We start from the raw sequence: 141839 nt of genomic DNA on the forward strand, positions 1-141839 counted from the left end.
AAGGGGAAATTTACCTGAAGTTTAAGGGGATAATAATATTTTAAGTTTAAGTGGTTCCTGCCCCATTGACAAGTCCAACAATATTGCTCTCTGGAATTGAGATAATTTTGAAATAATAAATTGGACTCAAGCACTATATAATGCAATATTTTGGGAAATAAAAAGCAGTCCAAGAAGAGTTTAAGTAAAATAAACAAAAAGATGTATTGAGATACTGGACCAAACTGTAAATATTGTATTGGACAGTAAAGTTCCTCCAGGGCTCATAATAAAGATAACAGAGGCCTGGCTCAAAAAAGGGCAGAATTGGGTACTAAATATTCCTGGATACATGGTGTTCAGGAAAGATAGGGAAGGAAAGAAAGGGTGGGGGGGGGGGGGGTGGTGGCAGTAGTATTGATTCAGGGGAATATTGCAGTACTGGAGAGAGAGGATGTCCTGGAGGGGCTAAGGACAGAATCTATTTGGTTAGAATTAAGAAACTATAGAGGTGTCGTTATACTGATGGATATATTCTATAGGCCACCAACTAGTGGGAAGGATAAAGAGAAGCAAATTTGCACAGAAATTACAGAGATGTGCAAGAACTATAGAGTAGTGATAATGGGGGACTTCAACTATCCTAATATAGAGTGGTATAGTAATAGTGTAAGAGGCAAAGAGGGGTAGGAATTTTTGAAGTGTGTTCAGGAGAACTTTCTTGACCAGTACATTTCTGGCCCAATGAGGAAGGAGGCATTGCTGGATCTAGTTCTGGGAAATGAGGTGGGCCAAGTGGAGCAAGTGTCAGTGGGGGAACATTTCGGGAACAGCGATCATAGTATCATAAGGTTTAGATTAGCTATGGAAAAGGACAAGGACCATTCTAAAGTAAAAATACTCAATTGGAGAAGGGCTAATTTCAATGGGATGAGAACGGATCTGGCCCGAGTAAATTGGAATTAAAGATTGGCAGGTAAAACTGTAAATGAACAATGAATGGTCTTTAAAGAGGAGATGGTTTGGGCACAGTCTAGATACATTCCCACGAGGGAGAAAGGTAGAGCAACTAAAGCCAGAGCTCCCTGGATGACAAAAGAGGTTGAAAGTAAGTTGAAGCAGAAAAAAGGGGCATATGACAGATGTCAGGTTGATTATACAAGTGAGAACCAGGCTGAATATAGAAAGTTCAGGGGAGGCGGAAAATGAAATAAGAGGGGCAAAGAGAGAGCATGAGAATAGACTGGTGGCTAATATAAAAGGGAATCCAAAAGTCTTCTATAGTAAACAGTAAACAGGTAGTAAGAGGAGGGGTGGGACCAATTATGGACCAAAAAGGAGATTTATGCATAAAGGCAGAGGGCATGGCTGAGGTACTAAATGAGTACTTTGCATATGTCTTTATCAAGGAAGAAGATGTTACCAAAATCACAGTAAGTGAAGAAATAGTTGAGATACTGGATGGGCTAAAAATTGATGAAGAAGAGGTACTAGAAAGGCTGGCTGTACTTAAAGTAGATAAGTCACCCTGTCCGGATGGGATGTATCCTAGGTTGCTGAGGGAAGCAAGGGTAGAAATTGCAGAGGTACTGGCCATAATCTTTCAATCATCCTTAGATACAGGTGTGGTACCAGAGGAATGGAGAATTGCAAATGTTACACCCTTGTTCAAAAAAGGGTGTAAGGATAAACCCAGCAGTTTAACCTCAGTAGTGGGGAAACTTTTAGAAACGAGAAGCTGGGGTTGTTCTCCTTACAGCAGAGAAGGTTGAGAAGAGATTTGATAGAGGTATTCAAAATCATGAAGGGTCCGGACAGAGTAGATAAAAAGAAACTATTCCCATTCGAAGAGGGGTCAAGAACCAGAGGACATAGGCTTGAGGTGATTGGCAAAAGAACCAAAGGCGACATGAGAAATAACTTTTTTTTACACAGCGAGTGGTTGTGATCTGGAATCCACTGCCTGAGGGGGTGGTGGAGGCAGATTCAATCGTGGCTTTCAATGGGGAATTGAATAAGTACTTGAAGGGAAAAAATTTGCAGGGCTACGGGGGTAGGGCAGTGGAGTGGGACTAGCTGGATTTCTCTCACAGAGTGCCGGCACGGACTCAACGGGCCGAATGGCCTCCTTCCGTGCTGTAACCATTCTGTGATTCTTGATCTTTCAAGGGTACATTTACCCAATGGTCTGCATAACGAGACAGATGAGTGTTTTTACCAACAGCTGCTGTCCGTAATGACCAAACAGTTTTTAGAAGGGAACTGTGGGCATGGTAACCAAAGAAAACCAAAGGAGGAAAGTCTTAAAGGGGAATGCCCAGAAACATAACAGGGCCAACGAATGGATTAGTCATTTTCCGGACTCGGCAAGGAATTTATAATGATGTCCCTTATGAATTAATAGTGGTATTGATATCCCTATCAGAGATAACCTTTCCACCAGGGCAATGCCATCTGGCCCAGAGTAAATTATACAGTGCAATGCTGCAAGAAATAGTACATGACTTCCACCACACAATGCAGGTCAGGATTGAGACCAAGCATAGCTCCACAACCTTACAAGCCAGACAATAAAATACAGAAAAGGGATATAACCAAATGGATAGGTATCGGGGCTATTGCAGGCACTTCAGCATGGAATAGGTTAGATCTTAATCAATGTGGGAACGTGATGAATCGATGCAGGAACTGAAGGGAATTTTAAAAGGCATGAAGAAGGGGGATAGCGATCTGGTGTATGAAACTCACTGGGAACAGTGTCAATAACTGAACTGACGAAAGGCATGGAGCAAATAATGGCAGGAGTAAATTACATGATCAATGGAAGTAATTGGGAGTATAAGGACCAGAATGCATCCAAAGCCATCATATGCAGTATGTATGGGGGTTTTGTATTAAATCAGATACAGCAAGAGTTAAACGTTATTGAAAATAACAAGATACCAAAATGGGTTGCTGACAAACATTTACAGGAGTGGTATAAGGCAGACAATGGCCTATGTAAGGCTAGAAGATATGGAACAATCTATCTGGTTTGAAAACCATGTAATACCATTACGGCAAAAATGGTTCTCCCACTGTTCATAGCATTGTCTCACATTCGGGACAAGCCTAGGGAGGTATTTGGTGTACAGTCAGTGGGCACCTTTGAAAGAGGTACCTTTAAAGAACTAATCACCTTTCCCAAACATCTGGTAAAGGGACACGAAAGCCAATGGAATGGACCTATCTTGTTGTAGACGGGTGTCACGGACCTGGATTTGTCGATGGGACATACTGCAGCGGTAGAGGTCTACCTGTGGTTCACCTTGGGGGACGAGGACCCTGAATGCCTAGTGAGAATTATCAATAGGTGGTTTGATACCCACATGGCCAATTAAAACCAGAGGTCAGTACTGCATAACCACCAGTGATGAAACATTCAGGCAGGGCACCACGATCTGTCCTTTCACTTATTCCCCTCTCTTCTTCACCTCCACAGAAATTACTCAGGTAATTTTATGCCAATACGACTACATAATGTAACAGAGATTCACATTAATCTCACGCTACAGGATAAGGCAATGCAAGCCATAGTACCCTTTGGTCACCACATTCCTCCATTGTCATTGAGTCTTAAGTCTGTACTGTCATGGTCACACACCTCACTCCACCACCTGGTGAAGATAAAACAAGCTAATGCACTTATGGAACAAAAGTTAGATCATGAATGATGGGAAACAATGTATAATGTGGGAAAACACCCATGGATTAGAATGATTAGTATGGCTTTAATATGTATGCGATGTATTAGTGTTTATTATGATCATTTGCTTGTGTAATGAGGCACCTATTTCAAAAACATGGCAAGGAGATATTCTTTGAGTACGTCGCGACAAACCCATTATAAGCGGGAATGTGAGCCAAGGCTAAAGAACCTAACAACCAAGGACAATGCTCAAGGTAGATGAAGTGAATCAGTCAGAAGATCGGAGTGTCACTTGAGGAGAGACTGAAGGAAAAGGTTAACTTTGCCCCTTTGGACATCACATTTGGACATTATAAATTTAAAACTGCAAAGGCAGCAATGTGCAGAGGCTTCAAACGGGCCTTTGGTTCTCAAAACAACTGACTTGGAAAAACAGTGCTGAAATGGTTAGAAATCCTTGGGAAAGGCAACTAAAACTATTGCACCTGGGTTCACATGAACAAGAAGCTACAGCAGGTTTCACATGGTGAAAAGGCTGCACCTGGGTTCACAGAGTTTTGAGTGGCCCAGCCAACCCTCCAACACTAATGCAACAGTAGGTGAGTGGCCAAAATAGGACTTCTCTTAACTTTTCCTCACACCGCACCTGCAAAAAGTTAAACGAACATGGGACACTGTGGCAGCTTCTTTACCACAGTCAGAGGAACCTTAAGATTTGCCAAAAGGAAGGACATCCAAGAAGAACCTCACGAGCTAAGATCACTCCAACTACCTTGATGCTGAAATCCTTGGTTTTTAAGATTGTATGTATTGCTTTATGCTGGTGTGAATTGTTTAAGTCATTAAATAATCACTTTGATTAACAAACCTAGTGTACGTGTGACTTCTTTTGACTGACCACTGTCCAGGTTCACGAATCACTGGAATATCTGTATCCCTACTCTGCCGATCTTATTAGCATATGCTGGAATGCAAAATTCGCTGTATATCAGCATAAACAATCGGCGCCTGAGGAAATCGTGGCAGTCACACCATATATTCCTTCTTTAAGTACGAAAATGAAAGTTTTAAGCCATCTAACCATCATTCATGAATATTAGGCACAGCATGTTTAAGAACATGCAATCATGGAAGCTTTTCAATTTTTAATATGACTCATACTAAAGCCATAAAAATTATTTCAAGAAAACATAAAAGAGTGTAGGACTCAGGATAAATTTTTAAAAATTGCTTTAAAAGAATCACAAAAAACCACCATAAAAATGACTTTCCTGCTGTGCTTAAAATTCTAGGCTTAATTTTGCACCTGTTTTGAACCAATGTAATTGCAGGAAATTCACATGTACAGCTCTTTAGCATGGGGCAGAGCCATTCTAATGAGTTGAGATGCATTTGGGGGCAAGGATTAAGACGGGCATAAAAGATAGAGGAAATTTGGGCGTAGCGTAATTACGAGTGTAACGATCTTTTACGCTGGGTATTTGCTTTATGCTCCAATTACATGTGGGTTTCTGGGCGCAAATACACAGGAAATTCCACCCCATTGTAGGCAAGTAATATACAAGACTATGAAACTGATAATGTGGCAAATTTGATGCAATCATACAACCAACTGGCAAACTTTTAAAAAATTTTACAAAGCCAGCTTCTTACTTATCAATTTTATTCAACATCTATGCTGCTACAATTCTTCAAATGCAAATCGCCATATGTACATTGCAGATTTGTTACAATTTTGTATATATTAAGATGCCTCAGTTGAAAAATACTTGATACATTCCAATGTTCTGCACTTTTTACAAACAGTTGTAGAGATTGATCTGAACAAAATGGTATACAATATGATTTGAGAACAAAGGTGGCATCAGTGTTCAGAGGTTGGCAGAGAAGGCATGAAAAATGAGGCCAATGATAATTATACTATCTTTTTTACTTCAATTAAGATAATTGCAAGTCACAATTACTACATCAGATTAAATAATTACCCATATTGAAACCTCTAAAGCAAATAGCTTCATTTCATGGAAAAATGGATTTGATCTGTTAAAGTATTACAGCAACTATACCTAATAACTTAAAACAATCAACACAGTAATCTCTAGATTTTCAGTCAACTTTATCTAAGTATTCGTCCTAGGGATAAATTTAAGCCTGAGCTTCCCATCACTTTCTAATAAAATCTATTCTGTTTATATTATGGATCACTATTTTCAGTATAGAAAATTGTAATCTACTGGAAAGCAAAATAATGATCCTAAATATAAATGCTAACCTAATATTTCCTCCAAAACTTGTCAAGTTAGCAATATTCAACTATAAGAGTTTAAACCAGTATAAATTTTACACTGTGTTGACAACTATCAAATTATTTTATTGCTGGACGTAGAATTGAAATCTTTTTTGTTATACCACATTCATGTGGACTCCTCCCAATTATATAGGCCAAACAAGTGTGTTGACTGGAGCCAATCAGTTGTACAAATAAGAGACACTGTACACCTACAGTGTCTCTAAGAAAGGAGAGGGAAACCAGGGAATTATAGACCAGTTAGTCTAACATCTGTTGTGGGGAAAATGCTGGAGTCTATAATTAAGGATAGGGTGACTGAACACCTCAAAAATTTTCAGTTAATCAGAGAGCGCCAGCATGGATTTGTGAAAGGTAGGTCGTGCCTGACAAACCTGATTGAATTTTTTGAAGAGGTGACTAATGTAGTGGATAGGGGAATTTAAATGGATGTTATTTATATGGGCTTCCAGAAGGCATTTGATAAAGTCCCACATAAGAGACTGTAAGCTAAGATCGAAGCCCATGGAATCGAGGGAAAAGTACGGACTTGGTTAGGAAGTTGGCTGAGCGAAAGGCGACAGAGAGTAGGGATAATGGGTAGGTACTCACATTGGCAGGATGTGACTAGTGGAGTCCCGCAGGGATCTGTCTTGAGGCCTCAATTATTCACAACATTTATTAATGACTTAGATGAAGGCAGAGAAAGTCTCATATCTAAGTTTGCCGATGACACAAAGATTGGTGGCATTGTAAGCAGTGTTGATGAAAACATAAAATTACAAAGGGATATTGATAGATTAGGTGAATGGGCAAAACTGCGGCAAATGGAATTCAATGTAGGCAAATGTGAGGTCATTCACTTTGGATCAAAAATGGATAGAACAGGGTACTTTCTAAATGGTAAAAAGTTAAAAACAGTGGCTGTCCAAAGGGACTTAGGGGTACAGGTACATAGATCATTGAAGTGTCATGAACAGGTGCAGAAAATAATCAATAAGGCTAATGGAATGCTGGCCTTTATATCTAGAGGACTGGAGTACAAGGGGGCAGAAGTTATGCTGCAGCTATACAAAACCCTGGTTGGACTGCACCTGGAGTACTGTGAGCAGTTCAGGGCAGCACACCTTCAGAAGGACATATTAGCCTTGGAGGGAGTGCAGCGTAGGTTTACTACAATGATACCCGGACTTCAAGGGTTAAGTTACGAGGAGAGATTACAGAAATTGGGGTTGTATTCTCTAGAGTTTTGAAGGTTAAGAGATGATCTGATCGAAGTTCATAAGATATTAAGGGGACCAGATAGGGTGGATAGAGAGAAACTATTTCCGCTAGTGGGGATTCTAGGAGTGGGGGGCACAGTCTAAAAATTAGAGCCAGACCTTTCAGGAGTGAGATTAGAAAACATTTCTACACACAAAGGGTGGTAGAAGTTTGGAACTCTCTTCTGCAAACGGCAATTGATACTAGCTCAATTTATAAATTTAAATGCGAGATAGATAGCTTTTTGGCAACCAAAGGTATGAAGGGATATGGGCCAAAGGCAGGTATTTGGAGTTAGATCACAGATCAGCCATGATCTTATCAAATGGCGGAGCAGGCTCGAGGGGCTGAATGGCCGACTCCTGTTCCTATATTCCTATGTATAGCATGTGCAGAGCAAAAGCAAATCAAAATAGCCATGGACTCAACAGAAAAAGTATGGTGCTGTACCAACATTCTTCTTTCTCTTCAATGGTTAAAATACATTCTACGTCTTGGAAGTTTGCAGTGGGTACTCATTGGAGAAGCCATCAGTTCAATGATGGCATTACTCCAGAATGTGTAGTGAACCAATGCGATATATAGTGGCTTATCAATTGGGTACAAATGTTACTGTAACAAGTGATGTCTTACAAATGAGTGATTATTTGGGGAATATAGGATGTGGAGAAACTGCACTGGGGTACTGACACTCAAGTCACAGACTTCAGAATTTTGCCTAGCTCTAGTAATTCCTTTGAAATCTGAATTAAAAAGGGAGAGTGTTTCAGGTGACAACACTGTTGGCGGTGGGGGGGGGGGGGGGAACAAATCCACACAGCCACAAGCGGTGTGTGAAGCTTAGATCTGGTATTCTCTGGAATTTTTGGACTGATATTTAATTTTAATGTGTACCTGTATTAACCAGTGTTAAACATTTGAGGTATTGCTTCAGTTAATATCTTTTAGAAAACTAACAAACCTGCCAGATCATTCCAGTGTTGTGGAGGACAGATTCTGACATGGAGCAGGCCATACTCATCCTACTAGTCTGCTTGCCTTTGAACCGTGTTAAGTTCAGGAGCAAACATTTTTTTTCTTCTCCATACTGTGCCAATCAGGGCTTCACTCTTCTGCCATTAGATAGTTATAAGTTAGTTAGAACTGGTTAACAGAGTTAATGCCCATTTTCTAAGTGGTAATGTGAGCTTGCAGTGCATTTTTCATACATAATGTCATCTAAGCTTTCTATCCAAGGATCTAGGTCCCTCGCTGCAACAGTCTACAGTTCTAATCTACAGAAAGATTCAAAAGAGGCATTTATAAATAAAGAATCACTTCGACCCAATGCACCTAGATTGCATCAATAGTTATTTGTGGGTATTTCAAACCACAAAAGATTTCTTCTAGAGTTTAAGACCCACAATCTAGGACATTTTTGAAGCAAAATTACTCATTACTCTTACAAATAACCATCTTGAACAAGGAGATTTGGCCTGAATTTATGTTAAAGATAGCCTTGATTACCAATGTTTCCCAACCCCCACCCCTTGAGCTTTTGAGGTGTCATTGTTGTAGATTCCAAAGAAGAGATGCAAGAATCAGTACCGTGAGGAATAGGACCTGTAGAAGGATTGGTCCTGGTGAACTGGGCTGCTGAGTCCTTCATTGCCTGAGTCATGGTGCTGAACTTTTCATCTTGGTATGTAGGTAACAAGATCCTGGAGCAACATCCCACAAAGGGCAGTGACCCCATCCTGCAGGTAAACAGGATGTTTCCATAGCTGAACCAAATCCAAGGGACTTGGCAAATTATTCCAACCTCAAAGAATGCATCGTTCCCAACATATGCATAACCATATCAACCACTTAAATGTACCTATGTACTGTGTGACAAAACAGTAGTGACTTTACAAAATATGTATGTATTCTCTTAAAGAAAATGGTCAAACTGAAATAGTAGTCATGTTTCATTTAATAGTACAATGCATCACTTACCTCAGATGTTTACAATGAAATAATTCACATAGCAAAAAAATGACTAGAAGGAAAATACCACAATGTATTTTAAACAAGCTGTTTTAGAGCCAGTGGATATCCAATTTGAGGACTGTATAATTGCTGGACAGAAAAAGCAATTTGTAATTCTAAGAATGATTTTTAAATGATTCTCAGAATATATTCTGCAGCTAATGCACACATCATCTTAAGAAACTAAAATGTAATATGGGTGCCTTCACCAATGGCACATTTCAAATACACATCTCACAGGCAAAACTGTCATATTTACATGTTCTCTCTAGATAACTGTACAAGATTGTAAGGTTGCCTTATCTTTATACATACAGTAGGTATTTTACATGCATATTTGATACATGTGATATTATTTTGATTTCTCAAAAGGCATTCCATCCCACAGACCAGCAATGGACTGAAAGCTTGTACCCATTTTCTGCTTTTATAAATGATCTGTTTGAAGTATCTACAAACCAATAACATTCCTAAAAGCCAGGACTGGAGCACAATAGCTTACTATTTAAATCTTAGCCCCCTTCCCTCCACTAATTTTGGATTTTTGAAGATAAAATTAGTTCTGCTTGTCGGGGAGTCCAAAACTAGGGGCCACAAACATAAGATAGTCACCAATAAATCCAGCAAGGAATTCAGGAGAAACTTCTTTACTCAAGAGAGTGGTTGAGGCTATTAGTATAGATGCATTTAAGTACATGAGAGAGAAAGGAATAGAAGGATATGTAGTTAGGGTGAGATGAAGTAAGGTGGGAGGAGGCTAGTGTGGAGCATAAACACTGGCGAATGGCCTGTTTCTGTGCTGTAAAATTCAATGTAATATGTAATGTAATATGTAATGTATGCTTGTATAAAGAGTATTTCTTTATTGGATAATCCCATAAAAATTGTATAAGGAGCTTTGAATTCAATCATAATTGAGTTTAAACATTTCATAGAAATTATTTCTCTAAAATCATTCACTATGGAAAATATAGGTCCATTTATAAATCATGTCATTCCTATAACTGTCCCCTCTGTCATCCTGTAACACACTTGATCTTGTATGGTATGAGGCTGTCCTGTGCTTAGATATAATTAATGAGTAAACGTTTAAATACTCCCCACTGCTGATCATTTTTTTAAAGAAGCAAAATTGTGCTTAATTGTTGCTCATTGATTCCAAGCTCAAACAAGACACTTACGCAAAATTTCTCTGTGGCCAACATTCAAATTTTGTTTCAGGCATTGCATAAAGTTATTTGAATACAGGTCTTTGCACATTCCTATGTATGGTCATTTCTAATAACCACTATCTAGGTTGGTAGCATGCAAAAATTGCCATTTTAAAGTGCAAAATAAAAAAAGGGATAAGTAAACCCTGAATCCAATGGGACACAGGTAAAATGTAATATTGATGTCTACATAAGAAACATGTAACTGTAGCAACTTGATTAAAAAAAATGTACATACATACAAACAATCATGTAGGCACCATAGTACATTTTATATAATTCCATTTCAATGGGGTTCTTCCAAAAGTACCTCTGGGAGTTAGGATAATGAAATTAAAAATAGGGGATAAACTATAGTAATTCTATACTTTATCAATCAAGGAATTTTGAAACTGCAGCAGACCACACTGTGGAAAACAGAGCTTAACACAGAGGTCAAATGTACTGTGTAGCCAGTTTGAAAAATATTGCAGTCAATTTTAATTGTTACTTTTCATTGCACAATTTTCATTAAAGTGCTATCACATCAGTTAATTTAAATAGTTGTTTACATAAATTTACTGAGATTATATATCTCTTTAGCCAAATTAGAAAATAAATTGCCAAATAGTGAGATGGCTAATTGCCAGGGTGAGGTATGAACCAGTCATGTGTGTACTCTCTGCTTTTCACCTGCAAGGCACTAGAAATTAGCTCAAGTTTTATTATTTCAGCATACAAGCACTGGTGCACTGCAAGAGCGTCTGACGTCATCATTAACAAACACCTGCCTATACCTGATTCATTCCTGAGATTAAACCTTTCAAAATACCATAATTATAAAAAAGAACCCTGGATTTAGCTATAAAAACATCCCTAAAAACCACCCTCAATAAAAAATGATTACATCTCAGCGTTTTAAATACCAGTAACTACAAATCTTTGATGTTCATTTTTTCCAAGATTGTTGCATTTATGTTTTCAAATATCCACTGTTGAGTAGAAGATGATGGGTTACAGGTATTCATAAAAATGTTTTTATCTGTTGCACTACAGTCCATACAGCTATTACTGACTGGATGGTACAGAGTCTTGTCCTAGAAGACAGATTTAAAAAAAGTAAATGGTTTTGGTATTAGCATTATATGTACATTTCCTTTTGCCAACATGCTTAACCTGTTTTTCTTGATACAAGTAAAAATTCTACGCTATGGAAGAAGAAAATCACCAGCTGAACAATATCCAGTAATCCCTACTGGAATATCAGCATGTCTGGACGTTAGGCAAGGATATGATTGAGCACAAATATGACAGTCCTGACAGTCAAGCAGCACACTGTACACCATGATTAATCACCTTCTGGAGGGGAGAAAATATCAGAGATCATCAAAACAAAAAACACACCAAACACATGGAAGTCCTGAAACACCATCTTTACACCACTGCAACCAGCCTGAGCCCAGAAGCAACAATGTTAGCCATTGGACTCTAGTCTAAGTGAACAAAGTTTAAATTCCATTCTTGACTACGATTCAGTCAGAATTTCTCCTAAAAGCATTTTAGTCACCTTCAACCAGAGGATGCATGGAGGGTTACTTTCTTCATTGGCCAGGCAGATCATAGTTTCTATGGGGATTTCTTTGAGCTGTATCATATTGCTTGACCAAGTGGATATAATACAAATGCACTGAGCATCATTTAAAAATGGGACCAAAAATTAGATTTCTTAATCCAATCTTAACCCTTACCACAGATGACTTATCTTGAAGTGGATCTAGGGGCTACCAATGCAATAACTCATCTAGAGGCAGCCATTACTGATTGATGCATTTCTACATGTCAAAGATTGACTCTGTTACCACAGAAAAAAGAAGATACAGCACAGAAGGGGGCCGTTCGGCCCATCGTGTCCGCGCCGGCTCGAAGAACGACCAGGCGCCCATTCTAATCCCACCTTCCAGCACCCGGTCCGTAGCCCTGCGGCTTACAGCACTTTTGAAAAAGTACCTGGACCTGCACCTAAAGAGTTGAAGGTCCCTGCCTCTCCCACCAATTCGGGCAGCAAATTCCACACACCGGCCACCCTCTGGGCAAAAGAAGTTTTTCCTCGTGTCCCCTCCAATCCTTCCGCCAATCAGCTTAAATCCAAGTGCGGAACTCTGCCCCCAACAAAGCAGCAGGAGAGGCTAGCTCAATTAATCATTTTTAAAATCTGAGATCGGTAGATTTGTTTGCGAGCCGAGGGTATTAAGGGATTACGGAGCCTAGGCGGGTTGATGGCGTTTGGATACAGAGCGGCTGCGATCTCACTGGATGGCAGGGCAGGCTCGAGGAGAGGGGGGATGGAGAGGGGGGGGTTGCTGAATGGGCCTGTTCCGACCGTCCCTAATCTCCTTGCCTCAGAAGCAGAGACCTCATCCCATGAACATTTGGGGGAAACAGCTCAGTGTTTTACCTTGAATTTTACTGTACACGCACACAGGCCAATCAGTCCATGCCGGCATTTATTCTCTGTAACCAGCCTCCTTAGCAAAGGGACCAGGTACCTGTTTGAAGTGCGTGTGTATACATGTGAGAGTGGGCTTCGTCCTGCAAGAGCTATTTCGACGCTTGCAAATCGAAAAGTCAAGGAAATTCCTGGAGTTAGGTCTCAGCACGATTTGAAGGGAAGGGAATTCATCGTGAGGGGGTGGGGGGGGGGGGGGTGAAGAAAAGGGCTTTGCCTTTGGCTCCTGGGAAACAAGCTCCTGCCGAACTGCCGATCGCAAGTCTTGGGTAGTGTTTCAGATGGGAAGGAAAATAGTCCAAATTCTAATGGGCAGCTGAAGAGAATCTGTTTGATCCCCTCACCAAGGTTGTTATCCCTTCACCACCACCCCCCCCAACCCTGTTGTAAATTGTCGTTTTAGTGTTTCTCTGTGTTGTTTTAGCTGTAAATAAACACCTCGGTGATCCTTAGCCTGTAAGCGCCAACTGCCTGGTGGGAGCCCCCCGCCCCACTGTAAAAACCGCTTTCTTACATTCCCACCTCTTTTTCCTCGTAACATCTCTCTACACCACCACCCCCCCACCCAAGGCCATCCCACATTGAGAGGCAGGTTCGCATTTAATGGCTGTCGAGCCTTACCCGTGCTGCCTAGGGGGAGTAAGAAGGCTCTATCGTCCAAAGCCATCGGATAGAGTGGTTTCACTCAGGCAGAGCACTGTGGGTAGGACACGCCTCCATTAGAGTACAGCTGCCCCCCCCCCCCCCCCCCCCCGCCTCGTACCCTGTTAGTGTAAACACATTTCAGGCCCGTGTCTCGACTCCCACTAACGTCAACATAGCGATGGATCTTCCACAAAATCAGGAGGGGGAGGGTGGGGGGTCGATTAGAAACAAGAGGAGCTCCTTAAACTGAAGGAATAACTTCCACACATTCTTTTTCTGAGCCACCTGAGCCGTGCAGAGGAATGGACCTCAGTTGCTGCCCCGTTTCGTCGCAGTCAATGAGGAACTGGATGCATTCCTGATTCGGCCGGGGAGGGGAGGGGAGTTTCATTTGTGATATGACCATGTCAATCATTACACTTTTTGAATTTGATTGTCTTTAAAATAAATCTTTGCAGTTTGTTTGTTTGGTTGAAAAATCTCACTTAAAGTTGTTACCTCCTTCAAAAAGAACAGAAGGAACCAAGAGGAGGAAGAAAACAAACAAGGAAACTGTTTGAAATTCTTTTTTTTTTAAATTAAAAAAGGTTTAGAATGAATAATGTTAGACAGAAAAATAAAAAGGGAGAAAAGGGGAGATAAAAAGAGAGAATCAAGTAAGGGAAGATAGGGCAAAGCAGAAAAGAGAGCAAGGTAGCAATTAGGGAAATGATAATCAGAAAGTGGCAGGAAGGGACAGAGCTTGCAAACTTAAGAGTGCGCCAGCAGATAAGGCTAGAGGTTGCAAAAATAGTAAAAAAAAAGCAGTAAAGGCTTTGTATCTGAATCGCATAGCGTTCGTAACAAAATGGATGATTGACAGCTCAAATAGAAATAAATATGTACGATCTGATAGCCATTACAGAAACAGCTGCAAAATGACAAAGGCTGGAACCTGAATATTCAAGGGGACCTGACATTTCAGAAGGACAGGAAGCTAGGAAAAGGTGGAGGGGTAGCTCTGTTTATTAAGGATGACGTGAGTATAATAGAGAGAAATGACCTTAGTTCTAAAGACCAAGATGTAGAATCAGTTTGGGAAGAGATAAGAAAGGCAAGAAGTCACTTGTGGGAGTAGTTTATAGGCCCCCTACAGTAACCATACTGTAGGACAGGGTATATAGGAAGAAATAATGGGGGCTTGTGAGAAAGGAACAGCGATAATCATGGGTGATTTTAATCTGCACATAGATTGGGAGAATCTGATTGGCAAAGGAAGATGAGTTCATAGAGTGCTTTTGGGACAGTTTCTTAGAGCAGCATGTTCTAGAGCCAACCAGAGAGCAGGCTATTCTAGATCTGGTAATGTGTAGTGAGACAGAATTAATTAATGACCCCATTGTAAAGGAGCCTCTAGGTAGCAGTGATCACAATATGATTGAATTTCACATTCAGTTTGAGGGAGAGAAGAGTAGGTCTAAGACTAGTGTTTTAAACTTAAAGAAGGGCAATTATGAGGGCATGAAGATAGAGCTGGCTAAAGTGAACAGGGAAATTAGGTTAAGGGATAGGTTAGTAGAGATGCAGTGGCAGACATTTAATGAGATATTTCATAACACTCAGCAAAGATACATTCCAGTGAGAAAGAAAGAAAGATTCTAGGGGAAAGACGTACCATCTGTGGCTAACTAAGGGAGTTAAAGATAGTATCAAATTGAAAGAAAAAGCATATAATTCCAAGAAGATTAGACAAAATATTTTTTAAAAAGCAAAGAATGACTAAAATAATAAGGAGGGAGAAATTAGAGTACGAGAGAAAGCTAGCTAGAAATATAAAAACAGATAGTAAGAGTTTCTACAGGTATTTAAAAAGGAAAAAAAGTAGTGAGCGTTGGTCCTCTAGAGTGTCTGGGGAATTAATAATGGAAAATAAGGAAATGGCGGATGAATTGAACAGATATTTTGCTTCCGTCTTCACTGTACAGGATACAAATAACATGCCAGAAATAATTGTGAATCAAGAGGTGAAAGGGAGGGAGGAACTTGAAACTTTTACAATCACCAAGAAAAGGGTTCTGAAAAAAATATTAGAACTAAAAGCTAACAAGTCCCCAGGTCCTGATGGACTTCATCCTAGGGTCTTAAAAGAAGTGGCTGCAGAGATAGTAGATGCATTGATATTACTTTTCCAAAATTCCCTAGATTCTGGATGTGTCCCATCGGATTGGGAAATAGCGAATGTAACTCCTCTATTCAAGAAAGGAGGGAGACAGAAAGCAGGAAACTACAGGCCAGTTAGCTTAACATCTGTCATAGGGAAAATGCTAGAATCTATTATTAAAGTAGGTTATAGCAGAGCACTTGGAAAATCTCAATGCAATCAGGCAGAGTCAACACAGCTTTGTGAAAGGCAAATTGTGTTTGACTAATTATTTTTTTTTAAAAGTTCTTTGAGGAAGTAACAAGCAACACGATTAAAGGGGATCCTGTGGATGTGATGTACTTGGATTTCCAGAAGGCTTTTGACAAGGTGCCACATCAAAGGCTACTACACAAAATAAGAGCTCATGGTCTAAGGGGTAACATATTAGCATGGATAAAGGATTGTTTAGCTAACAGGAAACAGAGAATAGGCATAAATGGGTCATTTTCAAGTTGGCAAGATGTAACGAGTGGAGTGCCACTGGGATCAGTGCTGGGGCCTCAACTATTTACAATCTATATCAATGACTTGGATGAAGGAACTGAATGTATGGTTGCTAAATTTGCTGATGACAAAGGTAGGTAGGAAAGTAAGTTGTGAACAGGACATAAGGAGTCTGCAAAGGGGTATAGATAGGTTAAGTGAGTGGGCAAAAATTTGGCAGATGGAGTATAATGTAGGAAAATGTGAACTTGTCCACTTTGGCAGGAGGAATAGGAAGGCAGTATATTATTTAAATGAAGAGAGATTGCAGAACTCTGAGGTACAGAGGGATCTGGGTGTCCTAGTACATGAATCACAAAAAGTTAGTATGCAGGCACAGCAAGTGATTAGGAAGGCAAATGGAATGTTGTCATTTATTGCAAGGGGAATGGAATATAAAAGTAGAGATGTTTTGCTATAGTTGTACAGTGCTTTGGCGAGACAATATCAAGAATACTGAGTGCAGTTTTGGTCTCCTTTATTTAAGAAAGGACATAATTGCTTTTTGCAGGTGGTTCAGAGAAGTTTCACTCGACTGATTCCTGGGATGAGGTGGTTATCTTATGAGGAAAGGTGGGAGAAGTTGGGCCTGTATACATTGAGTTTAGAAGAATGAGAGGTGATCTTATTGAAACATAAAAGATCCTGAGGGGTCTAGAAGGGGTAGATGCTGAGAGGATGTTTCCCCTTGTGGGAGAGACGAGAACTAAGGTACACAGTTTAAAAATAAGGAGGCTCCCATTTAAGGTGGAGATGAGGAGGAATTTTTCTCAGAGGGTCGTGAGACTGTGGAACTCCCTCCCCCAGAGCGGTGGAGGCAGGGTCATTGAATATTTTTAAGGCTGAGTTAAATAGATTCCTGATTAACAAGGGAGTCAAAGGTTATAGTAGGTAGACGGAAAAGTAGGGTTGAGGTCACAATCAGATCAGCCATGATCTTATCAAATGGCAGAGCAGGCTCGAGGGGCCGAATGACCTATTCCTGCTCTTAATTCGAATGTTCGTAGAAATGTTTTTTTTAAATTGAAAGCTGTGTGTACTTTTATATTTTTAAGTTTACTGTTAACATTACTGTAATAAAGCTATTCCTGACATCTTAGTTGCTTTATTACTATAGTAACAGTACTTGTTTCTGTTCTACAGTGTGAGAACTTCATTTTATTTTGAAAAACCGGAAGGTGCCTGCGATTTCTCTCGACTTGCTAGTAATGTAAAAGTTAACATAAAGCAAACTAAACTCTCTCTCTCTTTGGTCAATTAATGGTCCATGTGAAATGAATTTTGACCTTCTCAACCCAGAAGCAATCAGGATGACTAATATAGAAAATACAAACATCTCCCTATTGCAGTGGAAAGAGAGAGTGCTTTTCCAAGTCAGCAGTTTAGACATATTAAGCATTATTAGCTGTTCTGTTCATTTCTGCAGTTATTGGATGCAGAAGAAAACAGCATTATCTGTCCAATATCGTTGATGTGAATACAATTCCTTATTTTGGATTTGTTTCTGATTTCCATAAAGGCCTGTCACCTTACTGGCTCAATCAATTAAAGGAACAACCTACTTACTCTTGTACCAGGAACTCAAGCATAAGTCAGGCACATTATAACACCATGGCCCAGAATATCCTCACAGCTGCTCCCACTCCACCACCGTAACTTTGCCAGCAGCGTGGTGGAAATCCTGTTTATGCGCAAAAAAACAGGGCTTCCACCACACATCTGGTGATGGATGTGAAGCACCTCTGAGGAAATTCCCAGCCCATGTTATTTGCACAGGTGAGGTTCCACTATCACTGATGGTAAGGTGATGTAATTTCCTGAAATTTGAAGTGCCACTTTGTGCTTGCAGTCAACACGCACAGCTTTTTTTTTGGTTAATCAGGTATTTCACATGCACAGAAATCCATCACTAAACGTAACTGCTGAGATAGTTGCATGAATGGTGTTTCTGTTTGACTGTTATTAAGCAATTGTAAACAATTTTACAACACCAAGTTATAGTCCAGCAATTTTATTTTAAATTCACAAGCTTTCGGAGGCTTCCTCCTTCCTCAGGTGAACGATGTCGAAATGAAATCCTCGAAATGAAATCGCATTTATAATTCACAGAACAATGCTTGGTGATTACAGACAGTTTTTTCAACTGCCCGTTGCCAAGGCAATCAGTGTGCAGACAGACAGGTGTTACCTGCAAGTTCTCAGAATATACAAATCACCAAAAAAAACCACAAACAAAAAAAAAGAGATAGAGAGGTAGAAACATAGAAAAGACAGCAACTGACCCGTTATATTAAAAACAGATAACATTTGTTCGCTGGTGGGGTAACGTGTAGCGTGACATGAACCCAAGATCCCGGTTGAGGCCGTCCTCATGGGTGCGGAACTTGGCTATCAATTTCTGCTCGACGGTTTTGCGTTGTCGTGTGTCTCGAAGGCCGCCTTGGAGTACGCTTACCCGAAGGTCAGTGGATGAATGTCCATGACTGCTGAAGTGTTCCCCGACTGGGAGGGAACCCTCCTGTTTGGCGATTGTTGCGCGGTGTCCGTTCATCCGTTGTCGCAGCGTCTGCATGGTCTCGCCAATGTACCATGCTCTGGGGCATCCTTTCCTGCAACGTATGAGGTAGACAACGTTGGCCGAGTCACAGGAGTATGAATCATGCACCTGGTGGGTGGTGTCCTCTCGTGTGATGGTGGTATCTGTGTCGATGATCTGGCATGTCTTGCAGAGGTTACCGTGGCAGGGTTGTGTGCAAGACATGCCAGATCATCGACACAGATACCACCATCACACGAGAGGACACCACCCACCAGGTGCATGGTTCATACTCCTGTGACTCGGCCAACGTTTTCTACCTCATACGTTGCAGGAAAGGATGCCCCAGAGCATGGTACATTGGCGAGACCATGCAGACGCTGCGACAACGGATGAACGGACACCGCGCAACAATCGCCAAACAGGAGGGTTCCCTCCCAGTCGGGGAACACTTCAGCAGTCATGGACATTCATCCACTGACCTTCGGGTAAGCGTACTCCAAGGCGGCCTTCGAGACACACGACAACGCAAAACCGTCGAGCAGAAATTGATAGCCAAGTTCCGCACCCATGAGGACGGCCTCAACCGGGATCTTGGGTTCATGTCACGCTACACGTTACCCCACCAGCGAACAAATGTTATCTGTTTTTAATATACCGGGTCAGTTGCTGTCTTTTCTATGTTTCTACCTCTCTATCTCTTTTTTTTTGTTTGTGGTTTTTTTTGGTGATTTGTATATTCTGAGAACTTGCAGGTAACACCTGTCTGTCTGCACACTGATTGCCTTGGCAACGGGCAGTTGAAAAAACTGTCTGTAATCACCAAGCATTGTTCTGTGAATTATAAATGCGATTTCATTTCGAGGATTTCATTTCGACATCGTTCACCTGAGGAAGGAGGAAGCCTCCGAAAGCTTGTGAATTTAAAATAAAATTGCTGGACTATAACTTGGTGTTGTAAAATTGTTTACAATTGTCAACCCCAGTCCATCACCGGCATCTCCACATCATGTTATTAAGCACACAGTCTTTATATGTAGCGATGCACCCCACTTACCTAAGCTCAAAGAATATAGGCATAGATTGGCAAAAGCAAAAGCTGAGGGACCCCAAGTGTGTACTGGGTACTGCTCGAGTTAGCAAGGAGAGATGGGATGAAGTGAGATTAAGACAGTTTTGAAAGAGAGGACAGTACCTGAGGAGAGGGAACCATTTATAATGTCAGCTAACATGGCGACCAGGAAGAGAAGTTGGGTGGTTAGCAGTTTAGCGGGAATGTGGTCAAGGAAGCGGGAGAGTCTCATTGACAAGATGAGCTCGGAGAGGGCATGGGGGAAGGGGTAACAGAAATGGAGGAAAGACGTGGATTCACAGTTAGTGTATCTGTATACATAAAATTGTAGTTAGTCCAAGGTCAGATAAGTAAATTGCACCACTTAGTGGTAAGTTGTAGGTTTGCATGCAAAATTCTTCATATGGCAAGTTCCTAATAGAGCTGCATGACAATAAGAACATAAGAATAGGAGCATGAATGGGCCATACAACCCCGAGCCTGCTCCATCATTCAATCAGATCATGGCTGATCTTTGACCTCAACTCCACTTTCCCACCCGATCCCCATATCTCTTGATTCGCCTAGAGTCCAAAAATCTATCCATCTCAGCCTTGAATATATTCAATGACTCAGCATCTACAGCCTTCTGGGGTAGAGAATTTCAAAGATTCACAACCCTCTGCGTGAAGAAATTCCTCCTTAATTCAGTCTTGAATGGCCGACCCCTTATCCTGCAATTATGCCCCCTAGTTCTAGTCTCTCTCGCCAGGGGAAACAATCTCAACATCTACCCTGTCATGCCCCCTCATAATCATAGAAAATTTACAGCACAGAAGGAAGCCTTTCAGCCCATCGTGTTTGCGCTGGCCAAGAATGAGCCACCCAGCTTAATCCCACTTTCCAGCACTGTAGATCATGGCACATATCCAAGTACTTTTTAAAATGAGTTGAGGGTTTCTGCCTCTACCACCCTTTCAGGCAGTAAGTTCCAGACCCCCACCACCCTCTGGGTAAAACATTTTTTCCTCAACTCCCCTCTAATCCTTCTACCAATCACTTTAAATCTATGCCCCCTGGTTATTGACCTAGGGAAATAGGTCCTCCCTATCCACTCTATTTAGGCCTGTCAATTTTATACACCTCAATTAAATCACCCCTCAGTCTCCTCTGTTCCAAAGAGAACAACCCCAGCCTATCCATATCTTTCCTCATAGCTAAAATTCTCCAGCCTAGGCAACATCCTCGTAAATCTCCTCTGTACTTTCTCTCGTGCAATTACATCCTTCCTATAATTTGGTGACCAGAACTGTACACAGTACTCAAGCTGTGGCCTAACTAGTGTTTTATACAGTTCCAGCATAACTTCCCTGCTTTTATATTCTATGCCTCGGCTAATAAAGGAAAGCATTCCATATGTCTTCTGAACCACCTTATCCACCTGTCCTGCTACCTTCAGGGATCTGTGGACATGCATTCCAAGCTCCCTCACTTCCTCTACACCTCTCAGTATCCTCCCATTTATTGTGGACTCCCTTGCCTTGTTTGCCCTCCCCAAATGCATTACCTCACATTTCTCTGGATTGAATTCTATTTGCCACTTTTCTGCACACCTGACCAGTCCATTGATATTTTCCTGAAGTCTACAGCTTTCCTCCTCACTATCAACCACACGGCCAATTTTTGTATCATCTGCAAACTTCTTAATCACGCCCCCTATATTTAAGTGCAAATCATTAATATATACCACAAAAAGCAAAGGGCCTAGTACTGAGCCCTGTTGAACTCCATTGGAAACAGTCTTCCACTCACAAAAACACCCATCGACCATTACCCTTTGCTTCCTGCCACAGTCAATTTTGGATCTAACCTGCCACTCTCCCTTGGATACCATGGGCTTGTACTTTTTTGACCAGTCTGCCATGTGGGACCTCGTCAAAAGCCTTGCTAAGATCCATGTAGACGACATCAAACGCACTACCCTCATCGACCCTTCTTGTTACCTCCTCAAAAAATTCAATCAAGTTAGTCAGATGCTACCTTCCCTTAACAAATCCATACTGACTGTCCTTGATTACTTCATGCCTTTCTAAGTGACGGTTTATCCTGTCCTTCAGAATTGATTCCAATAATTTGCCCACCACCTGAGGTTAGACTGACTGGCCTGTAATTACTCGATCTATCCCTCGCTTCCTTTTTAAACAATGGTACAACGTTAGCAATCCTCCAATTCTCCAGCACCACTCCTGTTTCCAGATAGGATTGCAAAATGATGGTCAGAGCCTCCGCTATTTCCTCCCTTGCTTCTTTTAACAGCCTGGGATACATTTCATCCAGCCCTGTGATTTATCTACTTTCAAAGATGCTAATCCCCTTAATACTTCCACTCTCATTAAGTTTATCCCATCCAATATTTCATTCCTCCTCCTTAACTACAATGTCTGCATCATCCCTCTCTTTTGTGAAGACAGATGCAAAGTATTCATTAAGATTCATACCAACAGCTTCCGCCTCCACACACAGGTTACCTTTTTAGTCTCTAATAGGCTCTACTCTTTTCTTAGTTATCCTCTTGCTCTTAATGTATTTATAAAACATTTTTGTTTCAATGAGATCACCTCTCATTCTTCTAAACTTGAGAGTATAGGCCCACCATACTGAACCTCTTTTCACAGAGCAATCCTCTCATCCCAGCAATTAATCTAGTGAATCTCTGTTGCACCGTCTCTAAGGCAAGTGTATCCTTCCTTAGATAAGGAGACCAAAACTGTACACCATACTCCAGGTGAGGTCTTACCAAAGCCCTGTACAACTATAGTAAGACTTCCTTACTCTTGCCGCTAACCCCCTGGCAATAAAGACCAACATGCCATTTGCTTTCCTAATTGCCTGCTGCATCTGCATGCTAACTTTTTGATAATTCTCCCTCACCCATGTTGTTTCCTAATCCTGTTACTGACAACTTGCCAAATGAAATGGTGCATGTACTTGGCCAGTATGGCATTATTTCATGATCAATAGCTTCAAATTAACATCCAGGAACAAGACAAATGCCAATCTTTGCTTAATATAGGCACTCAGTGACTGGTTAGCAGCTGAATGGAAATCCAACAATGACCGAATCTGAACTATTAGGTCCATACGGTTGTGTTGCAAACCTGTTAATAATGACTTCCCTGAACAGGTAGAACATTGTATTATTATATAGCTGATGCATAAAAATGTACATTGGATAGGAAGTACTTCCCAAAGAAGATCTTTCCCCTTTAAATGAATCAACAATTAACTATCTCGGGGTGTCCAAACTTTCTCTTTTCGTGGGCCACCTAGCTGCATACCACTGGACCACATAGAAACAGTTACAATGCAACGCACTGGACTTAAGGAATATTTGCACCATTGTGTACTGCTGTAAATAAGGATTCAAGATTGTTTTTTAAAATACTAATTAATGGCAATAAGAAAATTTGCAAAAATACTGCATTTTTAATAAATAATTTTCTTCATGTGAATGGCAGAGTGAGGACATAGCTCTGTAAATCATGGCTGACAATCCATTTCATTTTGTATTACATATCGTTACTCATTGTAATTACCTTATACCATTAAATAAAAACCAGTATAAGGGCAAGTTAAATACTAAAGATGAGCTAGCTGTCTGTACTGAAGTACAGTTAACTGATTATTTCAAAAACGTGACTCCTATATAACGGTTGGCTGTTCGTGATTCAGCAAATTATCCTCCTCAAACTTTCCACTGCCTTCAACACAGACAATCACTTCATCCTCCTCCAATGCACTACACTGCAGTCCATCTCTGTGGCACTGCTGTTCCCATGATTCCAGTCCTATCTATTGTTACAAAGTCACAACATCGTCAATGGTTTCTCTTTTTATGCCCAAATGGCAAATATTTAGTGTACCCCAAGGCTCCATCCTTGGTACCCTCCTCCATCATTGACTCCATATTTCCAAATGTTGCCAACTTGCACACCAATGACACGCTGAAATAATTCTCGGCCTCCACCTTTCATTCCACCACTGTTGCCACCCTTTCCTATTGCCTATCCAACATTAAGCTCTGAATGAGTCATGCCTTCCTCTAAGTATTGGTAAAACTGATTCCAGCAGTACTTCCATGCCACAGTACTTCACTCCAACAACCTCCTCAGCTGCAACCTCAAGCCTAGCCCAGAGACGTAAAAGGCTCAGCATCCTGCATGAGCCCACACTGAGCTTCCTCCCCATATTTTACCCAGCAGAGCGCTGGCGCAGAGCAGGAGTTTTAAGTGAGCATACAGGTTCAATGCAGGAGTTTTTTTTTATTTTTTTCTTCCATGTCAGCTGCCAAGTGTGCCTATGCCCCTACTTGTGGAGATGCCGGTGATGGACTGGGGTTGACAATTGTAAACAATTTTATTTGAAAATCACAAGCTTTCGGAGGCTTCCTCCTTCCTCAGGTGAATGTCAAGAAATCCTCGAACCTTTCGCGGATTATGTATGCCCCTACTTTGCACCTGCATTCCACTGTGGCTCTCAGTGCTGGCCCCCAAAGACAGAAACCAGCAATAGAATGGCCCATCTAGTCACAGCCAACCCACTCAAAGCCAGGAGGTGGTAGGACTTCCCAAAACAAGGCTGCTCCGGGCTCCAGAATGAAAACAATATACAATATTAAATAGGTCATTTCCCATCACAGACACTCTTATTTAACTCTTGTGTCAATCAATATTTTGAGTAATTCCATTTTTCCTACTATGATAGATGTGTGATCATTTGAAATACTTTGATAACATTTGCATTTCAAGTAGAATTACTGTAGAAATTATAGAAATGTGAGAGATTAATCTTCTCACTCGAGCTTTTTTTCAAATTTACACTTAATTCTTTTCACTTAATACAGCTGATTGATCAGTATGCACTTCACAGGTAATATCCTATGCCAATTTGGGGAAAAGAGCTTCCAAAATTAAGTGGAACCAGGAAAAACTCCTCTCTCTGTCTGAATTTCCCCACTCCTCATACATACTATTTTGCACCCACCGGAGTAATTCCCTTATAAAAATTAATTACTATCTCTCACCTTTTTATACTTCCACAGCTGGTTCCCTTGCATTCCATGGCAGTCAAATAGTGTGACTGGACTGTTATGTGAAACAGCATCCAAACAAAACTTTCTGGTGTGCAAGGGATCTCCAGGGCGGATATCTTCTCGCCAACCCAATGAGAATACCTGAAGTGCAAAGTTCAGAATCAGTTATGAAATTAGCAATGTAACAAACACCTGCAAAAAATGATAGTACTACTGCTGTGACTGAAAAGCTTACACTACAATGCCAATGAAAGGGAATGGATAATGGAAAGGGGACAACATGGGATGGAGGAGGTGGGGAAGCATGTGATTGGGAGAAGGAATAGGAAGGGGCCACATTTTCCCCACAACTCCCACCCCAAACGCAGCCTGCAACTGTTGGTGGCTCCTTTCCCTGCCACACCACACCACCCAGCAACTCCCTCCCACAAAAAGAAAGAGAAGCGAGGCAGAAAAGCTCAAAAAGAAGCAAAAAGAGTTATGGGGAGAGAAGCAGCAGAAAAGGGAGAGACAGAGAGAATCAGCAACGTGATATTATAACTGACTGGTTCTTAATTTGTTAACTGAAATTGAAGCACCATTTCAGCTTATTCACCTGTTCATGGGACCAGGATCCATCTGCATCACCTTTGATACAAACTTCCAATTTCAGCTGTGAGCCAGAGGCCCCATGTTTACTGTCCATACACAGATCATTACCAACGTTACGAATCTGAGGAACAAAGTTGTTTACATGAATCACAAATTTACCTTTTTGAATGACTGCAAAAGGGGATTTCAAGTGCAACAGGAATTGTTTTTAACTTGCAATTATTTTTTTGACAAGGGCTTTTCTGGTTTCTGAGCTTTACATGGAGGGCCGGGGACGAGACAGTACATTACACTGACTCAAATCTCCTGTGAGAGTAGCTTAATCTCCCCCTTTCAATAACTTGGATCTTCCCTTGCTGCAATGAAAACATTGAGAAAGGAAGGACATTTGGCCATCAGCACCATCCCTTCCATGGACTACATAGAATCCAGCAATATTCTCCACTGGTTTATTTCTCGATCCCATTTAAACAATTCAAACTATGAGCATTAATATTAGTGTATTTCTCTTTGCAAAAATTGTCATTTCTTCTTTCTACTGGTTAACTATATGCTTTTCAGTGTTTCAGAATCTCAACCCCCTCCATGTTCCCAAACAGTTGAATAACTGGAGAAATCACCATCTTTGCTGGAATTTTGTTTGTACCTTTATATTTCTTGTTATAGCTCCATTGACATCTGTTCAGGAAATAATTCCATCTGACATGTAACACCCTTCTACTTGTTCATGGCCTTCCCCCTCTTAACTCATCAACCCTTGTTTCTATATTCCTTACCCTAGGAAAACAAAAAAAACTCTATTAACATTATTTACCTCACATTTCACTGTCTGCCTACTTAACTGTTCAGTTCCCTATTACAATGGCTTTCCCAGCTATGCTCTGCTTTTCTAATACGTGTACCAGTTCATTCCATTTAAACTTATTTTGTTTTGGAGTATCTATTACTGAACTGTTGACCTATTCGTCAGTTCAGGAACCCAGTGCTATCACCTCGTCAAAGGTTTCCACTATAGCACTGCCTGCTGAGGTTATACTTCTGAGGTTTATACATATTAGAATAGGTTCAGTTATAGTGGCTTCACGGATCTTCTAGTACATGTACAACCTTTTCATCTCCCCCACCTAACTGCACCTTCTGTCAATTCGGCAACGCTGAACATAATGTTCCTTTGCAAATTTCAGCAAACCCACCTCTCCCCAAGCACCAGCTGGAGGTTCCACTGGTGGATAGTATTTAGGCAAATCCCACGCCACTTCAGTCATGAACCACTTAAAACTTTTGCAATTAAGAGAATTCCGCAGTTCTTTCTGTGCAATCACATCTCCGGCAGAAATATGTCTGTACTCCGGTCTTCGCTGATAGAGGTGCTCAGCATACTCATCCATCCACACCTCAGCAACTCGTTTCAAATTCTGTAACACAAACACAGCTTCTCTGAATGAGATGAGCAATAGGTCCCTTTTTTGCATGTTCTTTTAAAAAATGGAATTTGGAAAATTACACACATTGTGAAGATGTTGTCAGGGCTGAGAAAATTTGGTTATAATTCGTGAAGTTCATGTGGGCCAGGAGATACAAAGTTTCTGCCTTTGTGGATTGGCAATCATGTGGAATCTGGAGCTTTTGTTTTGAGGAGTATTGGTTATCTGTTTCCCCTTCCTATATTGATCATCTCTTTTCCCCTCTAGGGCGTTGTTTGGGTGTACGTGGAAGTGGGCTTCAGAGTTTTGATGCTTTGCAAGCTCCAGGAAGAGACACATTGCATGAGTTGGTGGAGCTTTGTGATCTGCCAAATTGTTATCCAAAAATCTGGGTGTGTGGAAGTGGCCTGAACGTCCAGCAATGTTCTTACATGACCCAAGACCCTCCAGCACAGAATGTTGAATTACTATTACTCATTTTTAAAATTTACTGATCAGATAAAGCAATTAGTCACATCTGGCGAGTGGCTAACCTATTGGACAATAATGATCTAAACTTGCCTCATCACATTGGCAACTTACATAAATCTGAAGTCCTCACACCAATATTTAGTTCTGGAGGCACAATTCAACCCATCTGAGCGTTAATGTTGATTGGTTTCAAATTGTACAAATTTTGCTATAGTCAGTACAACTCAATATTTTCTTCATACTGTCAAATCAAAGTCACACATGGAGCTGAAACCAGTCAAACCTATTTTCTGTTTAATAATCAAACTTGACTGAATCATGTGCTGAACAAAAGCCCCGGGGAAGGTCTAATACCATGCAGACTTGGGCAAATGTCAGCATAATATGATGTGCACATTTACAAATAAATAAGCAGAATAAATTGCAGCATTTCACTCAACTCACACTTGCAAACTGGGTCCACAATTCTACTGGCAGCATAAGGGAGCTAGATTTAACAGTTAACCTCAAAGAGCTGGCTCTTGCACCTCAAACAAACACTATGAAACACTTGCTCCATTTAACACTTGTTGGTGACAAGTCCCGAGCACTTTGCAAGACCTGTGCCATTACACTTGAATAGTGTCAAACTGACAAGGAGGTGGTGCATGATCATCAGGCACCAATGCCTAGCTGGACCTTTTCTTATCCTTTCATTTGGATCTTACTGGACTAGTTGACAGTCAGAAAAACATACAAGATAGATGCTTCCTCCAAAATGGTCTATAAATGCTGACGCCATTTCCCACTTGTGCAGGCAGAAAGTCAGAGGCAATATGGTAAGTTAACGGGTTGTTTTCATGACAAATAGCAGGAGGCAACAGTTATGCCCATCTTCGATGGTGAAAGCAAAGCAATACCCAATTTAGTGTTCGAATGATGAGATGTGTCTCTAGCTTGAAAAAAATACAGCAACTTGAAGAGAAACTCAGGAAAAAGTTGGGAAAATGCAGAGAACTGGTAGTGAAGTGTAAGACACAATGCCTTACTGCAGTTATACAGGGCCTTGGTGAGACCACATCTGGAATATTGTGTGCAGTTTTGGTCTCCTTATCTGAGGAAGGATGTCCTTGCCATGGAAGGAATGCAACAAAGGTTTACCAGACTGATTCCTGGGATGGCAGGACTGACGTATGAGGAGAGATTGGGTCGACTAGGCCTATATTCACTAGAGTTTAGAAGAATGAGGGGTGATCGCATCGAAACATTTAAAATTCTAACAGGACTAGACAGACTAGATGCAGGGAGGATGTTCCTGATGGCTGGGGTGTCCAGAACCAGGGGTCACAGTCTCAGGACACGGGGCATGCCATTTAGAACCGAGATGAGGAGAAATTTCTTCACTCAGAGGGTGGTGAACCTGTGGTATTCTCTACCACAGAAGGCAGTGGAGGCCAAGTCATTAGATGTATTCAAGAAGGAGATAGATATATTTCTTAATGCTAAAGGGATCAAGGGATATGGGGAAAAAGCGGGAACAGGGTACTGAGTTAGACGATCAGCCATGATCATTTTGAATGGCAGAGCAGGCCCAAAGGGCCGAATGGCCTACTCTTGCTCCAATTTTCTATGTTTCTATGTTTGATAGCAACAAAAACGTGGGAAGCAATAAATGTTTTCTGATGTATAGGGAAACAAACTGACATGTTGCCAGTGTGGCTCTCCTTATATCTTGTACAGGAGGGGGTAGGGTAACATTTCATTTTTCACTCCTGATGTAATGCCCTCACATCATAGAATCACCGTGTCAACCAGGTCATTCAGCCCATTAAGTTTTCCGCTAGAGTAAATTAGTTGATTTCACTCTCCTGCTTGCCTATCGTAACCCATCAACATTCCTCTTCAAGCAACGATCTAATTGCCTTTTAAAAGAATTTACAGGCTCTGTTACAACAATGGTTTCTGGCAGAGAATCTCACATTCTAACCACCTTCTGCACCAAGAATTAAAAAAATCTTTAATTCTTGTGATTGTGTTAAATTTGTGCCTTCTTGTAGAAACAACATACCATAACATAACCCCAATACCTCAAATCTAAAATTCTCATCCTCGTGTTTAAATACCTTCATGGCTTCACCTGTCCCCATCGCTAATCTCCTTAAACTGAAAAACCACCAAACTCTCCATTCCTCTGACTGTGGCCTCTAAGCCAACATTGAATATCATTTTGGTCAAATGAACAGATTTAGTCATTCTTATTATCTTTATTGATTACCATGATTGCAGCTTTTGCTTCCAACATTCAGTGTTTGAACTTCATGAAACGTGAAAAAATGACCTACTACTTTGTGCAGCATTTTGAAATGTTCCAGTCTCTGCCTTAAATACTAAGTGATATTATGGATATATTTTAAATTCAATTGGAAACCAAACACACATGGTACCAAACTTTTGAGACCTTAGAGTTTCAATTCTTAAAGTCAGGCAAGATATTACAATGAAAATCAAATAGAAAAAAAAATGTAAAGACATATAAATGGAAATCACTTACTCTGGGCAAGCCAACTCCACTTGGAATCTTGTAGGGAACATACTTTCTGTAGATGTGGCCTACCCTGGAGCAAGGGATGTCTTCCATCTGTCCACCACACATCCATACCTGAAACAAGAATATTAACAATGTAAATTTAAGATAGCCAAGTTGGAACCCACATGCACAATGTAAGCCATCAGCACCTCAAAATGAACCCATTGTACTTCAAAAAGTTCAGATTTATTTAGCACATGTCAATCTCCCATGACACTGCACACAGGGAGTCAAGACCAAGTGCAGTCTTCAGCTGAACTTGAGTTGAAAAGTGAGGAATAATTGAATTTGGACCTACAGAACTAATTCAGTTCCCATTTTGAAGTTATACGTGATAAAACGAGAGAGGAGAGAGAGAGGGGAAAAAGAAAGAGTGAGAGAGAGAAAGAGAAAGAGAAAAAGAGAAAGAGAGAAAGAGAGCGAGAGAGAGATAATGGACAGAGAGGGAGGTGGGAGTGAACAGATGAGGATCAGCCCTTGAAAACACACATAGCATGGGGGCTTTCCACTGCCAGAAAACAGGCTTCAGAGTTTAGGTGCTAAGCGAGGGGGGCATGTATAATGTCCCACATGGTAGCAGGGGGCCAGGAAGGAAAGAGGACTGCAAAGGTGAAAGATTGGTGGGGATTCATCAGCACTCAGGAGGGCATGCTGAGTGCCTTGAAGGTTCCAGAGACTGGGAGCTTGGAGAGGAGGTGTAGGCCTGCTGCACAAGACAGAACCAAAGGAGTGAAGGGAAGATCGGAGAGAAACTACCCAAAAGGAGGCTCCAGGTAACCTGTATGGGAGTTATATGGCACGTGACAACTGAACCTGGGGTGCTTCCATAAGCTGCCTCTGATCCATACAGGTCAATAGTAACAGTGCAGTTAGTTACTTATTCAGCACTCTTCCGTAGACATGGCACACACATACATCAGCAGTTACATCAAATAAATTAAATAGCTTGATTGGCAGGGCAGGTATTAATCCACAGTAAAAACGTATATTTGTAAAAGGAGTGTCAAGAAATGAAAAGCAACAGCTTAAATAATCCACAGCACTAGACATTGTGAAATTTAGCAATAACCTACCAAGAGTGATTCCACTCACCACTCAGTCCCATAAATAAATCACTTCGCAACTTGGAATACTCATTTACAAGTGAGTTAAAAAGGAGTTATCAGGCAGTTACATAGAATTACATAGACTTTACAGCAATGAAACAGGCCATTCGGCCCAACTGGTCTATGCCACTGTTTACGTTCCACACGAGCCTCCTCCCATCCTACTTAATCTAACCCTATCAGCATATCCCTCTATTTCTTTCTCCCTCATGTGCTTATCTCGCATCCTTAAATGCATCTATGCTATTTGCCTCAATTATTCCATGTGGTAGCAAGTTCTACATTCTAACCACTCTCTGGGTAAAGAAGTTTCTTATTTGATTTATTATTGACTATCTTATATTTATGACTTTAGTTTTGGACTCCTCAAGTGGAAACATCCTTGTCTAACCCATTAAACCCATTCATGACTTTGAAGACCTCTATTAGGTCACCCCTCAGCCTCCTCTTTTCTAGAGAAAAGAGCCCCATCCTGTTCAGTCTTTCCTTATAGTTATAACATATAATAGTTACACAATTCAAGAATCCAAATGTACATATAAAGTGCAATGTATAACGAACGCTTCAAATGAAAAATGAGAACAAACAAATCACAGGAATAAAAACTGTCAACATTGTACTTCAATATTACAAAGTCAATACCTTGGGAAACATAAGCAATTTTCATTAACAGTGAAAAATTTCTAATTGAGATGCAATATTTAATCCTCGAGATTGATTGATCTAGGTTTGGCAGGTAGCTTACTGTGCTAAAGAGAATTCTAGTGATACTGTACTGCTTCATACTCAATTAGGAATTTACAAATGCATTCATGGGACCACTGTATGTAGCTTACCTTGAATGATATTTCATACTGTTCTCCTCCCCAAATTTCCAAACCTGTGTCATAGCCACCCAGCTCCCAGAACCACTTTCTATCAACAGCAAATAAACCTCCAGCCATGACAGGTGATCTAGAAAGATACAAGTAGATTGATTGCATTTTAATTAGATCATTGTTAAAGATATAAAAATAGTAAGTGTGCAATATATCTTTGATCTATGATACTTACCATGTGGAGAGGAGGGAAGAATGTAGAGGCTGGGATAGGGAACAAGGGTGCAACTGAAGAGGAGGGTTTTGAAGAAGTTTTTGAAAGCAAGTAGGCAGGTGGCCAGGCAGAGAAAACAGCATAGAGCGCTTCAGGACAAAAAAAAAACAGGCTGAATAAGTATGCATCAGTGGTGAAGTGGAGCAAGGAAGCAAGGTTGAGGACAAGTCTGGTGTTAGAGAACACAAGAGAGATGGTGGTGGACAGGGGGTGGGTGGAGGCACAAGGCTAGAGATTTGACAGCAAAGGCTAGAATTTTTAAATCATAAGTATAGGGAGGACAGGGTGATGGGAATTTGAGTCTTCATGTCTGTGAGAACACAAGTTGCTGTGTTTTGGATAAGTTGAAGCATGTGGTGGGTTCAGGCAGGAAGGTCCCCCAGCTCGGTCAAGCCTGGAGGAGAAGGCGGCATGGACAAGGGTTTCAGCAGGAGGTGGGAAGTGAAAGGGGCAAAGGTGGAAGAAAGTAATTTTAATAACGGGAACACATGTAAAGAAGGAAGCTGTGTTCAGGGTCGATCAAGGATGCCAATGCTCTACACCACCTGACTTAGACTGAGATGGCAGATGGTGACGTTGATAGAATAAAGGCCAGTGGCGTGGAGATTCTGATAGCAGCTTCAGTTTTGCCACTCAACGAGAAGTAGTTTTGCTCATCCAGGTCTTGATATTAGATGGGCAGTTTGAGTGTATGACTACAAGCTTTGGGTCAATGGAAAAGGCAATGAGGTAGAGCAGGATGCCATCAGCATACATGGTGATTCAGACCACCAAACCCTCCTCGAGGAGACACAGACTCCTGGGTGTGGGTGCCACCAAGTCACCCAAAAATGTAGCTCATGCTGCCTGGAGGGAGGTGGGACTGGCACTGAGTTCCAATTCCCTCACCCCCATGACTGCAGAACAGTATCGCAAAAGGTTCAACAACCTCACCAGGGCTGGCAAGGTAACACACTGGGCAATCTCTCCCTTACTTTAAGAAACTGATGCCCAAGGTAACATTTCCATAACTAACCCTTCCGACTACCCTCTGGTTAAGGGGGGCTCTAACTCAGTATTCTGCACTAAGGCTACCCAGCTCCCCTCACAGCAATTACTTATATGCACTTCCTTCCTCCACTTTAACAGTCTTAAAGCCACACATCTCTTTCTTCAGCTCTCCCATGCCATTTGGCACACACTCAACTGCTAGCCTTGTACTTGTTTCCTTTGTCTTCTTGCAGGACAAATTGATGCACAAAGCCTATCAAAGGAAGGCCACTGGAAGAGGCATCCCCACCTTTAAACCCCTCACCCACTGAGGACAAGGCCATCAAGCTAGTGGGCACACATTCAGTTCTTACTGTGGGAAATGGCGAGGTTGGTGGAATTTTGCCAGCACCAGGTTAGTGACTGAACACTTACACTGTGACCCTGGCATCCCAGTGAAGCACCACACAGACAGAAGCTTCCACCCCCTTTATCTGTCTCCTTAACTCCAAGGGAGTTCTTACCTTCTACCCTCCTTTCCTGCAGATCCGGCGGAGGAGGGGGGACGGGGAGGAAGGCGGAGGAGGGGGGAATGGGGAGGAAGGCGGAGGAGGGGGGACGGGGAGGAAGGCGGAGGAGGGACGGGAGGAAGAGGAGGAGGAGGAGGTGGGACGGGAGGAAGAGGAGGAGGAGGAGGTGGGACGGGAGGAAGAGGAGGAGGAGGAGGTGGGACGGGAGGAAGAGGAGGAGGAGGAGGTGGGACGGGAGGAAGCGGAGGAGGAGGAGGAGGTGGAATGGGAGGAAGAGGAGGAGGAGGTGGAACGGGAGGAAGAGGAGGAGGAGGTGGAACGGGAGGAAGAGGAGGAGGAAGTGGAACAGGAGAAGGAAGTGGAACAGCAGGAAGAGGAACAGGAAGGACAGATATTTCTCCATCATCGTATATGACTGACAACCATGAGGAAGAGCAGTTTGAGGCTCAGGACACCTTCCTATACAGTTGATTCATGCTGTCCCACCCACCCCACCAACTCATCACACGCAGCACTTGCTTCCTGATTCCGAGGCACCTGTTCAGATTTTTCCATCCAGGGGGAATTGGATTGTGGTAGTGAGGACGTGGGACCGGGTGATTCACGTGGCACAAGGGAACTGGAAGAGTGGGAAATGGGTGAGCATATGTCACCTTTCAACCAGAGGCTGAGGAGGTCTGCCAATGGCTTTGGATATGCAAGACCCAGAATCCATGGAAATTTGCCTGAAAAGAAGGATGTTTGAGGATCATCATACCTCCATGCCCTTAATTTCTGAGGATGTGGAGTAATTGACAGATGTGATTCTCAAGTCTACACTGTCCTTTGCGGCAACATCACAGAAACTTTGACTTCCTTACAGGCATTAATGGAGCAAGTGGCAGCTTCATTGTAATCCGCAGCAGATACCAGATAAGAAGAAACGGATGACTCAGTTCCTCCACCTTCACTGGAAGTACAGACTGCAGCTCTGGAAGCAATAAAAGGGATATATGGAGTGCAGCATGAATCACAGACTCCAGACTGTGGTGACTGCTGTGTCTCAGGATCTGATAGCTGCCATTAGACCACCCTGATCTGATCACGAAGGCCACAGATCCAGATCGTAGCATGTCAGGCCTCTGGCCTTTGCCCTCAGAGCACCATGCCAGCAGAATGTGGGAGGCAAGACCAGGCTGCCCAGGAGCAAGCTCCAGAGATACAGCCAGCAGCAGCTCCATGCCAGGAGCCAGCTGGCATAAGAAAAAGGCCACCTCAGTCCCATGATTCTTCTGTACAACATGAAGCAGCACTATCTCCTGCAGTCCAGGCCCTCGGGTGGCACTTAGTAGGAGACTAGAATAGGTGACAGAGGGGCATGTGGAGGCACTCAAAGGAAGCATAGTGTTAAAAAAACAAGTAGGGTGATTGTAGGTTTGCACTTCACAATTATTGTTTTAAAATAGACTGTACTGAGATGGCACTGTTATTCAATTCATACAGGAAAGAATGCAGGAAAAGAAATTCATGCCCTAGTTTTTTTTAAAAAACAAATGAACTGACTGGGGCAAAGGGTGACAAAAATCTTTGTTCACCTAGCTAGTACAACAGCCCTGTCCTGTTGATCACCTTTAGTCATTTGAAACATTACTTACTGAAAGGGGTCACTTGGATCAGGTTTGCGTAGCTCCACTGGAATTGGAATACGTTTGTAATACATTTCCCAGTCAAATGCTCCTCGCATGGCATCACCAGCCTGAGTCTCATATCCAAAATGGTCATGGTCAATAACATCGATCATAGGACACACAATTGTTTTGCGGTTCTGTGCAATTCTATCTGAAAGATTGAAGAGAATGAGGATTCAAATTAGAAGTGTAATCTTAAAAATAAAAATCACAAAATAAACTTCAACATTCAATAAAAAGCAAATTACGATATAATCATGATTGGAAAAAGTCAACAGATCCAAGAGAACAGGGATAATGGGAGCAAATAGCCATTCTTCATGTGTAAGCATGGGCAGTGAGTACTGGTGAGCTCTTTGACTGTGAGGTCCGTTACAACAAACTATAATCTGGTTCACATCTGTACTCTTGCAGCAAGGGTCAGCAGATAAAAATTGAGGGGCTACACTGGCTGAGGGTCATTGAGAAAGTGATTGTAGATCATCTAAATTGAAAAGGTGCCTACAATTTGGAAGTATGAAACTGTATAACTGAAGGTTTGTTTTGCCATCTTTCTCTAATTTATCTCCACCTTTCCAGCTTTTCTTTTCACTACAATGCTTATTCACTTCTTCCTTTGACCCTCCCATTTTTTACATGCTTTTCTGTTTCATGTCTCCCACTGTGAACAAATTTCAAATCCAGTCAACTTGACTTCATGACCTTTAATATGCATAGAGGTCAGCTGCATGTGTTAAGAATAAAATACAAAGCACCTGGTTTGCTGGTTACCTAATCTATAACCGGGTTCAAGAGACAGTTACATGTCTTATTAAATAAAAAATCTCACTATGACCCAAATAAAGGAATCATATTGGGATAGATTCAATCCATAGGGTGTATATTGCCCAACATCTTATAAACCTATTAATCTCAGTTCTTAGTTTACAAAACCACCATTACGCATAGTAGAGAAAATAGGTTTTTCTCCAAACATGCTTAAACTAGAAACAAACCCAGAGCTACTGCTAAAATACTCTTAAAAAGATGTCCATCAAATCCCAACCTTCATGCATTATCTACTTAGAATTTTGTTTCTTACCAAGCAGTGGGGGCAGCCAATTCACATTTGCTTCACAGTGAGAATCCAAGAAAGTTATGACCTCTGCGGTTGTCACCGAAGCCCCAAGTAGTCGTGTTCGAATTAAACCTTCTCGCTTCTTAGTCCGCACGATCCTGACCTTCGGAAATTGAGCCATGTAAACCTCCAAGCGCTTTTTCAAGTATTCTATTTGAAAAATTAAATGAAAGCAAGTGCAGAGGCTACTGTTTCCAGTTCAACACTTCTGTTCTATTTCACTGAAAAGGTAGAAAGTTTTAGAATTTTCTTCTTGATTCAGAATTTTTTTTTTTGCCTTGCCTGGCATCATCAAGCAGAATCAGGCTGGGTATGTTCTGGAGCACAATGTTTTTCTATTTCTTTACATATTACCCTTCTATGATGAAATCAGTAATATGTTTGGATTCTGAATTTGCCTTATCTTTCTCCAAAAATTGTTTATTTTAACCCCAACCCAAGAGTACCTAATTACTGCACCAACATACTTGCATATCCTCTCTAAGCATACTACTGTTTCATACTCTTACAAGCGGGAACATGACCATCTGTTTTTTTTCCCCCATTGGTGTAAATTAAGGATTGTAAAACATGGTTAATTCTGAAAGTGATTAACATAGCTAACCAAGGAACTGAACTTCCTAGAAAAGGATAGGATTAGCAATTCATTCAATTATCTATTAACAATTTTTAAAAATGTCACATTGTTAAAAATACAAAATCCAATCTCAATATACAACTTGAATGTGAATGCTAAATTAGTTGTTATATTTGAAGGGAGATGTGTGGTTTAATCTTTCCTACTTTAAAACTGGATTTTATGGATGGGGGAAGGGAACGTGCAAGGCAGAAGAACGTAATTTGACGTTTTAAATCAGTTTCTGTCTGGCACGTATACAACTTGACCAAACTATCTGACTCAGAAGTTGTGTATTTATACTTTGAGGTTTCTCAGATTTGCATTTGACAAATATTGTTATTTGAATTGAATGTTAATACCAAAATATTCCTTCAAAACTTTGTCTACAACATTTAAATATGTAAGATGTGACTGATATTTTTCTCATGTTTCAAGACACTTCATTTTCTCAGCATATGCTGCAGCAACAAGAAATCAATATGCATTATACTTTCCCATGTCTATAAAAAGTTAATAAAATTATTGGTTTTTACTTACTGTTGATTTGTTGACTTCAACAGCACTGTAATTAAAACCTGGCAAAGTATGTCAGTTATTAAATCTTTAGGCTCCTAGTATATTTCGTACCTTGATTGCTGAACCACTCCAATGTAATTTCAACAAATTTTCGATAATTTATTGATAAAACTGTAGATTGAACAGCGCCTCAATTTGGACAAGTTATCAAATGGTCTCACACTAAAGCTGTTGAGAGCTATCCAGTTTCCCCTCAAATTGCTTCATCATTGCTGCAGCTGACGGGTCATTTGCTATTAGCCTGGGGGGGGTGACGTGGTTTCTCCAGGGTTCCCCCCCCACCCACCCCTACCATTCTCCCACTCCGTTCCTTTTTCAATTATCTCCTCCACTCATCATACAAACCTATCTACTTCTTTTGTTGATGATTCTACTCTACATTTGTCAGCTTCCATCAGATTACACGGACTGCACACAACCTCCCATCATTCTAGTGCACTATAATGAAGCAGTCCGAGCCCGCGTGCAGCAAGACCTGGACAACATCCAGGCTTGGGCTCATAAGTGGCAAGTAACATTCGCGCCAGGCAAGTGCCAGGCAATGACCATCTCCAAAAAGAGAGAGTCTAATCACCTCCCCTTGACATTCAACGACATTACCATTGCCAAATCCCCCACCAACAACATCCTGGGGGTCACCATTGACCAGAAACCTAACTGGACCAGCCATATAAATACTGTGGCTACAAGAGCAGGTCAGAGGCTGGGTATTCTGTGGTGAGTGACTCACCTCCTGACTCCCCAAAGCCTTTTCATCATCTACAAGGCACAAGTCAGGAGTGTGGTGGAATACTCTCCACTTGCCTGGATGAGTGCAGCTCCAACAACACGCAAGAAGCTCGACAACATCCAGGACAAAGCAGCCCGCTTGACTGGCACCCCATCCACCATCCTAAACATTCACTCCCTTCACCACCGGCGCATAATGGCTGCAGTGTGTACCATCCACAGGATGAACTGCAGCAACTCACCAAGGCTTCTTCGACAGCACCTCCCAAACCCGCGACCTCTACCACCTAGAAGGACAAGAGCAGCAGGCACATGGGAACACCACCACCTGCATGTTCTCCTCCATGTCACACACCATCCTGACTTGGAAATATAACGCCGTTCCTTCATCATCGCTGGGTCAAAATCCTGGAACTCCCTAACAGCACTGTGGGAGAACCTTCACCACATGGACTGCAGTGGTTCAAGAAGGCGGCTCACCACCACCTTCTCAAGGGCAATTAAGGATGGGCAATAAATGCTGGCCTCGCCAGCGACGCCCAGATCCCATGAACGAATAAAAAAAAATTTGATCTCCTTCAAAAGGATGAATGAAAATTTTGTTTTTTCAATCCTTCAAAAAAATATGTACTTTTATCTCGTGTCAGCCATGGGTTCAAGTCTTGGCTGACACTTAAGTCCAGTACTTAGGGAATGCTGCACTGTCAGAGGAGCCGTCATTTGGATGAGACGTTAAATTCACATTGAGAATCATGACTGAACAGAAATTGAACAACTATCACATTTCTAAAAAGAAACAACTGAAAATCTATAATAAAAATTGCAAATAGACAGCAAATCCATCAGCATGTCAAGAGAAAAGATATCGTGGACCTACTCTGCATTTCTGTTTGTAAATTACATTTTTTTTTTGCAAACACTTAATCAGGATATATTTAAGCACCACACAATTATCCAATAAATAATAAATTGTTTGTTCCCTGACACACAGTCTCTTATGAGAGTGGCAGCAGAGGAGCCCTGATATTTTTCACTGAGGCAGATTGGGAGGAGCAGATATTAGGATGCAGATCAGAAGGAGCACTGACCATGTACACGTATACATATGTCTTTATATACACACAAACATGGGTCACACTGAGTACAGAGTAACATCCATCAACCTAATAAACTATCTTGTTCCAGGATTCTAACTTTTAAGCTTGTTGAAAACATAAAAATCTATTTGAATGCATTACCATGTTGCATGTTAAAGGTAAAACACCTGCGTTTCTTTAATATGTAATGAATGCAACGTCAATAAAGATCTTAAAAATAAAGCTAGAAGAATCTCGTTAGGATTTATCCCTATAAGCCTCAATTCCATTCCTAAGGATTGGTGTTGATTAAGATAATGAAATGTTCTGCAGAACCTGATAGTTCCTGAGCTACTGGGACAAAAGATACGTTACGTGATGGTAGCAACTAGCCTAGAATTTATAATGAAGGATCAATGGTTAGATGGGTACACTGGAATTTGTCTTTGTGGGGCAGGCAGTTCTTATGTAGAACTTTTCCTCACAAAATTAAACAGGTTAGGAAGTCCATTATGGAGCAACTTGTACGAAGTCTATAGAATGAATCGACCTGATAGGCTGAATGGCCTTTTTGCATTTCATGCTTTTGTTCTTAAACCTTTATGAGCTTTACAAACTTTGACATTTAGCAATCTAATTTAAATGACATGATCATTATGTCACTTACTGCAGCAAAGATCCACTTTGCACAAATGCTATATCGATACAGTTTGACAGCCTCTCAGGGCTTAAGAATGCAACTTAAATTTAGCCAAATGTTATCTTCAGTGATAAATAAGTGAAGACTCCTGAAATTCTCCTCCTTTTATTGAAGGGTGTTCTTATCTCTTAAAAAGACATGACTTTATTGCAAGTATGTCAACAGCAAGACATACCTTAAAAATAAGAATAACCTAAATACTGCTGTGTACATTTAGTGGGGCTGCATCACGACTAAGAAATCCTTGAGACTGCGCGTGCACTTTCATGATTTATCAGAAACAGAAGAAAAATATGACTGATACTAATTATATTAATTGTGCACTGAAAGTTAAATGATTACCTCATCTATTATTTTCATTAGAATCTCAAAATGTGGAATGGCTCATCAATTCAAGTAAATAGAAATCAGTCTAGCTAATTGAAACAATAATTCACCTTTACCTTATATACATCTGTGGCTTAAAACCACTTGAATGAAAAAAAATCATTATGGGAGTACAGTATTTCATGTGGTACACCTCCCACTGAAACAAAGCCACAGTCCTGCTCCCTTTGCAATGCAGAATATAGTGTAGGGTTCATCTTTAACAAGTATAATACTTTGCTTCCTAGAACCATGCTATCTGATTGTAGTATAATCTTCCAAAAAAACATAATAGCTTTGAAATTCATGTGGAGGAGCCTCATTTGAGAAACTGTTCAGATATCTGGTAGCAGAATGTCTCAATATTTGTCGACATTTATTTTTGATCTTGCGATGTGTGCCATTCTGGAAGACCATATTTATTGCCTATGCCTAGTTGCCTTGAGTAGGTGGTGGCTGTCTCTTTCAACCTCTGCAATCCTTGAGCAATATCAAAAAAATTTTAAAAATCCATTTTGATTCCACCATTTTGGTACTCATCTGTATCAACTCGAAATGCTGATGATACTGTGATGAATTTTGTCATTTGGAATTTCTTTTCACTGGTGTCCAAGATGAGGCTGGATGTCAATCTATGGAATTTCCGTTGAAACCTCTGGTTCCTTAATTGTACGGATCACTATAATCACATTTTATATTCACATTATATTATACTAGCTGATCTTGGTGGTGTTTGTCACAGTTAGTATGTGGATCTAGAGTATGGTTGACCAAAACATAGTTCATTTGAAATTTACATAATAAAATAAATTTACCGTAACAGCCTGCAATCTCAAACTGTTGTCAACCCTGATCTATAGACTTTGAAATGAAATCTACTTGATAAATATTTCAAAACAGTCCCGATTAAGAAGCATGTACTGCTGACCGTTTAGAGTAACATATGAAAAATTTTAGATCTTAATTTGCAAACATTAAAAATCATGTCATCTTAAGCAAAACCCTTTGTATACCAATCCTACTTCATAACTTTGAAACTATTTATGCAATTTCTATTAACGTCTACAACTGATATGAGATTTCAGAATGCAGAATATATTGCAAACGAAAATTAAGGGAGCCAATAGAGCTAAAAAAAAAATCTATGTATAAAAATTGCACAATTTAATGTGGAAAGATTTCTAATTAACCAAGACAAAATATTTTTATTGTCTGTTGATACTGCATTTCAAAAAGCTTCAAAGATCTCTGAAACAAATACTGTGCCTCAGAAAACAAAGTACTGCAGCACCATGACAGCTGTTTCCAGCATTTTCACCAGTACAGTATTGCAGTTGAAATGTCCAAATATTTGACTACAAATTAAGATCCACCGCGTGCATATGTTGCAACTTTCTCAAGCAGAAACATTTGTAAAGTGTAGATCACATAGATGTTAACTTGTAACAAATTATGTCTGCTTATAAAAGGTAAGGTGACTGGTGAGTTAATAACAACAAGTCTGGCATAAGTGGCCAAACTAAGGAGATGGAGTTAAAAAGAAAGAAAACCAGTATTCCATTACTGTACAAGAGGGGGAAAAAATAGTTTAAAAAAAGTGAACCACCAACATAAACTCCTGAAAGGTGAAAAGCCAAGGCGGCAAACTATGAAAGTAACAGTGTTGTAACAAAGTTACATGTTAGAAAAGACATGATTGACTGTAGAGAAAATAGTAAGGAAACATAACACTGAATGAATATCACAATATTTTGAGAGACTAGTAGCACGAAGGCTCCCACGCTGAAAACATTGCTATTGTATGGCATTAAACCACGTGCTTGTTCTTTAAGCGAGCCCAAGTCAGGATAGTGTGTAACTTCCAGGTGAATTGGGAGGCAGTAATATTTCCCAAAACATTGCAGCACTTGTCCTTCTCAGTGGTGAAGGTCACAGGGGAGGGAGGTACTGTCAAAATAACTTGGGTGAGTTGTAGTGCATCCTATATATCATACATATTGCAGCCACAGTGCACCAGTTAAAAAAATATAACATTTCAATATTGACTTGTAAACCTATGGATCCAATGTTCATATTCCCACCCCCAAGATAAATTTTACTTTCACAGTTATATTATTAAACTTTTAATTGCGGAAGCAAAATTATCCAAGAGAATTGTAAAATGACATTCTGAAGCTCATTGAGCAAGGAAAAGAGCTAAAGCCATGCATGAATTACAGGAACGCTTGTGTTTCAACCTTTAAAAATACAGTAATGTTCTTCAAAAGACAGCTTTATGATTCATTAAACTTTATTACAAAAAGATCTCATTACACTGAAATGTCCAAAGCATTAGAGTCTTGGTTTACTGAAGTTTTAGGGTTTGACTATTTTATTGCATAGAGGATTACAGATAGCTGCTAGTGAAACTGAAAGCAGTAACTGAGTGAGGAGGCCAGATAACGAAAACAGAAAAGCCATAGCAGCTCTCAATTTTATTCAAACCACATTTTTCATTATTTACAATACACAACAGGTGGCATTTATATTTATTAGTAAAGCTAGTTTTGGTTGTGTACTGGCTGTCTTATTGTTTTTGAGACATCTTAGCAAAATAGAGATGGGGTGGAGAATATTTATGGGAAACTACAGCTCTGAAAAGTCAAAATTACTTGAGATTTAGTTCATTTCAAATGTTTAAATATATTTAAAACACTAACAATCTAACCTTGATCATGGTTTAAATAGAAACTCAAACATTTTTACCTCTATCGCTGAAGTCATCTACAAGTATGATTTCTGCGATAAGTTCTGGTGGCGAGCGATTAAGGACACTGTGCACAGTTCGAAGAAGCGAGGACCAGCCTTCGTTGTGGAATGGTATAATGACACTAGTATTTGGAAGTTTCTCCATATACAGTTTCTTCTTACAACTGTTAATCAGAGGCAAAATTAATGGTTACCATGCGAACACCATTGTAGAAACTGAAATAGCTAGTGGCAAAACGTAGGTCAGTTTTTAAATATACAATTAGTAACCCTCTGTTTAGGGCTTTTTCAAACCTAAAACCAGCAGCTTTCTCAGTCTCTGTATAAATAGTCAGTTCCTACTGCTAGAAAGGTGTTATGTGACATCCATAAGATCACCAAACACCTCACTGACCCACACTGGCCTGGCTCACTGTTGTGACCACCTGGATCCTAATATGGGCGACCTCTTGCCTTTCCTCTTCACCATAGTCTATTGGTGCATGGCACAGAGGTGATGGTGAAAGGAGACCCATCTAGTCAACATGAATTGAGGTCCTGTGAAAAATAGCCCAGTTTGGAAAAAAATCATGTGCTCTCAGGTCAGTAGAGGAAAAACTCTTCAAAAGCTGGTCCCATTTTTGGTCCACTGGCAGCAGTTGACCAGCACCTCAATAGCAGCACATCAGCCACCGACGCAAAAGTCCATTTCACCCAGAGTAACTGTCAAAGATCTGGTAGCACAGTCAAAACCAATCAGGCACTGACACAGCAACTGAGTACAGCAGTACACAGTATTACCACTGCCACCAAGTGGAATTGGTTCCAACAGTCGTCCACAAGCTCACTTAGTAACGTTTAATCACTATCACAATACGTCATTCACATAACAAGTGTATTGTACATTATGAATGCAACATATGTCAATGTGTTCTAACCAAAGAACAATTACAATAAATACACATCAATTGCAGTGGTGAAGAGCAGCAATACAGTGATCATAAAAGCATACTGCAGAGAATTTTGTCACCATCACATTTTGGTGAACACAAATTTAGCAGTATTACCACTAATTTTTGCTATTTACAAGATAGATGCAGTTTGGAACACACCAATACTCTAGCTGAGACCTATTCAGTGTTTTATAAAGGTTTAACATAACTTCCTTGCTTTTGTACTCTATGCCTCTATTTATAAACCAGTGTAATGTGTCTCTTCAAATGCTGAGCCTAGAACAATAAAAAAAAATGCAATATTAACAATTACACTTTCCATTGTTTTAGACAGAGAAAGTCACTTTTGTCCCTGCATTGTCAGAATATTTTTGATGCATTTTGACAGTATGTCATTTCTTAAACTACGGAATCTTGGAATCCTGGAGGGCCTACCAAATGTAGCAGAGCATCTTTCTTCACTCAAAGCAAGGATGAAAGTCAACCCTACAACCCTCCGAGATTTCTGCGCTCCTCCAATTCCAGCCTCTTGCGCATCCCCGATTTTAAATTGCTCCACCATTGGCGGCCGTGCCTTCAGCTGCCTTGGCCCGAAGCTCTGGAATTCCCTCCCGAAACCTCTCTACCTCTCTCCCCTGCTTCATCTCTCCTTAAAACCTACCTCTTTGACCAAGCTTTTGGTCACCCATCCTAATATTGCATGTGGCTCGGTGTCAAATTTTGTTTGATAACACTCCTGTGAAGCGCCTTGGTTCGTTTTACTACATTAAAAAAGGTACTATATAAATGCGAGTTTTTGTTGTTGTTCAACACTATATTCAGCTACTGGCAGATTTTATTTGATTTGTTAGTTTCCCATTTTATTCCTCCATAAATAAATCTGATTTCACCCAGATTACTAGTACAAGCAAAAAAATATGCAAAATTCAACGAAGGTGACATTCTGGCAATTCCCAAGATAACAGCAGAATACACATAAATCATAAAAATGTGCACCGTAGCATCTCTGAAGCTGCAACTGTTACTGCAGAAAGAGTCTATGCCCAAAACAAGTAATGATGGAATGAAATTTCATAAAGAAGGATTTGAAAAAGGAAAACACATCACAACTGTTTTTCTTTACCTGGCCCACCTTCCCTTCCCCCACCCCACCCCCCCCGCCACCACCACCACCACCCTTCCCATAACCAAATGATTAATCCTGGAGGTTCTGTTGCTTTGAAGGGTTTGCCAAGGTTATTGGAAATAAATAAGCCATTCTTATACTGGCACGAAATCAAAAGCAAAATACTGCGGAGGCTGGAAATCTGAAATAAAAACAGAAAGTGCTGAAAAAGCTCAGCAAGTGAGGCAGCATCTGTAGATGAAGAAACAGTTAATGTTTCAGGTCGAAGATCTTTCGTCAGAACTGGAAGATGTTAAAGAGTTAACAGTTTTTAAGCACAGAACCAGGGAAAGGGTTTTGGGGGGGGGGGGGGGGGGGGGGGGAGAAAGAGAAAGATTAAAATTAAAGGTGTCACTCTGGGAACCTGTATGGGTCCCAGCCATGCCTGCCTTTTTGTGAGCTACGTGGAACATTCCTTGTTCTAGTCCTACTCAGGTCCCCTCCCTCATCTCTTTTTCCGGTACATTAATGATTGTATCGGTGCCGCTTCCTGCTCTCGCCCCAAACTGGAAAATTTCATCAACTTTGCTTCCAATTTCCACCCTTCCCTTGCCTTCACATGGTCCATCGCCGACTCTTCCCTTCCTCGACTTCTCTATCTCCATTTATAGGGTTAGGATGTCAACCAATATCTATTATAAGCCCACAGACTCCCACAGCTACCTTGATTACACTTCCTTGTCCCCCAAACCTGCTTCCTGTAAGGACTGTATTCCGTGCAGCTCCAACAACACTCAAGAAGCTCAACACCAAAGCAGCCCGCTTGATTGGCACCCCATCCACCACCCTAAACATTCACTCCCTTCACCACCGGCGCACAGTGGCTGCAGTGTGTACCATCCACAGGATGGACTGCAGCAACTCACCAAGGCTTCTTCGACAGCACCTCCCAAACCCACGACCTCTACCACCTAGAAGGACAAGAGCAGCAGGTACATGAGAACACCACCACCTGCACGCTCCCTTCCAAGTCACACACCATCCCGACTTGGAAATATATCACCGTTCCTTCATTGTCGCTGGGTCAAAATCCTGGAACTCCATTCCTAACAGCATTGTGGGAGAACCTTCACCACACGGACACGCAGCGGTTCAAGAAGGCGGATGGGCAATAAATGCCAGCGACGCCCACATCCCATGAACGAATAAAAAAAAATATTCTGATGACGCCACCTTCCACTCCAGTGCTTCTGATATGTGTTCCTTTATCCTCAACCGAGGATTCTCCTCCACTGTAGTTGACAAAGCCATCGATCATGTCCGTCCCATTGCCCGCACTTCTGCCCTCACTCCTTCCCCTCCCTCCCAGAACTATGATATGGTCCCCCTTGTCCTCACCTTCCACCCCACCAGCCTCCACATTTAAAATATCATCCCCCGCCATCTCCAGCATGATCCCACCACCCAACTTCAGCATTTCAAAGCTCCCTCCGCGACACCCTGGTCCATTCTTCCATCACCCCCAACACCCACTCTCCTCCCCACGGCACCTTCCTGCGTGAGCGCAGGAGAAGCAATACCTGCCCCTGCACCTCCTCGCTTCCCACCGTCCAGGGCCACTAAACACTTCTTTCAGGTGAAACAGCGATTTATTTGTACTTCTTTCAATTTAGTATACCATATTCGCTGCTCACAATGCAGTCTCCTCTACACTGGGGAGACCAAACTCAGACTGGGTGATTGCTTTGCTGAACACATCCACTCAGCCCGCAAGCGTGACCCTGACCTGCCAGTCACGTTCCATTTTAATTCTCCGTCCCACTCCGACCTCGGCCTCTTGCACTGTTCCAATGAAGCTCAACGGAAGTATGAGGAACAGCACCTCAACTTTCGTTGAGGCACTTTACAACCTTCCGGACTCTATATTGATTTCAATAACTTCAGATCATAGGAACAGGAGTAGGCCATTCAGCCCCTCGTGCCTGTTCCGCCAGTTGATAAGATCATGGCTGATCTGTGATCTAGCTCCATATACCTGCCTTTGGCCCATATCCCGTAATACCTTTGGTTGCCAAAAACCTATCTAGCTCACATTTAAATTTAGCAATTGAGCTTGTATCAATTGCTGTTTGCGGAAGAGAGTTCCAAACTTCTACCACCCTTTGTGTGTAGAAATGTTTTCTAATCTCGCTCCTGAAAGGTCTGGCTCTAATTTTTAGTCTGTGCCCCCTACTCCTAGAATCCCCAACCAGCGGAAATAGTTTCTCTCTATCCACCCTATCTGTTCCCCTTAATATCTTATAAACTTCGATCAGATCACCCCTTAACCTTCGAAATTCTAGAGAATACAACCCCAATTTGTGTAATCTCGCCTCGTAACTTAAACCTTGAAGTCCGGGTATCATTATATAGTAAACCTATGCTGCACTCCCTCCAAGGCCAATATGTCCTTCCGAAGGTGCGGTGCCCAGAACTGCTCACAGTACTCCAGGTGCGGTCTAACCAGGGTTTTGTATAGCTGCAGCATAACTTCTGCCCCTTTGCACTCTCGTCCTCTAGATATAAAGGCCAGCATTCCATTAGCCTTATTGATTATATTCTGCACCTGTTCATATGACACTTCAATGATCTATGTACCTGAACCCCTAAGTCCCTTTTGACATCCACAGTTTTTAACTTTTTACCATTTAGAAAGTACCCTGTTCTATCCTTTTTTCATCCAAAGTGGATGACCTCACATTTGTCTACATTGAATTCCATTTGCCACAATTTTGCCCATTCACCTAATCTATCAATATCGCTTTGTAATTTTATGTTTTCATCTACACTGCTTACAATGCCACCAATCTTTGTGTCATCGGCAAACTTTGATATGAGACTTTCTATGCCTTCATCTAAGTCGTTAATAAATATTGTGAATAATTGAGGCCCCAAGACAGATCCCTGCGGGACTCCACTAGTCACATCCTGCCAATGTGAATACCTATCCATTATCCCTACTCTCGGTCACCTTTCGCTCAGCCAATTTCCTAACCAAGTCCGAACTTTTCCCTCGATTCCATAGGCTTCTAACTTAGCTAACAGTCTCTTATGTGAGACCTTATCAAATGCCTTCTGGAAGTCCACATAAATAACATCCATTTAAATTCCCCTATCCACTACTTTAGTCACCTCTTCAAAAAATTCAATCAGGTTTGTCAGGCACGACCTACCTTTCATAAATCCATGCTGGCTCTCACTGATTAACTGAAAATTCTCGAGGTGTTCAGTCACCCTATCCTTAATTATAGACTCCAGCAATTTCCCCACAACAAATGTTAGGCTAACTGGTCTATAATTCCCCGGTTTCCCTCTCTCTCCTTTCTTAAAAAGCGGAGTGACATGTGCAATTTTCCAATCTAGAGGGACAGTTCCTGAATCTAGAGAACTTTGAAAGATTATAGTTGGGGCATCTGCAATCTGCTCACCTACTTCCTTTAAAACCCTGGGATGGAAACCACCTGGTCCTGGGAATTTGTCACTCTTTAGAGCTATTATTTTTTTCATTACTGTTGCTTTACTTATGTTAATTTTATTGAGTCCCTGTCCCCGATTCAATATTAGTTTTCTTGGGATTTCCGGCATGCTATCCTCTTTTTCTACTGTAAATACTGACTAAATTATTCAACATGTCTGCCATTTCCCCATTGTCAATGACAATATCCCCACTTTCAGTTTTTAAGGGGCCAACACTGCTCCTGACCACACTCTTTTTCCTAATATAACTATAAAAGTTCTTTGTATTGGTTTTGATATCCCTTGCAAGTTTCTTTTCATACTCTATTTTTGTAGCTCTTACTATCTGTTTTGTGACCCTTTGTTGATCTTTGTATCTTTCCCATTCGCCAGGATCTGTGCTATTTTTTGCCTTTTTGTATGCCCTTTCCTTACGTCTTATACTGTCCCTTACCTCTTTAGTCGTCCATGGCTGTTTTTTTTGGCAAGTAGAGTTCTTGCCCCTCAGGGGTATAAACCAGTTCTGTATCTCGTTAAATGTTTCTTTAAACATTTCCCACTGATCATCAGTCGTTTTACCCATTAACAGATTTGCCCAGTTTACTGTGGACAGTCTCTGTCTCATCCCATTGAAAACAATTTTACAACACCAAGTTATAGTCCAGCAATTTTATTTTAAATTCACAAGCTTTCGGAGGCTTCCTCCTTCCTCAGGTAAATGTTCAGGAGCTCCTCGAAGCCTACGCATTTATACATATAGAACAATACATGGTGTTTACAGAATGCCCCTGCAACTGCCCGTTGCCAAGGCAATCACCGTGTTCAGACAGAGGGGTGTCACCTGCAGAACCCCCGAATACACATTCAACAAAAAAACAAACAGGAAAAAAAACAGAGAGAGGCAGAAACATCCGGAAGGCAGAGAAAGCCAGCAAATGACCCATTATATTAAAAACAGATAACATTTGTTTGCTGGTGGGGTAACGTGTAGCGTGACATGAACCCAAGATCCCGGTTGAGGCCGTCCTCATGGGTGCGGAACTTGGCTATCAATTTCTGCTCGACGATTTTGCGTTGTCGTGTGTCTCGAAGGCCGCCTTGGAGAACGCTTACCCGAAGGTCGGTGGATGAATGTCCATGACTGCTGAAGTGTTCCCCGACAGGGAGGGAACCCTCCTGTTTGGCGATTGTTGCGCGGTGTCCGTTCATCCGTTGTCGCAGCGTCTGCATGGTCTCGCCAATGTACCATGCTCTGGGGCATCCTTTCCTGCAACGTATGAGGTAGACAACGTTGGCCGAGTCACAGGAGTATGAACCATGCACCTGGTGGGTGGTGTCCTCTCGTGTGATGGTGGTATCTGTGTCAATGATCTGGCATGTCTGGCAGAGGTTACCGTGGCAGGGTTGTGTGGTGTCGTGGACGCTGTTCTCTTGAAAGCTAGGTAATTTGCTGCGAACGATGGTCTGTTTGAGGTTGGGTGGCTGTTTAAAGGCGAGTAGTGGAGGTGTGGGGATGGCCATAGCGAGGTGTTTGTCCTCATTGATGACATGTTGAAGGCTGCGGAGAACATGGCGTAGTTTCTCCGCTCCGGGGAAGTACTGGACGACAAAGGGTACTCTGTTGGTTGCGTCCCGTGTTAGTCTCCTGAGGAGGTCTATGCGATTTTTTGCTGTGGCCCGTCGGAACTGTCGATCGATGAGTCGAGCGTCATATCCCGTTCTTACTAGGGCGTCTTTCAGCGTCTGTAGGTGTCCATCGCGTTCCTCCTCGTCTGAGCAGACCCTGTGTATTCGCAGGGACTGTCCATAGGGGATGGCCTCTTTGACGTGGTTAGGGTGGAAGCTGGAAAAGTGGAGCATCGTGAGGTTGTCCGTGGGCTTGCGGTAGAGTGAGGTGCTGAGGTGCCCGTCTTTGATGGAGATTCGTGTGTCCAAGAAAGAAACTGATTCTGAGGAGTAGTCCATGGTGAGCTTGATGGTGGGATGGAACTTGTTGATGTTATCGTGTAGTCTCTTTAGTGATTCCTTGCCGTGGGTCCATAGAAAGAAAATGTCGTCGATGTATCTGGTGTATAGTGTTGGTTGGAGGTCTTGTGCAGTGAAGAAGTCCTGCTCGAACTTGTGCATGAAAATGTTGGCGTATTGGGGTGCGAATTTGGTCCCCATGGCTGTTCCGTGTGTTTGGGTAAAGAACTGGTTATCGAAGGTGAAGACATTGTGATCCAGGATGAAGCGGATGAGTTGTAGGATGGCGTCCGGAGATTGGCTGTTGTTGGTGTTGAGTATTGATGCTGTCGCAGCGATGCCGTCATCGTGGGGGATACTGGTGTATAGTGCCGAGACGTCCATCGTGGTGAGAAGTGTTCCTGGTTCAACTGGTCCGTGGGTACTGAGTTTTTGTAGGAAGTCTGTAGTGTCGCGACAGAAGCTGGGGGTTCCCTGTACGATGGGTTTCAGGATGCCCTCGATGTATCCAGAGAGGTTCTCACACAGGGTTCCGTTGCCTGATACGATGGGACGTCCGGGTGTGTTGGCTTTATGTATCTTTGGGAGGCAGTAGAAGTCTCCCACGCGGGGATTACGTGGGATGAGAGTGCGTAGGATGCTTTGAAGGTCTGGATCGAAGGTCTTGATCAGTTTGTTGAGCTGGTGGGTGTGTTCTTTGGTCGGATCTGCGGGTAACCGTCTGTAGTGTTCCTGGTTGTCCAGTTGTCGGTATGCTTCTTTGCAATAGTCTGTTCTGTTCTGTATGACTATGGCTCCTCCTTTGTCCGCTGGTTTGATGACGATGTTGCGGTTGGTCTTGAGAGCGTTGATGGCGTTGCGTTGTGCTCGGGTGACATTCTGGACTGTCTTCTGAGTGCGGCTGATGAATCTGGCATTGACGCATTTCCTGACAGCTTGAGCATACATGTCCAGCTGAGGGCAGCGACCCTCCGGAGGAGTCCAGTTTGACTCTTTCCTCTTCGGTTGCTGTACCGCGGATCCCTCTGTCTGCTGTTCCGGATCGTCGATTGTCTCATTGGGTTCGCTGCTGAAATCTTGGGGTTTGTGGTAGAATTCCCGGAGCCTCATTCTCCTGATGAATTCCTCTGTGTCCGCCGCGAGACTAGTGGGGTCCATTTTGGTAGTGGGGCAGAAATTGAGCCCTCGGCTCAATTTCTGTTTTTTTGTTGAATGTGTATTCGGGGGTTCTGCAGGTGACACCTCTCTGTCTGAACACGGTGATTGCCTTGGCAACGGGCAGTTGCAGGGGCATTCTGTAAACACCATGTATTGTTCTATATGTATAAATGCGTAGGCTTCGAGGAGCTCCTGAACATTTACCTGAGGAAGGAGGAAGCCTCCGAAAGCTTGTGAATTTAAAATAAAATTGCTGGACTATAACTTGGTGTTGTAAAATTGTTTACAATTGTCAACCCCAGTCCATCACCGGCATCTCCACATCATCCCATTGAAGTCGGCCTTACCCAAGTCTAGAATCTTAGCAGCTGACTCACTTTTTTCCCCTTTCAAACACTACATTGAACTCGATCATGTTATGATCACTATTGGATAGATGTTCACACACAGTTAAGCTGTTAACTAAATCTGGTTCATTACTCATTATTAAATCTAGTATGGCTTGCCCCCTTGTTGCCTCTAGGACAATAACTAGATCATAACTACTAGTCCCATTTTTTCTTTGAGAGACTGCAGCTGCTGGTAATGGTTCTGATGTTGCCATTTACAGCTCCTCTGGACCCATCTTTTACTTCTTAACTTGTCCCATTACCACCCTCCTTGCCTTGCACCATCCCTTGTGTCATTTAATCACTCTTAGCATCCACCCTATCAGAGTCCTTCCTTTTTGTTCTTTCCTCTCCTCCCTCCTCCACCCCACCCCAAAACCTTTCCCTGGCTCTGTACTTGCTTAAAAACTGTTAACTCTTAACATCTTCCAGTTCTGACGAAAGGTCATCAACCCGAAACGTCAACTCTGCTTTTTTGTCCACAGATGCTGCCTCACTTGCTGTGCTTTTCCAGCATTTTTTCTGTTTTTATTATTATACTGGCACAGTTTTGTTATATTTGCATTTATATAGTGCTCCTCACATACATGAAGCTGTGTCGGGTGGCATTACAATGAGAAAAGCATGGAAAAAGGGATGGGAAATGGAAAAGTCCAGATGGGGAATTAAAGTCACAAGGTTTTAGAATTTCAAAGCAAGCAGAAAGGTAGCACAGCAGAGGGAAATGAATAGAATTCCAGAGGGCAGGAGATGTACTAGGTGAATGAGTGTCCACTGATGGAATGGAGAGAGCAAGGAAAAATCTTGTGTCAGAGGGGTGGAAGATGAACGCAGGAAAAAGTTGAGTCTACTAGTCTGCTACCAGGATACAGGAACTGGATTTAGAACCATAGAAAAGATACAGCACAGAAGGGGGCCATATGGCCCATCGTAATGAGAATCCCTACATGGTCAGTTTTCGGTAAAATATTAAAATGTCTACGTGGCAAAGAAGCAGAATGCAAAATGGTTAGAAAGGGTTAATTAGTTAGTAACTGAGATTGATACAAGTGGCCTGGCCCTCCTGCTGGGCCATATGTTTGCTTAGTCAGCAGGCCTGCATTGTCTTATCAATGATAGGTCTTTGATGTGAGTCAAGGACTGGTCTGAATGTCTCCATGTTTATGGCAGATCAATATAGGGAACGAGCTTAGCCAAAGTTGAAAGACATTCCAGGTTGGGAGATAAGGAACAGAAGGAACAGGGAAGAACATTCTAAGTTGGAAAGTGAGGAAGTTATCCCCTTTGATGTCTAACAGCAGCATGATCAGCACATGGACGATTTATGATTGGCCGGAAATAATGTAACCTCGCATGGCAACCTATGCCCGGCTTATGATTGGTGTTGACCCTCGTTAAGTATGTTCCAACCCTATTCATCTGTATAAAAACGTGTGGATTTCTGTATGTTTTTGTTCTTGCTCTGCCAGCATAGAGGGACTCTATCAGGAGCCCAAATCAATGCTGCAGACTAAGAACCCTGCTATTAAAGTTGTGTTGAACTTTAAAATGTATTCGACTTCAGTTATTACTGAACCAGACTGAGGGGAAAGAATCCGGATCGTCAGTGTCCGCGCCGGATCCAAGAACAACCAGGTGCCCATTCTAATCCCACCTTCCAGCACCTGGTCCATAGCCCTGCAGCTTGCAGCACTTTAGATGCAGGTCCAGGTACTTTTTAAAAGAGTTGAGGGTCCCAGCCTCCACCACCAATTCAGGCAGTGAATTCCATACACCACCACCCTCTGGGGTAAAAAAGTTTTTCCTCATGTCCTCTCTAATCCTTCCGCCAATCAGCTTAAATCTATGTCCTCTAGTTCTTGAACTCTCCGCTAGGGGAAAAACAGGTACTTCCTGTCTACTCTATCTGGGCCCCTCATAATTTTATACACCTCAATCAAGTCTCCCCTCAGCCTCTTCTGCTCCAAGGAAAACAACTCCAGCCTATCCAATCTCTCCTCGTAGCTGCAATTTTCAAGCCCTGGCAACATTCTTGTAAATCTTCTCTGCACTCCCTCCAGAGCAATTACGTCCTTCCTGTAACGTGGAGATCAGAACTGCGCACAATCCTTCAGACACAAGATTTTTCCTTGCTCTCTCCACTCAATCAGTGGACACTCATTCACCTAGTACATCTCCTGCCCTCTGGAATTCTATTCATTTCCCTCTGCTGTGCCACCTTTCTGCTTGCTTTGAAATTCTAAAACCAGCTGTGGCCTTATCAGCATTTTATACAGTTCCATTATTACATCCCTGCTTTTGTATTCTATATCTCGGTTAATAACGGAGCGCATTCCGTATGCCTTATCTACCTGTACTGCCGCCTTCAGGGACCTGTGCACACGCACTCCAAGGTCTCTCACTTCCTCTACCCCTCTCAATATATTCCCGTTTACTGCATATTCCCTTTCACTGTTTGTCCTCCCTAAGTGCATTACCTCACACTTCTCCGGGTTGAACTCCATTTGCCACTTTTCTGCCACTCCGCCAACCCACTGATATCTTCTTAGAGTCTACAACTATCCTCTTCACTATCAACTACACGGCCAATTTTTGTGTCATCTGCAAATTTGCCAACCATGCCCCCTACATTCAAGTCCAAATCATTAATATATACCACAAACAGCAAGGGACCCAACACTGAACCCTGTGGCACACCACTGGAAACGGATTTCCATTCGCAAAGACATCCATCGACTTTTACCCTTTGTTTCCTGAAACTGAGCCAATTTTGGATCCAATTTTCCACATTTCCCTGTATCCCATGGGCTTTTACCTTTCTGACCAGTCTGCGTTGTCAAATGCCTTACTAAAATCCATGTAGACAACATCCACTGCACTACCCTCATCAATCCTCCTGGTCATTTACTCAAAGAATTCAATCAGATTTGTAAGGCATGACCTTCCCTGAACAAATCCATGCTGACTATCCCTGATTAAACCATGCCTTTCCAAGTGACAGTTTATCCTATCGCTCAATATTGATTCTAATAGTTTGCCCACCACCGAGGCAAGACTGACCGGCCTATAATTGTTCGGCCTTTCCCTCGTACCCTTTTTAAACAGTGGTACTACGTTTGCAGGCTTCCAGTCCTCCGGTATGTCCCCTGTACCTAGTGAGGATTGGAAAATGATCCTCAGAGCATCCGCTATTTCCTCCCTGGCTTCCTTCAATGGCCTAGGAAACAATCCACCCGGCCCTGGTGACTTATCAACTTCAAGGATTCCAGTCCCTCTAGTACTTCCTCTCTCGTAATGTTTACCATATCCAATATTTCAAACCTCTCCTCTTTAACTAGTACATCCGGATCATCCCTTTCCTTTGTGAATATGGAGACAAAATATTCATTTAAAACCCTACCCATTATCCTCTGCTTCTACACATAAGTTATCCTCATCATCCTTGATAGGTCTCACCTTTTCCTTAGCTATCCTCTTGTTCTTAATGTACTGATCAAACATCTTTGGGTTTTCTTTAATCTTACTGGCTAATATTTTTTCATGCCCTCTCTTTGCTTTCCTTTTTTAACGCCATCCCTGTACTTTCTCTACTCCTCTAGGCTTTCTGCAGTATTTAATTTTCAGTGACAGTCATAAACTTTCTTTTTCTGCTTTATCTTGCCCTGTATACTTCTAGACAATCAGGGGGCTCCAGTTTTGGCAGTGCCACCCTTTCTTGTTGAGGGGAAGTGTCTACATTGTACCTGTAAAATTTCACTTTTTAGTGCCTCCCATTGGCTTGCCACTGATTTGTCCTCAAGTAGTTGCCAAATCACCACTTCTGCCAAATCACCTCTTAGTTCTGTAAAATTTGCCTTCCCCCAATTTAAAATGTTTACTCCTGATTTAACTCTGTCCTTTTCCATAATAATGCTAAAACTAACTGAATTATTATCACTATCCCCAATATGGTCACCCACTGTCACTTCGCCCACTTGCCCATCTTCATTTCCCAGGACTAAATCTAGAATTGCATCCCCTCTTGTTGGGCTTGTCACCTACTGGCTAAAAAAGTTCTCCTGGACACCGATCAAGAATTTTGCACCCTCTGTGCCCCTCACACTGTTTGAATCCCAGCTGATGTTAGGGTAGTTGAAGTCCCCTACTAATATTGCCCTCTTATTTTACTTTAGAAGTTTAAATAGCAGAAGTTGCCTCATGGACACTGGTGTCCTCGTAGCCAAACTGTTTTTATTACACTAAGCAAGACCTGTGCTAGCATCACCAGTTCCAATGCACAGGTCTCATGTAGCCTGCTGTAACCCAAAGGTAAACTGTCCAGAATTCACTAAGGCCAGTGGCCAGCTAGATACTTTTTTAAAAAAAAACATTTTGACAGCCACTGACCTTGATGAATCCTCGTAGGTTTACCTTCATGTTGTACTGCTCAAGATCCACACATTAGGAACCAGTCATATGAGCACAAGTTGCATGCAATGTTAAAGCAGTTTCAAACTGTGTCAGAACACAAGAGGCTGAAGATAGGCTGACAATAGATTGCACCCACAGTCGCGAGGTGCTTAGTGAGCTAGTATTTTTTTGGCACAAACAGCTTTGCTCAACTGGACATAAGTATTTACAGTAGGGGTAATAGATCTTTACTTGAAAACAATCTCCCTCCTTTATCTGCTAATTTTCCCTTCTCCACTCAATCCTTGCTGGGGGGCATGGTTCCATGGGCACCAAGTGCTCAAATGGTCATAATTTCTGAGGGCCTGGACAGTGAGTGTTAGGAAGATATTTAACGACAGGGCACATCACAGCTGAGCTGGATCCTGTTCTAGTGTAATATTCACACAAGTTTACTCCCATTTGAGGTTGCTGGATTGTAGTAGGGAGCATGATCCACTGGCTGATATTCTTCTCTAATATCACCTACAATTGTAACTTGGATAAGAGCAGCCTTTCAAAAAGTCACCTTCATTTGTATTTTTGAAAATACTTCATATTTTCCAATATGAGAAAACTCAATTCATTCTCCCTAATTCAATTTGTGAAACCACATCAAGAGTAAAATAACACACAGGGAGGATGGGATTGCTCAGGGATTAAGGAGGAATCTAGTTGTGAAGGATGAAGGTATAGCAGAGATATGAAATAAATATTATGCTCTAGTTTTTATGAATGATGACAGAAAGGCCTGACTTGGAGCACTTATGCAGCACCTTTCACATCCTCAGCAAGCTCCAAAGTGCTTCACAGAATTATTTTTGAAGTGTAGTCATTGTTTCCTATATTACCACAGTGACTATACTTCAAAAGTACTTATTTGGCTGTAAAGCGCTTTGGGACGTCCTGAGGCCATGAAAGGCATTATATAAATACAAATCTTTGAGCAGGAAAACCCAGCATCCAATCTGCACTCAGCCAGGTCCTACAAATAACAATGAGATAATGACCAATTAACTGCTTTGGTGGTATTGGTCAATGGATAAATGTTGGCCAGAACATGGAGAACTCTGTCCTTCTTCAAATGGTGCCAATGCGATTTTTACGTCCACCTGAATGGGACTTCAGTTTAACAACCCATCTGAAAGAAGGCATCTCCGACAGTGTAGCATTGCCTCAGTACGGCATTGAGGTGTCAACCTCAAGTTAGCCAAGAGTACTTCCACTGAGCCAAGCTGAAATGAGAATGTAGGTGTACAACAGATGTGGAAAAATTGTTAGAGATAACTTAAAAAAGGGATTTGGCTCAGAATAAAATTAGCAAAACTCAAAAGGAGATAAGTTACCAGGTCCTGATGAAATGCACCCTAGGCTATTGAAGGAAGTAAGATAGCAGGGGATCTGACCACGATTTTTAAGATATGCAAATTGTGCCAGGGGACTGGAAAGTCACCAATATAACACCTCTATTCAAGAAAGGAGAGAAGGGTAAATTGGGTAACTTTAGACTAGTTAGTCTAAAGTCAGTTGCGGGCAAGCTCTTAAAGTCCTTAATTTGAGATCAAATCACTGAGCGTTTAGAGATGGATAGGCTAACGAAGGACAGCCAGTATGGATTTATTAGAGATAAGATGTGTTTGTTAATTTTAAGAGTTTTAAAAAAATTGTATAAAGTGAATACAGTAAATGTGCAAATGAATTTTCAGAAGACGTTTGATGAGGTGGCTCACAGGAAGGTTGTTACAAAAAATGCAATAGTTATGATCCTGATGGTCCAGATCTCTAATTATGGAAAAAGTAGGGCATTCAGCCTCTCAAGTCTGTTCTGCTATTCAATTAGATCATGGCTGATCCATACCTCAAATCCATATCCTTTTAATACCCTTAACAAAAATCGATTGATCTCAGTCTTGAAAATGTCAATTGTCCCAGCATCCACAGCCTTTTGGGGGAAGAGAATTCCACATTTCCAGTACCCATTGTGTGAAAATGTGCTTCCTGGTTTCACTCCTGAATGGCCTAGCTCTAATTTTAAAGATTATGCCCTCTTGTTCTGGATTTCCCCACCAGAGGAAATAGCTCCTCTGCATCTACTCTATTGAATCCTTTTATAATTTTGAACACCTCCATTAGATCATTCCTCAATCTTCTGAACTTAAGGGAATGCAACCCAAGTTTATGCAACCTTGCCTCATAATTTAACCCTTTAAGCCCTGGTAGCATTCTGGTGAATCTGCGTTGCATCCTTTCCAAGGTCAATATATCTTTTCGGTGCCCAAAACTGAAGGCAGTACTCCAGATGGGCTCTGACCAAGGGTGTGTACAACTGAAGTACTGCTTCCTCACTTTTTTTTCATCCGCCTCTCCTAATTGTTAGCAGCTGCATCCAGATTCTCATCACTAAGGTAACCGCACTTCAACGAGGTGCGAACGCCTGATTGAAACTGCTTGAAGACCCGACTTCGCCTGAAAGCAGCAGAGCCTTTTAAATGAGAAAATACAATACAGAGGATTAACAAGGTGTGAACAGGTCATTGAAAGTGCTTGAGGACCTGACTTTGCCTGAAATCAGTCGAGCCTTTTAAATGGATAAGTACAGGCTAAGTATTTATTGAACTGCCCGAAATTTGTCGGCATGCAAAATATGTTTTAAGCATCACCTTTGTAACAGACTCCTATGGAAATGGCAAATGTTTAGCGCTATTTGCCCCATATAGGCAGCTGTCCGTGCTAAGGGTGGACAATGCAAGTGGTGGGGACTGTAATGGGAAAGCTGCAATGCAAAGAAGATCTCTGTAAAAAGGATGTGTATCAACAAAACAATATGGTTGATTATAGATAGTTCCAAGCTTGCTAATATTTTAACCAAATAAGGACGACTTAATTATTTCAAGATGGAAGGAAGCTGCTTCACTCACTTTGGATGTCGAATGTCAGGGAGGCTCCGATTCAGAGAGATTTTATCACTCACGTAGATGTTAAAACCATTTTCCCTGTATGCTTGATCAGCTCGATCTTCATCAGACATTGGGACAGGCTTTCCCTGTTCTCCAATTCCTAATAGGATAAAGCAAAAGGAAAGTACTGAAAGTTATACTCACCCTCAATAATTAATCTTAGTATCTATCAAATTTACTGTTAAATCTTGATTCTATAGTTGTGGCTTTCTTGCAATGGTTCGTTATCCCTCATAGGATATACTCAGGGATCAGTGGACAAAGTTAAATAAAGCCTGCAGCATTGAAGCAAGCAGTTCGGAGACTTAGCAACAGTTTCACTATAGGTTGTTTGAAAATTTAAATTCAAAAGTTCAGGATTTAGATCGCTTAATCCAAGGTTTCAATTTAAAAAGGAATAGTCCATGAGTTTGGAGAGGCCTTCCACAGGCCAAGGATCCGTATCATGTATCTATCAGATTTCTTACACAGGTGCCATAACTGGTCCATTTTTTTAAAAGCTCATATATACTCTCCACAAGGTGCCATAAATGAAATGTACATACCCAATCTCTAGTAGTCATTATGAAAAACAGCTGAGGCCTATCAGAGCAATAAAACTCTGATTTCCTAATTTCATTAGTAAATATTCCCAGGTACTCCAGCTAGGTTTTGATGCAACCTTTTACATTTTAAAAGCAGCATCATTCAGTTATCAAAAAAAGTCCAAATTTGCAAAACACTGTTGTGGCATCAAAACAGACCATTTTTCACTCAACAAAATATTCAAAAATAACCTTAAGACTTTACCAATACTGCCATGACATGTAACAAAAGCTATTTTCCCCCAAAATTGCATCAAACAAAAAAGCACAGTACAGTCTCTCCTCATCTGTTGTGGTCCCGGTCTCTAAATCTTGGCTGGCGTGCTCTCCATCCTAGTATTATATCTGTCTCTACACCATCACATTGCAATATTGATGTCCCTCTATCTATTTCTAGCGCTCTCATTCCCTCTTTATCTAATTGCTATTCCCAGTTTATGTTGAAAATCTGCATAAGACACCAAAACTACGAGGTACTCTTTCAAAGAGTCTCAAAAACAAAATACTGCGGAAGCTGGAAATCTGCAATAAACACAGAAAATGCTGGAAATACTCAGCAAGTCAGGCAGTATCTGTGGAGAAAGAAACTGTTTAATGTTTCAGGTTGATGACCCTTCCTCAGAACTGGAAGAAGTTGAAGATTAAAGAGTTTTTAAGTATGTACAGAACTAGGGGAAAAGGGGAGGAAAGAACAAAAGGGAAGATCTCTGATAGCATTGGCGGAGGGCAGGTGGGGCGCAAGATAAGGACAAGGGGGACCCTATCACGGTTCTGGGAGGGCAGGGAAGGGCGAGAGCAGAAGTCCGGGAAATAGGACGGACACGGTTGAGGGCACTGCCAACTATAGTGGAGGGGAATCCTCGGTCTTGCCATTTTAATTCCCCATCTCACTCCCACTCTGACATCTCTGTCCTCAGCCTCTTACACTGTTCCAATGAAGCTCAACAGAAGCTCGAGGAACAGCACCTCATTTTTTGATTAGGCACTTTACAACCTTCCAGAGGAGACATTGATTTCAATAACTTCAGATCATAACCTCTGCTCCCATTTTTTCATGATGTGGAGATGCCGGTGATGGACTGGGGTTGACAATTGTACACAATTTTACAACACCAAGTTATAGTCCAACAAATTTATTTTAAATTCCACAAGCTTGCGGAGGCTTCCTCTTTCCTCAGGTGAACGGTGTGGAAAATTTTTTCAGACAGCAGGTGCTGGTAATGGTTCTCATGTTGTCATTTACAGCTCCACTAGACCTATCTTTTGTTTCTTTACTTGTCCAATTATCACCCTCCTTGCCTTGCATCATCATCCTTTTTGTTATTTAATCACTCCTGACCTCCATCCTATTGCAGACCTTCCCTTTTGATTCTTTCCTCCCCTCCCCACACCTTTCTCTGGCTCTGTACTTGCTTAAAAATTGTTTAATCATCAACTTCTTCCAGTTCTGATGAAGGGTCATCAACCTGAAAGGTTCACTGTTTCTTTCTCCACAGATGCTGCCTGACTTGGAGTATTTCCAGCATTTTCTGTTTTTATTTCATAAAGATTCTCACCAGGAACTCTTCATAAAGTTCATCACTTTAATTTTAAAACAACTCCATACAAAATTGCACCAGAAAACCCATGACCAAATAGTCAATGCTCATTCCTTTCACTTCTTAATCACTAGTCCACTGTTTTGGTCATTGTCTCCACAATGCTAGACTCATTTCAGACCAGTGGTATCCCAAACACCTACGCAGAGACATCAAGCAGAACCAAAACTCAAGATTACCCTCGAGATAATTCAATTTTATTGGAGGATATAAGAGATGAAAACATTTTGCCAAGAGTTTTGATATGCAAGTATTGTTGCACAATGCTGCTGGAAAGACTGCAATCTGTATAGTTGAATACTTGCAATTGTAAACGCATGTAGCTCTTAAGACGCAAATAAATATGGAGTCCAGATTTCCTTTGTTGAGTCCATGACTATATTGAAATAGAAAGGCGAGTATGAAAAAGATGCTGCTCACAAATTCAGAAAAGGTAAATGGTACAGTCTGGAGTTAGTTTAAATCAGGCTGAGAATTTCATTGATAACTTTCTTGGGAAGAGTGCTCCTGCTGCCAAAACATTCCCAAAATCAAAAAAGGGTAACTACAGATGAAGTAGGCCATTCAGCCCATCCTTCCATTGAAAGCCACCACATTCCACCCTTCCCCAACCACAGCATCTAACTGCCCCTTAAATGACTTCAGATATTTTGCATCCACCACTCTAGCTGGATGATGATGCCAGGTACTGATCATCCTGTGCATGAACAGATGATTCCTGACATCAATCTTGAGCTTGCCTTTAACCAGTTTATACCTATGTTCCTTCATCCTGCATGGTTTAATGAAGTGGTGCTCAAGACTGACTTTTTCTATTTCACATAACAATATTTTAAATACTTCAATGAGATGGCCTATCAATGCTTCCTTTCAATGCTGAAGAATCCAATTTTTTTCTAAACTTTCCTCATAATCCATTAGTCTGACACTAAGGATCAACCTCATGGTACTTCTTGGTGCCGCTTCCAGGGCTTGGATGTTCCCTTTGTATCTGTTAGAATTTAAAGTGGCACAACTGGAATAATGCACAACTTCAGCAAATTTGTACTTCACTGATTTCCCCAATATTCAGTTTCTCAGTATGCTTTGTTACTTGTTGCTCTTCTGTAACTGGAGGCTGTCAGTGTTGAGTCTACTGTTACTCCCAGGTTTGTTTTGGTCTCTACTCGATTCCAATTCAATACCATTTTTTTTCTTCCACTGTGTAACACCCTGCCCAGTTAGATGTGTTGTCGAGGTCCTTCTTCAAATTCTACTGCCCTCCCTGGTTTTGATATCTTCAGCAAATCTGACCAACTTATATTATGTTTCTGAATCCAGGTTGTTTGCATAAATCAGAAACATCGGGGGCTCCACACCAATCCATGGGACGCTTTATTCAGTGCATCACAATTTGACATCACTCCCTAACCAATACCTGCTTCTTTCTCTTTCAGTCTTTTCTTTATCCACCTCCAAGTTTTATCTAGGATACCTATGGCCTTAAACTTGTGCAGCAGCCTTTCTTGTCGAACTTTAAGGGGTTTCAATTCTTTGATAACGCGCTTGATGTTATGCTTGTCTTCCACAACTATGCTCACTTTTAGTTCCATCTTTTCCCCTCTAATCACTTTTTTGTTTAGATTTCTTGGAGTTCCTTTATATTTCCCAAGGTCCCTCATCCGTCTCCTTATTGGCTTTGCAGAATTTTTGTTTCTTATTAATCTATTTTGTGTCACATTTCTTAAATCTGCCCTTACTAGTCCTTGGTATGTACTTATGCATAATACTCTTATTTAATTAGTCCTTAAGTTTTTTTTAAAAAGTCATATACCTTAATATTGATTTATCCCAGATGTTATAGTTGCGGTCACCCAGAGGAGCTGCTTCTTTCATTCCTATTGTGCCACCTGGGCAACTGGCCATAACCAGGTTAATATGCAAATTAGCTCAGAGCATCCCTAATACACTGTCAAAGCAGTCAAGCATTACATTTACTTTGTCTGTATCCCTTTATAATGTCCCCTTCCCAGCTACACAATTTGCCATGTCTCCTAACTTAGTGTCATCTGCAAACTTGCATATACACATCTATTCTTTCATCAAAGTCATTAATACGTATGGTGAAATGATTAGGCCCCAGTGTCGATCCGTGGGGAACACCACTTCTCACAACCGGCCAGAGAACAAATCCTTTATCCCTACTCATAATACAATCAAGGAGAGTCAACATGGTTTTATGAAGGGGAAAATGTGAAGTCATCCACTTTGGGAGGAAAATTTAAAAAAGCAAAATATTATTTGAATGGAGAAATACTACAAAATGCTGTGGTACAGAGGGATCTGGGTGTCCTTGTACACGAAACACAAAATGTCAACATACTGATGCAGCAGGTAATCCGGAAACAAACGGAATATTGGCCTTTATTTCTAGGGGGATGGAGTATAAAAGCAGAGAAGTCATGCTATAACTGTACAGGGTGCTGGTGAGACCACACCTGGAGTACTGCGTACTGTTCTGGTGCCCTTATTTAAGGAAGGACATACTTGCATTGGAGGCAGTTCAGAGAAGGTTCACTAGGTTGATTCCGGGTATGGAAGGGTTGTCTTATGAGGAAAGATTGAACAGATTGGGTCTATACTCATTGGAGTTTAGAAGAATGAGAGGAGATCTTATTGAAACATATGAAATTCTGAGGGGACTCGATAGGGTAGATGCTGACAGGACGTTACCCCTCATGGGAGAATCTAAAACTAGGGGGCATAGTCTCAGAATAAGGGGTCGCCCGTTTAAGACGGAAATGAGGAGGAATGTCTTCTCCCAGAGGGTCGTGAATCGTTGGAATTCGTTACCCCAAGGAGTTGTGGAGGCTGAGTCATTGAATATATTCAAGGCTGAGTTAGACAAATTTTTGATCAGCAAGGGAATCAAAGGACATGGGGAAAAGGCAGGAAACTGGAGTTGAGGTAAAAATCAGATCAGCCATGATCTCATTAAATGGTGGAGCAGGCTCGAAGGGCCAAATGGCCTACTCCTGCTCCTATCTTATGGCCTTAAGGTCTCCTACCTTCCAACCAATAACTGACAATCTTATATATCTTAAATTCAAAAAGGAAAAACCGCCGTTCCCTTCAATTGACCAATGTGTCAGAACAATTCACCTCTTTTGGAATCAATCATTTTAAACAACCATTTTCATGTCCTTCCAGTCACTCCGGTTGCTGTCAACTTCAGGACCAAGACATGTCAGGTGGTAATTTATTCCCTTACCTTTTCCTTCTCCAACAGAACAAAGAACTAGTGTTTGTCAGTTGAAGAATTGTAAGTTTGTTTCTTTTCACTGAACTATCTCTGGTCTGTCGCCTTGATATTATGTTTCCCACTGGTCTGTGAAAATGCCTGGTTCTCACAGGCATTCACAGCTCTTAACCATTTATAATATTCCATAATTCCATCAGGGTCCAGACGTAATTTTGTTGCACACCTTCAATCTGATACTCCATTTTGAGAATATATATGGGGAAATTTACAGGGCATTTTCCTTACATTCCTCAATCTCCCTCTACAAAGAACTCCATCCGATTCTTTCCCATGTCATTGGTTCCTACATGAACCACAATTTCTGACTGGTTTCATTCCCTTTGACAAATGCCAAGCAGTGATATCACAAAATCGATCATCTGCAATGCTTTGCTAAGTGGGTAAGGTAGCACTCTAGTACGGAGACAGATTTTTTTCCTCAGGAATTAGATTTCCTCAGTCCCTTTCTACCTGGGTGTGAGTTCTGTGCGTATTGTAGTTCTTCAGCAGCAGGGTGAAAACTACAACTTCCACGATAGGCACACCCACATGATTTGTCAACAGCTGCTGCAAAGTTCCAACATCCAGGACCAAGTGAAACCTCCAACATAAGCCCCAAGTTTCAGACAGATTGGTAGACCTATCGGAGGGTATTCTTGTATGCATTTATAACATTAAGCAACCAATTTTGTAACCAAGTTTAATGACTTTCAGACTAATTTTGTTTGTATTATCTATAGATAAAAACATTAACCTGAGTGATGGAAAATAGGAGACAATAAGTGTTGAAATCTTGAGCAATTTGATTAGTCAGTTTTCTGGTACTTGCCAGTTAGTGAAAGATAACTTTGGGAAAAAAAATTAAGGGTTTGACTATTTGATTTCCTGATGGTCACTCATTCTGCATCTGCATGTTTTGCCACTTTGAGTTATTCACATTGTATTGGATTGGTAATACATAATTGCGTATAATCACTCTTTGTGGCCTCTTATAGAATTATGATGCTTTGAGGTGCAATGCTACGGTGTGAATGATTCCAGGGATGAGGGACTTCAGTTACGTGGATAGACTGGAAAAGCTGGGATTGTTCTCCTTGGAACAGAGACAGTTGCGAGGAGATTTGATAGAGGTATTCAAAATCATGAAGGGTCTAGACAGAGTAAATAGAGAGAAACGTGAATGGTGGTGGACAATTAAACAACTAACGGGAGGAGGAGGCTCTGCAAACATCCCCATTCTCAATGATGGCGGAGTCCAGCACGTGAGTGCAAAAGACAAGGCTGAAGCGTTTGCAACCATCTTCAGCCAGAAGTGCCGAGTGGATGATCCATCTCAGCCTCCTCCCGATATCCCCACCATCACGGAAGCCAGTCTTCGGCCAATTCGATTCACTCCACGTGATATCAAGAAACGGCTGAGTGCACTGGATACAGCAAAGGCTATGGGCCCCGACAACATCCCAGCTGTAGTGCTGAAGACTTGTGCTCCAGAACGAGCTGCGCCTCGAGCCAAGCTGTTCCAGTACAGCTACAACACTGGCATCTACCCGACAATGTGGAAAATTGCCCAGGTATGTCCTGTCCACAAAAAGCAGGACAAATCCAATCCGGCCAATTACCGCCCCATCAGTCTACTCTCAATCATCAGCAAAGTGATGGAAGGTGTCGTCGACAGTGCTATCAAGCGGCACTTACTCACCAATAACCTGCTCACCGATGCTCAGTTTGGGTTCCGCCAGGACCACTCGGCTCCAGACCTCATTACAGCCTTGGTCCAAACATGGACAAAAGAGCTGAATTCCAGAGGTGAGGTGAGAGTGACTGCCCTTGACATCAAGGCAGCATTTGACCGAGTGTGGCACCAAGGAGCCCTAGTAAAATTGAAGTCAATGGGAATCAAGGGGAAAACTCTCCAGTGGCTGGAGTCATACCTAGCACAAAGGAAGATGGTGGTGGTTGTTGCAGGCCAATCATCTCAGCCCCAGGGCATTGCTGCAGGAGTTCCTCAGGGCAGTGTCCTAGGCCCAACCATCTTCAGCTGCTTCATCAATGACCTTCCCTCCATCATAAGGTCAGAAATGGGGATGTTCGCTGATGACTGCACAGTTTTCAGTTCCATTCGCAACCCCTCAGATAATGAAGCAGTCCGAGCCTGCATGCAGCAAGACCTGGACAACATCCAGGCTTGGGCTCATAAGTGGCAAGTAACATTCGCGCCAGATAAGTGCCAGGCAATGACCATCTCCAACAAGAGAGAGTCTAACCACCTCCCCTTGACATTCAACGGCATTACAATCGCCGAATCCCCCACCATCAACATCCTGGGGGTCACCATTGACCAGAAACTTAACTGGACCAGCCATATAAATACTGTGGCTACGAGAGCAGGTCAGAGGCTGGGTATTCTGCGGCGAGTGACTCACCTCCTGACTCCCCAAAGCCTTTCCACCATCTACAAGGCACAAGTCAGGAGTGTGATGGAATACTCTCCACTTGCCTGGATGAGTGCAGCTCCAACAACACTCAAGAAGCTCGACACCATCCAAGATAAAGCAGCCCGCTTGATTGGCACCCCATCCACCACCCTAAGCATTCACTCCCTTCACCACCGGCGCACTGTGGCTGCAGTGTGTACCATCCACAGGATGCACTGCAGCAACTCGCCAAGGCTTCTTCGACAGCACCTCCCAAACCCGCGACCTCTACCACCTAGAAGGACAAAAGCAGCAGGCGCATGGGAACAACACCACCTGCACGTTCCCCTCCAAGTCACACACCATCCCGACTTGGAAATATATCGCCGTTCCTTCATTGTCGCTGGGTCAAAATCCTGGAACTCCCTTCCTAACAGCACTGTGGGAGAACCGTCACCACACGGACTGCAGTGGTTCAAGAAGGCGGCTCACCACCACCTTCTCGAGGGCAATTAGGGATGGGCAATAAATGCCGGCCTTGCCAGCGACGCCCACATCCCGTGAACGAATAAAAAAAAACTGTTCCCATTGGCAGAAGGGTCAAAGACCAGAGGACATAGATTTAAGGTGATTGGCAAAAGAACCAAAGGTGACATGAGGATAAACTTTTTTTTAAACACAGCAAGTGGTTAGGATCTGGAATGCCACTGCTCAAGGGGGTGGTGGAGACAGATTCAATCATGGCTTTTAAAAGAGAACTGGATAAGTACTTGAAAGGAAAAAAATTGCAGGGCTACAGGGAAAGGGCGGGGGAGTGGGACTAGCTAGATTGCTCTTGCATCCGGCATGGACTCAATGGGCCGAACGGCCTCCTTCCATGCTGTAACCTATGAGTCTGTGACACTTTTGAGATGTGGTGTTTTTGAAATGATTTGGGAAATGTATGCTAGATGCAAGACTTTTCATTTTATAGTTTGATGTAGATCATTCCATTTTTTAATCTCACCAATAAAAAGAGTAAAAGCTTTCATGTTCAATTTTACATTGGTTTCATTTCTCTTTTATTAAAAAAGGCAAAACCTAAGGAAAAACTTTGAATTTGATAAGACTGAAGTCACCAAAAGACACTAAACAATTATAATGAAGGCTTATAGGCATCAATGGTACAGTTTTTAATTGGATGTTGGGAGTGCAGAATTAAAATCAGTTCTGAACTACAGATTGATATAGTGGAACATTTAAGCAACTGTGGAATCCATTTCATAATTAATTTTTCATTTAAGTCAAATCAGGGGCATTCACTGTATTCATTTAAAATCCCCAACTCCAAACAGGAGAAAAAAAAGTCAAAAATTTAATTGATTGATAACTATATTTGTCATTATCTGTACCATCCATTAACTTTTCAAATGGCAAGTTTTTGAGTATATGAAATTAATGAACAAGTCTGGAATCAATCAAGTCAAAACTTGAAAGGACACTGAAAATATACAATATCCATTACAACTAGTTGGATTGATAGATATTTAGAAAATCTAGATATGTACACTTTTACATCAATATTTAATACTGAAACAACCTCTAAACATTTAGAATGGAAACCCTGTATGTAAACAGTTGCCTGTAACAATGAACTTGCAAGCTGTGGCCAGTAGGTGATGCTGCAAAGCACATTTCGATAGACTTCCCCCAACTCGTTCCCATCTTGTCCATGAACAAAACTTACATTCATCAACTGACCATGGGCAACACAACAGGCAGTTTTTGTTTTGAAGTATATTTAAAATCTTGAGTATGCATGCGCTTCCTATTCTAAAAATGTAACTTCTTGTCACAATTTTGACTAACACATCTACTTCAATGTTTCAAATCAACATTTATGATGAAAGTTCCCTATTTACCTGTCAACAATGTCACGATCCAATAGTAGACAGCACCTCTGCCCATCTCTCAGAGCTTAGTTTTCAGTGTTGCATAGGTAGGTAGTTCATTTTATAACTATAAAAGTGGTTTTTTTTGGTACATTGTGAACTTTCTCTGTCCTACTACAACCTCTCCTTTTTAAGTTCATGTAGCTTCTCAATTTTTGAAAACATTATTTGAACTTTTTGATATCCACATCCTTCAACTTTCCTTTTCTTTAAATTCGCAAATCCGATCTTGACCTTGACCCTGCATCCTGGTGGCAGCACATTATTGCTCTGAAATGTCCCCATCCTGCTCTTAAACGGTTGCTAGCTCCCACTCTCAAATTTCCTAGCCCTGTTCAGAGATTCCTACTGGTTTGGTGCTTAGCTCCGTCGTAGCCCCACTGTTCATATATAGCGATTATGTAAATTGGGCATGTTCTCACTGGAATAATGTAGACCATGACTTTGTCCAGAATAGCAGAACCAGGGGACACTGTCTGCATTTGAAGGGGGAAGGGGAGTAAATTCAAAACTAATCTGCTGAAACAATATTTCAGTGGGCGAATGGTCAATCTATAGGACAGATTCCCCAGGGAGATGGTGGGAGCAGTTAGTGTTGGTTCATTCAAATGCAAATTAGATGGATTTCTTTCAGAAACATTTTCATTTTGGGATGCAGTATATGAGTAATTTGAGATATAACGAGTGGTAAGTATAGCTTGGGAGCAAAAAGGTGACTTTGGACCTATCATTCTCAAAGCTCTCCACCACTGGGGTTTTCCTTGGGTCATTTCTGGGTCTGTGGTAAACTAATTGATACAGATTGATTGTTATGATTAGACAAGAACTTCATTATTGTTGTATCATGTGACTACCAGGATGGTAGAAGGTGATCGAGATGGACCGTGGTAATTTTTCATCTAGCAACTTCTATGTTTAATTTTCTGTCTGATATTGTTTTCCTCATAATACATCATGCCCTATGCCCAGCCTCGTGAATTTTTTTCTGCACTTAGCCCTAATGCCCCAAATCCTATTCCCGCCCCAGTCAGCATTTCCCCCCAAACCTCTTTTTCCAACCTCCTGTTGCTCCTCCATATTTTCCTCTTCATTTCCAGTCCTGACTTTAAGGCCCTTCATATAGCTCTTTCTAATACCAGATATTCTTTTTTTGTCAACACCCTGTTGTCCCTCTATCTTCTTTCTCTTCATTCTCAGCCTGCTCTTCAAGCCCCACATTGTGCCTCTTTTATTCCCTGCCCATTCTTCAATCCCCAATTGTAACCCATTTCTTTTTTAATTCCAAACCAACTCTTTCTACCACCTCATTGTTCTTCATTTTCTTTTCCATTCCTGGCCTGCTCTTTAACCCTGAATTGTGCCTCATTTTCTTCAATTCCTAGCCCACTCTAAGTCTCTCCAATGTCCATCTTTTTCTTTAGTTCCCAACCAACTCTTCTAATTGCCACAGGCAATACCATGAGAGATTTACCAGAACAAGTTAAAAAAATTAAGTTTTGCGTAGGTCCATAGTTTATTTCACAACTATAAAAGGTGGTTAGTTTTGCAAGTACATTTATCAAACCCAACCACTCCTGCATAACCAGCTAGCTTTCTTCAGGAACGACAGTTGGAAACTACTATTGATAAATACATACCTGATTTTGCTGCATCTGCTCTGATTGCCTCATCATCGTGCCAATCTTTCTTCTTCAATCCATTTCCAATGACAAAAGTGTCTGGTCTTGGCTTTTTTGGTAAACCCTTTTGAAAAAGGAAGAAAATTTTCTGCATCAAACCAACACTATATTGATACGGTTATCCAAATGGCATGTACACTATGTACTTGGTCAGCAATTTATGGTTGGAATATATGGGAAAACCCATAATAAATCCAACCAATTCTATGTTAGGCATGAAGGCACACACTTCAATGGACCTTACTGAGTTAAACACCCTAATGAGTCACTAAGTGTGCGATTTTCCTCTTTTTGCTATGTTTTAAATGTTTATTTCTTTTGCTGTTAAACAAATTGCAATCTTAGTAGCTGGCTGGGCAAAAAGAGTTGACCCTTGTTTTTGCTTTGAGAAATGTACCTTTCCTGACAATATCAAGAATTAAAATGAGAAATTAAAAGGTAGATGTAGCTCAAAAAACATTAAATTATGTCAATGTAACAACTTGAAGTTCTAGCTTCATGACATATAGTCATTCTGACTATGAAAAAAAATTGCAATTGCGATTACATGGCTTTACTGCTAAATTGGGAACAGATGTGATCCCTGTTTTAGTTCCTTCCCAGTATACCAAATAGGAAATAGAAAAAGTATATGACTAGCAGATTATACAAAAATATTAATGCATTTTAATATTGTAATAGCTGCATACAAAGGAGTCATGAAGCTAGAAAAAGATAAAGCAGTTAAGATTACTTTTAACCAAGGAGAGACAACCAATAGAGGGATCAACACAAAAACTTCCCTCCCGAGCCCTGCTTAACATTGCCCTTTGGGATCCAAACTGCAGAGGACCGCTTTTATACTGTGGTCTAAGATTTGCAGTTTAGGTCTGAAACCAGGGTCTGGGGTTACAGACCAGTCTGAAAGTCATTTCAATCTGCTATCAACTCTGTCTACATATCATTGTTAGCGTCACTACGAAGTGTTAAAGTACCATGATAAAGTCCAACATACTGTGAAGTACGATATGCAAATTAAAAATGTTTAATTTGAACAGTCATAGTAAAGTATACAACTTCATATCAAAAACAAACCTACTAAAATCAGAGTTGAATAAATTGTGGTTCCACTTGAAGAAATCGAATACTGAAGTGGAAACCAATCCAGGTACATTTAATTCGAGTCCCGTGGGCTTAAACGCAGAGCCTTCACAGTTGTACAGGTTACCAGTGCAAAGAACAACCTTGCTTAGAGAGAGTTATACAGCACGGATAGAGGCCCTTCGGCCCATCGTGTCCGCGCCGGCCATCAAGCCCTGTCTACTCTAATCCCATATTCCAGCATTTGGTCCGTAGCCTTGTATGCTGTGGCATTTCAAGTGCTCATCCAAATGCTTCTTGAATGTTGTGAGGGTTCCTGCCTCCACAACCCTTTCAGGCAGTGAGTTCCAGACTCCAACCACCCTCTGGGTGAAAAAGTTCTTTCTCAAATCCCCTCTAAACCTCCCGCCTTTTACCTTGAATCTATGTCCCCTGAAGGGAAAACATTTACAGAGCTATACGGAAAGTGCAGGGGAATGGGACTAATTGGCTAGCTCTTTCAAAGAGCTGGCACAGGCACAATGGGCCAAACGGCAGCCTATGTTGTACTTACCATGATACTATGAATGGCTCTCATTCACAATCAATAATTTTCCAATGCCCACAGCATAACATTATGTAATATGTTAAAACATGCTGCAATCAGATTTGATGAGTTACATCATTTGGAACAAACAACAAACTTGCATTCAAATTGCACTTTTTATGACATCAGGACTCCTGTCAGGTTTACTGTCTCATCCAAAAGATAGCAACTCTGATAATGCAGCACTCTCAGTACTGCACTGAGGTGTCAGTGTAAATTATGTGGACTTTATACAGAGGCGATGTATGCAGCATATTGATTGAAAATAACACAAGAAAACACTTTTTGGATGAGGTGTTACAAAGCAAAAAGCCATGAGTAATTAATATCAGCCACTTTTGTTACATATACTACTATGATTATACATGAATGAAATCCTGAAGGGAAGGAGAATTTGGAAGTGGAGGCTTAAGAGTGTTAGTTTGATGGGATTTTTTTTAAATGTTGGAATTCAAAAGATATATTGCACAGTGCTGTTTATTTCAGATATTCGGACTAACAAAAATACCCAATTGCTCCAAAGTCTGTAAAGGTAATTTGAAATAATGGAGAGAAATGCCAGATCAGTTAAGTAATGATTCAACAGAACTTCAGCTAATATACGTACGGTATTTAATGGTCTGCTAATGAGACATACAAGCACAGACAACTCATTAAATTATAAGTCACTTCAGCATGAAAAGTAATGTTACAATATTCACTGAGAAATTGAGACTAAACAAAATAGCTACATTTTGGTTCCTCCCTAGCTGCCATTGCAAAAAAAACAATGTCATGCACTTAGGGATGTGGAACAGGCAGGGGAAATCGGATGATTATAGACAAAATACCAAGGAAAATGGATCAGGAAAGAAATCTGGGTTTTAGAGTAGATAGATCCATCAAGACATTAAGCCAATGTCTGATTTCAATATCTGATTTATGTCAAAAAATCTTATGAAATGTTAAGTTGTTTAAAAGAGGAAGACTGAATTAAGCAAATTAATCATTAGATACTATATGGACCTATGGTCAGGCCACATCTAGAGTACAGTGTATAGTTCTGCAACTCATACTACAGGCAAGATGTAGCTGAGCTGGAAAAGATGCAGATCAGAACTAAAATTATAACCACGGACTGGAGAATAAAATAGAGGGTCAGCTCAAAAAACTGGGACTTCTCATTGGAGGGAAAACTAAGGAGAGATATGATTAAGGTTTTCAAATTAATAAGGGTTAGGGGTGTAGAGGATCAGTCAGGGCTATCTGAATTGGTACAAGGCAGCTGAACAAAAAGATACAAATATAAACTGACAAGAGGTAGATTCAGGTGGGAGGTACCAAAACATTACTGAGAGGGTGGTCAGTTTTTGGAATAGCTTACTAAGGGAGGTTGTAGGGGCTGTTAGCTTACATCTCTTCAAGGTAACATTTGATAAGCATTTTGAAGAGGAACTGCTAATACAGTAAGAAAAGGGAAAAAGATGAACTGATGGTGTCCTTCGATCCAACCGTGAAATTTTCTCAGGTTGAAAATATAAAAACAGTCTGTTGGTTCCAAAGTTGAGCTCTACTCGAGTGCAAGGCTAAAAAGAACAATGTTGTAACCGCTCAGCCCTTGTGAACTTCCAAGTTGTTAACCTAAGATTTCAGGTATCAGCAACTTCTATCGTCAACAACCTTGCCAACATCGTTATGCAGTGCTTAGATTGGTCTGGTTAGTTCCAGAAAGACAAATATTTTAGGATCACAGTGCAAAGTATATTCAAGTTGCTTCGACTGGGTTGTACTCCAAATAAACAAGGTAGCTGAAGCAATTAGGTATTTCTATAAAAACATCTTACAAGATTCTTAAATTCTTTCGGTATCATTGTTTCGTACAATAAATACATGAGTTGCAATGCAATTCCTTCCTCATCCTATTTATATGAGCAACCTTGTAACTAAAACAAGAAAATTTCTCTCTTTATCTTCATAAACTGGATGAGCAGAAATTTCCTCCAACTAAATATTGGGAAGACCGAAACTTGTGTCTTCGGTCCCTGCCACAAACTCCATCCCTCTCCCTCGCAGCCTTGGCGTCCTATTTGACCCTGAGATGAGCTTCCAACAACATATCTGCTCCATCACCAAGACAGCCTACTTCCACCTCCGTAACATCAGCTGCCTCGGACCCTGCCTCAACTCATCTGCTGCTGAAACCCTCATCCATGCCTTTGTTACCTCTAGACTTGACTCTTCCAATGCTCTCCTGGCCGGCCTCCCATCTTCCACCCTCCATAAACTTGAGCTCATCCAAAACTCTGCTGCCCGTATCCTAACTTGCACCAAGTGCTGTTCACCCATCACCCCTGTGCTCACTGACCTACACTGTCTCCCAGTTCTGCAACGTCTCGATTTTAAAATTCTCATCCTTGTTTTCAAATTCCCCATGGCCTCCCCCTTCCAACCCTCAGATTGCTGCGCTCCTCCAATTCTGGCCTCTTGCGCGTCCCCGATTTTAAATCGCTTCACCACTGGCAGCTGTGCCTTCAGCTGCCTAGGTCCTAAGCTATGGAATTGCCTCCCTAAATCTCTCCACCTCTCTCACCTCAGACACATCTTAAAACCTACCTCTTCGGCCAAGCCTTTGGTCACCTGTCCTAATATCTCCTTATGTAGCTCAGTGTCAAATGTTGTTTGATGACGCTCCTGTGAAGCGCTGTGGGGCATTTTACTATGTTAAAGGCGCTACATAAATGCAAGTTATTGCTGACGGGTTAGAATAGAAGCTGAAAAAGTCAAAGCGGCAGTACTGCTGAAGATACAACCCATGCGAAGGAATTTAATACCCTGACCACTAACTGGAGATATCCATCATGCTTTGCAAGTTCTTCACTAATATCTCTCACCTTTACAGTAAATACACCATAAACAGAAGCTGTCCATTTCACAGATATTGTAATACAGAAAAAGGCTACTTGGCACTATTATGCCAGTTTCAACTCAAGCTATCAACGCTAATCTCATCTCAGTCCTTTTCTGTATCCTTTTATATTCTTGTTTTTCAACTACCTATCCAACTGCCTTTTAAAACAATCTTATATCCTCTGCCACCTGTACCCTATCCTGTACTAATTCCCATTAGCCTACTGCTTCCAGCTTTGCTGAACTACACAGGCTCCCTTTAAAATCCTGGTCATAAAATACCTCCATGGCCAGAACCCACCCTGCATCTGCAATCTCATGTCGCGTCCGATATCCTTCGGTCCTCGGACTATTGCCCTTTTTGTATCCCAACTTGCCTCACCCATTGTCCCGGATACTCAATGCCTCGCTAGTCCTTTCGCAACCTTATTAAAACCCACCTTTTCAATCATCTCTCCTAATATTTCCCACCACAATTCAGACTTGTACAATGCCCAGAGATTCTTTTCCTACATATAAATAGCACTAAATAAATGCAAGTACTTGTGCTTGTTGCCCTAAAGGCAACTTGTGGTAAAGTATTTTATGTTCTAATAAGGATGTGGAAAAAAATTCTTATGACGTCTTTTGTTTTCCTTGTGCTAATTAATTTATGCCTGGTTATCGATTTACCAACCAGTAAAACAATCGTTCATTATTTATCTTCTCAAAACCCTTTTGGACTATAAATAGGAAACGTAGAAATTAGATGCATGAATTAACTTGGGGCCTATCTCAATCCTTGGCTTAGGAAACTGCTTTTCAAAGTACTGTTTGTGAAGTTCTGTTTCTGCCCCTATGAAACAAGCTGGATTAGCCACAGTCTAACCTTGGAACATTGCACTTATTTTCTCTGCAACAACAAATTATGTTTAATATATTTGCACCTTTCACTCACCCACCCACTCTGTAGTCTTCATTAACCTGTTTTCCATCAATTTTAGTTTACATTTACAACCTCTTATTTCTTGATCTGTATCTCCCTACTTATTTATCCACCATTTTTCTCTTCCACAGAAAAAACGTTCCCTTGACCTATTGAAGATGAGGAAAAGCACTGGAGCTTCGCAAATTGGAATCAGACAATTCTAGCTCAAAAAAGAATGAGAACTTGTTGTACTGGAAGAGTAAAATCTAGCAATGCTGCTAATGATTAGAAGGGAAAGCCAAGGGAGGGAAACTGAGGACTAGTCTCAGGACAGAGTTTTGTGCAATATGGAACTTGGCTAAGATCATGTGACTTATGGAGTTGATAACGCCTCAGAGAATGATGAACTTGGTAGCTACTCCAGGTAGCTGGAGTTATTGTAAAAAGGATGGAGGAAATACAAACAGGGAAGCAATTCTTATATATGGTTGCAATTGCTCCAGACATTGTGAATTGACTTTAGTTGTTCGTACAACAAGACTTCTAAACTGGCTCCCTTTAAACACACTTAAATACTACTTACTTGAAAAAGATTTAATTTACTCATTTATATAATTAAAAGCCTTATATCACATGTCCGTAGGGCAAAAGTAAGTGACTGACTGAAATAAGCACCTGATAATTTACCAAATAGCCAACTGTCGAAATGTAAATGAACCCTGCTGTTCTTAAAGTGAGTGAGAGTGATCATGGCTAATTGAACAGCAATGGGAAGTTGTGGCATTCCGCAAACCAGCCCATCTGGCCCTAATAAATTTCAATGCTTGCAGCCTATGTTTATTTTAAATAAGCCTGTGCGAATTGACTTGATTTTAAAACACTTAATCATTACTCAATCCCAAAATCCTTTCCTTGAAGGAAAAAAATTCAAGATCTTTTGTCTCCAGAAGTGACAACACACAAAAAATGTACACAATTCAGAAAGAAATTAAATTTACCCATAAATTGTTTCTTTCATATTTTAAACACCTGCAAGAAGTTCCCCGAAGCAAAGGATGCTTTTCAATCCAGAGTTGGCATCTGACCTGGACATGGGTGTTGCTGATATCCAGCTGCTACAAAAATTCAGTGATGTGTTTTTGTGTTGCATTACATTGCATCATGAGACTTGTAATTTTCACCCTACTCCTGTGGAACTACAATGCCCAGATTGCACCATGCCAAGCCACATCACAAAACCAGGTGGAAAAGGACTGCAGAGTTCTGGCTCCTATGGAGAAATACTATGTTGAGAGAGATGCATCATAGCAGTTATAGTTTTCATCATGCTGCAGCAGAACTTCATTCGTCCATCCTGACCATTTCTAACATTTGTGCTGTAATGTATTAGAAGTAATCAGGATGAACTAATGATCGACAATTGCAGGGATCACTTGAAAGTTTCTCATCAACTTACATATGTTTATAGAATTTTACTTGTGTAGTCTCATTTTAAAAAGATACGCACTGTGTATTGACGCCTAACAAATCGAGACAATTATGAGTGTCATTTATGAAGCTTCCACACTTAGTTTTTAAGAAGTTCGTATTTTTAGCTCCTGTCACCTAATGTTTAGCTACACTCAGAATCCAATAAGCTGAAGCAATGGACTTCTGTATAAGTCTTGCATCTAGTACACACCTGCCAAATACCAAACATTACGCACCAGGCACAGACAGACAAAGTTTACCCCTCAACTCATAGGCCAATCAGAAAATGGCACATCAGGGGAACATGATTCAGGTCTGCAGCACACCTCGTGCAGGATCAAATAGACTTATGTGCCTTACCTGCTTATGGGTGGGGAAGGGGGTGGTGGAGAGACATGTGAGACCATGTGGTATACTGTCTGACTGTGGACAGGGTGAACCATTCATTGCGCATTCCTAGGTAGCGGACTGACAGGTGGGGACAATGTGTTGTAGAATCCAGCAGCAGCACCTGGCGACTGCTCCGAGGCAAAGGTGTGGTTGTGTAATGGTCCAGCTGCAGAGGCTGCACAGGCAATTCGGGGCCCACAGACAGCACAGGCCACACACTACATAGAACTGTAATTGGTACAGTTCTATGTAGTGTGTGGCAGGTTTCCTTCCCTAAAGGACATTAGTGAACCCATCTGGTTCACTAATGACCTTAGGGGAAGGAAACCTGCCGTCCTTACCCGGTCTGGCCTATATGTGACTCCAGACCCACAGCAATGTGGTTGATTCTTAATTGCCCTCTGAAATGGCCTAGCAAGCCACTCAGTTGTAAAATCTCGCTACGACAAGTCATAATAAGAATAAAACCGGACGGACCACCCGGCATCGGACCACTAGGCACCGGACACGACAACGGCAAAACACCAAGCCCAGTCGACCCTGCAAGGTCCTCCTTACTAACATCTGGGGACTTGTGCCAAAATTGGGAGAGCTGTCCCACAGACTAGTCAAGCAACAGCCTGACATAGCCATACTTACAGAATCATATCTTTCAGCCAACGTCCCAGACTCTTCCATCACCATCCCTGGGTATGTCCTGTCCCACCGGCAGGACAGACCCACCAGAGGTGGCGGTACAGTGATATACAGTCAGGAGGGAGTGGCCCTGGGAGTCCTCAACATTGACTCTGGACCCCATGAGATCTCATGCATCAGGTCAAACATGGGCAAGGAAACCTCCTGCTGATTACCACCGACCGTCCTCCCTCAGCTGATGAATCAGTCCTCCTCCATGTTGAGCACCACTTGGAGGAAGCACTGAGGGTAGCAAGGGCACAAAATGTACTCTGGGTGGGGGACTTCAATGTCCATCACCAAGAGTGGCTCGGTAGCACCACCACTGACCGAGCTGGCCGAGTCCTGAAGGACATAGCTGCTAGACTGGGCCTGCGGCAGGTGGTGAGCGAACCAACACGAGGGAAAAACTTACTTGACCTCGTCCTCACCAATCTACCTGTCGCAAATGCATCTGTCCATGACAGTATTGGTAGGAGTGACCACCGCACAGTCCTCGTGGAGATGAAGTCCCGTCTTCGCACTGAGGACACCATCCAACGTGTTGTGTGGCACTACCACCGTGCTAAATGGGATAGATTCAGAATGGATCTAGCAGCTCAAAACTGGGCATCCATGAGGCGGTGTGGGCCATCAGCAGCAGCAGAATTGTATTCCAGCACAATCTGTAACCTCATGGCCCGGCATATTCCTCACTCTACCATTACCAACAAGCCAGTGGATCAACCCTGGTTCAATGAGGAGTGTAGAAGAGCATGCCAGGAGCAGCACCAGGCGTACCTAAAAATGAGGTGCCAACCTGGTGAAGCTACAACTCAGGACTACATGCATGCTAAACAGCGGAAGCAACATGCTATAGACAGAGCTAAGCGATTCCACAACCAACGGATCAGATCAAAGCTCTGCAGTCCTGCCACATCCAGTCGTGAATGGTGGTGGACAATTAAACAACTAACGGGAGGAGGAGGCTCTGCAAACATCCCCATTCTCAATGATGGCGGAGTCCAGCACGTGAGTGCAAAAGACAAGGCTGAAGCGTTTGCAACCATCTTCAGCCAGAAGTGCCGAGTGGATGATCCATCTCAGCCTCCTCCCGATATCCCCACCATCACGGAAGCCAGTCTTCGGCCAATTCGATTCACTCCACGTGATATCAAGGAACGGCTGAGTGCACTGGATACAGCAAAGGTTATGGGCCCCGACAACATCCCAGCTGTAGTGCTGAAGACTTGTGCTCCAGAACTAGCTGTGCCAGTACAGCTACAACACTGGCATCTACCCGACAATGTGGAAAATTGCCCAGGTATGTCCTGTCCACAAAAAGCAGGACAAATCCAATCCGGCCAATTACCGCCCCATCAGTCTACTCTCAATCATCAGCAAAGTGATGGAAGGTGTCGTCGACAGTGCTATCAAGCGGCACTTACTCACCAATAACCTGCTCACCGATGCTCAGTTTGGGTTCTGCCAGGACCACTCGGCTCCAGACCTCATTACAGCCTTGGTTCAAACATGGACAAAAGAGCTGAATTCCAGAGGTGAGGTGAGAGTGACTGCCCTTGACATCAAGGCAGCATTTGACCGAGTGTGGCACCAAGGAGCCCTAGTAAAATTGAAGTCAATGGGAATCAGGGGGAAAACTCTCGAGTGGCTGGAGTCATACCTAGCACAAAGGAAAATGGTAGTGGTTGTTGGAGGCCAATCATCTCAGCCCCAGGGCATTGCTGCAGGAGTTCCTCAGGGCAGTGTCCTGGGCCCAACCATCTTCAGCTGCTTCATCAATGATCTTCCCTCCATCATAAGGTCAGAAATGGGGATGTTCGCTGATGACTGCACAGTGTTCAGTTCCATTCGCAACCCCTCAGATAATTAAGCAGTCCGAGCCTGCATGCAGCAAGACCTGGACAACATCCAGGCTTGGGCTCATAAGTGGCAAGTAACATTCGCGCCAGATAAGTGCCAGGCAATGACCATCTCCAACAAGAGAGAGTCTAACCACCTCCCCTTGACATTCAACGGCATTACCATCGCCGAATCCCCCATCAACATCCTAGGGATCACCATTGACCAGAAACTTAACTGGACCAGCCATATAAATACTGTGGCTACGAGAGCAGGTCAGAGGCTGGGTATTCTGCGGCGAGTGACTCACCTCCTGACTCCCCAAAGCCTTTCCACCATCTACAAGGCACAAGTCAGGAGTGTGATGGAATACTCTCCACTTGCCTGGATGAGTGCAGCTCCAACAACACTCAAGAAGCTCGACACCATCCAAGATAAAGCAGCCTGCTTGATTGGCACCCCATCCACCACCGGCGCACTGTGGCTGCAGTGTGCACCATCCACAGGATGCACTGCAGCAACTCGCCAAGGCTTCTTCGACAGCACCTCCCAAACCCGCGACCTCTACCACCTAGAAGGACAAGAGCAGCAGGCGCATGGAAACAACACCACCTGCACGTTCCCCTCCAAGTCACACACCATCCCGACTTGGAAATATATCGCCGTTCCTTCATTGTCGCTGGGTCAAAATCCTGGAACTCCCTTCCTAACAGCACTGTGGGAGAACCGTCACCACACGGACTGCAGCGGTTCAAGAAGGTGGCTCACCACCACCTTCTCGAGGGCAATTAGGGATGGGCAATAAATGCTGGCCTCGCCAGCGACGCCCACATCCCGTGAACGAATAAAAAAAAAGTACAGGGGATCAGAGGTGCCATAGGGTCTCCATATCTCTTGGGAGCATGCAGCCTCTTGGAGAACTGACAGGTGTGAGGGTACATCTAAAAAGCAGCACATGTTCTTCACAAGCAACCATAGGGCTCTCACATGATGTACCTAACCCAGTGTAAGCAGATATGTCACATTTCAAATTTTCTTGATTATTTTTCCACAGAAAGGATTTGAAAAGGGAATTTCCTTCAGATTGTGGTTAAAGCATAATATATTCACACAATTTTTAATAAAAGGCCCCAAGATGATAGCTAGTTAATATAGCAATGGAGGTTGTTTTCTCCAAACATTAAGTAATTCATTAGCTTCCATCAGCAATCAATGAACACCTCACACCCATTGTATTGGCGAGTTTCTGGCCACAGTGGCAGGCCTTCCTTTCCAGCTGTGAACAGAGGGAGATAGAGGAAGTCAGGGCCAGCAAAGGCTATGAGAAAATTAGAATATAGGAGAATAAATAGGAGTTATTTCACTTAACTCAAGCAAGACAACCCACTGATGTGGGAAAATGTGTTCATTATTTTGCATTATTACACAAGTTGTACTGATTTAATTAAGTAAAACTGATCGTAACTATTGCCCTGTATGTTCCCTCGCTGTGAAATAAAGTAACTTAACAATTCGTATCTGGCCTTGTCTTACCAAGTGTTTTACTCCATCTGCATTCAAAAAGATTGAAGCAGAACACATGCAAAATTATTATAGAATCAGAGAAGTTTACAACATGGAAACAGGCCCTTCGGCCCAACATGTCCATGTCGCCCAGTTTATACCACTAAGCTAGTCCCAATTGCCTGCACTTGGCCCATATCCCTCTATACCCATCTTACCCATGTAACTGTCCAAATGCTTTTTAAAAGACAAAATTGTACCCGCCTCTACTATGCCCCTATCATATATAATTAGATATTGGGCAGTATCGGCATACTTCTAAATACAAGGTGCTCAGACCACTTATGGGCATGATTAATTTCACTGTACCCAAGAGAACATCCAGGACAAGATCCTAGCCGTGTAACATGGAACTTAAATACGTGGTGTTATTCCACTTTTACAAAATTTGACTCAATAGAAGTTTTTTTTTAAATAATACCATTAAGACTACTTTTCTTCAGGGTTGGGGATAATGCATGTATCCGTATAGATTGTTAAGAAGTTACCTACTGATTTGCAGCACTGGCAGTCTACAGGGAGTTGACTGACCCTTTGTCAGGTGAAGGAGAGCTAACTACAGGGCAGTGTTTGCTCCTTTCTGCGAGGCTGAAACTAACTCCATGGGAGTGACTTAAAGTAAGTCTAGCAGCTGTCATGGATTACAAAAACATGACAGCACTTGAGTGCATGTGGGCGCGTGTGCGTGAGATAATTTTAAGACTAAGTTTGTACAATTGGTTACTTAATACTTGTACTGTACTCATATCAAAACAGGATTTAATTTAAAATCATCTCCTCCACCCCCCCCCCCGCCCATTTACAACATTTACAGCAGCAGCTGAGGGGCTAAGTCACTGGCTCAAACACCATGTGCTACTATAAAGTACTCGATGCTGTTGTCACTAACCTGTCACATAGCTATTACGGTGGCAATCCAAACTACGTCATTTTTCCCACTTTTCTTTCGGTGAAATTCATAAATATAGCTGTATTAAATTGGAAGAGCTCACAGCAGAATACAGTAAAAGGAAATTGCAGTTTTTATTAGAACAGTATGAAATCTCTACCTTTGCATTTTTTTTCTCCAATGGGTCTACTTAAAAGCAAATAAATGGACTGATCTTATTGCACAGCAGAATCAACAGTGTCGTTAAGACCAGAAGCATGATCCAGACCTTGACTTGATCCTTACTAAAACAATCCTGATACCATATATTATTTAAGTGTCCTAGTGATGGTAATGACAAGAATTTGAGGAAAGTGGATAAAACCGAATTACAGAAAAAAATAGACTTTAGAAAGCATTGAGCACCATGACACCGATTGTTACAGTACAAATACTCTGCCACAGCTAAGGCAGCTGCTGATTTTGGGAGCATTTATCAAACACCAATACACAGTAAATCTTTCAGCTCTTAACCAGAAGATTTCATTTGATACACATCTAAAAAATATACATATCGTCTGTTTATAGTGATGATAAATATAATGCAACAATGCAAGTTGAGCAACAGGGATAATAATTGATGCAACATTCCAAGACAACAAAGAACCTGCAAACCAAGCACAGAGAGTTACCACCAGAGGGCATAATAAACTGCAAGACCATATCATTTGTTGGGTTAAGGGGAAAAATTGGGAAGAGACAACTATAACTTATATTTATATAGCGCCTTTAACGTACTAAAACCTCCCAAAGTGCTTCATAGAAGCGTTATCAAACAAAGTTTGACATCAAGCCATATAAAGAGAAATAAAAACAGAAAATGCTGGAAAAGCTCAGCAAGTCAGGCAGCATCGCTGGATGAAGAAAGAGTTAACATTTCGTCAGAACTGAAAGGAGATATTGGGACAGATCAGAGGTAGGTTTTAAGGAGTGTCTTAGAGGAGAGAGAGGTAAAGAGGCAGAGAGGTTTAGGGAGGGAATTCCAGAGCTTAGGGCCTAGACAACTGAAGGCATGGTCGCCAATAATGGAGCGATTAAAATCAGGGATGCACAAGAGACCAGAATTGGAGGAGTGCAGAGATTTAAGGGTTGCAGGAGGTTAGAGATAGGGAGGGCGAGGCCATGAGGGATTTGAAAAAAAAAGATGAGAATTTTTTTAAAAAGAGGCATCGCAGGACCGGGAGCCAATGTAAGTCAGCGAGCACAGGGGTGATGGGTGAATGGGACTTGGTGCGAGTTAGGATACCATGGTCACAGTCGTAAAGGATGTCATTTGTGACTTTGATGAGGGCCGTTTCAGTGCTGTGGCAGGGGCGGAAACCTGATTGCAGAGTAATGTAAATCATCGAACATGTTAAAATAAGGCATGCAGATCCCAGTTACCTACAATAAACACTTATGCACCTAATCTCTATAATGCATAGCAACTGATTGGGGGATTTCTTCCCTCCTTTCTCTTCCTGCACTGGCATTTTTAAGAATGCTGCCCCCCACCTCCCCCAAACGCCAAGTTCTTTACAGAAAATGAAAATTAACTTGATTTAGATGCTCATCCCCATTGTTGCAGTCAATAGTATTTCAGCAAAAAATTCCTAATTCTAGAGCACGAGAAACAATCTTAACAATTCTTTACTTTTTCCAAACACACCATTTTTTAAAATCCTCTTCCTCCTTTTACTGCTAATTCATCTGGAGCCTGGGAATTTACAAATAGTTACAATTGCTATGTGGATAGCAGTTTATGACCAGCTACAATTGCTCTAAATATCCAAATGCAGGTGGTGGCATTAAAGGGACAGGCCAAGTTAGCATCATAACTTCATTCTGGACCCAAGACTGCCAATGGGCAGCACCAGTATGGATTAAATAAATGGTGTTTGGGCATCTCAGCATCCTCAAACTGGCTTTGGTTACTGGGGCACAAAAGTTGTACAGGATCACCAACAGACTCCGCATACTCTAACCCACACTTCAGACCCCTGTTTCAGCAACTGATGATCACTTCGGGGTTGAAGCTATATGCACACACAAGGGATAGAGACCAGAAGAGATTTCCAAAAGCAATTGTGGTGTGTGAAGCAGTTGCTGATCATATGTTATGCACTAAAGATTCATTATCCATAATTCTTCACTTCTTCAGAGATAGAAATTTTATAGAGGTAGAAATATAGATAGAGAATTTTGGGTTTGTCCAGAAGGATAAGGTAGATGGGCCAAATGCCCTCCCTAATCTTTATTTGTCTTTGTGATCTAACTATCTAGGTTAAAGGAGACAAGTGGTTTGAAGTCCGAGAGCAAAAGAAATGATGCAAAGGTCCACATGTTCGGTAGGGGTAGTGGGGAAAAGACAAGGTGGTGAAACAGTTATCTAGCTTATATGCTGAATGTTGATAGTTTTGTTATTTGACTTGATTGGGCATGTAAAATAACCTGCTGATACATTGTGTCCTAAAGATGTCTAATCTAGCAAAAGAATAATTCTGTACACTGCAGCAAGTGCCTGTGCCCTGTGGTCCTGTATTATTTTCTCTATCCTAAGTACCTTATGAAGCTCTACAAGACCTCTTCCAATACATCACTGAGGCTTAAGAACCCCAGCTTAGCAAGTCATTCATAGCCCTTTCCAGGAAACAGCCTCTGCTCTCCTTTACACTGCCTTTAGGGTTGGCGTGTCCAAGGTGTTTTGTCTTTACAGACAGCAGAGACCTGTACTATGGAGTCTTGGGTGCCACATATAAAGTTCAAATAAATGTTCCTGTTATCTCAAGCTGCTGATACTAAATGGAGCTTGGCGTTCTGATTTAAGATTAATACACCAATGAGACAACAGAGCTACAAATGGGCCTTTCCACACCTCTGGGCCCACAAAATTCAAACACGATAAGCCAACAAATAAGAAATACAAGTGAAAAAAGGTCAAAGTTGCCTGGGCTTCAAGGACCAGATTAACAGGGCTGATGGGCCACAGTTTCAGTACTCTGCTCTGGGGTCTGAAATGATACCCCATGTTCAACTCCAGGCAGAAGAAATTGGACAGGAAAAGTAAACCAGGTAATGATTGACAGAATTCTTTCATCCATGCTGCTAGCGAGTCTCTTAGCAGACTAACTGCACATGTACACCTGCTCTGACAATCTAGGATTACAATAACACTGTTGGCATGCCTTCATATTTCACTTAATGCCTCTACCAGTAACTCCTTAAAATAAAGTGGCAGCAAAGGGAAAAATAAACAGAATGAATAAAAAGGTATGATTGAACATTAAAAAGATAGAATATGTCCATTTGCTAAAAAGATTTAATTATATAACTCCTCCGCACTCCTATAAAGTGTGTCTGATGGCAGTATAGCCGTGAGCTGAAGAAACATCTAACACTGTACATTAAAGGGTTTTGTAGAAATAATACCACTTTACACATGTCTACAAGAATAATCTTACCTGGATGGATTCAGCTGGGCTTTCCAGCTGTTGCTCCATTTGCATAGAAACTCTAGTTTTCAAAAGCAAGCAAATCACACAGCACTGTCATCATCATTGACAGCCTGATTGATTGTTTAGATATCTATGTTTTCTTAAAAAAAAATCTTTTGAAAATCAAAATTCCTGACAAATTAATTATCTACAAGGCAATTCTAGACTATGATTTGGAAATCTCTCTGCCCTATCAAAATAGATGGAACAGTGGGTGAAATCCTCCAAGTGTCTCAACTCCTGACTCCCCAAAGCCTTTCCACCATCCACAAGGCACAAGTCAGGAGTGTGATGGAAAACTCTCCACTTGCCTGGATGGAGGCAGCTCCAACAACACTCGAGAAGCTCGACACCACGTAGGACAAAGCAGCCCACTTGATTGGCACCATGAATGAATTTTAAAAAGCCATACTGAAGCTGACGTTTTTCATTAAAATTTCAGTACACCATAATGGTCGAAATGTGAATTTTTCAAACTATGTTCACCTGAACTGTGAATTTAATCCCATCAGTACAGTTGGATTTCAGATTTTATCTTTCAAACCTGCTTTGAATCTGGAGGGAGTATTTTGAGGTAGGGTGAAATAATGCCACTGGAAGTAAATTGACATAACTTAATTCATTATCACAAAAAAAAGTACATTGGCACAATGCTGAAGTGCATCAGCTCGTGTATTTTTTCTTAAATTAGCTTGGTGACACCATTGCTTAAAAGTAAAAAAGTTATAATAAATCATTTTACATGATAAAATCTTTGAGAGCTATCAAATAAAAACTTAGTTACACTTCAAAAGTACTTAATTGGCTGTGAAGCACTTTGGGATGTCCTGAGATCATAAAAAGGTGCTATATAAATCAAAGTTTATTCCTCCTTTAAAGTACAAGCTTTCCAGCTGAATATCTGTGGGTTTAAATCATTAGCTCCTCATCATGAACTGTATGTACCATGTATGATGTGTAACTGTATTGTTTGTATCATGATATTTGAATTGTACTGCATGTACTTTTACAAAATCACATTCTTACCACTCTTTGGGTAAAGAACTTTCTCCTAAATTCTCTATTGGATTTATTAGTGACTAACATATTTATGACCGAGTTTTTGACTCTCCCACAAGTGGAAACATTTTCTCTACGTCTACCCTATCAAACCCTTTCATTATCTTAAACACCTCCATCAGGTCAACCCTCAGTCTCCTTTTTTCTAGCAAGGAGCACATGACCATTAAGCTGCTGAAGTTTGAATTCAGCAGGCCTATGGAAAGAACAAACAGAAGAAATGAAAGCTATTTATAGGTATAGTCAACTCAAATTATGTTTACAGTGCAATTTTCATGTCACTACAAAGCAATTTCACTCCAGAGAGATGCAAAACGAAATACTTGGAAGGAGTACATACAAAACAATGGGCAGGAAAAGACCCTCTGGTCCATCCAGCCTGCCCCACACAATCATGATACCTTGTGTATCACAATATATACATGCCCCACCTCACACCACGTGATCTCCTGGACAAGGCGAAAAAACAGATTAAAAACCCAGGCCAATTTGGGGGAAGAGGAGGAAATCTGGAAAATTCCTCTCCGACCCCTTTGGCAATCGAAAATAGTCCATGAGATCAGTCTGGCCCTGATAATTCTATGCATTACATTACCCACCTTTTGTAAGAGGTGACCTTTACCCCAGCCGGAAACAGGTCCAGCTCTCGCTTGAAGGAACTCAGCGAAACAGCATCCACTGCATGAACCGGCAGCCTGTTCAAGGTTCATTGTTCTCTGGGGGAAAAACCACCTCCTGACATCTAACCTAGATCTGGCTTTGTACAACTTAAAATTGTGACCTCTGGTCCTCCTTAATGTATTGAACCTCAACCAGATCACCCCTAAGTCTACGTTTCTCTAAAGTGTAGAGTCCCAGCTCTTTTAGCCTATCTTGGTAACTATAATGCTTTAGGCTGGGAATTAGTCTAGTGGCCCTCCTTTGCATCCTTTCCAAAGCCTCAATACAACCTATCATGTGAGGAGACCTAAACTGGACACAGTATTCCAAATGAGGCCTGACCAAGGTCTCAGATACAAAATAGTATGCTTAGGACAAAATGGTATGCTTCAGTGGTAGTATCACACCACTTCAGTTCGACATGGCCATTAAGTGTAGCTCCAGTAAAGTGTCAAACTAAGTTTAAGTAGTGTCTACAAGATCCTTCAGACCCCACCTCCCACAAACTGGCACTTTTAGATCTACCTACATTCCAATAAATATTAAGACATTGTAGACACTGCCACTCCCACCATCTAAATACTTAACACTTAACTGCTGGGAGAGAAGGCATGCATGTACAGATTTCTCTCCCGAGACCATGTAAACAGGGTACCAGCTAGCTGGACCCACACATCAGCTAGTATTCTGAGCCCATTGGCTCAGCGTAAATATAGCATCAAATATCAAGGAAGTAAGGACAGAGCCAGCTGGCAGTGCCCCTCCTCTGGAGTCTAAGCACCAGAGTATCGCAGATTTAAAGTCCCTTTTAATTATATGCCCGGAACCCATACTCTGAACTGTCGATTTCAGAGCATCAACGACAGTCCAAAAAAAACTGTAAAACGGGTTTTCATATTTTAAAATAACATTTAGTAATTAAGATTATTACACACTATGATACGGGTTTGACACAGTTAAGCACAATATGAATCTTAAAGTTATGGCTTAAAGGGGTCTCTACTGTATTTCACAAAAGGTAAATAAGTGCACAGCCCCAACGAATGACATCGACAAAGCCAGTAGCAGGTATCAGAACTCAGCTGTGAATGTGTTTTCTTACCTGCACCGTTTCAGCTGGGTTTTCTAACTGCTTCTCCCTGTACAGAGACCATAACCCAACGTTCGGCAGGAACACTACGGTCAGAATGATTAAGCCGGCTGCCTGAAGGAGCCTCTTTTGCCTACGCCTCATGTCCTAGTGCCTGATTGAACAAGAGACTTTTCACTCAGTAATAATGTGTCCAACTTTCTTCCTGTGGCTCCTCGCAGCTACTGAACCAGGGACTTCCGTTCGACTGCTACCATTATCCTCATGGGGGAGATTCGCCAAACAAGAAACATTGATTTACCGACATATTTGTCTCTTTCGCTTTCATTCTGAGATTCTTCGTGCTTAGTTACGGTGTATTATGTACAACTTTATATGTTTTAAACTAACAACAATGGTTTGGGTATTTTTTTCAACTGTATATTTTAGAACAGTCCCCTCAGAGCGCACGAGTGGCTCCTCCGAGGAGGCTGTGGCTGTGGCGGTGGAACCCCGAGTATCACTCGGAGTCAGCGTGTTCGAGGCGGTGGCGATTTTGTTTCTCAAATTAACCCACAGGCTTCGGTCTCAGGCTTGAATTAAAACGGGACTGGGGACTGGGCGGTGTCTAACCGTAGGTCGTTATTTGTTATCCAAATCGTGAAAAAAGCCTTAACGCTTTCAGTAAGTGCAGATCTTTTAACGGCCAAGTTCAACCTCTAGAACAGGATCTTGCCATGAACAATTAATCGAATTACAGTGTCTGGATTTCACAATCGCAAATTACGGCGAGAGTGATCTTGAACATTTAAATTAAGTAAATTGGATGTCGTGCTGTCAACATATTTCCCAGTTGTGTCATGTAGAGCGGCATTAGTATTTAATCTACTAAATTCCATTCTTATAATTTAATTTCAAGTCCAGGCAGTGAACGCTGTAAATTATCACAACACTAGTGACTTGGTTTGAGGTTGTTTCGAGGCGGTGCTGCCAACCCCACCTTCTGGTCACCACTACAGGCATTCGGGGCGGGCGTGGGATCGAACAGCCGGATAATTACCGAAGCCATTCAACCACAACTCTCACAGGATATATTTCAATTTACCTGGTCATAAATTTTAAACAAAAAACAGAGGTGCCATGGAATAAAAACGGGGAAGCAACGTTTTGTGTATGTAATCCAATGAGTTAAAACTACATTTTATGCTGTTACCACAATTAATATTTTCGAGTACAAAGAAAATAAAAGCCGGTAGAATAAACCCGAAATTAGATTATTACCGGAGTAGCCACTTCCCTATTTCGTTTGTTTAACTTCATTTTTATCCTTCACAAACTTGATAGTAAATGCAGTTGCTTGAACAGTCGACAGGAGGTTCACTTGCACCAATCAGAGCTGATTTGGCTGCTCTAATCTCTAAACCTACCGAAAATTCACAAGATCACACGAGAAGCGTGAGAAAGGCTTTTTCGCCCTTCTTAATTCATCATTCAGAATAACCCTGCATTCTCCCGTTGTTGCATCTTGTTAAATGAGTTCAGGTTTTTGTCTCTATCATTCTGCCTGGAAGTCGATTCCAATATCACTGCATGAAGAACAACCTCCTGATATCTATTACAAAGTTACCTTTTACTCCTTTAAACCTGTGTCCAATTGTCCTACTCCCACTGTTTAATTTAAAGTCATATTCAGGATTAGTCTTTCTCTTGTTTCTCTCCTATCTTCCTTCATGCCCTCTCTAAGTTCATCTTGTCCATGAGACCCACTTCTTGCTCCCTTGACCCCATTCCCATTAATCTACTGACCACTCAACTTCTCTTCCTGGTCTTTATGCTAGCTGATATTATTAATAGCTTCCTGTCCTCAGCTACTGTCCTCCCTTTCATAAGAACATAAGAAATAGGAGCAGGAGTAGGCCAATCGGCCCCTCGAGCCTGCTCCGCCATTCAATAAGATCATGGCTGATCTGATCCTAACCTCAAATCTAAATTCATGTCCAATCTCCTGCCCGCTCCCCGTAACCCCTAATTCCCTTTACTTCTAGGAAACTGTCTATTTCTGTTTTAAATTTATTTAAAGATGTAGCTTCCACAGCTTCCTGGGGCAGCAAATTCCACAGACCTACTACCCTCTGAGCGAAGAAGTTTCTCCTCATCTCAGTTTTGAAAGAGCAGCCCCTTATTCTAAGATTATGCCCCCTAGTTCTAGTTTCACCCATCCTTGGGAACAACCTTACCGCATCCACCCGATCAAGCCCCTTCACAATCTTATATGTTTCAATAAGATCGCCTCTCATTCTTCTGAACTCCAATGAGTAGATTCCCAATCTACTCAACCTCTCCTCATATGTCCGCCCCCTCATCCCCGGGATTAACCGAGTGAACCTTATTTGTACTGCCTCGAGAGCAAGTATGTCTTTTCTTAAGTATGGAGACCAAAACTGTATGCAGTATTCCAGGTGCGGTCTCACCAATACCTTATATAACTGCAGCAATACCTCCCTGTTTTTATATTCTATTCCCCGAGCAATAAAAGCCAACATTCCGTTGGCCTTCTTGATCACCTGCTGCACCTGCATATCAACTTTTTGATTTTCTTGCACAGGGACCCCCAGATCCCTTTGTAGTGCAGTACTTTCCAGTTTCTTGCCATTAAGATAATAACTTGCTCTCTGATTTTTCCTGCCAAAGTGCATAACCTCACATTTTCCAATATTGTAGTGCATCTGCCAAATCTCCACCCACTCACCCAGCCTGTCCATATCCCCTTGTAGGTTTTTTATGTCGTCCTCACTCTCTACTTTCCCTCCCATCTTTGTATCATCTGCAAACTTTGATATGTTACACTCGGTCCCCTCCTCCAAATCGTTAATATAGATTGTAAAGAGTTGGGGACCCAGCACCGACCCCTGCGGAACACCACTGGCTGCTGCTTTCAAAACTGCATCACGTCCCTCTCCTCAAAAAGCCCACTTTCAAACCCTCTATCCTTGCAAACTACCATCCCAGGGTGTAAATTTTTTGGCATCCAGTTTTGGTGCAAAGGTGGTGATGCAGCCACAACACAAGCCCAAACTGGGAGGCCTGAGGTCAGCCTGAAATTGGGCCTTGGGCCTCATTAATATTAACTGGATGAGCTGACAGCCCCTATTATGCCTCCACAGGCATCTTGCTCACTTCTACAAAATGAATATCTTGCCAGTGGTGAAGTGGCAAAGAGGGTGGGGCAAACTGGATACTGTAGAGTCTGGGGGCACTCCTGCTCCTCCTGGCTCCATAGTAACATTTAAAAAAAACCATATGATCCACTCTGCGATATCCAATTTCAGAGAGGGGACAGAAGACAGGCATTAGGCCCATCATTTATATATGAAAGGGGGGTGGGGGGGTCTAATGCCTGTTTTAGGTGAACACCAGGGATGTCTGAAAAATGGCACAACACAATAATGGGCCAAATGTCTTTCAGGCATCCTTTGAGCACAGGACTTTGGTCCCCAAAATTGGCCCTTGTGGCACCGGTTTTACACCTGTTCCTCTCCAACGTCCTTGAATGTGTTGTCGCCTCCCAAATCTGTGCCCATCTTTCCAATGAAGTTTCTGCCACAGCACTGAAACAACCCTAATCAAAGTGACAAATAACATCTTCTGTGACTGTGACTGTAATCCATTTTCCCTCCTTGTTCTCCTCAACCTCTCTAAAGCCTTTGACGTGGTCAACCACACCATCCTCCTCCAACGGCTCTTTTTTATTGTCCAGCTCAGAAGGGATGCACTCGCTTGTTTCCATTCTTACCTATCTAATCGTAGCCAGAGCATTGCCAGTAATGACTTCTGTTCCTACCCTTGCACAGTTACTTTTGGAGTAAACTCTGCACCCTTGCCACCCATCCCATCCCCCTTCCTGACCATTGCCTCAAGTTCAATTAGACTGTTTGCAATCTCTTATTTGACTCCAAGCTCTGTTTCTGACTCCATATCTTCTCCATTATAAAAACTGCCTACATCCACCTCCATAACATCACTTGCCTCACCCCTTGCCTCAGCTCATCTGCTGCCGAAACCCTCATCCATGGCTTTGTCACCTCCAGCCTCGACTATATTTTTAAAATTCATTCTCAGGATGTGGGCATCACTGGCAAGGCCGGCATTTATTGCTCATCCCTTGTTGCCCTTGAGAAGGTGGTGGAGAGCCTTCTTCATGAACTACTGCAATACGTATGGTGAAGATGCTCCCACAATGCTGTTAGGTTGGGAGTTCCAGGATTTTGACCCAGCAACAATGAAAGAACGGTGATATATGTCTGTCGGGATGGTGTGTGACTTGGAGGTGATCTTGGAGGTGATGGTGTTCCCATGCATATGCTGCCCGTGTCCTTCTAGGTGTTGGAGGTCGTGGGTTTGGGAGGTGCTGCCGAAGAAGCCTTGGCAAGTTGATGCAGTGCATCCTGTAGATAGGACACACTGCAGTCACAGTGCGCCGATGGTGGAGGGAGTGGATGATGAAACAGGCCCAACTGCAGCTGTCTTGCAAACACTTTCACTTGTTCTATGCCTCCCAAGCACTAGCTCAGAGGTATTCACTCCAGGGGAATTAGACCATGAGCCAGAGGGAATTGCATTGGATATGCATGGTGGAAGAGTGAGCAGGAGCGGCTGGAGATGGAACATGAAGAAGAAGCTTTTGCTGATCAGAAGATGTCATGCCTTGGCTGAAGAGCTTGGGTATGCAGATTTCACAGATCCTGCTCAAAAGAAGGATCTAGCAGAGCATCAAGCTTATATGTAGGTAGTATCCGGGGATAGTAGGTTGAGTGGAAGAGTCTACTACCACATATATGGTACCATGATGGATGGCTTCACAGTGCTGCTGTCCATCCTGAAGCATATGGCAACTCCATGGACATCTGCAATGGAGATCCCCGTGACAGTGACTGTAAGGGCAATCTGTGCTTCCAACATGGATGTTCAGCATGTCGCCATAGAAGCTTGAAGCGTTAGATTGGAGAGGACTGTCTCTTCTGGCCTTGTAATGATTCGGACTGCATTGCAGTAAGTCAGGAGGCATCACTGATCTCATTGGTACCATTTGGTCTTCTTTCCCACAGATCAGTTGCCACGTGGAGGTAGTGGTCAGGAATGAGCATACAAGATGCTGCTCTCTCTCAGGATGGCAGCACATGTGGGTCCTTCTGCCAGCCCCCTCCACTGCCTACACCTGTGCTAACAGGATGCAGGAAAGGCTACCCATGCAACTGCAAAAGAATTTAGGCTGCAGCAGGCCCATCTGAGGAATTAGCTGTTGTGTGACAGGGCCACTTCAGTCCCGAGAGGCATCTATAGGAATGCAACAACCAGCCACCTCAGGTACTTGTGTAACTTAGGTGATACCTAGGAGAAGCACTAAATTAAACTTTTATACAGTTTATACATCTCACATCACACATTGGGTAAGCACAAAGGTAAGAAATAGGCACACCCTCACACAAGATGGGTTGTTAATAAAATGATGCTGGTACTAAAGTTCTTGTGCATAGAGATATTTTTCTTGTCAAGGTTTGGAAACAGTTTTGATGAGATGGGATGAATGGGAACTTTGTAAGTTAATGTGCAAAGAGAAGAGTCTATAGATGGTGGCTTATTTGTGCAGGGAAAGGGGAAGGTTTAAACAGGCCTGCTCATATAGTGGCCAGATATGGTAATCAAAAGGAATAATTTATCATACTGGCATGAATATTTCTCATGGTGGACAACAGGTTATCCTCCACATCTTCATCAGGTTGCTGCTACATTTGCTGATGTTTTTGCTCCCCATGGGAGCATTTGCACTTCACGATCTCCATGAGGAAGCCTCTTTGTAAGACACAACTGTGCAGCGTGCAGCATATGGCCATGATCCTTGATGCCTTTGCCAGCCTATACTGAAGAATACCCCCAGATTGATCCAGACTCCTGATGTACACCTTCAACATGCCGATGGTGTCCTCAATGATGAGTGGCAAATGAATGAACTTCATTGTAACATTACTCTACTGGGGTTCTGGGAAAGTACAGTTGTCACCAGCCATAGCCGTGGAGGATGCAATTGTGTTCATCTGTTTGGCTTATGGAATGACTCCATGGCATAGAAGTTAAGGACAGATGTTACTTAACAGCCACTGGCAGAGCGCTGCATGTGGTGGAGGTGGGATGCTGGTTTCCTTGCAGCATGTGGCATAACTCTGTGACAGCTTTCTTCAGAAAATGAAGTCTCCACAGGCACTGCTTCTCTTTCAAGTTCAAATAAGAGTTGCCCTGTCTATTTACTACAGTGTGGATGTGTCAACAGGCTGGTGCCATGTAGCTGTCGTAATTTTTTAAAAACTTTTTTTCTTTTTTACACCTCATTTTGCTCTAACCTCTCTACTTATCCATGGAACCCCAAGCTTTGAAGCACCCCTTTTATTTCTGGTTGGAATGTATTTAATCTGTACTTTATCCATCTCATATTTAAGTATCTCCCATTCACTATTTGATCTGCCATTTTTCCAATAAGTTAATCTGGGCTAGATGGTTGTTGGAAAACTACAAAAAATACATTCAACATCCAGTGGGTTAAATTCATAACTGTTAAAATAACAATTTTTCCCTCCACAAATGATAATTTGCAAGTCATTTATTTTGTTTTTGTGTAATAAAGAACTGTGTGTAATGAAGATCAAAACTAATATAGTTATTTTTTCCTGACAAGCACATTTTTTGGTCTAAAAACAATCATGCTGAAAATGAGGTGTCTTTAAATATGTCTCTTTTGAGAATTTACATGCAAATATGATAATGTGTGCACTCAGAAAGACTTCAAAACAGCCTAAAAATAACTGATTGTCCCAATTTACAATTGCTGTATTGATCATAAAAAGTATCTGCGAACTAAAGGGGACTAATTTTTGTAGTACTTTTCTTCACTGTCTCACTTAAATTGAAATAAAATTTTTAAAATCTTTTCTGCATGGTGAGGGTACAGCAGTACAGTATTTTTGCACTTTGGAAAACTAATTGAGAGCAGCACTCTATTAACACTTCAATAACTTAGTGGTTTGCATATTTATAAGTATATAGGATATCATTGGTAAAATATTTTTGCCATACAGACACTTAATTGGTTTCCTCCTGCTGCTATATCAGAGTATCACCTATTTATGCTTTTTGTAAGTGCAAGTCCTCCGCCTACATAACAAGGACACGACTGAGACTCCATTAGTTTATATTCGCCACACCAGATTAGCTGATAAGAGAAACTATTTTCTAAGACAAAGCTTTGGCAAATTTTCTCTTTTTCTCTACTGCGCTGCTGCCTATGAAGTAGTGTAAGGACTATGGTTCCTTTCTCTAGTCTCAAGTACTGTCAGTACAAACCTTTACTTCAAAAACACGTGTTCAGAAACTATCTGCAGGCAATAGCCTTCACAAATCCGAGCTCCATCTGAACTATAACTGGGTTCATCCTACTTGATTATCGAGCGGGCACAGAAATTGGTGGCTTTATTGAGCTTTATTAAAATATTTAACTTGGGGTTTGATGCGTGTTGAAGGACCTCAACGTAGTTTTCAGATACCAATGAGTAGAGTGGCATTGCACAAACTCTGCACGTTCATGCTGGATGCAGCGCAGTGGTCCTTAAAGGGACTGCCGCTGGCACTGATATTTTGTGGGTTCAGGAGGAGCCTGAATGCTCCTTCTAGCCCACAAAAACCTTCCCACTCGCTGTCGGCCGCTCAGTGATCCATCCCAGGATTGCCTCCCCCACCCTCTTTAAATGCTTACTTTTGGCTCAGCTTCATAGAGGAGTCGCCAGATTTACCATGCCTCTTCCCCCGTCGGCGAGCTGCCTGTCAACATTCATTAAACACTAATGTAAGGAATCTTACAACACCAGGTTATAGTCCAACAGTTTTATTTGAAAATCACAAGCTTTCGGAGGCTTTCTCCTTCGTCAGGTGAGTGTCAGATTCCTTGAAAATTACCGCATATATAGTCACAGAACAATGCCTGGTGATTACATATAATCTTTCCGACGGGCCACAGCGAAAAATCGCATAGACCTCCTCAGAAGACAAACACGGGACGCAATCAACAGAGTACCCTTTGTCGTCCAGTACTTCCCCGGAGCGGAGAAACTACGCCATGTTGTCCGCAGCCTTCAACATGTCATCGATGACGATGAACACCTCGCTAAGGCCATCCCCACGCCTCCACTACTCGCCTTCAAACAGCCACCCAACCTCAAACAGACCATCGTTCGCAGCAAATTACCCTGCTTTCAGGAGAACAGCGTCCACGACACCACACAACCCTGCAACGGCAACCTCTGCAAGACATGCCAGATCATCGACACAGATACCACCATCACACGAGAGGACACCACCCACCAGGTACATGGTTCATACTCCTGTGACTCGGCCAACGTTGTCTACCTCATACGTTGCAGGAAAGGATGCCCCGGAGCATGGTACATTGGCGAGACCATGCAGACACTGCGACAACGGATGAACGGACACCGCGCAACAATCGCCAGACAGGAGGGTTCCCTCCCAGTCGGGGAACACTTCAGCAGTCAAGGACATTCAGCCACCGATCTTCGGGTAAGCGTTCTCCAAGGCGGCTTTCGAGACACACGACAACGCAAAATCGTCGAGCAGAAATTGATAGCCAAGTTCCGCACCCATGAGGACGGCCTCAACCGGGATCTTGGGTTCATGTCACGCTACACGTAACCCCACCAGCGAAAAAAAAGTTATCTGTTTTTAATACAACTGGTCATTCTCTCTCTTTCTCTTCCTTTTGGATGTTTCTCTCTCTCTCTCCCTCCCTCCCTGTCTTTGGTTCTGGCCGTTTGTATATTTAGTAGTCTGGTATCTAATGTTTTTCTGTCTGAACACTATTCAATTCCTTTGATTGCCTTGATAACGGGCAGTTGGAAAGATTATATGTAATCACCAAGCATTGTTCTGTGACTATATATGCGGTAATTTTCAAGGAATCTGACACTCACCTGACGAAGGAGAAAGCCTCCGAAAGCTTGTGATTTTCAAATAAAACTGTTGGACTATAACCTGGTGTTGTAAGATTCCTTACATTTGTACACCCCAGTCCATCACCGGCATCTCCACATCTTCATTAAGCACTGGCAGCTCGTCGATCACATTCAAATGGGTCCCAACCTCTCATTAGTGCCACCTGGCTTGTGGTGCCATCACTCCACCCACCACCTGCCCGATTTGTGTTCCATAGGAAAATCGGCCCCACTATCTCTCTTTTGCAAACTACACAGCAGAGTTCATCCAATGTAGTATCTTTATTCTCCATGCTATCAGTGCTTCATTCCAGGTTTGTCTACTTAAGTGCAAAAATCAGGGTAATTGGCACAGTGGACTTGTATCCATTTGGTACTAGAAAAATATCAATAGAAATCTGTTGTGATCTTTAACAGCTGTCACAGATAGAGAAAAGAGACTTTTATTCCCCATTCTCAGTTATAATTTAGTAGTCACTCTTGTTTTGAAAAGTGATTCTTGTCAACAAGAGGCTCAAATGAAACAGCCTTGCAATCAACTTGAAATGGACTGAAATTATCAAACAAGTATGTGGGAGAAAGGTAGAATCAAGCAAGGTAGCTGGTGCATATTATCTGTGATTGATGAGATGCTATATTTATACTAATAAATACATTCGGAAACAAACAATTGATGGGGGAGATTTTGAAGCCTCCCGCTCAGTGAAATGGGGCAGTAGCACCCCAAAAGTATCGGTAAATGAGTTACTGCCCCATTCCCACTGATGGTGCAGCCGTCCCTATCTTCCCCAGGACCTAGTGTTGGGCGTCCTACCTGCTTTAGGAGGTAGACCCTTTTAATATGCAAATCGGGATCCTATGACATTCACAGGACTCTGATTACTACTTTAGGACAGTACTGGGTGGAGTGTGCGCTGCACATTCGCCGCCTAGTATCACGTGTGGTCCAGCTGAAGAGAAGCCCAGCAGGTGAGTTCTAATTTATTTTTGTGGGACCGAGAGGAGCAGGAGTGCTCCTCCAGGCTCCACAAAAACGACCTGGACTTCTGCCGCACCGAGTCCCCCCCGGCCTCCCAAAAATGGACCACCCCCTCTGTAACACTGCTTGGGGGAAAATCTACCTCCATATTCTGCGTTTCTTTCAACAAAATGATAGATTTGATATTTCCCTGCACAAAATGGTCAGGTGAGCTCACTTACACTAAAAGGTATTTGGGTTAATATGTCCTGTTTCTGAATAATTGGCATTTTAGTGATTGAGAATTGGAATAATTGACAGATGGGAAAAGCTGGTAGACAGAATGAATAGGGTATGACTGCACAAATATTTGTGATCTTTAATTTTTTTTATTTCAATTTCCATCTGATCATGAGAATTAGGAACAATGTTTTGAGTTGTTTAATATAGATGCTTCCTGCGCACTATTGTTGTTGCAGGTTGATGTCCCAGTCCTGCCTATCATTTTAATCTGCTAATTCTATGCCTGATAAATTTTGGCAATGCTTATCTGGGCTGGTAGGCACAGCATCTCATCTCAGGAGGAAACTGGCACCCTGACGATCTTCTCATAGTTATTGCTTTCTACTCAAAGCTGCAGAGCAGAGCAGGCAGCTTAGTGGCACAGTGTTGCACCTATACTCTGTGCCATTGTGTGGTACAATTCTTCCACTTGCTTCTCCACAAAGTATGCTTCAAATTTCAATTGTGCTATCTGGGGCAGGAACGTATACTATTTGGCTGAATGATGTGTAGGATGAAATAAAGAAATATGCAAAAAATATAAACACTAAGCCTTTGCTTTTAAGTCAATAGTCAGCCTTACTGTCTGAATTTACAAAAAAAATTAAAGTAATTTGGGAAATTATATGGAGAGCACTCAAAACGTACCTTTTATAGAACAGCCAGTTATCGTTCATCAAGGGTGTTAAATTCCCCAAACTCCAGAACCTGGAGAAAATCATGGATTGAAATTGCTTAACAGTTATATATGACCTTGTGTATTAAATGAACCTGGGAAGACATCTGGAGAAGTATGAAAAGCACTGCAATAGAGGAGGCCACTCTTAATCATCAAGTTCATGCTCTATAGCAAAAAATATTTTGTGCATTTGTGTCCATTACTCGCTCCACTTTTTGAAACAAGATGTCCTTTGGTATTGCTTATGGTGAATTTAATGTAGCACATGTTACTCTGAAAGTGAAGGCAGCATGGGAAGACAGGGATAAAAAAGGAAAAATAAAAGCTTAGTAAAACCCATTAAACGCGATGGCAGCTTGATGAATGATCAGAGACTTTTACTCAAAATAAACTTCAAGTCAGGAGTTTTTTCAGAATGATCTGTGTGGGGATTACAAACGAAATCCGTTAAAAATAAATTCAATGGAAAAAAAAAATGTTTATCAGTAGGGGCCATGGAGATTTCACGACAAACGTAGATGGGGCAAACAATGAGACTCGGAGCCTGACGAGTGGAGGTAAGCAAGGCCGATGCCTGTAGTCAAATACAGCAGGAATGGCAAACCCAGTGCAAGGGGGTGGGGGATTTTAGCAAGTAAATTAAGGCACCATAATATATTTGATGCTTGAAGGTCATGCAAAATTGCTGTCTCGCACCATGAAACTCATAGCCTGAGTTGGGGCAGACGCGTGTGGGGCCAACATTGGTACCATAAAAGTTTACAGCACAGAAGCAGTATTTTTTTATTATTATTTGTCCTTGACAGAGCAGCATTTATTGCATTAAGGTCTGTAAGAGTCAGCCAGGGCTCAGAAAAAGGCAGACAGCAAGCTCTGTAGTTGGTGTCAGGGGTCAGAGGTGCCAGGCACAGTAGTTGCGTATCTCTCAGACAGATTTCCATGAGGGACATGGACTCCCGAAGTGCTGGAGCATTGGCAGACATAGTGGCGCACCTATTATAGGGTGTATGGGCTTTGTGAGCGAGCTATACAATTTTAAAATTACCTTGTATACGCCTTGCTATGCACCCAACATTTTGTTTGCTTTTTAACAGCCGGAAACAAGGTGCTGATGGTTTTAGTGACCTGTCCACTACAATACCAAGATCTCTTCCCTGCTCCAATACCTCAAGTACACTCCCATTGAGCCCATAATCCACATCAATATTTCCTCCACCAAATCTCATAATCTTACATTTCACTATTAAATTGCATCTATCATTTCTCCGCCCATTGATTGAGATTGTCATGTTTCTTTTGAATTTGAGCGCATTGATATTTGCCACTATTCCCAATTTGGTATCGTCTGCATATTTGGACTCTTCGGACCAATTCCTTCCCCTAAATCATTTATTAAGAAAATATAAACAACAGAGGTCCCAACAATGAACTCCACTGGTAACTGGCTGCCAACCAGATACCAGCTCATGCATGACTATTCATTGTTGTCTACCAACCCATCATTTGCAAATCCATTTTAATACATTTCTATTTGTCCCATGGGCTTGGACCGTACGTAGTAGCCTATTATGTGGGACAGTGTGAAATACCTTTCTGAAATCCAGGTGGATAACATCCACTATCTCTCCCCTATCTACAAGGTCTGTCACTCCATAAAGAAATCCAATACATTAATCAAGCATGACCTGCCACTCCAAAAACCATGCTGACTGTCTCAGATTAGTTCATGCCCATCACGATGTTCCCTTGTATTATCATAATATTTTTAAACACTTTCCCAATAGTGGAAGTAAAGTTTACAGGTCTATAATTTGATAATTCATCCCTTGCCCCTCTTCTGAAGAAGGGAGTCATATTTGCTATTTTCCAATCCTTTGGGATTTGGCCTGAGTCCAGTGAAGTCTGAAAAATATCTGCAAGAGGATGACACCAAGAAGATATCGACAGTAGTCCTGAATTCATAAGTCACCTTATCAAATGTTTTTTGAAGCCCCAAAGCATTACATTTATTATAGTCCCCTTGTTTATTCACTTAAAAGTTTCCTTGTAAAATTTAATTAAACGTGACCCACTCCACAAATCTATTTTGACCATCCCCGATTAGCCCATATCTTTCTAAATGCTGACCAATGTTACCTCTAGTTATGACCTCTGGCAGTTTATTTAGTACCGATGTGAGGCTAACTAGCCTATAGTTACTGGAGTTAATCTTTTCCTTTTTTTTGAGCAAGGGTGTAGCATTTGCCACCCTCCTATCTTTTGATACAATTACTCCTTTCAAAGAATTTTGGAAAATTATGCTGTTAGTACCTCTGCTATTCTTTCATTTCTAGAATTGATCTTCACCATGATAATTTACTTTGTGGCTAATACAAATGGATGTGTACATGAGACATTTTTAATTTTAAGCAGAATTAAATTTAATCTGAATTGATCTTATTTGGATTCCATGGTATTACATTTAGTAGTAAATTAGTTCAGCTTAGTAGTAATGTTTTGTATATTGGACATATTGAACAAAGATATCTTTAAAATATTTTGGATTTATCTTTCTGGCTGTGAAGATTTACAGCTTAAGTTTAGAAGGGAGAAGAGAGTCAGTTCTCAGAGAAAATGTTCTGATTTGCGTTATGCAGTGGGAAATATGAAAAATCTTGTTTCAGATAAATTCTTAATATTCTACTGCAGATTTGGAAGTGTAAATCTGAATAACTCATTGTAGTAAAGATCAGAAATATATCGGGGGTTAAGTTCGATAACCTCCGAATCCGGGTGCAGGGGTCGCGGTGCGCAATTAACCCGCGCCCGGTCATTGAGATGCAGGCAGCATGTGAGATTCATGCTGCCTGGTCATTTACCTGATATCTGCGAGCAGCCAGGCCTAGCCACTGTTGAGTGGCTGCTCATCAGCAGGGGGGCCCCGATATCGTGCAAGTGACTAGCATCACATACAGGTAGACTGCACCTTTTAAAGGCAGCCTGCACCTCTTAAAGGCAGTCTGCACCTCTTATTTGCAAAATATAAGATACGGGTGAACAGAGTTCAGACATTGCACACGTAAAACACAGATGTAGGTCCCTTCCCTATGTTTACAAACTGTTGCGTTATGTTAAAACATTGAATAAAGGTTGCACACTACTAAATCCCACATCTTCCAATCTACATGCCAGACCTCACCAATCTGCCAATCTGAGTTTGTACCAGGCCTGCGAGAGACCGTGCACCAAGGTTCTCTGTTGATGCGCTAGAGGCCTTGGTGCAAGAGATGGACAGGAGGAGGGGCATCCTATATCTGCAGGGAGGCAAGAGGTCCTTCAGACATATGCTCAAGAGGCAGTGGGAGGCAGTAGGGGACGAAGTTAATGCCAGATGCATAGCACCACGAACATGGATGCAGTGCAGGAAGAAGTTCAATGCTTTGACATGAGTGATCAAGGTGAGTGAGGTCAACTGTCAAGTGGCGTCTCCTACCAACTGCACCACCAGCCGCATCCACTGCTCCATGCACTACACCCCCCATCACCCACATACCAACAAACTCTTTCAATCAGTACTCAACTCCTCCAATCAAATGCTTCCTCTCACCCCCACACATTACCACTGTTGCAAGCTGCACACCCACAACTCACAGGTCACACACACTGGCAGACATTCAACCATGACAGGCATGTCACCCAAACATCTTGCAGGACACTCACCGACACAGGTCCCCTTTCTTGCAGGAGAAGGTGGCGCATCACAGGAGGCAGCAAGTGGCAGTGGCTCCATGGAATATGAACCTGCTGTCCTCTCTCAGAATGACAGCATTCCTGTCCCACCCCTGACACTCTGCCAGTGCCCTTGCTGTTGCCTGTCAGCTAGCCAGCCTGTAGAGTATTGAAACTTTATTATAGGAATTTAGGAAGCTAGGAACAGGAGTAGGCCATTTAGCCCCTCGAGCCTGTTCCGCCATTCAATGAGATCATGGTTGATCTATGACCTAACTCTATATACCCACCTTAGCCCCATATCCCTTATTACCTTTGGTTAACAAAAATCTATCAATCTCAAATTTAAAATTAACAATTGAGCTAGCATCAACTGCCGTTTGCAGAAGAGCATTCCAAACTTCTACCACCCTTTGCATCTAGAAGTGTTTCCTAACTTCACTGCTGCAAATCCTGCCTCTAACTTTTAGGCTATGTCCCTTAATCCTAGTATTCAAGCATAGGAGACCTCCAAAAACAGGTAAATTGCATCAGCAGCCAGAAGCAATAATCCAGCAACTAACCTGTAAATCCTGCATGATCCCTTTAAATAGCACTGGTGGGGGGTCCTCCATGTTGTGTATGACCTGTTCAGCTGTGTGAGGTTAAGACAGTGCGTTGGCTGGAGCGTTGAGTTCCAAAATCGTGAATGTCCCTTTAAATCAGCATTGCACACTGAGCTAACGCATATTCTCCTTACTTTACATGCTGCCGGCGCTCGTTATCTGCGCGTGCACAAATGTCTTTACCAAGGTGGCGTCCGGCGCATGTCACGCTAGAAGCATGCATGTGCATTCCGGATGCCATTTTGGGTCCTTAGGCGCTTCACAGCCCAATTTATAGCCCATCTTTTCTATCAGATCAAGTTATTCTCAGTTTGATATTGGTAGATAACAATGAACTTTTAAGTCGTTTTCAAATCTGATGAGCCAATTGACCCAAATCAGAGATATCTAAATTTCTTCCTTTTAAAGCTACTCTGAAGTCAGACGTCACCAGGTGAGATACGTGCAACTTTAATCTTTTTGTTTTGAAAGACAATTCTAACAATTTAAAATGCTGTCGTAATTTAGAATTGGGATTTGGATTTCACTAATGTGCTCAAGCTAATGGAGGAATTGCCATTCCTACCTTATTCCCCATTTTAGCAGCATGTAAAATGCAGCCAAACAAAATTATTGGCCATAATTTTCATTAGAATTTCAAATTCATACTGAATTTTGTCATAGTGTACTTCTTTTGTTAGATTTTAAACCTTTATTGTAATTCAAATGATTTATTTTTATCTTATCACTTTGTCTAATTCCATATCAACTGGCATTTTCTCATTTTAAGTATTCCTTTCTAACACACATTCACACTGAGAACTTTATTTTTTGTGCTTCTGCACCATTAAAAATGTTCCAGGTAAGAGATTCTCACCAAAGTACTGCGTTGCTATGGAAAAGAAAGACTGAAGAGCAAGTTCAATTAAAGTAACTTGGGTAGTGAAGGAGCCAAAGACTTTATTTTTGTTCTACTGAATAATCATTTTGGCACAAAGCCAGTGTATTATTTAATTTCCTCATTGAGCAATATGTTGGAAGAAGACTTCTTGTGCAGAATGCAAACTCTCAAGTCCCTTGTTAAGGTTGTGACTTTACAGAGCATGCCAATAGCCTGGGGGATTCCTGCCTCCATCAGGGAACCTGCCAGGGGAAATGCAGAATGGCTGTGACAGCCTTCAGACACCTTCTGCACTGCAGCTCTGCTGGCAGCCTCTCAGGCTGGCTGCAAAGTTATTTTTAAAAAACATTTTGCCTCCAAGATGGGATTGATTATTGGGCAGGGTTAAAAGCAGGCGTAGATGTGCCTCTGTCTCCAAGTGTGCCACAGGGTGGGCACAGTCTGTCTCTGGCACAGTCTGATCTATCTAGCATCCTTCTGTTGCTCCTCTTCTTCTTCCTCCAAGAACATAACTAAAGGGAATTTCATAGGGCAAACTCACACACTGCTCCTCGCAGAACGGCAGATGTGAAGTCCTTGGTACACTTTAGGCCTCCTGCAAACTCCCCTCCTTCTGCCTCTTCTCCCTGCAGCTGCAGATCTGTGTAATCTTGTCTACTGCCATTCCTTCGCCTCCTCTTTCAGCAACAATGGCACCACACCCATAACTCCACTGTACACTCAGCCAAATAATTTTTTGCAAAGGTTAGTCTCAACTATGACAGCCAACACAGCCAAGACAATAAAAGCAACACCTGAGCAGTCAAAATGAACAATGGAAATGGTGCCTTCCTGACAGTTCCAGCCCGTTTGTGGGTCTATTTTGAACTGGTGGTAGCAGTTAAAAATGGCATTTGGGTCCTGAAGCAGGTGTAGGACCCGAATTTAAATATATTACGAAACCAGCCTAACAAGAGGCCCGATTCGAAACCACATCAGGCACAGCTCCGGGGCGGAACAGGTGGGTGAGACCTTGAGCCAATTTTCAGTGTCCTCATGCCCATATTTTCAGCATGAAACATGTAGGCAGCTGTTTAAAGTCACATCTGAGCTCGCACCAGTAATGGGCACTTGGGTGAGGTAGTGAAGGACTGTTGACAACTGGAAAAGTCAGTGAGATGGGGAGAAAATTAATGAGAAAAGAGGGAAAATACATTTTATTGCATTTTCTACCACTGGGGATCAATGGCTAGAAATGCTATGGCTTGACCCATTGGTCAGTTCCAAACACACCTGCGATTGCAAGAAATTATCATTTGTCAAGACAGCTATCTGGGACTTTGTTGGACAGACTGACACACATGGCTCTGCATTTAACAGAATTAGGATATTAACTCCCCTTTTATAGAATCATAGAATCATAGAAGTTACAACATGGAAACAGGCCCTTTGGCCCAACATGTCCATGTCGCCCAGTTTATACCACTAAGCTAGTCCCAATTGCCTGCACTTGGCCCATATCCCTCTATACCCATCTTACCCATGTAACTGTCCAAATGCTTTTTAAAAGACAAAATTGTACCCGCCTCTACTACTGCCTCTGGCAGCTCGTTCCAGACACTCACCACCCTTTGAGTGAAAAAATTGCCCCTCTGGACCCTTTTGTATCTCTCCCCTCTCACCTTAAATCTATGTCCCCTCGTTATAGACTCCCCTACCTTTGGGAAAAGATTTTGACTATCTACCTTATCTATGCCCCTCATTATTTTATAGACTTCTATAAGATCACCCCTTAACCTCCTACTCTCCAGGGAAAAAAGTCCCAGTCTGTCTAACCTCTCCCTATAAGTCAAACCAATCTTTTTTGCACTCTTTCTAGTTTAATAACATCCTTTCTATAATAGGGTGACCAGAACTGTACACAGTACTCCAAGTGTGGCCTCACCAATGCCCTGTACAACTTCAACAAGACATCCCAACTCCTGCATTCAATGTTCTGACCAATGAAACCAAGCATGCCGAATGCCTTCTTCACCACCCTATCCACCTGTGACTCCACTTTCAAGGAGCTATGAACCTGTACTCCTAGATCTCTTTGTTCTATAACTCTCCCCAACGCCCTACCATTAACGGAGTAGGTCCTGGCCCGATTCGATCTACCAAAATGCACCACCTCACATTTATCTAAATTAAACTCCATCTGCCATTCATCGGCCCACTGGCCCAATTTATCAAGATCCCGTTGCAATCCTAGATAACCTTCTTCACTGTCCACAATGCCACCAATCTTGGTGTCATCTGCAAACTTACTAACCATGCCTCCTAAATTCTCATCCAAATCATTAATATAAATAACAAATAACAGCGGACCCAGCACCGATCCCTGAGGCACACCGCTGGACACAGGCATCCAGTTTGAAAAACAACCCTCTACAACCACCCTCTGTCTTCTGTCGTCAAGCCAATTTTGTATCCCATTGGCTACCTCACCTTGGATCCCATGAGATTTAACCTTATGCAACAACCTACCATGCGGTACCTTGTCAAAGGCTTTGCTGAAGTCCATGTAGACCACGTCCACTGCACAGCCCTCATCTATCTTCTTGGTTACCCCTTCAAAAAACTCAATCAAATTCGTGAGACATGATTTTCCTCTCACAAAACCATGCTGACTGTTCCTAATCAGTCCCTGCCTCTCCAAATGCCTGTAGATCCTGTCCCTCAGAATACCCTCTAACAACTTACCCACTACAGATGTCAGGCTCACCGGTCTGTAGTTCCCAGGCTTTTCCCTGCCGCCCTTCTTAAACAAAGGCACAACATTTGCTACCCTCCAATCTTCAGGCACCTCACCTGTAGCGGTGGATGATTCAAATATCTCTGCTAGGGGACCCGCAATTTCCTCCCTAACCTCCCATAACGTCCTGGGATACATTTCATCAGGTCCCGGAGATTTATCTACCTTGATGCGCATTAAGACTTCCAGCACCTCCCTCTCTGTAATATGTACACTCCTCAAGACATCACTATTTATTTCCCCAAGTTCCCTAACATCCATGCCTTTCTCAACCGTAAATACCGATGTGAAATATTCATTCAGGATCTCACCCATCTCTTGTGGTTCCACACATAGATGACCTTGTTGATCCTTAAGAGGCCCTACTCTCTCCCCAGTTACTCTTTTGCCCTTTATGTATTTGTAGAAGCTCTTTGGATTCTCCTTTGCCTTATCTGCCAAAGCAATCTCATGTCCCCTTTTTGCCCTCCTGATTTCTCTCTTAACTCTACTCCGGCAATCTCTATACTCTTCAAGGGATCCACTTGATCCCAGCTGCCTATGCATGTCATATGCCTCCTTCTTCTTTTTGACTAGGGCTTCAATCTCCCGAGTCATCCAAGGTTCCCTACTTCTACCAGCCTTGCCCTTCACTTTATAAGGAATGTGCTTACCCTGAACCCTGGTTAACACACTTTTGAAAGCCTCCCACTTACCAGACGTCCCTTTGCCTGCCAACAGACTCTCCCAATCAACTTCTGAAAGTTCCAGTCTAATACCATCAAAATTGGCCGTTCCCCAATTTAGAATTTTAACTTTTGGGCCAGACCTATCCTTCTCCATAGCTATCTTAAAACTAATGGAATTATGATCACTGGTCCCAAAGTGATCCCTCACTAACACTTCTGTCACCTGCCCTTCCTTATTTCCCAAGAGGAGGTCAAGTTTTGCCCCCTCTCTAGTCGGGCCATCCACATACTGAATGAGAAATTCCTCCTGAATACACTCAACAAATTTCTCTCCATCCAAGCCCCTAATGCTATGGCTGTCCCAGTCAATGTTGGGAAAGTTAAAGTCCCCTACTATTACCACCCTATTTTTCTTGCAGCTGTCTGTAATCTCCTTACATATTTGCTCCTCAATTTCCCGTTGACGATTTGGGGGTCTGTAGTACAATCCTATCAAAGTGATCTCTCCCTTCTTATTTTTCAGTTCTACCCATACAGACTCAGTGGGCGAACCCTCGGATATATCCCCTCTCACTACTGCCGTGATGTTCTCCCGAATCAAGAACGCAACTCCCCCTCCTCTCTTACCTCCTGCTCTATCTTTCCTATAGCATCTGTACCCTGGAACATTGAGCTGCCAGTCCTGCCCCTCCCTTAGCCATGTTTCAGTAATAGCTATAACATCCCAGTCCCATGTACCCATCCATGCCCTGAGTTCATCTGCCTTGCCCATCAGACTTCTTGCATTGAAATAAATGCAGTTTAATCTAGACTTCCCTTGGTCTTTGCTCTGCTTTCTCAGACCATCTGTCCGGTCATGTTCTGTACACTCTCCCTTACTGCCTTTTGTTTCTGTCACCACTTTATTTCCCACTGACTTCCTGCATCGGTTCCCATCCCCCTGCCACATTAGTTTAAACCCTCCCCAACAACACTCGCAAACACTCCCCCTAGGACATTGGTTCCAGTCCTGCCCAGATGCAGACCGTCCAATTTGTACTGGTCCCACCTCCCCCAGAACCGGTTCCAATGTCCCAGGAATTTGAATCCCTCCCTCTTGCACCATCTCTCAAGCCACGTATTCATCCTAGCTATCCTGTCATTCCTACTCTGACTAGCCCGTGGCACTGGCAGCAATCCTGAGATTACTACCCTTGAGGTCCTACTCTTTAGTTTAACTCCTAACTCCCTAAATTCAGCTTGTAGGACCTCATCCTGTTTTTTACCTATATCGTTGGTGCCTATATGCACCACGACAACTGGCTGTTCACCCTCCCCCTCCAGAATGTCCTGCAGCCGCTCCGAGACATCCTTGACCCTTGCACCAGGGAGGCAACATACCATCCTGGAGTCTCGGTTGCGTCCGCAGAAACGCCTGTCTATTCCCCTTACAATCGAGTCCCCTATCACTATAGCTCTGCCACTCTTTTTCCTGCCCTCCTGTGCAGCAGAGCCAGCCACGGTGCCATGAACCTGGCCACTGCCACCTTCCCCTGGTGAGCCATCTCCCCCAACAGTATCCAAAACGGTATACCTGTTTTGGAGGGAGATGACCGCAGGGGACCCCTGCACTGCCTTCCTACTCTTCCTCTGTCTGTTGGTCACCCATTCACTATCTCCCTCAGTAATTTTTATCTGCGGTATGACCAACTCACTGAACGTGCTATCCACGACCTTCTCAGCATCGCGGATGCTCCAAAGTGAGTCCATCCGCAGCTCCAGAGCCGTCAAGCGGTCAAACAGTAGCTGCAGCTGGACACACTTCCCGCAGGTGAAGGAATCAGGGATGCAGGAAGGATCCCTGAATTCCCACATCCCACAAGAGGAACATGACATGGCTGTGGGATCTCCTGCCATGACTTAACCCTTAAGTTAGCTTAACAACAACTACAATGTCAAGAGAAAAAAAAAGGAAAGAAAAACTACTTACCACTCCCTTTAAGGAGTTTACTCCTTTAAATTGTTCTTAATTTAGAGAATGTTAACTACACTAGGGACCTTGATTCACTAAAAAATAAACGCTACTTCCTATAAGACCTGCAGACCTTCCCTTTCTTTTTACTTCAGTTACTGTGGATAAGTAGAAATACTCACCTGAACCTACTCACCAATCAGGTGCCTCCCCTGTGTCGCGTCCCGATCTGATTCCTGACGTCACTTCGAACTCGGTCGCAGCTCCGCTCGGCTCGGCTCCTCTCAGCTGTTCTCAGCGCTCTGAAATCCCGCCTTTTATCGGACGCTCCCTCCGCTCGGCTCGGCTCCTCTCAGCTGTTCTCAGCGCTCTGAAATCCCGCCTTTTATCGGACGCTCCCTCCGCTCGGCTCGGCTCCTCTCAGCTGTTCTCAGCGCTCTGAAATCCCGCCTTTTATCGGACGCTCCCTCCGCTCGGCTCGGCTCCTCTCAGCTGTTCTCAGCGCTCTGAAATCCCGCCTTTTATCGGACGCTCCCTCCGCTCGGCTCGGCTCCACTCAGCTGTTCTCAGCGCTCTGAAATCCCGCCTTTTATCGGACGCTCCCTCCGCTCGGCTCGGCTCCTCTCATGGACAAACTACTGATTCATATTAATACCTTCAGCATACCAGGCCGTAATGTATATTTTCAGCAACTTGAAAAATCTGCTTGCAGTAACCAATTGTACCATGACCTAAGAAACAATGTAGCAGGGTGACTGAGGGCTAATGGGGGCCCTGATCCCCGAATAAAGGTTCAGCCCTTTTAAGAAACCTCACCTTTATAAAGGAAATTGAGGCTGGCTACCTTCCCCAGTCAGGTGAGAGTAAAAGGGTGAGGTCCAGAGAAGTAAAACCCCCTGAACAAAGCCCCTGAACAGAAAGCTGGAAGGCAGCTGGCGCTGGCCCTGGCAAGAAGCTGATGAGCTGAAAGGCAGCTGAGGATAGCCGAAAGAGCCTTGCACTGGGAAAGTGTACACCGTTGCTAAAGGTACTGTAGTTTGACTTTGTGTTGTATGAATTAAAAGAAAAGTGTTTTGAAGTACGAATTGGTGAAGGACTATCGTTTGTTGTACGAAGAAGGTTACGAGACGGTAGGACCCCGTGAGAACAGAAATAAAAAATTTACCATAGACAAAAATGTTTAATATTTGTCATAAGATACAAATTCCTAATCTCACACAGGCTGGCCTCTTGTGGAAGACGACTACAAGTCTGGCTATGTGCTCATGGGTGCACTGCAAAGCTCCTCCTGAGCGATCCAGGCAGCGGAAGTGTTGCTCGAGGACGCTGACTGTCTGCTAGATGATGTTCATGATGGCAACATAGCTCTCGTTGTAGGCCACCTCTGCATCTATGCTTCAGTTCCTGACAGGAGTCATAGCCATGTCTGAAGGGGATAGCCCTTATCCCCCAGTATCCAGCCTGTGACCTGGGGGCCTGCTTGGAATAAAGGCAGCACAGAGGACTGGGGCATGATGAATGAGTCATGACTGCTGCCAGGAAACTGGTCACAGACCTGCATGATGCGTTGCCTGTTGTTGCAAATCAGCTGGATGTTGAGGGAGTGGAATCACTTTATGTTGATGAAGATGCCAGGATGGTTATAGGCAGTGCACAAGGCAATGTGAGTGCAGTTCATGGCATCTTGGACCCTGGGGAAGCCTGCAATATGTGCGAAGCCTAGAGCTCCCTCGTCCTGCTTCGCTCTGTCCATAGGGAAAGAGATGTAGGTGTTCCTCCTGACCTAGAGAGCCTCAGTGACCTCCCTGATACATCAGTGGACTGCAAACTGGGAGATGTCACTGATGTCACCTGCTGCAGCCAGAAATGAGCCCATGGCATTAATGTTAAGGGCTATAGTGACCGTGACAGCCACAGGCAGTCATGCCCTGGTATGCGGCTTGAGTTGTGGCTGCAGCAGGTGGCATAGCTCGGTTGCAGTTTCTGTTGTGATGTCTCAGAACCTGAGACCTTGCTCCTCCGCGAAGTTCACGTAGGAGAAGTGCTCTCTGAAGACCCGCTGTGGGTATAGTCCCTGCACCTCCTCCTCCCTCTCATGCAAGTGGCACCTGCTCTCTCCTGTCTTCCTTGCTGCTTCCGTCCTCCTAAAGCCTTCAAAGACAGCCCCACCAGACAACCCATGACTGTAGGACAACTGTTGTGTAGGCAGCCAAAAATAGTCCAGCACCAGCAAAATCTTCTTCTCGGCAGTCAGAATTATGTTTTCACAATCAGAAAACAGGCCAAAAACAACCAAAAGTTAACTAACAGTCTCAAAAGACAAACTCGCAACTAACCTGTAAGTAGTGGATGAGCCCTTTAAGTAGCGTGCTAAAGGGTGCTTCCTGCCTGTTAGTGCCGTGGGTATGGTAGCATCAGTGGTTATGTTACTGGACTAGTAATCCAGAGACATGAGTTTAAATCCTGCCACAGCAGCTGGGGAATTTAAATTCAGTTAATTAAAATAAAAAATCTAGAATAAAAAGCTAGTATCAGTAATGGTAACCATGAAACTACTGGATTGTTGTAAAAACCCATCTGGTTCACCAATGTCCTTTAGGGAAGGAAACCTGCTGTCCTTACCCAGTCTGGTCTATATGTGAACCCAGAGCCACAGCAATGTGGTTGATTCTTAATCACCCTCTGAAATGGCCTAGCAAGCCAAGGGCAATTAGGGATGGGCAATAAATGCTGATCTTGCCAGCAACACTCACATCCCATGAATAAATAAACTTGTCCAGCAACTTTTTTATCACATGGCAAGTCTAGTGCTGGGGCAGACCAGGCGTAGGACCCTAATTTGAATATTTTACTTATTTTAAATAGTTCTGGCTTGCGCCCTGGACTCCTATGGAGCAGCCCGATCCAATAGGGTGGGTGGTGCATTTCTGGCGCATAATGAGCACCCGTTCCCTACGAGCCATATTGGATGCTTAGGTGCCCTGAAGAAAGGTGACCATTGAACATCTAGACTTATGATTCTATGGGGAAAAAAGCAGAGTGGTACTGATTAATTGGCTGTTATTTTAAACTGACATTTACAGCACAGTTTCAAGGGGAAAGGTAGGCTGTTAGCAGTCATGTTATTTTGTCACCATAGCCAGATTGTTTTTCCTTTTCATTTGTGACCTTGATCTGCAGTAAAGGTCAGTTTCATGAACAGGAAGTGGTGAGAAGGAAGTGGTGAGGGGGGAGTAAAGAGTTAACCAAGGGCAGAGCTAGTCTCATGTTAATGTGTTTAATAGAGTTCCAGTTAATTAGAAAAAAAATTATATTCAAAAGTAGAAAAGAGAAAGTAATTGTTGTCCCATGTGTGGGAATGACTGCAGAAGTTCCTGAAGGGTTCAATCCTTGAACCATGACATTCCACAATCTACCAAAGTGACCTAGATAAATGGATTAAAAGCAAATTTTCTAAATTTGCAGTTGACACAAAATTGTGTGGGATGACAAACGAATAATGGACCTCAAGCGGCTCAGTTGTTTGGCCAAAGACTGGAGTGGGAAATACATTTAATATGGCTACATGTAAAGTAATGCATACAGAATATTAATTGTGATTTCAAGATGAATGGTTGTGGCAATGATAGATTGAAAAGGATGGAGAGGATAAAAATATCAGTGCCTGTAAGCTGGTTTAACATTTCATTTGAAATGTGCCTATCAGCACTTTTGAAGCACTAACTCTTCAGATGAAAGATTCTTGTTTCCAATGGGAGGAGGGGTCACCAAGAACAGGAATCATAGAATCATGGAATGGAATTTCAAACCCCACACCCTGTCCATCACCAAGACTACTCACTTCCACCTCTACAACATTCCCCACCTGCTACCAAAGCTACTAACCACACTTTGTCCTCTATCTCTATACCAATAAACTCCAACTCATTCATCTCATTTAAAACTCAGCTGCCGTTACATGTCCAAGACGACAGGTGAATTTCAACTCTTCCCCAATCAGCGGGATAGGAGCAAGGTAGCAGTTAAAATGAAGCAGCTCCATTTCCTACTCAGTTCTCGCCGATCAGTGATATTAATGCCACTGATTTTGATGATGGACAATGTTCCCGCTGGACCTGATTCGCTCCATGTGACTTCAAGAAACGGCTGAGTACACTGGATTCAGCTTCCACCAAAACTGCCAAGGCTGATATCACATGAATCCCCTTGTGGCTTGGCTGCAGCATCCCTTCAGGTGGTCGCATTCTCCAAGACTGCAGTGTGCTGATGCCATGCGAGGATTGTCCTCCTCGCATGGCATGAGGTGTTCTGCTGCGGGGTTCAGGTGCCGAGAAGGACAGAGAAATGGGGCATGAGTTAGGATGGCACTGAGATGATGGACATTAGCAGGTGACAGTCTTGAGAATGCAGCTTGAAGTTGTGAAGCTTGCTGAATATTTGCTGAATTGAATGAAGGGTTGCTAGTAATACGCAGCCACCCTCCTGAGGTAAGCTGCCAGCCTCACCTTACGCGATGCTCATAGCTCTGCCTGGGCCACTAATCTTCAGGTAAGGACTTTGCTATCACTGAACAGATCATTTTGTAACCCCTTTTCAACTTCAGTTTGAATTAATGGGGAGCAGCCTGTACAAAACATTTGAGAAGTATAAGAATATGCAACCGTTGTACCAATAAGACATGCTTGTGATACAAGAAGGATATTTCCCTCTTTAAAAATGTAATACCTTCATTGTTGTATGTCTGTGCAGAATCCAATAAACATGCTCAAAAAAGATTAATTTATAATTAAAAAAACATTAATAGAAGTGATCAGGAAGTAGCTTAATATTTTTGCATGATGTAAGAAGCAGCATAATTATGATATAAAATTATGATAATACATGTATTTCAAGTGTAAGATGCAGAACAAAAGAAAATGATCCTGAAGAAAAATCTTACACAATAACTTAAGTACACATTCTTCACTAATCCAGTCTTGTTCTTAATCATACTCAAGGTTTGGTTGGATCTAAAATGACCTCCTTAATTATCCTTTCCTCATTTACAAATGCCTGTATCAAAACTTGATTACTTTATAACTGTTTTCCTACTGATCTTTTAAACGTCGCCCTTTTCGGTTGAAATCCTCGATAAGCCTTATTCTACCATGATTGCAAAAGTGCCAATGTACACTTTAATCAGCCATGGTTCAATGGTAGCACTCGCCTCGCCTCTGATTCAGAAGGTTGTGTGTTCAAGTGCTACTCCAGAGACTTGAGCACAAAATCTAGGCTGACGCCTTAGTGCAGTACTGAGGGAGTGCTGCGCTGTCGGAGGTGTCATCTTTCGGATGAACAGGAGACTTCTCTCCGGTGTCCTGGTCAATATTTATCCCTCAACCAACATCACTAAAACAGATTATCTGGTCATTATTGTATTGCTGTTTGTGGAACCTTGTTGTGCACAAATTGGCTGCTGCATTTCCTACATCACAACAGTGACTACACTTCAAAAACGTACTTCATTGGCTGTAATGTACTTTGGGATGTTCTGAGGTCATGAATGATGCTATATGATGCTAAAGTCTTTCTTTCTTTCCTTAATGTTGGCTGTTCAGCTAGTAGATAGATGGTGTGTTTCTAGTATTGTGCAAAGCTATAAGTTTAACACCTTAACAGTATAAGGGCTACAGCAGTATTTCTGCATCAAAATGAAGTACAAGCAGTATCCATTACATTTTAGTTTATTTGAAGAACATAGTAGCCTAAATTTTCTGCCCTTCCTCTACCAATTCCTTGGCAGAACTGGGGTGGACAGGGATGGGAAATGAACTGGGACCCATTCTGCCTGATTCCTGCGAATTGTTATGATGTTTGATTTTCTGTTGGGAGTGATGGGTCACATACATTATATCCGCCCTTATGTGGGACAGCATATAATGTAATGATATTCAACTGATGCAAATACATCATCCGATATATTTTATATCACTGGCGCTATGCTGGGCACAAGGGACACCTGTTGTCCCTGGGATCCGGTATTGCTGTGTGCTGTGGAAAGGGAATTTAAAGTTTCAAAGGCAAAAAAGACAATCCAATTGATTGTATACATTCAGATGCCTTTATAAAAAAAAAATCTCAAGCAGCAACACAGAGGCTGACTGGCACGCTACACAGCAGCATGCCTCCGCAAGATCTGCCACAGCCAATCTCCACCTCCTCAGGCAGTCTCCCTGGCTGAGGATAGTAAGCTCGCCAAAGTTATTTAATTGATCCTATCCCTGGAAATTTATGTCAGATCAGGAGCGTGTCTTGAGTATCAGGAGTGCCAGCTGCATTTCCACAAGCATTATGGATGAACAGAAGGTATAGACTGATAAACAAAATGTTTAAAGTGCTGTGATACATGTGATACAATGCAACTATTAACTTATTTTCTGCTTTGTTTTGTAAATTTCAATGTATATAGTTAAAGGAGTACATATAAATTAAATATTTAAAGGCTGGAAATTTTCAAAAATGTATGGCAATCAGCTCTAAATTAGCATTTGTGAAAGTGGGTCTTTTAACCGGATTTGTTAATGTGGATTCTGTGTATGAGTGTAGAACTACACACTTAAATTTAATTTTGTTTTACTATTACATGTTTGACAGAATGGGGAGATGTATATTTTACTTTGTGTTAGAGTCTCATTCGAGAGAGGATACCTTTGACAATATAGTATTTCCTCAGTGCTGCATTGTCAGCCTAGAATATATACTCAAGTCCTGGAGTGGAGCTTGGACCCACAAACTCTAGACTCGGAGAAGAAAGTGCTACCACTATGCCAAGCTGGTACTCGTTAAATTAATAAAAGATTTCTAAACATATCTCTCTCTTCAGAAAATACATTTACACTTGTACCAGTCAGAGATCCGCCAATTTGGATTTCTCAATAAGAAGAGATCCATCTGGATGTCATATTCAATTGGTTGCACCGCAGCTGGCTGCAAAGGAGGTGAAAATTGGCTCTTTTTTCATTCGAACAATGTGGTTTATGGGGTGATATAATAGATGTATTTAAAATTATTAAAGGATGGTACAGGGTAGATAGAAGCAAACTGTTTCTAGTAGTTGAGGGGTCAAAAATACAAGATTCAATGTAAGAGATTTAGAACTGAAAGCAGGAGAAATTTCTTTGTACAGAGAGTTGTGAGGCAGTGGAATTCACTTCCAGGGTTAGTGGTTGAGGCAGAAACTATGTCAACATTCAAGATCGGATAGGTGGATAATGGAAAGGAGGTTGAAGAGGTATGGGAATAGGGTGGGTAGATGTGATTAGAATAATTTGCTCATGTGGAAGGTAAACACCAACATTGACTGTTTGGGCTGAATGTACTGTTTCTTTGTTGTAACTTCTACGTACTTCTATAACAGGGATCAGCATCCTTTCTACTTCTGGTATCCAATCACAGAGCTGAAACACACATCAAAACCTCAGCAGTGATTAGAACATTGGCAATGAGGCTTTAACATGCATTTTCATACTAGGATTCAGCATCAATCCCAGTCCTGCATACACCAGAATCTAGAAAACTAGCAAAAGCTGACCAAAAGCTTCAAAGAAAGCTGCCACCACCCCCAAAAAACTGACAGTTCCAATACAGCTCTGAATATAAAATTATGACAGGGACTGACAGTGAGGTAGTACAGGGCTTATCATAATCTGAGGTGCAGGTATACCCAACATTTTTACTGCAGTACACAAAAGCACAATGATCTGGAAACTGCTGAAGGGGTATACGAGTACTGGATGCATTCAAATTATTTTCTATGGGAAGCATGCCACCCAGGTGGTATATCTATTGGCATTTTGGAGCCTACCGTGATTCTGAGTGTGAAACCTCAGTATAATTGTTTTTAATAAGTAAAATGCATCATCACCCTAACCCCTCTATTTTATTTCCAAGCCTTAGCAATTCTTCAATTACAGTGATAGTGATTGTCAAATAAAACCAATTAATACACTCACATAAAGGCGCGTATACCTTGTCTCAAAAAGCTGCAACCAATATTGAAGTAAACAAACTTCACATATAACAACAGCCAGGCATGCAGCAGAAAGTACCTCTTAGGAAAAACAAAAGGTTTTTAGAATTATAGAAAGGTTACAACACGGAAGGAGGCCATTCGGCCCATCGAGTCTGCGCCGGCTCTATGCAAGAGCAATCCAGCTAGAGCCACTCCACCGCCCTTTCCCCGTAGCCCTGCAAATTTTTTCCTTTCAAGTACTTATCCAGTTCCCTTTTGAAGGCCATGATTGAATCTGCCTCCACCACCCCCTCGGGCTGTGCATTCCAGATCCTAATGACTCGCAGTGTAAAAAACCTTTTCCTCGTGTCACCTTTGGTTCTTTTGCCAATCTTCTTAAATCTATGTCCTCTAGTTCTTGACCCTTCCTCCAATGGGAACAGTTTCTCTCTATCTACTCTTTCTAGACCCTTCATGATTTTGAACACTTCTATCAAATCTCCTTGCAACCGTCTCTGCTCCAAGGAGAAAAGCACCAGCTTCTCCAGTCTATTCATGTAACTAAAGCCCCTCATCCCTGGAATCATTCTAGTAAATCTCTTCTGCACCCTCTCTAAGGCCTTCACATCTCTCCTAAAGTGCAGTGCCCAGAACTGGACACAATACTCCAGTTGTGGCCGAACCAGTGTTTTATAAAGGTTCATCATAACTTCCATACTTTTGTACTCTATGCCTGTATTTCTAAAGCCCAGGATCCCGTAAGCTTTTTTAACCGCTTTCTCAACCTGCCCTGCCACCTTCAATGATTTGTGCACATATATCTCCCAATCTCTCTGTTCCTGTACCCCTTTTAGAGTTGTGCCCTCTAGTTTATATTGTCTCTTCTCATTCTTCCTACCGAAATGTATCACTTTGCATTTTTCTGCATTAAATTTCATCTGCCACGTGTCCGTCCATGCCACCAGCCTGTCTATATCCTCTTGAAGTCTATCACATTTAGAAGTTGCAATTTTGCAGCTATTTGTTCGTCCTAACTTCTTTGGAGACATGCACTAAATAAACACACGTATAACTGTGACTCTCAGAAATCAACAGCTCATTTAATTATTTTTGCCATAATTTTGTGCGCAATAAAAGAGGGAAGAAAGTAAGGTCTTACTGGTTTCAGTGCACCTTCCAAATGACCTGATTAATTAATACCGACAACTTCCAACGCCAGTCAAAAAAGTTGATTTTTTTTCTGACAAGCTGATACATGGGTTAAAAAGATAACTGTCAACTTGAAGAGCTGACAATTGGCATGTATGCTAATGCATGAAGATCTCAGGATTTGATGTGCCACAGTCTTCAAGCTTTCTTACTCCTATGCTTAAATACCTTCAAATACCTTGTGGAATTTGTTCAATAAAGAACTCATTTTATATTTAGGCAACATCCCAGTACATTCAATATTTCCTTTGTATCACAAGCTGTTTAGTAGTTAATAAATTATATGCCCTGACAAGTAAAGAATGCAGGTTCAGCATCTACAAGAGTATCAGTAGTGATATGTGTGTTGTCAATGGCACAAAATAATTGGGTAGTGTTAGATAACTCATGAAATCCTCATTTAATCTGGCACCAAATGGTCTCTTATGTAACTGGCATATTGTGTCAGAGCAACACACATTGGAATTCGCAATCTGATCTTTGTTTTAATCCTACAAAATTGCTTTCCTATGCCTGAAAAGATCCAATGGTCAGAATTTCTTGGTTCAGCCATTATTCGAACACCAAAGCAAAGCACTCTGCTTTTCTGAGTTTGTTGAGAGAGACTACCCTCCAAAAAAACCACTATGATGCAATAGTACAATAATAAATCTATTCAGATATTAGAAATAGATTTGTTATTGTAATATTAGCCTGAAACAACACTAAATTAAGTGCCTAAAGCAAATTTGCATTAAAAAAAGTTTAAACATTTTACCCGTGCTCACCTTATTTCTTTTTTCATCCTCTTCTCTCTTCATCCATTTTTACCTTCCAAGTGACATACGTGAGTTTGCTCTTCTGTGGCATTTTCATAATTTATTTTAACTTTAAAATGTTTCACTTATCTCCGTTATTCTACCTCCTCGTTTCCATGGCCCATTTTGGAGATCGGAGCAACAGACTTTCCAGCCAATGAAAATCATGAAGACTGACATGGTGATTAGGTCAACCTTCAATCCAAAAATCAGGTCAAAACCTGGAACTACTGAACACAGATGAGTATATTCATATACCTTGGAGGGTTAAAAACAGACTTTGTACAAGGAATTATTGCTGTTTTCAGGATAAAAGTATGACTACATTTAGCTTTTAATCATTTTAGAATCAAGATTTATTTATATTTACCATAAAAATCTTCTATGTTTGAAATAAAAGAAAGTCTCCTTTTCTTACCCATGTTGAAGTTCCATTCATACTTCACATAAGTTGACAATGTATCAAGAATTCCTGGAATTGTCTGTACCTTTTAGCCCTCATTGGAAGTATTGGTCTTGCATGTATTTACATATATAGGCAACACGTAGAACTGATTGCACCATTTCATAAATATGTATAAATTATTTGTCAAGACCATGGCCTAGAAGTTTGGGTGTGCCCATTTTGGAGTGCACCGGTGGGGGAGGGGGGGCACAGGTTACAACCCCTGCACCTAAATGATGAGGCCCGAGGCGCCCCCAAAATTGGGCTTCGGGCCTCATTTCCTTTGAGCCAGCAAGTAGCGGAGAGCTGCCGGCAAAGTATAATTGAAGATTGGGCCACAGCGATGCTAGCAGTGGCCTACAGGTAAGTGATGAGTGGCCGGTTTGGGGGGGAGGGGGGTGGAGGGGGGTGGCGATCGGTGGCTGCAGGGAGGTAGCAATGGCTGGAGTTAGGGGGAGCGGTAGCGATCGGGGAGTGGGTGGCAGCTCCCTGGGTTCTTTTAATGTGGGGTTGGGAGTAGCACTCCTGCACCTCCTGGCTCCACATTCAGGTTAGTATATTTGAAAAGCTTGCCTTGTTGGTTGCGGTCTTCAGCATTCTCTTTAAGGATTGCCTGATAGGCCGCACATAGGCCTGGTTGTTCTGACTGGCGCCGGCTGCCTCAGGCAAACCAATCTTGCTGTTGGAGCCTCGAATAGGCATTAGTCCCCTTATTTGCATTGACAAAAGGCCTGTTCAGGCGCGGGCACTGCACACTGATTTTTTGGCCTTTACATCCAGATCATAATGAGTATGTGCTTGGGAATCAGAAAGCTTTCCGATCAAATCTGGAGTCATGCAGGGCTGTCCTCTCTCCTCCATCTTGCTCGTGTGCTGCATCAAACCCTTTGCCGAGTCCATCAGGATGGATGCGGGCATAGGAGGGGTGACGATCCCAGGCAGCGGAGGCACTCAGGTCAAGGCCTCCCTGTACATGGACGACGTCACCATCTTTTGCTCGGATCAGTTGTCGGTCTGCAGATTGATGAACATCTGCGACCAGTTCGAACTGGCCTCGGGGGCCAGGGTAAATCGTACCAAGAGCGAGGCCATGTTCTTTGGGAACTGGACCGACCGATCCTTTGTCCCCTTCACTGTCAGGTTGGATTACTTGAAGGTACTGGGGATCTGGTTCGGGGGGGGGGCGGGGCATGCACCAAAAACTGGGAGGAACGTATTGCCAAGGTCAAGCAGAAACTGGGATCGACAATCCCTCTCGATCGTGGGCAAGAACCTGGTCATCAGGTGCAAGGTGCTCTTGGTGTTGCTGTACGTGGCGCAGGTCTGGCTCATACCTCGCTCCTGCGCTGCGACAGTCACCCGAGCCGTTTTCCACTTTATCTGGAGATCAAAAATGGACCGTGTCCGCAAGGACATGATGTACAAATCTCTGGAGAAAGGGGGGAAGACGTGCCCAACGTGGCCCTCGTCCTGAGGGTCACCTTTGTGTGCGGCTGCATCAAGCTGTGCGTAGACCCTCGGTACACAAACACAAAGTGTCACTACGTGCTGAGGTTCTACCTGTCCCCGGTGTTGAGAAGGATGGGCCTGGCCACGCTGCCACGGAATGCTCCGTCCAGTTGGACAATTGCGCCCCACCTGTCCTTCGAGGAAAAGTTTATGCAAAAAAACACCATTGACCACAAGGCGATCAGCAAGTGGTCCGCACGTAACGTCCTCGTGACCCTGAGGGAAAAGGAGATGGTGGATCTTGTCGGTTGTTTCCCTGGGCAGACTGTCGATGTCATTTGGCAGAACGCCTCATCGCCAGAGCTTTCAAACAAGCACCAAGACCTAGCTTGGCTGGTGGTGAGAAGGGCCCTTCCTGTCAGATCCTTCATGCACTCACGGAATCTCAGCGCCACCGTGCACTGTCCCCGAGGAAGCTGCAGTGGGGACGAGACCGTCACCCATCTCCTTCTGGAATGTGCCTTTGCAAAGAAGATCTGGAGAGAGATGCAGTGGTATCTGTCCAGGTTCATCCTGAGCAGTTCCGTAACACAGGACTCTGTGCTCTACGGGCTGCTCCCGGGGACGCACACCGAGACGGACATCAACTGCTGCTGGAAGACCATCAACTCGGTGAAAGACGCCCTTTGGTCTGCTTGAAACTTGCTGGTCTTCCAGTGCAAGGAGCTGTCCTCGACCGAGTGTTGCAGACTGGCACATTCCAAGGTCCAGGACTACGTGCTCAGGGACGCACTGAGGCTGGGTGTGGCCACCGCAAAGGCTCTGTGGGGAAAGGCAACCATTTAGAGCCTTCCCGCCATTGTATACTGAGGGGCTGCAATCAGGGAAAACCCCCTCGGGCAGAATGTAAAATTCAAATTGATGTAATGAATCTATAATGTACCTGTAATGAATCTGTAATCAATAATCTGTATTGAGTGTAATGCAACAAGGCACCCTAGACTGTCATGAACTGTAATTATGTACAATGTGTTCATTGAACTGTACTTGATGTAACCTGCAAATTGTATAATCTGTATTGTGTACGTTTGGAATGTGATATGACAACTGTATTGTATGTATTGCTGCAAATTTTATAGTATATTTTTTGAAAAAAAATGTGCTTGCTACCCACTATATTGGAGGATTCGGAGGCCGTTTAGCCCCCGAGAAACGTCGCTGCGTGGCCAAATTTCAAGGCCCTTAAGTTTTTAGAAGGGTATTTACAGACCAGCCATTGACAGATATCTACCTGTAGAGGTGCTTGTGCCCAGCTGCTCCACATAAATGAAGTTTCCTTTCATTGACCCTGCAAACTTCAGCAGGATCAGTATTGGAGGGCATGGGTGGGCGCAATCCCAGCATAACAATTAAGGAATTTTGGCAACAGTGCAAAGGTTGGAAAGGGAAGACAAGGAATATCAAGAAGTAGTACTTAGGTGACACTAAGCTTGGAATCTAAACACCTGAAGTTGTAGGACAAAGGAAAGGTTCAGGGAAGAAAGGTTCTGTAATATTGAACAATAAGTTGGAATCGGTCACTGTGTGATGCCTCTTGGGGCCGGATTCCGCTGCGCGATTCCCATCTGAAATCGGGCAGGATCGTAGTGGAGAATTCAGGAGGTGAAGCCTACCACTACCTCACCCACCCGAAAGGGGTTTCTCTCCCCCTGGCCTTACCAGAGCTGCCACTGACCATTCAGGTAGTCCTTAAAGAGAATGCTTCTTTTTTACATCAATGATACTTTGAATGAAGATAATTTTCTTTGATTTCAGTGAAATGTCAAGAAAGCTCATTTCTGCTGATAGTTTTAAAAAGTACACATTTTTTCATAAAACAAAAAAGTCTTGTAGTTCTCAACAGTTAATACTAATATTTAAGCAGTTCTAGTTTCTTGGTGTTTTTTTTCTAGGGTTATTTTTGTCAATAAAAACATGAACGTGCTGTGCCTAGCATTAAAGAACTGCTGAGGAGAGCTATGCCGTGCCTGCCTGGATGGGCTGCAGCTGTCTTAATCTCTGCAGTGATGTGTTAATCTATGAAGTGACAGAATGAGATGTGATGGCATTCCCTATGGTGAACATTATGTGAACTGCTTGATCCCAGCAGAATTAATGATGTTAAGAGGAGATTAAAAAAAATTAATCTTTGGATAGGATTTCACAGTTTTCAAAGCACAGTTTGGGAGATCTTGCAGATACACTAAACGTGTTATTATTCGACCATTTTATTCTGTAATTTGCTCTTTTCTTTATGACAGAACATTTTATTTCTTTTACTTTAATTTCTCACCAAAAAGTTGCACCAATTTTATTTTGAAGGGGACAAGTATTTCCAAACATCTTTTGAAGAACGGTGCCATACAGACCAGAAAAATCCCTGATTCAATCCTCAATCTGTGCTGAATGACTTGATTTCAGTCAAGGTAGGCTGCAGTAAAGACACTAAAATTAGCCTTGATGCCAATGGGCTAAGAAAAGGGAAAACAGTCGAGGCAGGGTACCCATCCCTGATGTCGATCCAATGACTTATGGTGGAAAAGTGCTTACGTGAGGACATCTGATGAGGACCGGAATGACTGTGGCTGTGTGAAATCCCCACGGGTGAAATAGCCTGGTAATGTCTATTGTTTAGGCTAACATGAAAAATAGCCATTTGGGTGTGACATCAAAGGGTAGCTAATACTTGTGAAACCTTACTCCAGCACGAGACAACACCTTCAGAACTGGAAGGGGAGAAAATATGAGGCGAAATTGAAAAATAAAATGCACAATTGAACATTGTTCAAAGGCACAATTAATATTAACTTTGCTTTATACAGGACTGCTTCAAATAGAAGTGGTTCTGTTTGTGTTGGCTGCTGTTGCTATGGAAGTCGGTGACAGTACACTCCCTATTTAACTCTATCATTAATAAAAACCTTTGTTCCAGATCTGGTTGCAGCATTGGGTGAAATTGAATCCTCTTCTGCGTCAAACTGATTCTGTGTCTCTTCCTGCTATGTGAACAGCATCCAGGTTATACCTTCAGTGAGTCTCTCAAACCTTATATCATTTTCAACACTTCAATTAGATCACCTCTCAATCTTCTAACTCAAGAGATTACAAGCCACGTGTGCTCATAATTTAATCCTTCAGGCACAGGTTTCATTCTGGTGAATCTGCACTGTACCTCCTCCAAGGCCAATATATCTTTCCTGAGGTACGGTACCCAGAACTGAATGCAATATTCCAGATGGGGTCTGATCAAGGCTCTGTACAACTGAAGCATAACTCCCTCTCCTTTGTAATCCAACCCCCTTGAGATAAAGGCTAACATTCCATTAACCTTTTTGAATACTTTTTGCACCTGGATTTATGATATTCTCATGTAAATCAAAGGTATTTCTCCCTTTTTACATTCTTTTTCAAGGACAAAGCAAACTCACGGCTAGGAGAGTTCAGCAACAGGTGATGGACCCTAAAAACTTTAGACCTCTTGTTCCTTTTTTTTTCAAAAAATATACTTTATTCATAAAATTTGTAGCAAATACATACAATACAGTTGTCATATCACATTCCAAAATTACACAATACAGATTATACAATTTGCAGGTTAAATCAAGTACAGTTCAATGAGCACATTGTACATAATTACAGTTCATGACACTCTGGGGTGTCTCATTGCATTATACTCAATACAGATTATTGATTACAGATGCATTACAGGTACATTACAGATTTATTACAGGTACATTACAGCAATTTGAATTTTACATTTTGCCCGGGGGCTGGGGGGTTTCCCTGATTGCAGCCCCTCAGTATACAATGGCGGGAAGGCTCTAAATGGTTGCCTTTCCCCACAGAGCCTTTGCAACAGCCGCACCTAGCTTCAATGCGTCGCTGAGCACGTAGTCCTGGACCTTGGAATGTGCCAGTCTGCAACACTCGATCGAGGACAGCTCCGTGCACTGGAAGACCAGCAGGTTTCGGGCAGACCAAAGAGCGTCTTTCACCGAGTTAATGGTCTTCCAGCAGCAGTTGATTTTTTTTCCCAAAAATATACTTTATTCATAAAATTTGTAGCAAAACATACAATACAGTTGTCATATTACATTCCAAACGTACAGAGGAAAAAGCTTTTTAGTTCTTGTGGAATTAAGCTATAGAAGGAGTCGGAAATGGGGAAGTAGGAGGGCAGATGCCAGCTGCAGGTTTGTGATGACATTCCATTTTTCTTCTTTCTCATCATACTGTACCTAGGAATTGTAAGATGGATAAAGGAATAGACGTGAAACCCTGGATTAGCAGGGTGAATACTTGGTAACAGAGCACAATGGGTTAAAAGAATGAACAGCAATGATGAATAAATTATATGCTGCCATTACAATTGAAACAAAATTACAGGTAGTTTAATTTGGGATCGGTAGCCAACCAGATCGTTTGTAACAAAACATCAATTGAGCAAATGCTTCTGGACCGTAATTGTTAGCTTGACCAAGACCAGAAAGCACCATGGATTTGTTTACAGCTCTAGCTGCCTTGGATAAGTATGTATGGTAGACTGACATACTCATTCTGCTGACAGTGAAAGGTAAGCAGAATGTAACAAGGGAACAGATAAGACAGCTGCTCTGTGGACCGTGAGAAATGCAACAAAAACAACAATCCCTAATCTGTCCAGCAACAGACAAAGGAAGAAAAGATATAAAACATCCAGGATTACAGTGATTTTCAGGAGAACCACAGGAAACCACGAGCAACATTCGAGGAAGACATCGAAGAAGAACCAACCCCTTCAACTCTCCCAGAACAAATACTAAAAGTCACAGATGAACGCTGCTCCTTAGCAACCCATTCTAACCTCTCTTCCTCTATTATTCATTCAGCTATGTGTGAAGAACAAGAAGATGGAGACCCAAGCCCCAATTCACCTGGCCCTGCCAACACTTCAGAGTCTATACCATCACCCATTCTGTCCCTCTCAAGCACTAGCTCAGAGACATCACCCTGGGGGAATTATGGGGTGAGCCAGAGGAGAGTGCAATGGGTGACACACAAAGCACAATTAAGCAGAAGCATCTGGATTATGAAGAAGAAGACATTGCTAACCAGAGAGTCAGAAGATGTTGCTTTTTGGCTGCAGATCTCATAGGTCCTGCTTGTAAAGAAAGGAGTTTTGCAGAGCATTAGGTGGAAGTGCAGATTCTGAGAGCCGTGTCAGTCATTATGCAGTAGATGGCCAGTTGAGTAAAGGAGTCCATTAACTATATGTGCAGTACCCTGGATAGCTTTGGATCACTGCACTGAAATTATTATGTGTACAGCCATCGTTCTTGGCAAGATTTGGAAGTAGTTTACAATAGGTGGCATAAATGAGAGCAGTGTGTATCTGTACAGATTTGGATCTGCCGATATCTTCTTGGGTTCAATGGCATCAGTTGCTCCCTTAAGTTGACTAACACAGCTCTATATCTACTTGCATGATAGCATAACCTAGGGGTGTAACAATAGCACCCTGTTATGACTGGGACCGGATCCTCGATTCTTTCACGTGTATTTCTTTACTCTCTCTGAAAGCGGAGTGAGTTAACATTATATGAAGAGAGGCTTGGTTCAAATCAATCAATTTTGATGGGTTGCCATATTACACAGTAAGGTGAATGCACAGAACAATAATTATGATTAGATTCACTTTGTTCAATCGATAAAACTTATCACTGTGTAATGATCCAAAATAAAGAATATGCCATGCTTCAGTGGATTATCTGACTTGATTTAAACAAGAGATCTCCTAACTATCCTTCAGCATCTCTTTTGCAACCTCTTTGCCTCAACTTTCTCCCTAACAAATCAGAATGGCCTCAAAGTCTACCACATACAACCCTGTCTCTCTGTCTTCTTTAAAAGCCTCTCTCCAGTGCCAGCTTTTAGTCAAACTGACTACACACCTTCTGAGCAGTATCCACCAGCTTAATTTGGTTGTGACCCCTGCTGAGAGCAAATGAATAGGCTCGTCACAGCAGCCACGGGAGTGAATTGGTCTCCTGTAGCAGATTGGTGTGAATGTCTCTTGCAGCCTTCAATGGGTTTTCTTTCACATCATTTTTAGGCTGCTGCCTATTTTTGTTAGGTAAGGGTATCAAGAGACATGGAGCGAAGGCAGGTAAATGGAGTTGAGGTACAAATCAGCCATGATCTAATTGAATGGCGGAGCAGGCTTGAGGGGCTGAATGACCTACTCCTGTTCCTATGTGGCTGCTACCCTTATTGTTGCAAACAATTTTACAACACCAAGTTATAGTCCAGCAATTTTATTTTAAATTCACAAGCTTTCGGAGGCTTCCTCCTTCCTCAGGTAATTTACCTGAGGAAGGAGGAAGCCTCCGAAAGCTTGTGAATTTAAAATAAAATTGCTGGACTATAACTTGGTGTTGTAAAATTGTTTACAATTGTCAACCCCAGTCCATCACCGGCATCTCCACATCACCCTTATTGTTGTCTTTGCTCCCCACATGGGCATAATCAATTGGATTTGAGGATCTTGGGGAATCCTGCCATTCATTAAAATTGAAGTGCCTTTTTAGGTTGTTGCTAGTTGTCCATTGGGGAGCTGATGAAATTGCTAGCTCTAGAAAACAATGCATCTGTGACTTGCTTGATGCATCTGTGCACAGTTGTTTGGCTTATATATCATGGTAGATCACAGTACATAAGTGCAAGAAATACAGCTGAAGTATTTGCAAGCATCTTCAGCCAAAAGTGCTGAGTGGACAATCCTAATCGGCCTCCTCCCAAGGACCTCATCATCATAACCAGCCATTTCAGTACACTCCATGTGACAACATCCTGGCTGTAATGATGAAGACCTGTGCACCAGAGCTAGCCTCCCACCTCGCCCAGTCAAACTGTTCCAGTACAGCAATGACACTAGCATCGACCTGACAATGTGGAATATTCATCATACATGATGAGTATTCCCAATTCACAAACAACAGGATAAATCTAACCTGGCCAATCACCACCCAATCATCGGTAAAGTGATGGAAGGAATCATCAATAGCCATCAAGCGACACCTACTCACCAATAACCTGCTCATTGACACTCAATTGAGAGTCCCATTGGAACCACTCGGCTCCATATCTAATGATATCCTTGAACCAGGTATGGACATAAGAGTTGAATGCCAGAGGAGAGGTAAGACGAGCTGCCCTTGACACGAGGTTCGCATTTGACCGAATATGGCCCGAGTTTGGCCCCAACGAACCCTAGCAGAACTAAGGTCAATGGGATAAAGAGAAAATCTCCCAGTGGTTGACGCAACCTCAGGACATCCCAAAGCGCTTTACAGCCAATTAAGTACTTTTGAAGTGTAGTCACTGTTGGAAGATAAGAACATAAGAATATAAGAAATAGGATTAGGAGTACTCCATACGGCCCCTCGAGCCTGCTCCGCCATTCAATAAGATCATGGCGGATCTTTGACCTCAACTCCACTTTCCTGCCCAATCCCCATATCCCTTGATTCCCTTAGAGTCCAAAAATCTATTGATCTCAGCCTTGAATATACTCAACGACTGAACATCCACAGTCCTCTGGGGTAGAGAATTCCAAAGATTCACAACCCTTTCAATTAAGAAATTTCTCCTCATCTCAGTCCTAAATGGCCGACCCCTTTTCCTGAGACTATGCCCTCTAGTTCTAGACTCGCCAGTTAGGGGAAACAACCCCACAGCATCTACCCTGTCAAGCCCTCTCAGAATCTTATATGTTTCAATGAGATCACCTCTCATTCTTTTAAACTCCAGAGAGTATAGGCCCATTCTACTCAATCTCTCCTCACAGGACAACCTTCTCATCCCAGGAATCAATCTAGTGAACCTTTGTTGCACCACCTCTAAGGCAAGTATAGCCTTCCTTAGGTAAGGAGACCAAAACTGTACACAGTACTCCAGGCGTGGTCTCACCAAAGCACTGTGCAATTGCAGCAAGACTTCCTTACTCTTGTACTCTAACCCCCTTGCAATAAAGGCCTACATACCATTTGCCTTCCTAATTGTATGTTTACCTGCATGTTAATTTCCTGTGCTTCATTTACAAGGACACCCAAATCCTTCTGATCAACAACATGTAGTAGTTTCTCACTATTTAAAAAATATTCTGTTTATCTATTCTTCCTACCAAAGTGAATAACCTCTCATTTCCCCACATTATTCCAGAATCTAGAGAATTTTAGAACCAATGTAACCACTGGCATCCACCCAACAATGTGGAAAATTGCCCAGGTCCATCCTGTCCACAAAAAGCAGGACAAATCCAATCCGGCCAATTACCGCCCCATCAGTCTACACTCAATCATCAGCAAAGTGATGGAAGGTGTCGTCGTCAGTGCAATCAAGTGGCACTTACTCACCAATAACCTGCTCACCGATGCTCAGTTTGGGTTCTGCCAGGACCACTCGGCTCCAGACCTCATTACAGCCTCGGTCCAAACATGGACAAAAGAGCTGAATTCCAGAGGTGAGGTGAGAGTGACTGCCCTTGACATCAAGGCAGCATTTGACCGAGTGTGGCACCAAGGAGCCCTAGTAAAATTGAAGTCAATGGGAATCAGGGGGAAAACTCTCCAGTGGCTGGAGTCATACCTAGCACAAAGGGAGGTGGTAGTGGTTGTTGGAGGCCAATCATCTCAGCCCCAGGACATTGCTGCAGGAGTTCCTCAGGGCAGTGTCCTAGGCCCAACCATCTCAGCTGCTTCATCAATGATCTTCCCTCCATCATAAGGTCAGAAATGGGGATGTTCGCTGATGACTGCACAGTGTTCAGTTCCATTCGCAACCCCTCAGATAATGAAGCAGTCCATGCCCGCATGCAGCAAGACCTGGACAACATCCAGGCTTGGGCTCATAAGTGGCAAGTAACATTCGCGCCAGACAAGTGCCAGGCAATGACCATCTCCAACAAGAGAGAGTCTAACCACCTCCCCTTGACATTCAACGGCATTACCATCACCGAATCCCCCACCATCAACATCCCGGGGGTCACCATTGACCAGAAACTTAACTGGACCAGCCATATAAATATTGTGGCTACAAGAGCAGGTCAGAGGCTAGGTATTCTGTGGCGAGTGACTCACCTCCTGACTCCCCAAAGCCTTTCCACCATCTACAAGGCACAAGTTAGGAGTGTGATGGAATACTCTCCACTTGCCTGGATGAGTGCAGCTCCAACAACACTCAAGAAGCTCGACACCATCCAGGACAAAGCAGCCTGCTTGATTGGCACCCCATCCACCACCCTAAACATTCACTCCCTTCACCACTGGCGCACTGTGGCTGCAGTGTGTACCACCTACAGGATGCACTGTAGCAACTCGCCAAGGCTTCTTCGACAGTACCTCCTAAACCCGTGACCTCTACCACCTAGAAGGACAAGAGCAGCAGGCACATGGGAACAACACCACCTGCATGTTCCCCTCCAAGTCACACACCATCCTGACTTGGAAATATATCACCGTTCCTTCATCGTCGCTGGGTCAAAATCCTGGAACTCCCTTCCTAACGGCACTGTGGGAGAACCTTCACCACACGGACTGCAGCGGTTCAAGAAGGCGGCTCACCACCACCTTCTCAAGGGCAATTGGGGATGGGCAATAAATGCTGGCCTCACCAGCGACGCACACATCCCATGAACGAATGAAAAAAAACTATCTCAGCAGCCACCTCTTTTAGAACCCGAGGATGTAGGCCATCAGGTCCAGGAGATTTGTTGGCTTTTAGTTCCTTTAATTTCTCCAATGCTTTTTCTTTACTAATATTAATTACTTTAAGTTCCTCACTAATGAACCAAGTTCATTAGACCTTTGGTTTCCCACTATTTCTGTTATGTTTTTTGTTTCTTCTATCGTGAAGGCAGACACAAAATAACTGTTCAACGCCTCTGCCAATTCCTTATTCCCCATTATAACTTCCACTGTCTCAGCCTTTAAGGGACCCACATTTACTTTTGCTACTCTCTTCCTTTTTACATACTTGTGGAAGCTCTTACAATCTGTTTTTATATTTCATGCTAGTTTACTCTCATTCTATTTTCTCCCTCTTTATCATTTTTTTGGTCATCCTTTGCTGGTTTCTAAAACTTTCCCAATCCTTAGGCTTACTTGTCTTCTTAGCAACATTAGAAGCCTCTTCTTTTAAGCTAATACTATCCTTAACTTCTTTAATTAGCCACAGATGGATCACTTTTCCCATGGAGTTTTTATTTCTCAATGGAATGTATCTTCGTTGAGAATTATTAAATATTTCTTTAAATGTTTACCACTGTTTATCCACCGTTATACCTTTTAATCTAATTTCCCAATCAACCTTAGCCAACTCGCCCCTCATACCTATTTGTTTAAGTTTAAGTGTCTAGTTTCGGACTTAAGTATGTCACTTTCAAACTCAATATTATGATCACTCTTCCCCAGAGGATCCCTTACTATGCGATTACAAATTAACTCTGCCTCATTATACAAGACAACATCTGGTTGGTTCCACAACTTATTGTTCTAGGAAACTATCTCAAATGCATTCCATGAACTCGTCCTCCAAACTACTTTTGCCAATTTGATTTGCCCAGTCTATATGAAGATTAAAGTCCCCCACGATTACTGCATTATCTTTGTTACAAACTCCTCTTATTTCTTGATTAATACTCTATCCAATAGTATAACTATTGTTAGGGGGTCTATAAAGTACTCCCAGCAATGTTTTCTGCCTCTTGTTATTTCCTATCTCCACCCATACTGATTCCACTTCCTGATTTTCCAAGCCAAGATACTTTCTCACTACTGTCTTTATGTCATCCTTTATTGTCAGGGCTACCGCCCCCGCCACCACCACCCCCCCCCCCCAACCCCCGCACCTCCTTTTCCATTTTGTCTGACTTTTCGAAAAGTCACGTACCCTGGAATATTTAGTTCCCAACCTTGGTCATCTTGCAACTACTTCTCAGTACTGGCTACTAGATCAAATCCATTTATCTCTATTTGTGCCATTAATTCATCTATCTTGTTACGAATGCTTCATGCATTCAGATAATGCACCCTTAATTTTAACTTTTTACTGTTTTTCCCTGATTTGTCCTTATTCACTGATGCACTATTACTGTTAAACTCTGTCCCTTCCTTACACACTCTGCTTATCTTTACCCAAATCGCTACACTGCTCTATGGCCTTGACTTTTCTCTTTAGGTTTATAAATTTCCCTTTACCTGAACCCTCCCCCCTCTTTTTAGTTTAAAGTCCTATGGCTATGGTTGTCAGTCGGCTAGTCATCGCAGTCTCAGGACATGGCTGCAAGAGTTCCTCACAGCACACCTTGGTCCAACCATCTTTAGCTGCTTCATCAATGACCTTCTCTCCATCATAAAGTTAGGAGAGTGGCTGTTCACTGACAATTCCACACTGTTCAGCTTCCTCCACAATTCTGATAATGAAGCATCCCATACCAGCCTACAGCAGGACCTGGGCAACATCCAAACTTGGGCTGACAATTGGCAGGTAGTATTCATGGCACATAAGTCTCAGCTGATAACCATCACAAATAAGAGAAAGCCCAGGCATCTCCCAGCCTTCAATGACACCACCATTCTAAGTCCTCCACCATCAATATTTTGGGAGGCACCATTGACCAGAAGCTGAACTGGACCATCCATATCAACACCATGGCTACAAGAGCAGGGCAGAGGCTGGGTACTCTGAAATGGGTTGCTCACCTCCTGATGCCTCAAAGCCTCTCCACCATGTTTAAGGCTCAAGTCAGGAGTGTGATGGAATACTCACCACTCACCTGGATTGGTGCAGCTACAACAACACTCAAAAAGCTCAACAGCATCCAGGACAGAGCAGTGCACTTGATTAGCACCCCTGCCACTGGACTCAATTTCCACCCCCTCCATCACTGGCACACTATGGCTGCAGTACGTATGATCGATAGGATGCATTGCAGCAACTTACCAGGGTTAATGCAATAGTACCTCCCTCTTATGCAATCTTTACCACCAAGAAGGACCAAGGCAGCAATGTAGTGGGAGCACCATCACTTCCAAGTTCCCCTCCAAGTCACACAAAATCCTGACTTGGACATATATTCCTATTTCTTTATGGTCGCAGGTTCAATATCCTGACATTCCCTGACCAACACCATCGTAGGAGCACCATCAGCACAGGGAGGGACTGCAGACATTCAAGAGGAGGCTCACTACAACCTACTTAGGGCAACTAGGGGTGGGCAATAAATGCCAGCCTTGCCAGCGACACCCACATCCTGAGAATGAATAAAAAAATACAAGAATTCTTTTCATTAGAACAAAGAAGGTGAAGCGGAGAACTGATAGAGCTGTTAAAAATTATTAATGGTTTTAATAAGGTAAATAGGGGAAAACTGTTTCTAATGCTTGGTGAGTTGGTAACTAGAGAACATAAATTTAAGTCATCATCAAAAGAACATAAGGAGAGGTTAGGAGAATTTTTTTACGTGTCCTACTTAAAACAGTGATGGAAGCAGAATCCATAATAGCTTTTAAAAGGAATGCTGATAAATGTTTGGAAAAACAAATTTAAATGGCAGGAGAATGGTACTAAATGAATAACCTTTTCTGAGAACCAGCACAGGTGTGATGGGCTGAATGGCCTTCTTCTGTGCTGTAAAATTCTATGATTCTACTATTCAAATTGATTTTATATGATGACATCCAAAGTTATTAATAGCAAACTTGCACATTTCGACATGATGTAGACAGTCTACCTTACCATAATTACTATTCATTATAGCACTATATTATATTTTGGTGCTGTATCTGTAGTTGTTTACAGTTAAAGGGAGGAATCTTAACCCCCAGGACGGGCGGGAGAGGGGCAGGGGACAGGGGAGGTTAAATGTTCAAAAATGGGAAACCTGACCTCAACTCGCCTCCAACTTCCGGTTTTAACGGAGGTGGGTTGGGGGGCGGGCGACTAACCTGCTCTCCAGAGGCGGGTCCGTAATTTAAATATTTTAATGAGGCTGCGTGCCTCAGATTTTAGCAGGCTTTTAGATTTAACGCCTGCAGGCCAGGTTTCCCACCTTTTGTAGGTTTCTCACCTTTCCGATCTCTCCCACCTCCTCCCTGCTCCCCAGCTGCAGCCTGGCGCCACAGGCCTTCCCACACAGCAGCCAGCCTCTCAATCGGGCTGACTGCTGACCAGGAAATGGAGACAAAACATTTAAATGCGGTCCTGTCGTTCAATTCAGGGGCAGCAGTAAAAATTTTAAAAGTTGGGAGCGGGAACGAGTCCCGGGTCCAACGCACCGAAAAATGAGTTTTGCCCAGACGCGCTTCGGAAACCCGGAAGTCCCACCGGCAATTAAAACCGGCAGGATGACATTTAAAGGGGGAATTAAGATCATTGAAGTACTTAAATCAATGAAATATGTGAGGATTGAGGCAGACAAACGATTTTAACTCTGCCTGAACATGTCTCCCGTGGCCTCTGAAACGCGCCATGGAAACAGAGGCGAGTTCCAGCCGGCAGTCATTTGGACATTTAAACCAGTGATTGACAAATGGGGATAAAAGGTAAGTGTTTGTCATCGGGCAAGCAGTTCTCTCAGACAAACCTTTGGCTGGGAGTTCTTTCTGTTTAGACTCAGATTTCTTTGTTCACACTCAGAATTCTTCGGTTCAGACATAATTGGACCCCCTCAAACCGACACCATCACGATGGGGGGGGGGACGCAATGGATGTATTCAGCACTACATCTGAGGAGGAGGCACATCACCATCCGCACCAGGCACAGTGTGCGGTTCTGGGAGTTGCAGCTCCACAAGACAGAAATGCGCCACAGGGATCTGCAGAAGAGCAGAGAGGGGAACAATGGAGCAGCTGAGGTCGCAGGAGGCACTACCCTTGTGAGAGGGTCTACAGGCAGAGGCTGAGCTTCCTGGACCTCTCTGAGGACCAGTGCCTATAAAGATTCAGGTTGAGTCGCCAGGTGGTCACAGACATCTGCAGGCTCCTTCATGTAGAGCTGCTCCCGGCTGGGCCTGGTGGCCACGCATTGCCCATCGCAGTTGAAGTCACCACTGCCCTCAACTTCTTTGCCACTGGATCCTTCCAGGGTGTCACCAGTGACATCACCAGGATCTCTCAGTCATCTGCCCATAAGTGTGTACGACAGGTCACAGATGGCTTGTTTGCCAGGGCATCCCACTGCACATTGCACACACATGTTGCACACACGTGGCAATCCAAGCACCTCCACATGAGCTGGGAAAGTTCATCAACAGTAAAGGATATCACTCTATCAATGCACAGCTGGTTTACAACCACCGGAAGGGGTTTCTGCAGGTCTGTGTCAAATTCCCAGGCAGCTGCCATGATTCCTTCATTCTGCGCACATCCAACATCCCGGCCCTCTTCTACGCACAAGACACATTTAAGGGATGACTCCTTGAAGACAAGGGCTATCCCCTGACACCTGTGAGGAACCCCACCAGTGAGGCACAGAAGTGATACAATGACAGTCACAGCACCATCAGGCCTGTCATAGAGCAAGCCATGGGACTGCTGAAGGTGCGCTTGCGGTGCCTGGATCATCTGGGGATGCCCTTCAGTGCTCACCGGAGATGGTGTGCAGAATAATACACATGTGCTGCAGTCTGCACAACATCGTGCAACAGAGAGGGTTACCCATGGTTGAGGTCCCATGTGTTCCACAAGTAGTCGCACCTACCATCAACATTAAAGAAGAAGACGAGGAGGAGGAGGAAGAGGACAAGGATGGGTGAACCATCAGCAAAGCAGCGTTTCATCTGGCTGCTCATCATGCCAGGGACTCACTCATAATTGATAGATTCTCATAGGGAGATCCGCAAAGTGACTACAGCCAAGTACTCAGACAACCTGTAAGGACCACTACAAACACAAGCCCCTTCCAAAACAGCCATACGATGACACTTATACCCATTGCAAATGCACCCAATGGGTGGCATCAAATCACCTTTCATGAGCAACCACATGAAAGGGCACTTTCACTAAAGGGATTCAGGAATGGGCAAAATGTGGCAGTGATGGTGAGAACCATAACATTTAATATAATGTTAACCTAAACCAAATAGAAATGAAAACATGACAGTCTGTCAGACTTGTGCACACCCTTGGTGATTACAAAACCATTGACTTCCTCTTCCTAATGCTTCTACGTGGTGCATTGCCACTGGCTGCAGCAGAGGTAGGGGCAGGTTGCTCAGATTCATACCCTGTGCAGGCCGTCTGGAGAGGATGCAGCATTGCGGTATCTGGTTGAGGGGGGGGCAATGGGGCAACGGGTGAGACGTGGGAGCGCTTTGAGTGGCGTCCCCACTTCCATGTCCCCTTTCGCCATCAATTCTCTCCTGGGCCATTGCCACATCACTCCTACCACTCTGCTGTACAACAGTTTGGAGGACATGTGTGATGTCTTGTAAGGTCAGTGCTAATGTATCTGTCTGCCTGTCTGAGGCAGCAGAATGTAATTTGTCCTGAGTGGACTCATTTACGAGCCGTGCTTGAAGCTCAATGGAGGCTGCCATTCTCTCCATCACAGACATTCCCGCACTTACCTGCGCTGCCAATCCACTAGGAGTGGAGTGGACTCCTCCATCCTCTCCGCTATTGTGGAGAGTGTGCGTGGCACGTTTTCCACTCCCTCACACGTTGCTCCTGTACCTCTATCATTCTCCTTCTCAAGGATGGCCCCCGGAGTTCAGCATCTGTGCCAAGCTGAGCAGAGCTTGGAGAGGAGTGCGCCCACCAACACGCACTCTCCACCGCTGCCCCTGTCACCAGTGTCTGCTTGTGCTCCCTTGTGTGTGTTGACTCACCAGGTGACAACCCAACTGCCTGTCTAATAGGACCTACCGAGGTGTGAGTATCTGCACTGGTGGGTGGCGCGCTAAGATGTGATGGTGCGCCCTCAGAGGCAGGGAGCCCCTCTGAGGAATCGCCCTCGACCTTCGGTCTGTGATGCCCTGGAAGAGGACATACAGCAATATTAATAATCATCGCAGAAGTAATGTTGTGATGAGCATACTGAGGTGTGCAACAGATCAATCATTGATAACGTCAATCCATGTTGTCTGTGAGGGATGTTAAAGTTCTGTCACCAGATATTTGCGGGGTGCCAGTCTTGGCATCCCCGGCGGCCAGGCACTCCACCGTCCAGTTTATATCCAAGGCCTCCTCCTCCTCCTCCTCCTCTGAGGGCCACTATTTGTGGAGGCCCCCCTCCAGTTCTCACCCTCTCCCTTGCATTTTACACTTTCTTCTCCTACAAGGGGAGAAAGTACAGATGTGTTAGTGAGTGAGGGTGATGTGGTTACCTGATGGATGCATTGCTTTGGGTCAGGATGACAATGAAGCAGATGCATCAGAGGGTGACTATCAGACAGATTGCTCACATTGCATCAGGATTGGGGTGAGTGAGAGAGGTGGGTGCACAAATGGCGGGGGGGGGAGGTGGTGGCTGAAGAAGTGCAGAGAAAGTGAAGGTGAGTCGAGACTAAGCCTTAAGTGGGTGTGAGGAGTGATGTGATGGAGTAGGCTTTGCATGGCAGTATGAGGGGGGTTACTGTTCACCACAGAATGCAGGTCAATCAGTAACCGTACGCACTTTTCCTGACCTGGTTAGGTCATTAAATCTCTTTCTGCACTGAAGCTATGACCGGGGCACCGTGCTTCTGCTATTCACCTCATCCGCCACCTCCAGCCATGCCTTCTTGGTGACACGACCAGATTTCTTGCTGCGGTCTGCTGGGTACAGCACCTCCCTCCTGCTTCTTACTGTGCCCAACAATGTCTCCAGGGTGGTGTCGGAGAATCTAGGTACTGGCTTCGCTCTACAACATTCCCCACTCATTTTTCTTCCTTTCTCTTTCAAAATGCATTGCTGGAGTGGCCCTTTAAATAGTGGGCTTTAAACACATCATACGGGTGCGCAGTCCGCCCGCTGCACAGTTTGAGGATGCAAAATCCAAAAGCTGAGTTAAGTGGCTCCAATTGAGTTGTGGGAAACAGCATGAGTTTCCCACGCGATTATTGAACCCCCCCACCCCCCGCACTGAGAACCTGCCTCCTAGTTAAAATCATGTCACATATATTAGCACCAATGAGCGTAAGCACTTTGCTTCCCCAGCTCAAACTGGCACTCGCCTTCCCCACTCCCAGCTCATACTGGCACTCTCCTTCCTCACTCCCAGTTCATACTGGCACTCTCCTTCCTCACTCCCAGTTCATACTGGCACTCTCCTTCCCCACTCCCAGCTCATACTGGCACTCTCCTTCCTCACTCCCAGTTCATACTGGCACTCTCCTTCTCCATTCCCAGCTCATACTGGCACTCTTCTTCCTCACTCCCAGCTCATACTGGCACTCTCCTTCCCCACTCCCAGCTCATACTGGCACTCTCCTTCCCCACTCCCAGCTCATACTGGCACTCTCCTTCCCCACTCCCAGCTCATACTGGCACTCTCCTTCTTCACTCCCAGCTCATACTGGCACTCTCCTTCCTCAATGCCAGCTCATGCTGGCACTCTCGTTCCTCACTCCCAGTTCATACTGGCACTCTCCTTCCTCACTCCCAGTTCATACTGGCACTCTCCTTCCTCACTCCCAGTTCATACTGGCACTCTCCTTCTCCATTCCCAGCTCATACTGGCACTCTTCTTCCTGACTCCCAGCTCATACTGGCACTCTCCTTCCCCACTCCCAGCTCATACTGGCACTCTCCTTCCCCACTCCCAGCTCATACTGGCACTCTCCTTCCCCACTCCCAGCTCATACTGGCACTCTCCTTCTTCACTCCCAGCTCATACTGGCACTCTCCTTCCTCAATGCCAGCTCATGCTGGCACTCTCGTTCCTCACTCCCAGTTCATGCTGGCACTCTCCTTCCCCACTCCCAGTTCATACTGGCACTCTCCTTCCCCATTCCCAGCTCATGCTGGCACTCTCCTTCTCCATTCCCAGTTCATACCTTCACTCTCTTTCCCCACTTCCAGTTCAAACTGGCACTCTCCTTCCTCACTCCCAGTTCATACTGGCACTCTCCTTCCCCACTCCCAGTTCATACTGGCACTCTCCTTCCCCACTCCCAATTCATACTGGCACTCTCCTTCTCCATTCCCAGCTCATACTGGCACTCTCCTTCCTCACTCCCAGTTCATACTGGCACTCTCCTTCCTCACTCCCAGTTCATACTGGCACTTAAGGATCAACAAGGCCATCTATGTGCGGAACCACAAGAGATGGGTGAGATCCTGAATGAATATTTCACATCGGTATTTACGGTTGAGAAAGGCATGGATGTTAGGGAACTTGGGGAAATAAATAGTGATGTCTTGAGGAGTGTACATATTACAGAGAGGGAGGTGCTGGAAGTCTTAACGTGCATCAAGGTAGATAAATCTCCGGGACCTGATGAAATGTATCCCAGGACGTTATGGGAGGTTAGGGAAGAAATTGCGGGTCCCCTAGCAGAGATATTTGAATCATCGACAGCTACAGGTGAGGTGCCTGAAGATTGGAGGGTAGCAAATGTTGTGCCTTTGTT

General features: G+C 42.7%; 1 protein-coding gene across 1 annotated transcript; it reads right to left on the minus strand.

The window, feature by feature from the left end:
• Positions 1–5340: 5340 nt before the first annotated feature.
• Positions 5341–90030, minus strand: LOC137332419 (polypeptide N-acetylgalactosaminyltransferase 10-like). Its single transcript, XM_067996238.1, has 12 exons — positions 89796–90030; positions 71133–71238; positions 59650–59788; positions 43257–43423; positions 36410–36595; positions 35296–35479; positions 31907–32024; positions 29929–30036; positions 26697–26918; positions 25508–25624; positions 24904–25053; positions 5341–11514 (listed from the first exon to the last, which is right to left on the minus strand). The coding sequence occupies exons 1-12, from the start codon at positions 89925–89927 to the stop codon at positions 11350–11352; spliced, it is 1794 nt and encodes a 597-aa protein (XP_067852339.1). The 5' UTR covers positions 89928–90030; the 3' UTR covers positions 5341–11349.
• Positions 90031–141839: the final 51809 nt, after the last annotated feature.

Source organism: Heptranchias perlo, chromosome 14 (assembly GCF_035084215.1).
Source record: "Heptranchias perlo isolate sHepPer1 chromosome 14, sHepPer1.hap1, whole genome shotgun sequence".
In the NCBI taxonomy this organism is placed as follows: Eukaryota; Metazoa; Chordata; class Chondrichthyes; order Hexanchiformes; family Hexanchidae; genus Heptranchias; species Heptranchias perlo.

Excerpts from the sequence above, each read along its gene's own strand:
- LOC137332419 (XM_067996238.1), bottom strand. The coding sequence starts at position 89,927 with ATGAGGCGTAGGCAAAAGAGGCTCCTTCAGGCAGCCGGCTTAATCATT. Across the intron at positions 35,480-36,409 it reads TTGGCTGCCCCCACTGCTTG|ATAGAATTGCACAGAACCGC; the intron begins GTAAGAAACAAA and ends TCAATCTTTCAG. Across the intron at positions 32,025-35,295 it reads GATCCAAGTGACCCCTTTCA|ATCACCTGTCATGGCTGGAG; the intron begins GTAAGTAATGTT and ends GTATCTTTCTAG.